Source organism: Xenopus tropicalis, chromosome 3 (assembly GCF_000004195.4).
Source record: "Xenopus tropicalis strain Nigerian chromosome 3, UCB_Xtro_10.0, whole genome shotgun sequence".
Lineage (NCBI taxonomy): Eukaryota > Metazoa > Chordata > Amphibia > Anura > Pipidae > Xenopus > Xenopus tropicalis.
Genome location: NC_030679.2, coordinates 142,463,295 through 142,588,927, shown reverse-complemented (window position 1 = coordinate 142,588,927; position 125,633 = coordinate 142,463,295). Strand labels below are relative to the sequence as shown.

At 46.8% G+C, this 125,633-nt stretch overlaps 3 protein-coding genes across 8 annotated transcripts; 2 read left to right on the top strand and 1 right to left on the bottom strand.

Annotated features, from left to right (window-relative positions):
* Positions 1 to 13,782: 13,782 nt before the first annotated feature.
* Positions 13,783 to 31,418, bottom strand: LOC101732607 (mucin-3B). 2 transcript variants are annotated; one of them, XM_031899496.1, is made up of 13 exons: positions 30,608 to 31,418; positions 27,911 to 28,789; positions 27,242 to 27,355; positions 25,509 to 25,574; positions 25,187 to 25,305; positions 24,365 to 24,423; positions 23,987 to 24,120; positions 23,378 to 23,437; positions 18,003 to 18,171; positions 15,658 to 15,825; positions 14,977 to 15,071; positions 14,429 to 14,481; positions 13,783 to 13,997 (listed from the first exon to the last, which is right to left on the bottom strand). In XM_031899496.1, exons 1-13 carry the CDS (start codon positions 30,660 to 30,662, stop codon positions 13,995 to 13,997), a joined length of 1,974 nt encoding a protein of 657 aa, XP_031755356.1. In that variant the 5' UTR covers positions 30,663 to 31,418; the 3' UTR covers positions 13,783 to 13,994. The 2 variants fall into 2 exon arrangements, with proteins under 2 accessions (XP_031755356.1, XP_031755355.1); XM_031899495.1 differs by having other exon boundaries at positions 27,242 to 28,789.
* A 19,944-nt stretch (positions 31,419 to 51,362) lies between these two features.
* On the top strand, positions 51,363 to 90,916 carry ache (acetylcholinesterase (Cartwright blood group)). 5 transcript variants are annotated; one of them, XM_031899493.1, is made up of 4 exons: positions 51,363 to 51,465; positions 78,634 to 80,166; positions 80,458 to 80,627; positions 86,019 to 90,916. In XM_031899493.1, the coding sequence occupies exons 2-4, from the start codon at positions 78,656 to 78,658 to the stop codon at positions 86,138 to 86,140; spliced, it is 1,803 nt and encodes a 600-aa protein (XP_031755353.1). In that variant the 5' UTR covers positions 51,363 to 51,465; positions 78,634 to 78,655; the 3' UTR covers positions 86,141 to 90,916. The 5 variants fall into 5 exon arrangements, with proteins under 5 accessions (XP_031755353.1, XP_031755352.1, XP_031755354.1 ...); XM_031899492.1 differs by lacking the exon at positions 51,363 to 51,465 and adding an exon at positions 61,387 to 61,466; XM_031899494.1 differs by lacking the exons at positions 51,363 to 51,465; positions 86,019 to 90,916 and adding exons at positions 61,387 to 61,466; positions 83,951 to 85,225.
* A 7,148-nt stretch (positions 90,917 to 98,064) lies between these two features.
* On the top strand, positions 98,065 to 99,967 carry LOC100491797 (P2Y purinoceptor 4). The gene has a single exon (XM_004919095.4). It carries the CDS (start codon positions 98,149 to 98,151, stop codon positions 99,217 to 99,219), a length of 1,071 nt encoding a protein of 356 aa, XP_004919152.1. The 5' UTR covers positions 98,065 to 98,148; the 3' UTR covers positions 99,220 to 99,967.
* Positions 99,968 to 125,633: the final 25,666 nt, after the last annotated feature.

Sequence of the window (125,633 nt, the reverse complement as noted above, 5' to 3'; positions counted from 1 at the left end):
TCTGTAACCTTGTTATGGGCTAAGGGGGCCCAGCCTGAAGGCCAGTTAGGGGGGATTTGGGGTGAGTGCTTATTTGTGCCCTGGGTACCCCTGGAACTATACCGGGGTGACTGTTACCCCAATGTTTCTATATATCTGTAACCTTGTTATGGGCTAAGGGGGCCCAGCCTGAAGGCCAGTTAGGGGGGGATTTGGGGTGAGTGCTTATTTGTGCCCTGGGTACCCCTGGAACTATAGCAGGGTGACTGTTACCCCAATGTTTCTATATATCTGTAACCTTGTTATGGGCTAAGGGGGCCCAGCCTGAAGGCCAGTTAGGGGGGATTTGGGGTGAGTGCTTATTTGTGCCCTGGGTACCCCTGGAACTATAGCAGGGTGACTGTTACCCCAATGTTTCTATATATCTGTAACCTTGTTATGGGCTAAGGGGGCCCAGCCTGAAGGCCAGTTAGGGGGGGATTTGGGGTGAGTCCTTATTTGTGCCCTGGGTACCCCTGGAACTATAGCAGGGTGACTGTTACCCCAATGTTTCTATATATCTGTAACCTTGTTATGGGCTAAGGGGGCCCAGCCTGAAGGCCAGTTAGGGGGGATTTGGGGTGAGTGCTTATTTGTGCCCTGGGTACCCCTGGAACTATAGCAGGGTGACTGTTACCCCAATGTTTCTATATATCTGTAACCTTGTTATGGGCTAAGGGGGCCCAGCCTGAAGGCCAGTTAGGGGGGGATTTGGGGTGAGTGCTTATTTGTGCCCTGGGTACCCCTGGAACTATAGCAGGGTGACTGTTACCCCAATGTTTCTATATATCTGTAACCTTGTTATGGGCTAAGGGGGCCCAGCCTGAAGGCCAGTTAGGGGGGGATTTGGGGTGAGTGCTTATTTGTGCCCTGGGTACCGCTGGAACTATAGCAGGGTGACTGTTACCCCAATGTTTCTATATATCTGTAACCTTGTTATGGGCTAAGGGGGCCCAGCCTGAAGGCCAGTTAGGGGGGGATTTGGGGTGAGTGCTTATTTGTGCCCTGGGTACCCCTGGCACTATAGCAGGGTGACTGTTACCCCAATGTTTCTATATATCTGTAACCTTGTTATGGGCTAAGGGGGCCCAGCCTGAAGGCCAGTTAGGGGGGATTTGGGGTGAGGGCTTATTTGTGCCCTGGGTACCCCTGGAACTATAGCAGGGTGACTGTTACCCCAATGTATCTATATATCTGTAACCTTGTTATGGGCTAAGGGGGCCCAGCCTGAAGGCCAGTTAGGGGGGATTTGGGGTGAGGGCTTATTTGTGCCCTGGGTACCCCTGGAACTATAGCAGGGTGACTGTTACCCCAATGTATCTATATATCTGTAACCTTGTTATGGGCTAAGGGGGCCCAGCCTGAAGGCCAGTTAGGGGGGGATTTGGGGTGAGTGCTTATTTGTGCCCTGGGTACCCCTGGAACTATAGCGGGGTGACTGTTACCCCAATGTTTCTATATATCTGTAACCTTGTTATGGGCTAAGGGGGCCCAGCCTGAAGGCCAGTTAGGGGGGATTTGGGGTGAGTGCTTATTTGTGCCCTGGGTACCCCTGGAACTATAGCAGGGTGACTGTTACCCCAATGTATCTATATATCTGTAACCTTGTTATGGGCTAAGGGGGCCCAGCCTGAAGGCCAGTTGGGGGAGATTTGGGGTGAGCACTACCCTTTTTTATATAGGTCAGCTGTCCCGGGTGCTAGTAAAAAGTAAATATATGGTATGTATATTGGATTTTATCAGTAGGAAATGAATACTGAAAACACAAAGAAATACAATTAAAGATATATATTGTACAAAATGTATTTTGTAACTACAAAAATATATTCCCGTTCACAGGATTGTTTTTGTGATTACAGTTTGACAGTGGCATTCACAGAAGTGATGTGCAGATTGATCCCCACCTGAGCTTAACCTGCCGCAGGTAGGGAGGACTAAGCCTGAATCTGCCCGTAATCTGCAAGAGCTATGCAAAGGTCCGTGCGGCGGGGGCTCAGCAGTGTTGGGGGCTCAGTGGGGCCCTAATTAATAAACAATTTCAATATATCTTATCTTTTCTGATCATAAAATATGTCAGTGGAAAGTTTAGTGAGTACAAAAAACATATTCATTAGACTGTATAGCACTGCATGGTTTTTAATTGAACACTGTTGCGGGGTTTTTTTCAAAACCCATCAGGTAATAGAGCTTCTCCAGCAGAGTCCTGTATTGGAATCTGTTTTTCCCATGGGGCTAGCCATATTCTTCATTTCCCAGGGTGCCACAGCCATGTGACCTGTGCTCTGATAAACTTCAGTCTCACTTTACTGCTGCGCTGCAAGTTGGAGTGATACCCCCCCCTCCCCCCCAGCAGCCGATCAGCAGAACAATGGGAAGGGAGCAAGATAGCAGCTCCCAGTAGGTATCAGAATAGCACTCAATAGTAAGAAATCCAAGTCCGGCTTGGGACTCCTCCAGTAACATGGGAGTAGGAGAAACAATAGGTTAGCTGAAAGCAGTTCTAATGTGTAGCGCTGGCTGAAAGCTCAGACTCAGGTACACTTTACTGCTGCGCTGCAAGTTGGAGCGATATCCCCCCCCCCCAGCAGCCGATCAGCAGAACAATGGGAAGGGAGCAAGATAGCAGCTCCCAGTAGGTATCAGAATAGCACTCAATAGTAAGAAACCCAAGTCCGGCTTGGGACTCCTCCAGTAACATGGGAGTAGGAGAAACAATAGGTTAGCTGAAAGCAGTTCTAATGTGTAGCGCTGGCTGAAAGCTCAGACTCAGGTACACTTTACTGCTGCGCTGCAAGTTGGAGCGATATCCCCCCCCCCCAGCAGCCGATCAGCAGAACAATGGGAAGGGAGCAAGATAGCAGCTCCCAGTAGGTATCAGAATAGCACTCAATAGTAAGAAATCCAAGTCCGGCTTGGGACTCCTCCAGTTACATGGGAGTAGGAGAAACAATAGGTTAGCTGAAAGCAGTTCTAATGTGTAGCGCTGGCTGAAAGCTCAGACTCAGGCACAATGCACTGAGATGGCGCCTACACACCAATATTACAGCTACAAATACATTTGTTGGTTCAAGAATAAAATGTTAAATGGCAGAGGGAATTATTTGCTATGTATATAACAAGTACCCATAAAAACCATTAAGATTCTGTTAGGGGAATAGAATACAATCTGTAAGGGAAGGGAAATTGCATTTTACACTATTCTCTTTAGACATTTTTCCACCACAAACAGCTTTTATTGCATTCCTCTACCCGTCTTTGTGCCAATTTGCCAGACGTAAGCTGCTTATCATTATGATGTTTCTTATAGGCAGAAGTTACTTAAAGTTTTATACTACTGTAAATGTGTATATATATATATACACTACCAACATAATAGCTGGGGTGTGTATGCCGGGGGCTGGTATGTACAGTAAGGTGAAGGAGTGTAAAAACAGGCGTATAAATGCCAAGGGTCCATAGAAAGAACCTTAAGAATGAAAAGAGTATTTTTAAAGATGGCCAATGTCAGATGAGTGTCTCTCTTCCCGATTTGGTCACCCACGATCTAAATCATCATACTGCCCATACTGTGTGCCTGTCACATTGATGTGATCCTCTAAATATAAATAAAAATACATCCAGGGGAGTGTAAATAATTGTATGTATATGTGTATATATAGTGAATAAAGTGCCCCCTATTGTAACATATAGGGATATTATAAGCCCCGAGGAGTTCCTTATAATATATAGTGAATAAAGTGCCCCCTATTGTAACATATAGGGATATTATAAGCCCCCGAGGAGTTCCTTATAATATATAGTGAATAAAGTACCCCCTATTGTAACATATAGGGATATTATAAGCCCCCGAGGAGTTCCTTATAATATATAGTGAATAAAGTGCCCCCTATTGTAACATATAGGGATATTATAAGCCCCCGAGGAGTTCCTTATAATATATAATGAATAAAGTGCCCCCTATTGTAACATATAGGGATATTATAAGCCCCCGAGGGGTTCCTTATAATATATAGTGAATAAAGTACCCCCTATTGTAACATATAGGGATATAATAAGCCCCCGAGGAGTTCCTTATAATATATAGTGAATAAAGTGCCCCCTATTGTAACATATAGGGATATTATAAGCCCCCGAGGAGTTCCTTATAATATATAGTGAATAAAGTGCCCCCTATTGTAACATATAGGGATATTATAAGCCCCCGAGGGGTTCCTTATAATATATAGTGAATAAAGTGCCCCCTATTGTAACATATAGGGATATTATAAGTCACTGATGAGTTCCTTATAATATATAGTGAATAAAGTACCCCCTATTGTAACATATAAGGATATTATAAGTCCCCGAGGGGTTCCTTATAATATATAGTGAATAAAGTACCCCCTATTGTAACATATAGGAATATTATAAGCCCCCGAGGAGTTCCTTATAATATATAGTGAATAAAGTGCCCCCCTATTGTAACATATAGGAATATTATAAGTCCCCGAGGGGTTCCTTATAATATATAGTGAATAAAGTACCCCCTATTGTAACATATAGGGATATTATAAGCCCCCGAGGAGTTCCTTATAATATATAGTGAATAAAGTACCCCCTATTGTAACATATAGGGATATTATAAGCCCCCGAGGGGTTCCTTATAATATATAGTGAATAAAGTGCCCCCTATTGAAACATATAGGAATATTATAAGTCCCAGAGGAGTTCCTTATAATATATAGTGAATAAAGTACCCCCTATTGTAACATATAAGGATATTATAAGTCCCCGAGGGGTTCCTTATAATATATAGTGAATAAAGTACCCCCTATTGTAAAATATAGGAATATTATTAGTCCCCGAGGGGTTCCTTATAATATATAGTGAATAAAGTGCCCCCTATTGTAACATATAGGGATATTATAAGCGCCCGAGGAGTTCCTTATGATATATAGTGAATAAAGTGCCCCCTATTGTAACATATAGGGATATTATAAGTCCCCGAGGAGTTCCTTATAATATATAGTGAATAAAGTGCCCCCTATTGTAACATATAGGGATATAATAAGCCCCCGAGGAGTTCCTTATAATATATAATGAATAAAGTGCCCCCTATTGTAACATATAGGGATATTATAAGCCCCCGAGGGGTTCCTTATAATATATAGTGAATAAAGTACCCCCTATTGTAACATATAGGGATATAATAAGCCCCCGAGGAGTTCCTTATAATATATAGTGAATAAAGTGCCCCCTATTGTAACATATAGGGATATTATAAGCCCCCGAGGAGTTCCTTATAATATATAGTGAATAAAGTGCCCCCTATTGTAACATATAGGGATATTATAAGCCCCCGAGGAGTTCCTTATAATATATAGTGAATAAAGTGCCCCCTATTGTAACATATAGGGATATTATAAGCCCCCGAGGGGTTCCTTATAATATATAGTGAATAAAGTGCCCCCTATTGTAACATATAGGGATATTATAAGTCACTGATGAGTTCCTTATAATATATAGTGAATAAAGTACCCCCTATTGTAACATATAAGGATATTATAAGTCCCCGAGGGGTTCCTTATAATATATAGTGAATAAAGTACCCCCTATTGTAACATATAGGAATATTATAAGCCCCCGAGGAGTTCCTTATAATATATAGTGAATAAAGTGCCCCCCTATTGTAACATATAGGAATATTATAAGTCCCCGAGGGGTTCCTTATAATATATAGTGAATAAAGTACCCCCTATTGTAACATATAGGGATATTATAAGTCCCAGAGGAGTTCCTTATAATATATAGTGAATAAAGTGCCCCCTATTGAAACATATAGGAATATTATAAGTCCCAGAGGAGTTCCTTATAATATATAGTGAATAAAGTACCCCCTATTGTAACATATAAGGATATTATAAGTCCCCGAGGGGTTCCTTATAATATATAGTGAATAAAGTACCCCCTATTGTAAAATATAGGAATATTATTAGTCCCCGAGGGGTTCCTTATAATATATAGTGAATAAAGTGCCCCCTATTGTAACATATAGGGATATTATAAGTCCCCGAGGAGTTCCTTATGATATATAGTGAATAAAGTGCCCCCTATTGTAACATATAGGGATATTATAAGCCCCCGAGGAGTTCCTTATAATATATAGTGAATAAAGTGCCCCCTATTGTAACATATAGGGATATTATAAGTCCCCGAGGAGTTCCTTATAATATATAGTGAATAAAGTGCCCCCTATTGTAACATATAGGGATATTATAAGCCCCCCGAGGAGTTCCTTATAATGTATAGTGAATAAAGTGCCCCCTATTGTAACATATAGGGATATTATAAGCCCCGAGGAGTTCCTTATAATATATAGTGAATAAAGTACCCCCTATTGTAACATATAGGGATATTATAAGTCCCCGAGGAGTTCCTTATAATATATAGTGAATAAAGTACCCCCTATTGTAACATATAGGGATATTATAAGCCCCGAGGAGTTCCTTATAATATATAGTGAATAAAGTACCCCCTATTGTAACATATAGGGATATTATAAGTCCCAGAGGAGTTCCTTATAATATATAGTGAATAAAGTGCCCCCTATTGTAACATATAGGGATATTATAAGTCACTGATGAGTTCCTTATAATATATAGTGAATAAAGTACCCCCTATTGTAACATATAAGGATATTATAAGTCCCCGAGGAGTTCCTTATAATATATAGTGAATAAAGTACCCCCTATTGTAACATATAGGAATATTATAAGTCCCCGAGGAGTTCCTTATAATATATAGTGAATAAAGTACCCCCTATTGTAACATATAAGGATATTATAAGTCCCCGAGGGGTTCCTTATAATATATAGTGAATAAAGTACCCCCTATTATAACATATAGGAATATTATAAGTCCCCGAGGGGTTCCTTATAATATATAGTGAATAAAGTACCCCCTATTATAACATATAGGAATATTATAAGTCCCCGAGGGGTTCCTTATAATATATAGTGAATAAAGTGCCCCCTATTGTAACATATAGGGATATTATAAGCCCCCGAGGAGTTCCTTATAATATATAGTGAATAAAGTGCCCCCTATTGTAACATATAGGGATATTATAAGCCCCCGAGGAGTTCCTTATAATATATAGTGAATAAAGTACCCCCTATTGTAACATATAGGGATATTATAAGCCCCCCGAGGAGTTCCTTATAATGTATAGTGAATAAAGTGCCCCCTATTGTAACATATAGGGATATTATAAGCCCCCGAGGAGTTCCTTATAATATATAGTGAATAAAGTACCCCCTATTGTAACATATAGGGATATTATAAGCCCCGAGGAGTTCCTTATAATATATAGTGAATAAAGTACCCCCTATTGTAACATATAGGGATATTATAAGCCCCCGAGGAGTTCCTTATAATATATAGTGAATAAAGTACCCCCTATTGTAACATATAGGGATATTATAAGCCCCCGAGGGGTTCCTTATAATATATAGTGAATAAAGTACCCCCTATTGTAACATATAGGGATATTATAAGTCCCCGAGGAGTTCCTTATAATATATCGTGAATAAAGTACCCCCTATTGTAACATATAGGGATATTATAAGTCCCCGAGGGGTTCCTTATAATATATAGTGAATAAAGTGCCCCCTATTGTAACATATAGGGATATTATAAGTCCCCGAGGAGTTCCTTATAATATATAGTGAATAAAGTGCCCCCTATTGTAACATATAGGGATATTATAAGTCCCAGAGGAGTTCCTTATAATATATAGTGAATAAAGTGCCCCCTATTGTAACATATAGGGATATTATAAGTCCCAGAGGAGTTCCTTATAATATATAGTGAATAAAGTGCCCCCTATTGTAACATATAGGGATATTATAAGCCCCCGAGGAGTTCCTTATAATGTATAGTGAATAAAGTGCCCCCTATTGTAACATATAGGGATATTATAAGTCCCCGAGGAGTTCCTTATAATATATAGTGAATAAAGTACCCCCTATTGTAACATATAGGGATATTATAAGCCCCGAGGAGTTCCTTATAATATATAGTGAATAAAGTACCCCCTATTGTAACATATAGGGATATTATAAGTCCCAGACGAGTTCCTTATAATATTTAGTGAATAAAGTACCCCCTATTGTAACATATAGGGATATTATAAGCCCCGAGGAGTTCCTTATAATATATAGTGAATAAAGTGCCCCCTATTGTAACATATAGGGATATTATAAGTCCCAGACGAGTTCCTTATAATATTTAGTGAATAAAGTACCCCCTATTGTAACATATAGGGATATTATAAGCCCCGAGGAGTTCCTTATAATATATAGTGAATAAAGTGCCCCCTATTGTAACATATAGGGATATTATAAGCCCCCGAGGAGTTCCTTATAATATATAGTGAATAAAGTACCCCCTATTGTAACATATAGGGATATTATAAGCCCCCGAGGAGTTCCTTATAATATATAGTGAATAAAGTACCCCCTATTGTAACATATAGGGATATTATAAGCCCCCGAGGGGTTCCTTATAATATATAGTGAATAAAGTACCCCCTATTGTAACATATAGGGATATTATAAGTCCCCGAGGAGTTCCTTATAATATATCGTGAATAAAGTACCCCCTATTGTAACATATAGGGATATTATAAGTCCCCGAGGGGTTCCTTATAATATATAGTGAATAAAGTGCCCCCTATTGTAACATATAGGGATATTATAAGTCCCCGAGGAGTTCCTTATAATATATAGTGAATAAAGTGCCCCCTATTGTAACATATAGGGATATTATAAGTCCCAGAGGAGTTCCTTATAATATATAGTGAATAAAGTGCCCCCTATTGTAACATATAGGGATATTATAAGTCCCAGAGGAGTTCCTTATAATATATAGTGAATAAAGTGCCCCCTATTGTAACATATAGGGATATTATAAGCCCCCCGAGGAGTTCCTTATAATGTATAGTGAATAAAGTGCCCCCTATTGTAACATATAGGGATATTATAAGTCCCCGAGGAGTTCCTTATAATATATAGTGAATAAAGTACCCCCTATTGTAACATATAGGGATATTATAAGCCCCGAGGAGTTCCTTATAATATATAGTGAATAAAGTACCCCCTATTGTAACATATAGGGATATTATAAGTCCCAGACGAGTTCCTTATAATATTTAGTGAATAAAGTACCCCCTATTGTAACATATAGGGATATTATAAGCCCCGAGGAGTTCCTTATAATATATAGTGAATAAAGTGCCCCCTATTGTAACATATAGGGATATTATAAGTCCCAGACGAGTTCCTTATAATATTTAGTGAATAAAGTACCCCCTATTGTAACATATAGGGATATTATAAGCCCCGAGGAGTTCCTTATAATATATAGTGAATAAAGTGCCCCCTATTGTAACATATAGGGATATTATAAGCCCCCGAGGAGTTCCTTATAATATATAGTGAACAAAGTACCCCCTATTGTAACATATAGGGATATTATAAGCTCCGAGGAGTTCCTTATAATATATAGTGAATAAAATACCCCCTATTGTAACATATAGGGATATTATAAGTCCCAGAGGAATTCCTTATAATATTTAGTGAATAAAGTGCCCCCTATTGTAACATATAGGGATATTATAAGCCCCCGAGGAGTTCTTTATATTATATAGTGAATAAAGTGCCCCCTATTGTAACATATAGGGATATTATAAACCCCCCGAGGAGTTCCTTATAATGTATAGTGAATAAAGTACCCCCTATTGTAACATATAGGGATATTTTAAGTCCCAGAGGAGTTCCTTATAATGTATAGTGAATAAAGTACCCCCTATTGTAACATATAGGGATATTATAAGTCCCAGAGGAGTTCCTTATAATATATAGTGAATAAAGTACCCCCTATTGTAACATATAGGGATATTATAAGCCCCGAGGAGTTCCTTATAATATTTAGTGAATAAAGTGCCCCCTATTGTAACATATAGGGATATTATAAGTCCCAGAGGAGTTCCTTATAATATATAGTGAATAAAGTACCCCCTATTGTAACATATAGGGATATTATAAGTCCCAGAGGAGTTCCTTATAATATTTAGTGAATAAAGTGCCCCCTATTGTAACATATAGGGATATTATAAGCCCCCGAGGAGTTCTTTATATTATATAGTGAATAAAGTGCCCCCTATTGTAACATATAGGGATATTATAAGCCCCCGAGGAGTTCCTTATAATATATAGTGAATAAAGTGCCCCCTATTGTAACATATAGGGATATTATAAGTCCCCGAGGAGTTCCTTATAATATATAGTGAATAAAGTGCCCCCTATTGTAACATATAAGGATATTATAAGTCCCCGAGGAGTTCCTTATAATATATAGTGAATAAAGTACCCCCTATTGTAACATATAGGAATATTATAAGTCCCCGAGGAGTTCCTTATAATATATAGTGAATAAAGTACCCCCTATTGTAACATATAAGGATATTATAAGTCCCGAGGGGTTCCTCATAATATATAGTGAATAAAGTACCCCCTATTATAACATATAGGGATATTATAAGTCCCCGAGGGGTTCCTTAAAATATATAGTGAATAAAGTACCCCCTATTATAACATATAGGGATATTATAAGCCCCCGAGGAGTTCCTTATAATATATAGTGAATAAAGTGCCCCCTATTGTAACATATAGGGATATTATAAGCCCCGAGGGGTTCCTCATAATATATAGTGAATAAAGTACCCCCTATTATAACATATAGGGATATTATAAGCCCCCGAGGAGTTCCTTATAATATATAGTGAATAAAGTGCCCCCTATTGTAACATATAGGGATATTATAAGTCCCCGAGGAGTTCCTTATAATATATAGTGAATAAAGTGCCCCCTATTATAACATATAGGGATATTATAAGTCCCCGAGGAGTTCCTTATAATATATAGTGAATAAAGTACCCCCTATTATAACATATAGGGATATTATAAGCCCCCGAGGAGTTCCTTATAATATATAGTGAATAAAGTACCCCCTATTGTAACATATAGGGATATTATAAGCCCCCGAGGGGTTCCTTATAATATATAGTGAATAAAGTGCCCCCTATTGTAACATATAGGGATATTATAAGTCCCCGAGGAGTTCCTTATAATATATAGTGAATAAAGTGCCCCCTATTGTAACATATAGGGATATTATAAGCCCCCGAGGAGTTCCTTATAATATATAGTGAATAAAGTACCCCCTATTATAACATATAGGGATATTATAAGTCCCCGAGGAGTTCCTTATAATATATAGTGAATAAAGTACCCCCTATTGTAACATATAGGGATATTATAAGCCCCGAGGAGTTCCTTATAATATATAGTGAATAAAGTGCCCCCTATTGTAACATATAGGGATATTATAAGTCCCCGAGGAGTTCCTTATAATATATAGTGAATAAAGTGCCCCCTATTGTAACATATAGGGATATTATAAGCCCCCGAGGAGTTCCTTATAATATATAGTGAATAAAGTGCCCCCTGCTCCTGACCGGCCCCTGCTCCTGACCCACCAGCCCCTGCTCCTGACCCACCAGCCCCTGCTCCTGACCCACCAGCCCCTGCTCCAGACCCACCGGCCCCTGCTCCAGACCCACCGGCCCCTGCTCCTTACCCACCAGGCCCTGTTTCTGATCATCCCTTTGTTTATGACACATTTCCTATTGCACAACTGTTGTAAATACCAGTATTGCACCCGTGGGGATATTTTGCCCTGTTTACTGACTACACTTTTTATGTGCAGTTCTTCACATACTTGTAGTTTTACGAATTATGGTGAAAGGTCCCGGATGTGACTGCACCGAGTGTGGGAATGGTCTGTCGCTATAACAGTCTCACCTTCATTCTTGTTCTGTCTTTGTCTGAATCTGTGTTTGTACAAAGTATTTTACAGGTTTCATGTAAACTCAGCAGGGGCTGTATAGCCAGAAATAGCCAATTCTTGGTTTTTTTTTAGAATTTATAAGGGTTTTAAGTTTATGAGGCATGGGACTATGGTATGTATCCTGTGCATAATACTCATTCTGATAAGGCTGTTACTTTGGGTCATAGACCGACAGCCTTTGTTACAGATAAAAAACCAAAATGTTTAGAAGGTTCAGCCCTATCTTGTTATCGGCTTAGGCCGGGGGCACAGAGTGTTGGTTCTGCTGCCCAGGGCACAAATAAGCACTCACCCCAAATCCCCCCCTAACTGGCCTTCAGGCTGGGCCCCCTTAGCCCATAACAAGGTTACAGATATATAGAAACATTGGGGTAACAGTCACCCTGCTATAGTTCCAGGGGTACCCAGGGCACAAATAAGCACTCACCCCAAATCCCCCCCTAACTGGCCTTCAGGCTGGGCCCCCTTAGCCCATAACAAGGTTACAGATATATAGAAACATTGGGGTAACAGTCACCCCGCTATAGTTCCAGGGGTACCCAGGGCACAAATAAGCACTCACCCCAAATCCCCCCCTAACTGGCCGTCAGGCTGGGCCCCCTTAGCCCATAACAAGGTTACAGATATATAGAAACATTGGGGTAACAGTCACCCTGCTATAGTTCCAGGGGTACCCAGGGCACAAATAAGCACTCACCCCAAATCCCCCCCTAACTGGCCTTCAGGCTGGGCCCCCTTAGCCCATAACAAGGTTACAGATATATAGAAACATTGGGGTAACAGTCACCCCGCTATAGTTCCAGGGGTACCCAGGGCACAAATAAGCACTCACCCCAAATCCCCCCTAACTGGCCTTCAGGCTGGGCCCCCTTAGCCCATAACAAGGTTACAGATATATAGAAACATTGGGGTAACAGTCACCCTGCTATAGTTCCAGGGGTACCCAGGGCACAAATAAGCACTCACCCCAAATCCCCCCTAACTGGCCTTCAGGCTGGGCCCCCTTAGCCCATAACAAGGTTACAGATATATAGAAACATTGGGGTAACAGTCACCCCGCTATAGTTCCAGGGGTACCCAGGGCACAAATAAGCACTCACCCCAAATCCCCCCCTAACTGGCCTTCAGGCTGGGCCCCCTTAGCCCATAACAAGGTTACAGATATATAGAAACATTGGGGTAACAGTCACCCCGCTATAGTTCCAGGGGTACCCAGGGCACAAATAAGCACTCACCCCAAATCCCCCCTAACTGGCCTTCAGGCTGGGCCCCCTTAGCCCATAACAAGGTTACAGATATATAGAAACATTGGGGTAACAGTCACCCTGCTATAGTTCCAGGGGTACCCAGGGCACAGAATAAGGAACAGAGAAATGAAAGGATAAATAATACATTATTATTTATTTCAATACAATTTTTAGCACACACCAAATATATACACATATATACATTTATTATATACAACATCACAGTAGCCATTTGGGGCTGTGTTAAAAGAAGCTACTGTGGGTTCAGTATCTGCTCTCAGTGAATGTATGGTCAGCTGAATTAGATATAATAGTCTGTACAGAAAGATCCCATAATTAGTATAAGTAAATATATTCTGCCCTATAAATATTGATACCTCCCCTGCACTAAGCACAATTCAGCAGGAACAGCCCCCTAAGTTTGCTCATAGCCTGTACAGAGAGATACCATAAACCTATGGCAGCATAGGGATTCCCCTGTACTAAGCACAATTCAGCAGGAACAGCCCCCTAAGTTTGCTCATAGCCTGTACAGAGAGATACCATAAAACTATGGCACATAGGGATTCCCCTGTACTAAGCACAATTCAGCAGGAACAGCCCCCTAAGTTTGCTAATAGCCTGTACAGAGAGATACCGTAGAATAGAATATATACACATGCAGTACAGGTACAGACAATATCTTTCACCAGTAGGTATAGGCTGGACGCTGGACTCTCTTCTAGGTCTTGGCTGTGACCCCCAGGAACAAGGGGCCCCTTACTTTCTGGATTCCGGCATCTACTGGGGTAAAAGAGGGAAAATCAATTGAGGAAAAGAGATAAAGGGGGGGTGTAACATGTTGGCTACAGGGGATACTAACACATGAGTAACCGGGGCCGATTTACTAGCAGTAGTAAGTGGTTTCTTTCTTTTGAAACAGAGACTTGGGAAATAAAGTTGCACCCAGTGGGGGGATCTTCCCTTCATTCAGACTAGAATGTAAGCTGTGTGGGTCAGGCCGGTGCTGTGAGTACCAGTCACTGTACAAGGATTACTGCAGCCATGATTTCTAGGGGCAGTGGGGCTGGGGGGGGGTTCAGAAATTCCCAGCCGGCCTATTCCGAGTCTCACTAAATCATTGTCATCTCTTATCCTCATAACCCTTCATTAATAGACGTCTCCTACCCATCTACCCACTGCCCTCGGCCGTTCCTGCCCGATCCCCCTCTCACCTTCAGTCTGGCATGGCTCGTCCCACTATTGGCCTGGAATATTCCTTCAGGACCTGAGAGTGGGAGAGGAAAGAAAGAGTTAATATCAGTGCCTGTGTGTCCAGATCATTCCTATTCTCTGTATTGTACGTATGGGGGAATAGCCCCCAAGCCCAGGACATGTCCCGCCCCCATATATATTTGATACTGTCTCCTAAGAACCAATGGTTAACCCTATGGAACCCATTCCCTGCCCTGTAGCAGCTGCAATAGAAAATAACTATCAATTCATGAACACTAGGGGGCGATGTTGGGCTTCCACTTACAGTGGTTTGAATATATAGAATCAGATAGCTCGGCAGCACTGGCAAAATGGTGGAAAAGCCATGGAAATCTACCCTTATCACCCTACTCTCTGGTTGCCGGGATCCTCACTGACCCTAGCAACCAGGAGGCAAATCATTTTAAATCCACAATAATATCAGAATTTCTGCAGTTGCTCCATTTAGAAGCAGAGGGCAGGGGGCAGCAATAGGCAGATGCCCAGTGAGATAGGATTCAGTTCTTACCCCACATGCTGTTCATATGGTCTGGGTTCTTGCCCTGGGCGCTCTGCTTTCTGTGTTTCTCCCAACCGAACTCGGATCTGTCGGAGCTTCTCCACCTGCAGAAGGCAAAGGGCATAAGGGACAGAGGGGTAAGAAGAACGGGGCAATAGCATGTATGTAATGGTATGTATGAATGTGCTGGGACAGGCAACGTTGCCCCTGGCTAGATAAACAGAACCGGAGCCCAGTGAGAGAGCAGAACCGGCCCACTACCCCCACACTCAGGGCTCATTGGGCACCATTGCAAGTCCCACTTGGGGTTGGGGGGCAAGAAGGTAAAGACGCCTTAGACCCCAGAATGTGAGTGAGGCCTGACCCCCCTAATGCACTATTGTGGCTGAATGGGATCAACTCCCAGCAACTAGGGGGCACCTTCCCAGGAGAGTCGGGGCAGTTATAGCAGCAAAGGGAGGGGCAACTCCATATTAATGCCCTTGGTATAGGAATGAGATGTTGGGCAGGCAGGGGCCCCTATACATGTGGCCCCATAGTGTAGCTGTACTGTGTGTTAGTGCCGAACACTGGCACCCAGTTTGCAGGGAGACCCAGAGTACCCAGGCCTGATAGGTACAGTGATATAGGGCCCCCCACTGCATATATGTTGGAATTCTCCCCCCCAGTCCCACTCTCACACACACTCACTTATAGAAGAGCGCCGCTTTGTGCCGCTTGTGTAGGAAGATGGAGAGCAGCACAATCACTATGAGCAGCACCGCCAGCCCCACCGTCACTCCGCCGTACACTCCTGCCTTATTGATAGTCATCTGGCACCGCTCCCCTGTGTACCAGAACCGCTCCGACGTGTCACAGCTGGGGGGGGGGGGGGAATGGGACAGTCAGTGGGGCCACACGGAGACTGAGTGGGGAAGCTAAAGTGAGTGAGTAACCAGTCAGTATGGGCGCATCCCTAGTAACCGGTCAGTATGGGCGCATCCCTAGTAACCAGTCAGTATGGGCGCATCCCTAGTAACCGGTCAGTATGGGCGCATCCCTAGTAACCAGTCAGTATGGGAACATCCCTAGTAACCAGTCAGTATGGGCGCATCCCTAGTAACCAGTCATTATGGGAACATCCCTAGTAACCGGTCATTATGGGAACATCCCTAGTAACCAGTCAGTATGGGCGCATCCCTAGTAACCAGTCAGTATGGGCGCATCCCTAGTAACCGGTCATTATGGGAACATCCCTAGTAACCAGTCAGTATGGGCGCATCCCTAGTAACCGGTCATTATGGGAACATCCCTAGTAACCAGTCAGTATGGGCGCATCCCTAGTAACCAGTCAGTATGGGCGCATCCCTAGTAACCAGTTAGTATGGGCGCATCCCTAGTAACCAGTTAGTATGGGCGCATCCCTAGTAACCAGTTAGTATGGGCGCATCCCTAGTAACCAGTCAGTATGGGAACATCCCTAGTAACCGGTCATTATGGGCACATCCCTAGTAACCGGTCATTATGGGCACATCCCTAGTAACCAGTCAGTATGGGCGCATCCGTAGTAACCAGTCAGTATGGGCGCATCCCTAGTAACCAGTCAGTATGGGCACATCCCTAGTAACCGGTCAGTATGGGCGCATCCCTAGTAACCGGTCAGTATGGGCGCATCCCTAGTAACCGGTCAGTATGGGCGCATCCCTAGTAACCAGTCAGTATGGGCGCATCCCTAGTAACCAGTCAGTATGGGCGCATCCCTAGTAACCAGTCAGTATGGGCGCATCCCTAGTAACCAGTCAGTATGGGCACATCCCTAGTAACCGGTCAGTATGGGCGCATCCCTAGTAACCGGTCAGTATGGGCGCATCCGTAGTAACCAGTCAGTATGGCGCATCCTAGTAACCGTCAGTATGGGCGCATCCTAGTAACCGGTCAGTATGGGCGCATCCGTAGTAACCAGTCAGTATGGGCGCATCCGTAGTAACCGGTCAGTATGGGCGCATCCCAAGTAACCAGTCAGTATGGGCGCATCCGTAGTAACCGGTCAGTATGGGCGCATCCGTAGTAACCGGTCAGTATGGGCGCATCCCTAGTAACCGGTCAGTATGGGCGCATCCCTAGTAACCAGTCAGTATGGGCGCATCCCTAGTAACCGGTCAGTATGGGCGCATCCCTAGTAACCGGTCAGTATGGGCGCATCCCTAGTAACCAGTCAGTATGGGCGCATCCCTAGTAACCAGTCAGTATGGGCGCATCCCTAGTAACCGGTCAGTATGGGCGCATCCCTAGTAACCGGTCAGTATGGGCGCATCCCTAGTAACCAGTCAGTATGGGCGCATCCCTAGTAACCAGTCAGTATGGGCGCATCCCTAGTAACCAGTCAGTATGGGTGCATCCCTAGTAACCAGTCAGTATGGGTGCATCCCTAGTAACCAGTCAGTATGGGTGCATCCCTAGTAACCAGTCAGTATGGGTGCATCCCTAGTAACCAGTCAGTATGGGTGCATCCCTAGTAACCAGTCAGTATGGGTGCATCCCTAGTAACCAGTCAGTATGGGTGCATCCCTAGTAACCAGTCAGTATGGGTGCATCCCTAGTAACCAGTCAGTATGGGTGCATCCCTAGTAACCAGTCAGTATGGGTGCATCCCTAGTAACCAGTCAGTATGGGTGCATCCCTAGTAACCAGTCAGTATGGGTGCATCCCTAGTAACCAGTCAGTATGGGTGCATCCCTAGTAACCAGTCAGTATGGGCGCATCCCTAGTAACCGGTCAGTATGGGCGCATCCCTAGTAACCAGTCAGTATGGGCACATCCCTAGTAACCAGTCAGTATGGGTGCATCCCTAGTAACCAGTCAGTATGGGCTGTTTGGGCCCCTGGGTACTTGGAATGCCACGGCCTATTCTGAGTCCCAGTCCGGACCTGGAGGGAATATTAGAAAAGAGGGGGATAGGGATTTGGGGGGACACGGAGGGAAAGGCAGAAGGGGTGAGGGGTACAAGCCCGGGTTACACACCAGGAATGAATAAGAGGGAGAGGAATGGTTCTTACTAGCAGCTGGGGCCACTCTGGCTGACAAAGCACTGTCCCATGATGCATTTCACAGGGTGGGGGCTCTTCGTGCTGCAGGGGGTCACACACAGCAAGGCCTTCTTTGTTGGCAGAGCATAAAAATATTGTTGCATTTCCCTGGGGATGGAGCTCAGCTCCGAGCACAGCCCTGCAAACACACACACACAACATGCTGCTGTCAGCACAATGGCCACCAGATGGCGCTCCTGTCTATTGTCAGATTATTGCTTTGCCCTTGCCTTCAATTAGTCTGTTATCTGCTTTTATGGGATCATATAGTCGACTTTGCTTCCTCCGGGCAGTATTCGTGCAAAAACAAATAGTAACAGAAGTTTTATTTGCTAGTAAAATCAGTATCCGTTCATCCCTTTGTGGTTCTGACTCCTGACACCATGTAGCAGGGCGTTTCTCCTCTCGCTGGCTTCTGCTACATTGTTTCAGGAGTCCCAACCAGCACTGCAAAGAAAGTAAAAGGGCAGAGAGATGCTGCTTTCATTAGCAATTACATTTACAAATAAGCTCCCCGCCCTACAGGGTGAATGGTTTTGTCCATTACAAGACCAGACCTAAACTTGTAGTCACATGGTCTAACTGTATCCAGGGCCAGCAACCCATAGCAACCAATCAGAAAGGAGCTTCCTACTGTGTCTATACAGTTAGAATAAAGAAAGCCCTACAGGGTGAATGGTTTTGTCCATTACAAGACCAGACCTAACTAGGTTTATGTAGTCACAAGGTATCCAGGGCCAGCAACCCATAGCAACCAATCAGAAAGCAGCTTCCTACTGTGTCTATACAGTTAGAATAAAGAAAGCCCTACAGGGTGAATGGTTTTGTCCATTACAAGACCAGACCTAACTAGGTTTATGTAGTCACAAGGTATCCAGGGCCAGCAACCAATCAGAAGGCAGCTTCCTACTGCGGTGTTTCAGTTAGAATAAAGAAAGCACATGGTTACTACAGTTTATTGGCCTGGGGAAAAGTTGCCATTGCATGTTTGGGGGGGGGTTGGGGGTATATACCATTGCTCAGCTCTCAGGGGATGCTGGGAGTTGTAGTTCAGTAAAGGCTGGAGAAATCTGCTGGCATTCCCCTTCCCATTAAGATCAAGACCCTTGTTAATTGAGGCAGGGAGCAGATTACTAAGTAGCTGATTGTGATAAAAGACACCCATAAAGTGCAATCCTTACTTGCCCCAGCTATGGGTATTACCCACGGGTCCTTCCCCATAGAGCAGTCACCTAACATTGCCCCAGCCGGTGTATGAGAGGCTTATAGAAGGGCAGGGGGGGCAGACATAGAGACACTGATGGCAGAAAACTGACCCCCGCCACCTGTCGGAGTTGGCACGGAGGGAGTTTTAGCACCCAGCGGGGATCCTTTGATGTCCCCAGTACAGGGCACCGCACACCTGCCGGGTCGTTAAATTACAGCCATATGGATGGGTTTTTATAATCCCCCCCCCCAGGCTGGAAATAGCACAGCCCTCCAGTCTCCCACAGCACAGGCCTTAGCAATGGGGACGGGGACAGGCAAGTTTCTGGTGGGTTTCACCATGCTCAGCAGTGGGGCTAATAAGATACAGATATTACTGGGCCCCCCAGCAAATTCATTTTCAGGCCCCCCTAGCAGGCCTGAGATCTGGCCTAAGATTGGGCAGGTTTAATTTTCCTGTCTGATCGGGGGCCGCATTGTTGATATGGTCTTTGATCCCTATACCCGCAGTTGTAATTCGATTGTTTGGCCCTAGGGCCACCTTTACAGTAGCCACGCACAGGCCAAATGGGACTTAGGGGCCATAACTGTGGGTGTATGGGGGTCAGCATCCCTTATGGGTAGGGATGGGATCTGGCAGGACAGTATTGGGGTCCCCTGTTCATTCTAAAGGACTCCACACATGCAGTTTGTATGTCTGTGAGGGTCTCCTATGGTTGTTATAGGGTTTCTTATGGTGGATATAGGGTTTATAGGGTTTCCTATGGAGGATATAGGGTTTATAGGGTTTCTTATGGTGGATATAGGGTTTATAGGGTTTCCTATGGTGGTTATAGGGTTTCCTATGGTGGATATAGGGTTTATAGGGTTTCCTATGGGGTTAATAGGGTATCCTATAGTGGTTATAGGGTTTATAGGGTTTCCTATGGTGGTTATAGGGTTTATAGGGTTTCCTATGGTGGATATAGGGTTTATAGGGTTTCCTATGGTGGTTATAGGGTTTATAGGGTTTCCTATGGTGGTTATAGGGTTTATAGGGTTTCCTATGGTGGTTATAGGGTTTATAGGGTTTCCTATGGTGGTTATAGGGTTTCCTATGGTGGTTATAGGGTTTCCTATGGTGGATATAGGGTTTATAGGGTTTCCTATGGTGGTTATAGGGTTTATAGGGTTTCCTATGGTGGATATAGGGAATATAGGGTTTCCTATGGTGGATATAGGGTTTATAGGGTTTCCTATGGTGGTTATAGGGTTTATAGGGTTTCCTATGGTGGATATAGGGAATATAGGGTTTCCTATGGTGGATATAGGGTTTATAGGGTTTCCTATGGTGGATATAGGGAATATAGGGTTTCCTATGGTGGATATAGGGTTTATAGGGTTTCCTATGGGGTTAATAGGGTTTCCTATGGTGGATATAGGGCTTATAGGGTTTCCTATGGTGGATATAGGGTTTATAGGGATTCCTATAGAAGTTATAGGGCTTGTAGGGATTCCTATAGTGGTTATAGGGTTTATAGGGTTTCCTATGGTGGTTATAGGGTTTATAGGGTTTCCTATAGTGGTTATAGGGTTTATAGGGTTTCCTATGGGGTTAATAGGGTATCCTATAGTGGTTATAGGGTTTATAGGGTTTCCTATGGTGGATATAGGGTTTATAGGGTTTCCTATGGTGGATATAGGGTTTATAGGGTTTCCTATGGTGGTTATAGGGTTTATAGGGTTTCCTATGGTGGATATAGGGTTTCCTATGGTGGATATAGGGTTTCCTATAGTGGTTATAGGGTTTATAGGGTTTCCTATGGTGGTTATAGGGTTTATAGGGTTTCCTATGGTGGTTATAGGGTTTATAGGGTTTCCTATAGTGGTTATAGGGTTTATAGGGTTTCCTATGGGGTTAATAGGGTATCCTATAGTGGTTATATGGTTTCCTATGGTGGATATAGGGCTTATAGGGTTTCCTATGGTGGATATAGGGTTTATAGGGATTCCTATAGTGGTTATAGGGCTTGTAGGGATTCCTATGGTGGTTATAGGGTTTCCTATGGTGGTTATAGGGTTTCCTATGGTGGTTATAGGGTTTATAGGGTTTCCTATAGTGGTTATAGGGTTTATAGGGTTTCCTATGAGGTTAATAGGGTATCCTATAGTGGTTATAGGGTTTCCTATGGTGGATATAGGGCTTATAGGGTTTCCTATGGTGGATATAGGGTTTATAGGGATTCCTATAGTGGTTATAGGGCTTGTAGGGATTCCTATAGTGGTTATAGGGTTTATAGGGTTTCCTATGGTGGTTATAGGGTTTATAGGGTTTCCTATGGTGGTTATAGGGTTTATAGGGTTTCCTATGGTGGTTATAGGGTTTATAGGGTTTCCTATGGGGTTAATAGGGTTTATAGGGTTTCCTATGGTGGTTATAGGGTTTATAGGGTTTCCTATGGTGGATATAGGGTTTATAGGGTTTCCTATGGTGGTTATAGGGTTTATAGGGTTTCCTATGGTGGTTATAGGGTTTATAGGGTTTCCTATAGTGGTTATAGGGTTTATAGGGTTTCCTATGGGGTTAATAGGGTATCCTATAGTGGTTATAGGGTTTCCTATGGTGGATATAGGGCTTATAGGGTTTCCTATGGTGGATATAGGGTTTTTAGGGATTCCTATAGTGGTTATAGGGCTTGTAGGGATTCCTATAGTGGTTATAGGGTTTATAGGGTTTCCTATGGTGGTTATAGGGTTTATAGGGTTTCCTATGGTGGTTATAGGGTTTATAGGGTTTCCTATAGTGGTTATAGGGTTTATAGGATTTCCTATGGGGTTAATAGGGTATCCTATAGTGGTTATAGGGTTTATAGGGTTTCCTATGGTGGATATAGGGTTTATAGGGTTTCCTATGGTGGATATAGGGTTTATAGGGTTTCCTATGGTGGTTATAGGGTTTATAGGGTTTCCTATAGTGTTTATAGGGTTTCCTATGGGGTTAATAGGGTATCCTATAGTGGTTATAGGGTTTCCTATAGTGGTTATAGGGTTTATAGGGTTTCCTATGGGGTTAATAGGGTATCCTATAGTGGTTATAGGGTTTCCTATGGTGGATATAGGGCTTATAGGGTTTCCTATGGTGGATATAGGGTTTATAGGGTTTCCTATGGTGTTTATAGGGTTTCCTATGGTGGTTATAGGGTTTATAGGGTTTCCTATGGTGGTTATAGGGTTTATATGGATTCCTATAGTGGTTATAGGGCTTGTAGGGATTCCTATAGTGGTTATAGGGTTTATAGGGTTTCCTATGGTGGTTATAGGGTTTATAGGGTTTCCTATGGTGGTTATAGGGTTTATAGGGTTTCCTATGGTGGTTATAGGGTTTCCTATGGGGTTAATAGGGTTTATAGGGTTTCCTATGGTGGTTATAGGGTTTATAGGGTTTCCTATGGTGGATATAGGGTTTATAGGGTTTCCTATGGTGTTTATAGGGTTTCCTATGGTGGTTATAGGGTTTATAGGGTTTCCTATAGTGGTTATAGGGTTTATAGGGTTTCCTATGGGGTTAATAGGGTATCCTATAGTGGTTATAGGGTTTCCTATGGTGGATATAGGGCTTATAGGGTTTCCTATGGTGGATATAGGGTTTATAGGGATTCCTATGGTGGATATAGGGTTTATAGGGATTCCTATGGTGGATATAGGGTGTATAGGGTTTCCTATGGTGGTTATAGGGTTTCCTGTGGTGGATATAGGGTTTATAGGGTTTCCTATGGTGGATATAGGGTGTATAGGGTTTCCTGTGGTGGATATAGGGTGTATAGGGTTTCCTATGGTGGTTATAGGGTTTATAGGGTTTCCTATGGTGGACCATAGGACACAACCATAGGAGACCCTCACAGACATACAAACTGCGTGTGTGGAGTGCTTTAGAATGAACAGGGGACCCCAATACTGTCCTGCCAGATCCCATCCCTACCCATAAGGGATGCTGACCCCCATACACCTTTGTGTGGCTACTGTATAGGTGGCCCTAGGGCCAAACAGTCGAATTACAACTGCTGTTTTATAGGCACCATCGGCTCAAAGACCGGGAATGGGGGGGTGGCGGCTTGCCTTGGGGCCCTCCACTGTTTCTGCCCCTTTATAGGAGAACTTACCTGATTCATCGAGCTTTTGTTGGCACACAGCGGTGTCTCCGGCACTGAAGCACAGGGGATCTGGGAAAGACACATGCGCCGGCATTAGTGACTCGGATCTGATTTCTGACCAGTGAGCTTGCAATTCAACTTGAACAATTAAGGGGACGGTGGGTAAGAAACTTAAAGGGGACTGTGAAAAACAATATTGTAAAATTTCTCCAAAACCCCACTAGCCCCGCCCATCTGTTCCACTTCCTGCTGCCTCCTTTCCCAGGCTGTGCAGGGGGCGGCGGCACTGTAGGATAATCAGCAGCTAGGCTGACCTGAAAGGGAACTGAAGCCTGTCTGTGCTTGTGTGACTGCAGGGCTGTGATTGGCTACTCCCCCTCCTATTGTGCTTCTGGCAGGGACTGTTAGGACACGCCCACCCTTCATTAAAACCCAGACAGGGACCTGAGAGGATCTATAGGGAGCCCCAATAAAGGGGCCATTGTTACAGATAGGGTTAATGTTTAGCCCAAAGGGAAACCAGCACCGGATATTATTTATATATTTATATATACACAGGGTTAGGGTTTTTTTCCCATTTATCCTATATATCTCCATTAATAAACACCAAAAACAAACCATTTTCCAGAGAAGTGCAGCTCATCGCATTCAAGGTGGCGTTGATAAGCGCGCAGGACTGGTTATATTCCTGCATCATGGTTTCGAATTTGACTTCTGCGAGGACGTCGTGTTCCACAATGACACTCCCGTTCCTAAATGAGAAAACCAGGGGGACTTTATGGGGGGGACACGCCTTCGAAGTATACCTAGACCTGAGGAACACCTGTGCGTCCAATGACTGCAAAGCGATTTGTTGCCCACTGAGCTGGCAATCACTTGAGCCGCAAAAAGCCCTGAATCTCACTGTGCCCCATTGCCCTTACTGCCCAGCCAATCAGAACCAAGAAAGGAGGAAACTGGGAGAAGCTCCAATAGAGAAATAGGAGAAGTTCTCACTTGATAGATCTGATCCGTATCCCTTTGTAGTTTGGAATATTCTTGTACAACTCTTCCATCTGTGAAGGGGAGAACAATAATGAATTGACGGATTATAAATATTATTTCTATGTCGATATGGAGGAAGTTGGACCAACATAAAACCATTTCTGACATCACTGATGTGTATGATGTAATAAGCCCCATCCCTTTGGCTTTGATGTAATTCACTCATTGCCATATACAGGTCAGACTGGGTGGTGGATCACTGGGAAAAGACCCAATGGGCCCGGCCAACCCAGGCCCACTCCTCACTCTTTGGGTGCTGCACCTCCAATCAGAGCCAAAAGTGGCAATGGTGGCAGTTTAGAGGCTGGCAGAGGGTTTGAAAACTGGAGGGAAGAGTTCATGATTGGGATTGGAGGCCCTTCTTTGGGTGCTACACCCCCACCTCCAATCAGAGCCAAAAATGGCAATGGTGGCAGTTTAGAGGCTGGAAGAGAGTTTGAAGAGTGGAGGGAAGAGTTCATGATTGGGGTTGGAGGCCCCTCTTTGGGTGCTACACCCCCACCTCCAATCAGAGCCAAAAGTGGCAATGGGGGCAGTTTAGAGGCTGGCAGAGGGTTGAAAGAGTAGAGGGAAGAGTTCATGACTGGGGTTGGGGGCCCCTGTTTGGGTGCTACACCCCCACCTCCAATCAGAGCCAAAAGTGGCAATGGTGGCAGTTGAGAGGCTGGCAGACAGTTTGAAGAGTGGAGAGAAGAGTTCATGACTAGGGTTGCGGGCCCCAGACACCCCAGTCTGACACTGGACATATATATATATATAGGGATCGGGACTTACCTGTTGGTTGAACCTCCTCTCGAATGATCGATAGGCCTCAGATAAATTGTTGCTCAGCTCCGGAGAAAACTGCTGGTTCGTCAAGCGGACACTGACCCCCATCTTAATGATAACCCTCTCTGCAAAAAGAGACACCGTTGGGTAAAGATGGGGGCAATGCGGGCATGGGCACTGTACCCATCTCAGACAGAATAACATTGGCTTGTTGGGTCACAGGGCTCCCACACTTCATTTTGGCCAATGCCGTAATGAGGCTGAAATGATGGGGGGAACTGATGCACCGGGTGTACGTGCTCCTCCCTTCTTTCTTTTCTCTACTTACCTGTCATGATCTCGTTTTGAATAAACTGGCACTTTTGTCCGTACATATTCACAGGGCACAGTCCTGCTGCAAATAAACCCAGAAGTCATTGTTACTAATGGACCCCCAGAATGAATACGTAACCAACAGATTTATATCATATTAAGTGGCCTATTAAAGAGTCTCGCCAAGCTGGAATATATATATCAGTAAATATTGCCCTTTTACATCCTTTCCCTTGAGCCGCCATTTTGTGATGGGCTGTGTGCTCCCTCAGAGATCAGCTGACAGGAAGTGATGCAGCTCTAACCGTAACAGGAAGTAGTGTGGGAGCAAACGGCAGAACTCTGCCCATTCATTGGCTGATGGGGCCTAGCATGTATGTGTGCCTTGGCTTGTTTGTGTGCACTGTGACTCCTATGATCCCAGGGGGCGGCCCTTAGTACCTAAAATGGCAGTTTCTATTTAGGATTACCCAATGGCACAAACTACTAAAACAGTATATTTTTATGAAAATGCTTTATTTAGATGAAGCAGGGTAGAGATGGCCTTTGCAGTTTTGCTCCCATTTGTGCTCTCAAACTCTACTCCAATGGCCCCTACTGAAGTTATCTAAATAACAAAGAATATCAGAACAGACTTCAAGACTAAAGGTTCCCATACACCATAAGATCCGCTCCTTTGGCGATGTCGCCAAGCGAGTGGATCTTCTCCCAATATCCCCCACCTACGGGTGGGCAATATCAGGAGAATCTACGCTAATTTGCTTGGTTGGCCCTGGGGCCAAACAATCGAATTATAACGACGGGTATAGGACAATTCAGTCCGGGGACCACATCAGCTCGTTGATGCGGTCCCCGGACTGAATTGTCCTATTGATCCGACTAGATTTTCTAACCTGCCCAATCAAGATCTGGCCAATTTCAGACCAGATATCGGTCGGGCAGGCCCGTTGGTAGTGCCCATACACGGGCCGATTAGCTGCCGAATCAGTCCAAGGGACCCATATCGGCAGCTACTATTGGCCCGTGTATGGGGACCTTTACTAACATGTACAGTAGAGGAAAAGAGAGAGACAGGGTAACATGGAGATTGTAAGCTCTTTTGGGCAGGGCTCACTTCACCTCCTGTATCGGTTATTGATTGCTTTATATGTTACTCTGTATGTCCAATGTATGTAACCCACTTATTGTACAGCGCTGCGGGATATGTTGGCGCTTTATAAATAAATGTTAATAATAATAATAATAATGGAAAAATATATCAAGGGATATTTGATAGTTCAGCAGGGAAACATGGCTACCACTAGGGGGCAGAAAACAAAAAAGGAGCACAAGGAAGCTTTTCTTACCCTAGAAGGTGATAGATACAGGAAATACATTTAGGTATGCAGGCAATAGATTGGGCTAGCAAATATAAATACCAGAATTAGGCAGTGTGGATGGACTACTGATCCATAATATTATGGCAACACTCATTACAAGAGCCCGATTTTGTCTACCAATTGGGTCTGGGGAAAGATCTCACCTGATGAGCCCATTTCCTTGATTGAGGCTAGCTTTAGAACCCTCTCACTCCATTGTTTGGGAGTCAAGTTATATCCCTACAGAAGTTGATTTCCCCAATTTCCTGTCTATACCCCAACTCCTACTAGGAAGGCACAGTTCTTGGGGTGGGGCAGTGCACAGCATTTATAATACTTCAATCTGAACACAGGGGTATCATAGTATAAAGCTGCTTTGTGCAGTCATTACCTTCAGAAGTCACAGCTTCAGTTGTTAAAGGTTTATCTGTAGTTGTTGTCCCTGTTGTAACCTTAGTGGTGGTAGCTTCAGTCGTTTTATCTGAGGGTGCCTGAGTGTTGTCTCCTGTAATAATAGTAATTCTAGTTGATGAAGCACTGTCTGTAGTTGTAACATCGGTGGAAGTAACATTACCTACACTTGTTGTGTCTCTTGTAGTAGCTTCAGTTGTTTTATCTGTGGTTGTCTGAGTGTTGTCAACTGTAGTAATTGTAATTGTTGAGAAACTGTCTGTAGGTGTTGTCCCTGTTGTAACATCGGTGGAAGTAACACCACCTCCAGTTGTTGTTGTGTCTCTTGTAGTAGCTTCAGTTGTTTTATCTGTGGTTGTGTGAGTGTTGTCAACTGTAGTAATTGTAATTGATGAGGAACTGTCTGTAGCTGTTGTCCCTGTTGTAATGTTGGTGGTGGAATTAACACCCCCTCCACTTGCTGTTGTTGTGTTTCTTGTAGTAGCTTCAGGTGTTTTGTTTGTGGTTGTCTGAGTGTTGTCAACTGTAGTAATTGTAATTGTTGAGAAACTGCCTGTAGGTGTTGTCCCTGTTGTAATGTTGGTGGTGGAATTTACACTACCTCTACTTGCTGTTGTTGTGTCTCTTGTAGTAACTTCAGTTGTTTTACCTGTGGTTGTCTGAGTGTTGTCAACTGTAGTAGTTGTAATTGATGAGGAACTGTCTGTAGGTGTTGTCCCTGTTGTAATGTTGGTGGTGGAATTTACACTACCTCTACTTGCTGTTGTTGTGTCTCTTGTAGTAACTTCAGTTGTTTTACCTGTGGTTGTCTGAGTGTTGTCAACTGTAGTAGTTGTAATTGATGAGGAACTGTCTGTAGGTGTTGTCCCTGTTGTAACGTTGGTGGTGGTAATATCACCTCCACTTGTTGTCGTGTCTATTGTAGTAGCTTCAGTTGTTTTATCTGTGGTTGTCTGAGTGTTGTCAACTGTAGTAATTGTAGTTGATGAGGAACTGTCTGTAGCTGTTGTCCCTGTTGTAACGTTGGTGGTGGTAACATCACCTCCACTTGTTGTCGTGTCTCTTGTAGTAGCTTCAGTTGCTTTATTTGAGGTTGTTTGAGTGTTCTCTGTTGTACTTATAATTCCATCTGTAGTTGTTGCCCCAGTTGTGAAGTCCGTCACGTTGAATTCCGTTGATGGGTTCATGGTAGTTGTGTCTGCAGTTGTTTGCCCTGTAACTGTCACGTGGCTTGTACTTGAGGTCTCTGATGGACTGGTGATCGTTGTTGCTGTTTCACCTGTTGTACTAGTAGCATTTGTGTTGGGCTGTTCCGTTGTTGTATCTACGGTAGGAATAACAGTTGTTGTTGTTATGTTATGTGTTGCATTTGTTGTGAGAGTGCCTGTCAGATGAGTTGTAGACGTCCATATGGAAGTTGTGCTGGCTGAGGTGGGCTCCTGTGTTGATGTTGTACAGTCTGGAAGTATTAACTCACACTCAAACACGTCTTCCTGTTCTGTTGTGTAGCTGTACCGAGGGGTAGAGTCTGTAATGACAATAACACAGTTAGTACTGTATCTCCATGTCATGGGTATAAGTAAATATACAGAGTTCTACAGCCTACACTTGGTATATTGTTGAGGTTTGTTAGGAACTCAACCCCTTGGATGTTGTGCTCAGTGCCCCCAAACCAGGGAGTTATTTTTGAATAGTAGTAGTTTTGGTTGAATAAAAACGAGATTTCCTACCAAATAAAGCCCCCTGTAAGCTGATAGGGTGCATAGAGGCTCCTAATAGCCAATCTTAGCCCTTATTTGGCTCCTCCATGAACTTTTATGGTGCTTGTGTTGCTCTCCAACCCCTTGGATGTTGCTCTCAGTTCCCCCAAACCAGGGAGTTATTTTTGAATAGTAGTAGTTTTGGTTGAATAAAAACAAGATTTCCTACCAAATAAAGCCCCCTGTAAGCTGATAGGGTGCATAGAGGCCCCTAATAGCCAATCACAGCCCTTATTTGGCTCCTCCATGAACTGTTATGGTGCTTGTGTTGCTCCCAAAGTCTTTTTACATTTGACTGTGGCTCACGAGTAAGAAAGGTTGGGGATCCCTGCCATACAAGATAACCTTCGTACCCTGATCAGATGACTATAAAAATGTAAAAATTAGGCTGAATCCTGAATACAACAAAGATCATCTCGGTGCAGTTGTGGGTTTGCTGCATCCGGACTAATATCTACTGTATGTTTTCAACTTCTGTGGAAGATGTCATCTTGAAGAACATTTTGAAGACATCAAATAGAATAAGATTTCTAAGAACAATTTGTATCCAAGATGGAAGTTCTCTCAAGATCTCATTCATTGCTTGGACAACTGGGCAAATGGAGATAGGAAAACACGGGTGATCACCATTCTTGGGGATCTAATATAAGGAACAGCCATTTTTGAAACCATGGGAGGTTTGCGTAGACTTCTGCAGAGAAGGTTTTTGAAATGGTATTGTGCTAAAGGAAATGTCCCAAGGGAGTTAGGATAGTGAGCAGCTCTTGCTTGTGATTCGCTCCATAATAACTCAACTAGGCTATCCAAGGCTATTGTGATACTAATATCTACAGTTAGTACTAGTGGTTGTATATATAGTTTATGTATGTGAGTGTATAGATTGGTAGGTGTGGGTTGTGGGTGCTGGGTTTACTTGGAAGGGTTGAACTTGATGGACTCTGATCTTTTTTCAGCCCTATGTAACTATGTAACTATGTAACCATAAGACAAAGCGAAAGCCTCAGGCAGGCTTGGCCCATAAAATGCAAGCAGGAGGTCTAGGAATTCCCCCAGATGCCCAAACGTATGGCAATACTCAATAAACCTGCAACCATAAGACAAGAGAATGACAAAATGGGTTCCAAGAGAGGATTTGGACAGTGGTGTTTCAGTGGATCAAGATTTTGCCAAGGCTTCTGATACTGTGCTACCTGTGCTCTAATTGGACTCTACAGCCCAGCTGGCATAAAAAAGAAAGGGATCCCAGCCAACCAAAGCTCCATGATCTGCACTTAACCTGCTGAAAATACACCAAACACCTCCCACATGTTCTTACCGGAGCAGAGCCAACTGTCACCCCATATAAGGTCATATGATAATAACCGTCATATAAAATATCACATGCCACTTTACACAAGAGATAAAGAATGAATTGCACATTGCCGGGTTGGTCTGTGTGACTCTAGAGCTGCTTTGCTCAGCAGAATGTACAGTGCAGCGGTGACTGTGCCCCTCGTTAACATCTTTGCCCAGACAATTGGTAGGGTAGGCTACCGCTGTGGCTGAAATGGATATTACCCCACTGTGCTGAGAAATCGTGCACTTACCTGCCAGGGAACCAGAGATAGACATCAGCATTAAGGTGCATCGTAGAATCTCCATCCTTCAGGTATATGGTACCACCTGTCCACACTTCCAGCGACCTTCTGCTTTGCTCCTGTGCTCTCAGCTCTGCCAAATGTTCTACTTGTCCAGGCACCAAGCTCCCCTTGTGCTCTCAGTTCTGCCAAATGTTCTACTTGCCAAGGCACCAAGCTCCCCTTGTGCTCTCAGCTCTGCCAAATGTTCTACTTGCCCAGGCACCAAGCTCCCCTTGTGTTTTCAGCTCTGCCAAATGTTCTACTTGCCCAGGCAACAAGCTCCCCTTGTGTGCTCAGCTCTACCAAATGTTCTACATGCCTAGGCACCAAGCTCCCCTTGTGTTCTCGGCTCTACCAAATGTTCTACTTGCCCAGGCACCAAGCTCCCCTTGTGTTCTCAGCTCTGCCAAATGTTCTACTTGCCCAGGCAACAAGCTCCCCTTGTGTTCTCAGCTCTGCCAAATGTTCTACTTGCCCAGGCACCAAGCTCCCCTTGTGTTCTCAGCTCTGCCAAATGTTCTACTTGCCCAGGCACCAAGCTCCCCTTGTGCTCTCAGCTCTGCCAAATGTTCTACTTGCCCAGGCACTAAGTTTTCCTTGTGTTCTCAGCTCTACCAAATGCTCTACTTGCCCAGGCACCAAGCTCCCCTTGTGTTCTCAGTTGCACCCAATATTCTTGGTGCCCAAGAGCCAATCCTATTCTATGATCTCTTACTAATGAAATCTTTCTATTTTCCTAGAACTCACAATCTCTCCCTCTCCTAGTAAATCTCTCTGATTCTCAGCTGAAGTCTGGCCAGATTCTGCCCCTTCTACCTTTATTTAGGCATCACAGCGAGGGAGGAGCTACCATTCAGCAGGTTACATGGAGACCTTTGCATTGAAGGTGGGTTCAAACTAGAAATGCTTTTTATTGTTCAATACACAACATGAGTGTTCTTTCCGAGACAAAGTTTATAGCGACACAAACAGAGGAACGTGAGGGCTATAAAAAGCAGAAGATCCCCATTATATGCAGAATAGGAGATTCCCTTCTGTATCTATATATTCCCTAGCATGGTTATAACTATGGGATCCCCCACGCCGCCTATGGTCTCTTTATTAAGAACTAGGATATTGGGTTCAGTTCAAGTCTAGGTATTATTTATATGCACTTTGGTACATTTTCCAGGCTAGTGCATGGGCTAAAGAGTATAGTGAGATCTTCCCCACCATGCTTTGCACAAAATGTCTGTTCTACATTAATAACCAATGGGCATAGTGCAACAAAAACATTTTTTCCCATAATGCAGCCTTACAGGGTCATTACACCATCAGAAAATCTTGTATTTGACATAAGGTACAAATTCTATCCATATCGGTGCAATTCTCACTCCATTTGCCCCATTGCCATATCATGGGCATTTGGTTACTATGAAACTATGGTCGATATGAAAGAGATGGTAACACAAAGCCACAAACAAATGTGGCAGTATCAAATAAAGTTGAACACAAACAATTATTTTGTGATGATTTATCACAAAATGTTTCTGTTTTTGTCCCACAAAATAAATTTTGTGTTCCCAGGATTATTTTATGTTGAAAAAGTTTATTTTATGAGTACAATATTGTTTTTGTATTCATGTGATTTTTTTGTTGCACTGTCAAAACCTATTGTACGGGCTACAAAATTATTTCAGCAGTCACAGAATTCATTTTGTGTTTGACAAATTTCATTTGCACTTTTATTGGCAAAAGAAATTATTTTATGGGCTCAAAATACAATTTCTATAAAATGTGTTGTGTATGTTGCTAACCACCCATCTCATAAAGGTAACTTAATAGGTTTTAATGGTAATTTTTTTTTTATATTGTTTAATGCACACCTCTTGCCTCCATACTTTGCAAGTATGTATGTAAGTATGTATGATTGTAAGCTCTTGTGGGCAAGACACTCTCTGACACTCTCTGAAGCTCTGTGTAACTTGAAGATGAAGATGAGAGGCATCAATTCAACTGAGGCTGATGAACCACAGGAGATGTCGGTGCCACAATATGGTCGGGGCCATTGTGGAATGTGTGGAGTTCCGAAGAATGGATAAGTGGAGTCCAGTCAGGGGGGTGTTACTATATGGGAGGCTATTGTGGAGCTTGGTTGTGTGCCTGTGTGGATAGAGAGGCATCTCCAGTGTTGTGGCATGTTTGTAGGTATGTGTTTTGTTGGCCTATTTGCATTATGATTGGCCAGTGGATGGGTTGGAAGTACAGTATGTACATTTTGAAGAGGGTAGTTTTCATTAAAAAAAAAAAAGTCCCGTTCAAGCAAAGAGGTTCTTATTGAGAAGACTCCATGGCATGGTATTTTCTCTTTTTTATAATTAACCCCACTTTGAGGTCCATCGTTGGGTTAGCACCCTATAACTCACTGCAAACTTACAAATATATGGAAACTTTGCTTTATCAGCCAGTTATACTTCCAAGGATATCGAGGGCAGCCAATAATCATTCACCCCAAATCTCACCTTGAACCAAACCTAGAGTACCTAGGATGCAAACAGGCCCTCACGTCTCACCTTCATTGGTATTCAGACTGGGCTTCCAAGCCATTACCACCAAATTCCCCTTGTGCTCTCAGCTCTACCAAATGTTCTACTTGCCCAGGCACCAAATTGCCCTTGTGTTCTCAACTCTACCAAATGTTCTACTTGCCCAGGCACCAAACTCCCCTTGTGTTCTCAGCTCTACCAAATGTTCTACTTGCCCAGGCACCAAGCTCCCCTTGTGTTCTTAGCTCTACCAAATGTTCTACTTGCCCAGGAACCAAGCTCCCCTTGTGTTCTCAGCTCTACCAAATGTTCTACTTGCCCAGGAACCAAGCTCCCCTTTTGTTCTCAGTTCTACCAAATGTTCTACTTGCCCAGGCACCAAGCTCCCCTTGTGCTCTCAGCTCTACCAAATGTTCTACTTGCCCAGGCACCAACCTCCTCTTGTGTTCTCAGCGTTACCAAATGTTCTACTTGCCCAGGCACCAAGCTCCCCTTGTGTTCTCAGCTCTGCCAGATGTTCTACTTGCCCAGACACCAAGCTCCCCTTGTGCTCTCAGCTCTACCAACTGTTCTACTTGCCCAGGCACCAAGCTCCCCTTGTGTTCTCAGCTCTGCCAAATGTTCTACTTGCCCAGGCACCAAGCTCCCCTTGTGTTCTCAGCTCTGCCAAATGTTCTACTTGCCCAGGCACCAAGCTCCCCTTGTGTTCTCAGCTCTGCCAAATGTTCTACTTGCCCAGGCCCCAAGCTCCCCTTGTGTTCTCAGCTCTGCCAAATGTTCTACTTGCCCAGGCACCAAGCTCCCCTTGTGCTCTCAGCTCTACCAAATGTTCTACTTGCCAAGGCACCAAGCTCCCCTTGTGTTCTCAGTTCTACCTAATGTTCTACTTGCCCAGGCACCAAGCTCCCCTTGTGTTCTCAGTTCTACCTAATGTTCTACTTGCCCAGGCACCAAGCTCCCCTTTTGTTCTCAGCTCTGCCAAATGTTCTACTTGCCCAGGCACCAAGCTCCCCTTGTGTTCTCAGTTCTACCTAATGTTCTACTTGCCCAGGCACCAAGCTCCCCTTGTGTTCTCAGCTCTGCCAAATGTTCTACTTGCCCAGGCACCAAGCTCCCCTTGTGTTCTCAGTTCTACCTAATGTTCTACTTGCCCAGGCACCAAGCTCCCCTTGTGTTCTCAGCTCTGCCAAATGTTCTACTTGCCCAGGCACCAAGCTCCCCTTGTGTTCTCAGCTCTGCCAAATGTTCTACTTGCCCAGGCCCCAAGCTCCCCTTGTGTTCTCAGCTCTGCCAAATGTTCTACTTGCCCAGGCCCCAAGCTCCCCTTGTGTTCTCAGCTCTGCCAAATGTTCTACTTGCCCAGGCACCAAGCTCCCCTTGTGCTCTCAGCTCTACCAAATGTTCTACTTGCCAAGGCACCAAGCTCCCCTTGTGTTCTCGGTTCTACCTAATGTTCTACTTGCCCAGGCACCAAGCTCCCCTTGTGTTCTCAGTTCTACCTAATGTTCTACTTGCCCAGGGAACCAAGCTCCCCTTGTGTTCTCAGTTCTACCTAATGTTCTACTTGCCCAGGCACCAAGCTCCCCTTTTGTTCTCAGTTATACCAAATGTTCTACTTGCCCAGGCACCAAGCTCCCCTTGAGCTCTCAGCTCTACCAAATGTTCTACTTGCCCAGGCACCAACCTCCTCTTGTGTTCTCAGCTCTACCAAATGTTCTACTTGCCCAGGCACCAAGCTCCCCTTTTGTTCTCAGTTCTACCAAATGTTCTACTTGCCCAGGCACCAAGCTCCCCTTGTGCTCTCAGCTTTACCAAATGTTCTTCTTGTCCAGGTACCAAGCTCCCCTTGTGTTCTCAGCTTTACCAAATGTTCTACTTGCCCAGGGAACCAAGCTCCCCTTGTGTTCTCAGTTCTACCTAATGTTCTACCTGCCCAGGCACCAAGCTCCCCTTGTGTTCTCAGTTCTACCTAATGTTCTACCTGCCCAGGCACCAAGCTTCCCTTGTGTTCTCAGTTGGCCCCAATATTCTCAGTGCCAAAAGTCAATAACTTGTCCTATTCTATGATCTCTTGTTGATGAAATATTTCTATTTTCCTGGAACTCACAATCTCCTTTGACACTTTTACTTTTCCTAGTAAATCTCTGATTCACAGCTGAAGCCTGGCCAGATTCGGCAGTAAAGGTGGGTTTAAACAAGAAATGCTTTTTTATTGTCCAAGACAAAAATACACACTTGCACGACACACGAGTCCTGTCTCCGAGCAACGTTTATAGTGGCACATACAGAGCAACGCGAGGGCTATAAAAGCAGAATAGGAGATTCCCTATAGGAGGGCTTCCATATATAAACATGTGACGACCATTCTCTAGAGCGCTTACACCAATGGAAACCCCAAGCCGTCTGGGTACGATCTACGTGCACTTTGGCACATTTTGCCTGAGCAAAACAAGTTTGGGTTTCCATTCACAGAGCAAAATATACACCAGTAGGTGAATGGGCAGTGTGTGCGCTTGTAAGCGCCAATGGCGAAACGACTAAAGGGGATAGTGAAACCTTCCCTATAAAGCGTATGTGCAAATTGTTTCCTCATACGGTTGTTTTGCACTTGTTTTCCCAATTGGTTTATTCTCAATTGGTGATTATGCCATAGTCAAAACCTCTTTAGGACAATCACACTGCAAGAAAAACATCGCAATTATGTTTAATTACGGTAAATACACCAATCTTGTCCAGCTTTATAAATATAAACAGGGGGCAGGGCTAATATGCTCTCTGGCAATTAATTCTGCGCTGCGGCGCCTTAATAAATCAGCCCCACTGTGTCAAGTGTTTCCCTAAGGGGGAACGGATCTGGGATCCGTTATCTGGAAACCCATTATCCAGAAAGTTCCGTAGTTCCAAAATAGCTTTAATAGCTTTAATTTTTCAAAACTGATTCCATTTTCTCTGTAATAATAAAACAGTACCTGTACTTGATCCCAACTAAGATATAATTACCCCTTATTGGGGCAGAACAGCCCTATTGGGTTTATTTAATGGTTAAATGATTCCCTTTTCTCTGTAATAATAAAACAGTACCTGTACTTGATCCCAACTAAGATATAATTACCCCTTATTGGGGCAGAACAGCCCTATTGGGTTTATTTAATGGTTAAATGATCCCCTTTTCTCTGTAATAATAAAACAGTACCTGTACTTGATCCCAACTAAGATATAATTACCCCTTATTGGGGGCAGAACAGCCCTATTGGGTTTATTTCATGGTTAAATGATTCCCTTTTCTCTGTAATAATAAAACAGTACCTGTACTTGATCCCAACTAAGATATAATTACCCCTTATTGGGGGCAGAACAGCCCTATTGGGTTTATTTCATGGTTAAATGATTCCCTTTTCTCTGTAATAATAAAACAGTACCTGTACTTGATCCCAACTAAGATATAATTACCCCTTATTGGGGGCAGAACAGCCCTATTGGGTTTATTTAATGGTTTAATGATCCCCTTTTCTCTGTAATAATAAAACAGTACCTGTACTTGATCCCAACTAAGATATAATTACCCCTTATTGGGGCAGAACAGCCCTATTGGGTTTATTTCATGGTTAAATGATTCCCTTTTCTCTGTAATAATAAAACAGTACCTGTACTTGACACTCACAGGTTTAATTTTACCTTTTTAAAATGCAATTTGTTTTGCCAACCACCCAGATTGCTATCGAAACCAGAGGTAATTTGTTTATATTGGTCATTTAAATGGTAATTATGACAGACAGTACAATAATCTGCCTACTGACAGGATAGAATGTTCCAGTGCTACAGAGGCACAGTTGGCAGGAACTATTGTATGATAAGGTCAAGACACAGGACGGGGCATTTAAAGAGTTAAACCAGATGGATTGGCTCATAAGTAAGAAAGGTGGGGGACCCCTGAATTGATAGCCAGCAGTGCCCCCCTAGTACATTGGTAGCCAGCAGTGCCCCCCTAGTACATTGATAGCCAGCAGTGCCCCCTAGTACATTGATAGCCAGCAGTGCCCCCCTAGTACATTGGTAGCCAGCAGTGCCCCCCTAGTACATTGGTAGCCAGCAGTGCCCCCCTAGTACATTGATAGCCAGCAGTGCCCCCTAGTACATTGATAGCCAGCAGTGCCCCCCTAGTACATTGGTAGCCAGCAGTGCCCCCCTAGTACATTGATAGCCAGCAGTGCCCCCCTAGTACATTGGTAGCCAGCAGTGCCCCCCTAGTACATTGGTAGCCAGCAGTGCCCCCCTAGTACATTGGTAGCCAGCAGTGCCCCCCTAGTACATTGATAGCCAGCAGTGCCCCCTAGTACATTGATAGCCAGCAGTGCCCCCCTAGTACATTGGTAGCCAGCAGTGCCCCCCTAGTACATTGATAGCCAGCAGTGCCCCCCTAGTACATTGGTAGCCAGCAGTGCCCCCCTAGTACATTGATAGCCAGCAGTGCCCCCCTAGTACATTGGTAGCCAGCAGTGCCCCCCTAGTACATTGATAGCCAGCAGTGCCCCCTAGTACATTGGTAGCCAGCAGTGCCCCCCTAGTACATTGATAGCCAGCAGTGCCCCCTAGTACATTGATAGCCAGCAGTGCCCCCCTAGTACATTGGTAGCCAGCAGTGCCCCCCTAGTACATTGATAGCCAGCAGTGCCCCCTAGTACATTGATAGCCAGCAGTGCCCCCCTAGTACATTGATAGCCAGCAGTGCCCCCTAGTACATTGGTAGCCAGCAGTGCCCCCCTAGTACATTGATAGCCAGCAGTGCCCCCCTAGTACATTGGTAGCCAGCAGTGCCCCCCTAGTACATTGATAGCCAGCAGTGCCCCCTAGTACATTGATAGCCAGCAGTGCCCCCCTAGTACATTGGTAGCCAGCAGTGCCCCCCTAGTACATTGGTAGCCAGCAGTGCCCCCCTAGTACATTGATAGCCAGCAGTGCCCCCTAGTACATTGATAGCCAGCAGTGCCCCCCTAGTACATTGGTAGCCAGCAGTGCCCCCCTAGTACATTGGTAGCCAGCAGTGCCCCCCTAGTACATTGGTAGCCAGCAGTGCCCCCTAGTACATTGGTAGCCAGCAGTGCCCCCTAGTACATTGGTAGCCAGCAGTGCCCCCCTAGTACATTGGTAGCCAGCAGTGCCCCCCTAGTACATTGGTAGCCAGCAGTGCCCCCCTAGTACATTGGTAGCCAGCAGTGCCCCCCTAGTACATTGGTAGCCAGCAGTGCCCCCCTAGTACATTGGTAGCCAGCAGTGCCCCCTAGTACATTGGTAGCCAGCAGTGCCCCCCTAGTACATTGATAGCCAGCAGTGCCCCCTAGTACATTGATAGCCAGCAGTGCCCCCCTAGTACATTGGTAGCCAGCAGTGCCCCCCCTAGTACATTGGTAGCCAGCAGTGCACCCCTAGTACATTGATAGCCAGCAGTGCCCCCCTAGTACATTGATAGCCAGCAGTGCCCCCCTAGTACATTGGTAGCCAGCAGTGCCCCCCTAGTACATTGGTAGCCAGCAGTGCCCCCCTAGTACATTGGTAGCCAGCAGTGCCCCCCTAGTACATTGGTAGCCAGCAGTGCCCCCTAGTACATTGGTAGCCAGCAGTGCCCCCTAGTACATTGGTAGCCAGCAGTGCCCCCCTAGTACATTGGTAGCCAGCAGTGCCCCCCTAGTACATTGATAGCCAGCAGTGCCCCCCTAGTACATTGGTAGCCAGCAGTGCCCCCCTAGTACATTGGTAGCCAGCAGTGCCCCCCTAGTACATTGGTAGCCAGCAGTGCCCCCTAGTACATAGCCAGCAGTGCCCCCTAGTACATTGGTAGCCAGTAGGGCCCCCCTAGTACATTGGTAGCCAGCAGTGCCCCCCTAGTACATTGGTAGCCAGTAGGGCCCCCCTAGTACATTGGTAGCCAGCAGTGCCCCCCTAGTACATTGGTAGCCAGCAGTGCCCCCCTAGTACATTGGTAGCCAGTAGGGCCCCCCTAGTACATTGGTAGCCAGTAGGGCCACCCTAGTACATTGGTAGCCAGCAGGGCCCCCCTAGTACATTGGTAGCCAGCAGGGCCCCCCTAGTACATTGGTAGCCAGCAGGGCCCCCCTAGTACATTGGTAGCCAGCAGGGCCCCCCTAGTACATTGGTAGCCAGTAGGGCCCCCCCTAGTACATTGGTAGCCAGCAGTGCCCCCCTAGTACATTGGTAGCCAGCAGGGCCCCCCTAGTACATTGGTAGCCAGCAGGGCCCCCTAGTACATTGGTAGCCAGCAGTGCCCCCTAGTACATTGGTAACCAGCAGTGCCCCCCTAGTACATTGGTAGCCAGCAGTGCCCCCTAGTACATTGGTAGCCAGCAGTGCCCCCTAGTACATTGGTAGCCAGCAGTGCCCCCCTAGTACATTGGTAGCCAGCAGTGCCCCCTAGTACATTGGTAGCCCAGTGCCCCCTAGTACATTGGTAGCCAGCAGTGCCCCCTAGTACATTGGTAGCCAGCAGTGCCCCCTAGTACATTGGTAGCCAGCAGTGCCCCCCTAGTACATTGGTAGCCAGCAGTGCCCCCCTAGTACATTGGTAGCCAGCAGTGCCCCCCTAGTACATTGGTAGCCAGCAGTGCCCCCTAGTACATTGGTAGCCAGCAGTGCCCCCTAGTACATTGGTAGCCAGCAGTGCCCCCCTAGTACATTGGTAGCCAGCAGTGCCCCCTAGTACATTGGTAGCCAGCAGAGCCCCCTAGTACATTGGTAGCCAGCAGTGCCCCCCTAGTACATTGGTAGCCAGCAGTGCCCCCTAGTACATTGGTAGCCAGCAGTGCCCCCCTAGTACATTGGTAGCCAGCAGTGCCCCCCTAGTACATTGGTAGCCAGCAGTGCCCCCTAGTACATTGGTAGCCAGCAGTGCCCCCCTAGTACATTGGTAGCCAGCAGTGCCCCCCTAGTACATTGGTAACCAGCAGTGCCCCCCTAGTACATTGGTAGCCAGCAGTGCCCCCTAGTACATTGGTAACCAGCAGTGCCCCCCTAGTACATTGGTAGCCAGCAGTGCCCCCTAGTACATTGGTAGCCAGCAGTGCCCCCCTAGTACATTGGTAGCCAGCAGTGCCCCCTAGTACATTGGTAGCCAGCAGTGCCCCCCTAGTACATTGGTAGCCAGCAGTGCCCCCTAGTACATTGGTAGCCAGCAGTGCCCCCCTAGTACATTGGTAGCCAGCAGTGCCCCCCTAGTACATTGGTAGCCAGCAGTGCCCCCTAGGGCCCTGACCATGTAACTTGGAGAGGTGGGTGCCACACAGGATTCAGCCAATTGCGGAGCTGCAAGGAATAAAAAAGTGAAATTAATTTTTTCTGGGAAATGAAACTTCTGCGAAGCACTAAATCTGTTGCCTCTTGGGCTTATTGTTCTCAGGGTTTAATGATGTTTATTGAGGGTTAATTGGTTTGTTCTTTATGGTTATTGCTCAGGGCTGTCTCCTCTTTTATAGATTTCATAATCTTCTTTTCCAACACGTTATACCAACGAGGGATGCCAAATAGATCCATCACTATGGTGCTCACTATAGTAACATAGTAACGTAGTAAGTTAGGCTGAAAAAAGACACACGTCCATCACGTTCAACCATAATGCCTATATATAAGCTGCCTAACTGCCAGTTGATCCAGAGGAAGGCAAAAACCCATCTGAAGCCTCTCTAATTTGCCCCAGAGGGGAAAAATTCCTTCCTGACTCCAAGATGGCAATCGGACCAGTCCCTGGGGCAACTTGTACTGAGAGCTATCTCCCCTACCCCTGTATTCCCTCACTTGTACTGAGAGCTATCTCCCCTACCCCTGTATTCCCTCACTTGTACTGAGAGCTATCCCCCCTACCCCTGTATTCCCTCACTTGTACTGAGAGCTATCCCCCCTACCCCTGTATTCCCTCACTTGTACTGAGAGCTATCTCCCCTACCCCTGTATTCCCTCACTTGTACTGAGAGCTATCTCCCCTACCCCTGTATTCCCTCACTTGTACTGAGAGCTATCCCCCTACCCCTGTATTCCCTCACTTGTACTGAGAGCTATCTCCCCTACCCCTGTATTCCCTCACTTGTACTGAGAGCTATCTCCCCTACCCCTGTATTCCCTCACTTGTACTGAGAGCTATCTCCCATACCCCTGTATTCCCTCACTTGTACTGAGAGCTATCCCCCCTACCCCTGTATTCCCTCACTTGTACTGAGAGCTATCCCCCCTACCCCTGTATTCCCTCACTTGTACTGAGAGCTATCCCCCCTACCCCTGTATTCCCTCACTTGTACTGAGAGCTATCCCCCCTACCCCTGTATTCCCTCACTTGTACTGAGAGCTATCCCCCCTACCCCTGTATTCCCTCACTTGTACTGAGAGCTATCCCCCCTACCCCTGTATTCCCTCACTTGTACTGAGAGCTATCCCCCCTACCCCTGTATTCCCTCACTTGTACTGAGAGCTATCCCCCCTACCCCTGTATTCCCTCACTTGTACTGAGAGCTATCCCCCCTACCCCTGTATTCCCTCACTTGTACTGAGAGCTATCCCCCTACCCCTGTATTCTCTCACTTGTACTGAGAGCTATCCCCCCTACCCCTGTATTCCCTCACTTGTACTGAGAGCTATCCCCCCTACCCCTGTATTCCCTCACTTGTACTGAGAGCTATCCCCCCTACCCCTGTATTCCCTCACTTGTACTGAGAGCTATCCCCCCTACCCCTGTATTCCCTCACTTGTACTGAGAGCTATCCCCCCTACCCCTGTATTCCCTCACTTGTACTGAGAGCTATCCCCCCTACCCCTGTATTCCCTCACTTGTACTGAGAGCTATCCCCCCTACCCCTGTATTCCCTCACTTGTACTGAGAGCTATCTCCCATAACCCTGTATTCCCTCACTTGTACTGAGAGCTATCCCCCCTACCCCTGTATTCCCTCACTTGTACTGAGAGCTATCTCCCCTACCCCTGTATTCCCTCACTTGTACTGAGAGCTATCTCCCCTACCCCTGTATTCCCTCACTTGTACTGAGAGCTATCTCCCCTACCCCTGTATTCCCTCACTTGTACTGAGAGCTATCCCCCCTACCCCTGTATTCCCTCACTTGTACTGAGAGCTATCTCCACTACCCCTGTATTCCCTCACTTGTACTGAGAGCTATCTCCCCTACCCCTGTATTCCCTCACTTGTACTGAGAGCTATCCCTCCTACCCCTGTATTCCCTCACTTGTACTGAGAGCTATCTCCCCTACCCCTGTATTCCCTCACTTGTACTGAGAGCTATCCCTCCTACCCCTGTATTCCCTCACTTGTACTGAGAGCTATCCCCCCTACCCCTGTATTCCCTCACTTGTACTGAGAGCTATCCCCCCTACCCCTGTATTCCCTCACTTGTACTGAGAGCTATCCCCCCATCCCTGTATTCCCTCACTTGTACTGAGAGCTATCCCCCCTACCCCTGTATTCCCTCACTTGTACTGAGAGCTATCCCCCGTACCCCTGTATTCCCTCACTTGTACTGAGAGCTATCCCCCCTACCCCTGTATTCCCTCACTTGTACTGAGAGCTATCCCCCGTACCCCTGTATTCCCTCACTTGTACTGAGAGCTATCTCCCCTACCCCTGTATTCCCTCACTTGTACTGAGAGCTATCTCCCCTACCCCTGTATTCCCTCACTTGTACTGAGAGCTATCCCCCCTACCCCTGTATTCCCTCACTTGTACTGAGAGCTATCTCCCCTACCCCTGTATTCCCTCACTTGTACTGAGAGCTATCTCCCCTACCCCTGTATTCCCTCACTTGTACTGAGAGCTATCCCCCCTACCCCTGTATTCCCTCACTTGTACTGAGAGCTATCTCCCCTACCCCTGTATTCCCTCACTTGTACTGAGAGCTATCTCCCCTACCCCTGTATTCCCTCACTTGTACTGAGAGCTATCTCCCATACCCCTGTATTCCCTCACTTGTACTGAGAGCTATCTCCCCTACCCCTGTATTCCCTCACTTGTACTGAGAGCTATCCCCCCTACCCCTGTATTCCCTCACTTGTACTGAGAGCTATCTCCCCATACCCCTGTATTCCCTCACTTGTACTGAGAGCTATACCCCCTACCCCTGTATTCCCTCACTTGTACTGAGAGCTATCTCCCCTACCCCTGTATTCCCTCACTTGGGGTGAGCTTTGGGGTGGGGTCCAGGAAAAGCCCCTTAACCGCACTTTGCCCAACATTTCCTTCCATTAAAACTCTATATTGGGGATCAGTAGAGTAGAGGACAACGTAGACCATTGAAAATGGCTTCTTCTAGCTACTAGGGGTGCCTACAAAGGGCATTGACTTTGCTTGAATGTTGCTTAGGATTTGGGGAGAATTTGAGGCCTATTTGCCTAATACCTGGCCTTTGGGTGAAAATTTAGGGTTGAAACTTGCTACTCGACTCTTGCAACTGCAGCTGTAACTTTGTTATGAACTAAGGTTGGACAAGACATAGAATAGAATGCAGGATGGACACATTACAGAGAAGCATAAATACACGCAACAAGTTGTTTCCATTTTTGGGTTATGGGGATTAGCCCTGAATTGTTCTTCTGCTTAGCACTAATGAATCTCTTCAATAATAAGTCTTAGGGGCTTTATAAACAGTTAATAAATGGTAATATGTCTGCTATAGGTCTAGTAACCCATAGCAACCAATAAGCAGATTACAAGATGTGGGCAAAATGTAGACTTTTTCATTACATGACCCCCAAAATCACTCTCCTGAAGAACAAAAAAGTGTCTTGAACCGACGTACACGTAAAGCAACGGCACCACCGCCGCTCTATGGCCAACACACCCTCTGTAGGATCCTTAGAAAGCCTTTGACATGTTGTTGTAGTTACTGAGATTACTGGAACCATTCAGTTGTTGATGTGGAGCAGTAACAAAAGCCTCACACTAGAGCCGGAGGAAGTTTACTGCCTACTTCATAGCCCTGTTTGGCCGTATTTACAACCAGCACAGGTTTGTTTTTACGGGATATAGAACAGAGCCATGTTGACAGAACAATAGATAATCCATAACATACAGGATATAGCAGAAGAGAGACAGGGGGCAATAAAGGCAGTAAAATGGCGCCACTGTGCCTTTTCAACCCTAGGTGGAATTTCATGCAACGTGAACGGTTAATGGATAATCTTGGAACGAGCGTGTCTAGCCAGTAGCCCTCTGGCGCTGGGGCATTTGAAGTACAGGGCATCCCTCGGTCAAAAATAGTTACATAATGTAGGTAAAGAGACGACGTTGGGCCTCATTTACTGCCGTCACTATACTAAATGCCATCAGAGGAGCGACCAGTGTATAGCAATTCCCATGAAGAACATTTTCCCAAGGGTATATTGGATGTGGGGTGCAGATTGGGGACTGGTTATCCCATGGAATGAGGCAGGAAGAAGGACTGTATAAAAAATACAGCCTCCAGGGTAGACACAAGTCAGCCATGTCCATAGTAAGGGCCTGTTGCGGCCCACCTTGGTCTGAATGATGCACAAGTTAGGGGATGAGGGGGGAGGGGGCAGGGGGGTAGAGCCAACATGTCTCCCCCATTGGCCCCTCATGATGAATGTAGGCAGCCCAATGTATAGGGGCAGCTGCTGGACTTTGTGCTTCCAAACAGAGTGCAATCCACCTAGACTGGAAGGCAGTGTTCAAAGGGCAACCACATGGCCGATTGCTTCATTTGTATGCCCTTTGTACCCTGCCTTCCCTGTCAGAAATACCCTGATTATCTCCTAGGGCCTAATCCATTAATAGCCTTTAGATCCAAGGCCACCTTCCTTCCTCAACTCACCAAGATGCAATCCAATCCTGGGTCATGTATATCATATTATTGGCCTATGGGCACTGCAGTTAAATGTACTACTCCTTTAGGGAAGCACGTGCAATAGCTCTTGTCACTCGTTATACAGTTAATATGTTTACAAATAATGGAAATCACATCAATTGCCTAATTAGCCATGGCTGGGGAAAGCATATTCCATCAGAATGTCACTCACCTCTCCCTGTAGGCTATAAACATACCAACTTCATGAGAACAATGTTCTCCTAATCACTGTCCCTCAATAATAAAATAATGATAGGACTCGGGGTGTATGCTGGGGCTGATTGAGCCTCAGTCTTGCATCAAACTAAGGGAAACACTTTAGGAGGAGTAGAAATCATTTCAGGGATAAGGTTCCCTGAGACCCAAAGCTACATGGTCACTCAAGGTCATGTATGATAAGTTTCTATGCTCTAGAACAGTGGTTCTCAACCTGTGGGTCGGGACCCCTTTGGAGGCCGAACGACTCTTTCACATGGGTCGTTTAAGACCATCGGAAAACACATATTTCCCGATGGTCTTAGGAATAATTTTATGGTTGGGGGTCACCACAACATGAGGAACTGTATTAGGAAGGTTGAGAACCACTGTTCTAGAAAGTAGGTACTATACCCAATACCTGCTCAGTTTTATATGAATAGGGGCTGCCAACTATTCCCAGCTTGACTGCCTAGGACTTTACTAGACTCTACAGAGATGGGACATGATGAAAGATCTTCATGTATCAAAGCAAGTGGTCTGTGTGGGACTTTCAACTCATGGACCAGTATTAACGTTGGTGGGTATCCAATTAAGCAGTAAAGTTCTTTAGTGCAAGACCTGAAGGCAGAAGACATAGACACAAATGAAAAAATGGATGGGAGTGGGGACCTTGCAGCAGGTCTACAATACTAGAGAGGACCCCAATGAAAACACCCCAGTTGTACCAGTGTAGCAGTACCTTAAATGCTCATTACATTACAATATTTTTTTTTAGTTGCAGTGATCCCCAACCAGTGGCTCAGGAGGAACATGTTGCTCCCCAAGCCCTTTGATGTTGCTCCAAGTGGCCTCAAAGCAGGTGCTTATTTTTGAATTTCTGATTTGGAGGCATAAAGACCATGCGTACTGCCAAACAGAACCTCCTGTAGTCTGCAGCCCATGTTGGGCTACTAAATAACCAATCAAAATCAATCTAAACCAATCACAGCCCTTACTGGTCACTCCCTAGGAACTTTTTTCATGCTTGTGTTGCTCTTCAACTTGTTTTATATTTAAATATTGCTCATGGGTAAAAAAAAAGTTTGGGGACCCCTGCTCTGGGTGGTTGCACCCATGAAGTGTATCAGTAGAAACACCAGTCTTAAGGTTGCCATACACTATAGGATCCTCTTGTTTAGTGAGGTCACAAATGAGCAGATCTTTACACAAATATGCCCACCTAAGGCTGGTGATATTGGAGTAGTCTGATTTAGGACCCATCAGAGCAAGTACCGCATTGACTCATTCTACCCAACCTGTATCAAGACAAACCCAGACTATATACGGATTAAGAGGCCAAACCAACAGTCAGTCTGTGAATGGGCACCTTATGGTTGTTACTAAGATAACCCCTTAACCAGTTGGCAGTTGTATGTTGCTATGGAAAATAACATATTACACAGGGCATAAGGGATAGGGATGGGTAGGTCGGGCAGGTGAATACATGGTATGCAGAGGCCGGTCATAAACTGTACTTCTAAGATGGTGCCTCCATGTCTGTGATGCTCCCATAATTCCGCACCTTTTTCACTGGAAACCCCACCCCTATATGACATTATGAGCGGAGGTGGCCCTTCCTAACCTCAGGATTGGCTTGGGCCCAGGTTGTGGGAAATCACACACTTTACGTGACTTCTTCTTCTACAGGCAACGTTCTACCATATCTACCAACATCCAGTCCAGTCACCTCCAAATATGACCCTATTCGACCCTGATCCTCCAAAAACCCTGCTCCCTATGGCCTTACCTATTTAGGCCAGTCACTGGGAGGTGGGTTCTACTCAATGGCAGCCCAGCATTTACTGGGATATCCCAACCTACCCATTGACTGAGCCCAAGGCTCTGATGGAGATGAATAGGGGCGCATTGGTGGTATAGTCATGAAAACCAATCATAATACAACCTCAGATTTCAGTAGAGATTGCATCCCCTCTTCACCATTTACCATTACGCCCAAGTGGGTGAAGGGGTACTTTATATCTTGGGTGATTATGGGCACAAGTTGATACAAAGGGAAAATGGGAGACTGGGATCATGTGGGGCGATGGGAATCTGGTTCCGTAGCTGCCAGGGAAAGGTGGCACTCCACCAATAGTTCTTAACCAAGAGCTGTCACTATTGAACTCAGAACCTGAGCATCAGTCTCTAACAGGCTCCCTCTAGTGGTCACTTTGGAATTACATCTTCCCTTCTGTATACTTGTCTTACTGTACTAACTTTCATTAGAAAAGAGACAGTACCATTAAATATGTTACATTTGACTCCTATCTGACACTGTTTGGGGTATTTGTACCAAAGTTCATTCTCTATCTTTAAATCAAACAGATTCCAGTATGAAAGGACTGTTCCTCCGGATTATGGGTCAGCACTCCGGTGAAGGTTACTGTCCGTGTAACACAAGTATTATCTTTCATGTACCGGGATTAGAGGTGAGATTTCCTAGAAACCAGGCGAGGCATTGCTCGCATTCACCCTCAACTTTCAGCAACTATTTCTGGGTAATGTAATGCCCGGCCTTCTCTTAAGGGGGCTTCTGAGGACTTAGGGTTCTGGTTTTGACCATCAACAATCAGCTGTTCTATAATCACCATGGTGTGCAATAAGTACCATATGTTACATAGTGTAGGGGAGTAGGAATTTAACCTACCTTTGTGGCTATCAGTTAGTACCCCTAGATGGACTTTCTGATGGGTCAGTAGTAGGTGTATTGACTCATCCAAGTAATGGAAGGTAGTGCTGAGTCCACCTGTGAGGCCTCATTGAACTCCACTTGAGAATGGGTTGGTTGGTGGAGTCTGAGGCTTCATTGAAGAGAAGATCTAGGGACAAGTGAAACACATAGGGTCGCTAACTTTTGTCCTCAAACAACCGGTGGGAGGTTCCACAAGGGGCAGATCCTCAAGGGGGTGGGGCCACGATATAAATGGGCTGATTGGTCAGAGACTTGCCAAATAGGGCAGGGCAGGGTGGAGATAGGAAAGAAGCTTGAAGAGGGAATTGGGGCAAATTGGAGGCAGAACAAGTTTAATTACAAATGTATTGGTAATAATATTGTTGATAATTGTGTAATAGCCGGGGCGCACATCAGGGAAGGTTAGAGATGAAGAACCAACAGGAACAGGGGCGAGTTAGTAAGAGGTTAACTCCTACATTCAGCCCCCGCCCCTGCGTGTAACCGATAGATTAGGGTCAATTGCAGAGCAGTTAAAGAGATATACACACAGTCCCATCAAGTTCAACCCTTAAAGGTGAAGTAAAGCCATATCACTGGCCCTATGGGCATCTCCTGAACTGGCCAAACCTTACTGTTGGTGGCCAGGGTCACATTCCCTACGCTACACGAGTGCCAGAAGCCAACCCATTGGCCTGGGCCAGTACTGGTGTTGCCGGGGCATAGTTATCTAGTAGCCAGAGGTGGAACAGAAGTGAGATGGTGGCCCCAACCAACCCAGTGCAACACATATATATTATTACTAATAAATGTAGGTAACTCATCCCCTGCTCATCGCTTTAGCCTGACTCCTCAATGATAAATATATTTGTGAGCGGAAGTCCCATCCCTAGAAATAGCAGGTCAGTGCGGGGGGGCCAGGAGCCCAGAGGGACCCCACTCAGCACTTCATTAATCTGTCTCTGCTAATCGGAAGGGTCACTTTCAACCCTTTCAGCATCCGCCGGCACTTTAACGCGGGTCCCCTGTGGTGCTTAAGTGACTGTGGGTAATTGGCTGAGCCTTAAGTGATTCTCTGAGATGGACGGAGACCGACCAGCGCGGGGCAGTGGGAATGGTCCGGCCACTTACTCTACAAGAAGCAGCTTTAAAGGGAAAGTCCATCATTAGTGCGTAACCAACTGATTCCGGCACAAAGGCGTTGGAATGGTTGGATCCTTCTGTCTAAAGGAATAATGCATTTAGAAATGTACCCCCACCCACCTCTCTCCCCAGGGGTATTAGGCATGGGTCCCCGGGGGGAGGAGTGAAGGGACCCTGGGGTGGCGTCTGGCCCTATCCGTATATTCTCCCTATGTCTGCACTGGAATAGTGATGAGCGAATTTGGATGGATTCGCAGCAAAATTCCGCATTTAGCCATTGGCGAATTGTTTCATGAAACCTCCGCAAAATTTGGCCTTGAAAAATGTGCGGTTGTGTAAAAAATAGGGATGCGCCGAACCCCACATGCTAATTTATACTGATTCAGATTTGGTTAGGCCAGGACCGTGGATTCAGCCGAAACCGAACCCTGCCAAAAACACGGCCAAATCCTGGCTGAATACTAAACCAAATGCTGGATTCGGTGCATCTCTAGTAAAAAAAGGCGTAGTGTCGTCAAAATAGGTGTGGTCACGTCACAAAAAGGCGCAGTCATGGCAAAAAAGTGAAATTTCATCTTTTCACCATTGACAAATTGTTTTGTGAAAGTTCCGCAAAATTCGGCACCAAAAATTTGCTGTCCTGCCAAAAAAAGGTGTGGTCTCGTCAAAAATGGCACAATCGCGTCAAAAAAGTGTTTCGCCAGACAGATTCGCTTATCGCTACTCTGGATTCCATGTTGGTTCTATACAGGGGCAGACTGGGCCGCCGGGACACGGGGGAAATGGTGGGGCCCAGACCTGACCCTACTGCCGCTTCCTCTGGACTTCAAGGTCCTCCCCTGACGCGTTTCACAAACGTGCGTTCAGGGGAGGACATCGAACAGGGGCCCCTAGGGGGGGTTACGGATGCGTAGTGGCGGGGGACGCGGCCGGAGGAGGGGCTAGGGGTGCATGGTGGTGGGGGACGCGGCCGGAGGGGGGGTTAGGGGTGCATGGTGGCGGGGGACGCGGCCGGAGGAGGGGTTAGGGGTGCATGGTGGTGGGGGACGCGGCCGGAGGGGGGGGTTAGGGGTGCATGGTGGCGGGGGACGCGGCCGGAGGAGGGGTTAGGGGTGCATGGTGGCGGGGGACGCGGCCGGAGGAGGGGTTAGGGGTGCATGGTGGCGGGGGACGCGGCCGGAGGGGGGGTTAGGGGTGCATGGTGGCGGGGGACGCGGCCGGAGGAGGGGTTAGGGGTGCATGGTGGTGGGGGACGCGGCCGGAGGGGGGTTAGGGGTGCATGGTGGCGGGGGACGCGGCCGGAGGGGGGTTAGGGGTGCATGGTGGCGGGGGACGCGGCCGGAGGGGGGTTAGGGGTGCATGGTGGCGGGGGACGCGGCCGGAGGAGGGGTTAGGGGTGCATGGTGGCGGGGGACACGGCCGGAGGAGGGGTTAGGGGTGCATGGTGGCGGGGGACACGGCCGGAGGGGGGTTAGGGGTGCATGGTGGCGGGGGACACGGCCGGAGGAGGGGTTAGGGGTGCATGGTGGCGGGGGACGCGGCCGGAGGGGGGTTAGGGGTGCATGGTGGCGGGGGACGCGGCCGGAGGGGGGTTAGGGGTGCATGGTGGCGGGGGACACGGCCGGAGGAGGGGTTAGGGGTGCATGGTGGCGGGGGACGCAGCCGGAGGGGGGTTAGGGGTGCATGGTGGCGGGGGACGCGGCCGGAGGAGGGGTTAGGGGTGCATGGTGGCGGGGGACACGGCCGGAGGAGGGGTTAGGGGTGCATGGTGGCGGGGGACGCGGCCGGAGGGGGGTTAGGGGTGCATGGTGGCGGGGGACGCGGCCGGAGGGGGGTTAGGGGTGCATGGTGGCGGGGGACGCGGCCGGAGGAGGGGTTAGGGGTGCATGGTGGCGGGGGACGCGGCCGGAGGAGGGGTTAGGGGTGCATGGTGGCGGGGGACACGGCCGGAGGAGGGGTTAGGGGTGCATGGTGGCGGGGGACGCGGCCGGAGGGGGGTTAGGGGTGCATGGTGGCGGGGGACGCGGCCGGAGGGGGGTTAGGGGTGCATGGTGGCGGGGGATGCGGTCGAAGGGGGGTTAGGGGTGCATGGTGGCCTGGAGCTGCAGCCCCGGTGGGCCCTGCACCCCCCAGTCCGACCCTGGCTCTATATACGCAGCGAATAATGAAGTCTAACGGTGCCTTGTGCCTAAATATCCCAGTGTTCCACAGTTCTATGAGCATTATATCAGCTGCCTGCTGCAGACTGCACTGATTTCCCTACAGCCCTGCAGCGCACACAGATTGCCAATCAGCCTGGCAGCATGAGGATTCTATGTGTGTTTCAGCCCTGCTGTTTGTCTCATATGGGAGAATGATGGTGGATTTCACCCCCCGCAGGTAAAACTCCATGCTACTGCGCTGCTGAATATGTTGGTGCTTCATAAAAACACATTGAATCTAGAAATTATCCCTGCAGTGGGGTTTGTACCCGATGGCTCAGGCCCAGTTATTTCTAAGTAGGTACAAGCGGCCCCCCCTCCCCAATGGCCCCATGTCTTGCAGTGCATGCTGGGTCCCTAGGCCGCTGCATTGCAGCCGTAGCCATAAATCCGCTCCGCTGAGCTCATCTGCAGAGCACTTTATTAGATTACTGCAGCGATGTGGCGGCTCATCATGAAACACAGAGGGAGATCTATGGGAGGGTGGATGGGTGGGGGGGCCGTTAGTAAATTAATTAAGGAGATGAGAGTGTGGGGCTGAGCCAGGAGGGAGCTGTGGGTTATTATAGGGAGGCAGTGCAAGGAGTGGGCTCTGGGATTAGCAGGGAGGGGGGATTTCTCCTTATTTGCCTGGATGCTATTGCACAAGCTGCTTTTATTTCATATACATATCATGGCTGCACATATTCCATTTCAGGCTGCAGCAGGAATCTCGAGGAACTGCCCCTTAGCGTGTATATTTAATACCTATAAAGCAATACGTGTCCATTTGTGCTGTCAGGCCCTGGTATAAACTCCTACACGGGGCTGGGAGGGTACTGCATGGCCTCACACATACCAGCGCAGTCTGCAGCTTGCCTCTAAATGAACTGCATGTATATACGCTGAAGCTGTTTCCGTAAAGGGGAGAGGTGGCAACCATACTTCTGCCAACTAACTAGTGCTTGCAATGTCCAATGTGATTTTGGTTATTGGTAGTGGTGAGAGTTGTAGTTCAGCCACTGCAGGAGGGAGGCAGGTCAGGCACCTCGGAGCTTAAGTTTTCATCTCCCTTTCCTATACACTCTATCTCAGGGACTCATCTCCTGTTACAGTATAGCTCCCAGTAAGCTGTAATTGGGCACCTTTAGCCACGCCCAAACCCAACCTGCCCAGCTGTGCCCCCCCATAGCACCCCTAGTTGCAACTCACTTTAGGGTCGGATCTCCCAGTTTCCCATATAATTCTAACCTTGTAAAACAGGTGATGTCTCCCAGCAACAGAATTGGAAAAAAATCGTATTTCCGTGCATTTAACCCGTCAGAAATGAGGTTTCATTGCGCTATCTCCGCTAAACCGATCAGAGCTGACTGCTGATTGGCTGGTGCAGTGTTAAGGTACTCGTATAGCTGAGCCTTAGTGCTGTATGTTGGTAACACCCAGTCCTGGATTAAACTGAGCCCAATCCCTTCAAGGTTTAGCAATGATCCCCGTTTTCTTCTCAGCCCCCCCCCCCCCCTTTTTCTTTCCTCAGCTCCCTCCCCCCCAAATCTGTCTCCCTCTGCCTCCCCCTCTGCCATATTTCACACTGTCTCTCCCAGAGAGTCCCGGAGATTCCCTTCCGCTGGGAAGTTTATTAATAGTCTTCCTAGAGGATCATTAGAGGCCTGTAGAGAATGAGAGAGAGAGGGGGGGCCTGGGGGGGGTGGAACAGAAGGATGGGGGGGGCAGTAAAAGAGCAACAAGCACCGCAGCAGAAGCAATAGAAGAGAAAAACATTCAAAACCCATGTTTTCCCATTAATCACTATAAATATAGCCCAGTATAAATACAGGAGAATGATACAAATAATATGGCCCCTCCCCTTATAAATAATAACAATGAGTATACAGACCCTCCCCCTTTTATCGAGCAGAATCATTTGCCAATAGAGCAATAGTGGTGTCCTCATGGATGGCAGGACCCCAGCAAGAGTACGTGCAAGCTACTGGCTGGCAGGGGATGCTGGGAGTTGTAGTTCATTGAAAAATGGAGGACGGCCATTTTATATAATCACTGGGGTGTGCGGGATAAATTGGAGCTGCCCCCCCACTCATAATTAACTAGGTGCAATCGGGGGAGGGAGGTCAGCAAGGGAGTGGTAGAGGGGATCGGGCCTGGGTCGGTGGGGCCCTTGGGGGCCCGGGGTCCTGCCGGCCCAGTTCGACCCTGTATATTATATCCCTCATCCCCACTTGCCCAGTGTGGCCTTGGCTAGCAATTACAGTTATAACAATACTATTACTGATTGAAGTGACGTCACAATAGCCAGGTGTGAATGGATACGTAGCCATGGGATTATATATTTTTATATTTTTAATTCCTGCCTATTATTAAATGCACACAGCATGTTCCCTTAGGTCCATCACCGGGGGGCATTAGAAGTAATGACAATGGGAGGCTAAATGGGTACAAATAGATGTCACAATGGGTAGTAGGAAAAAATAACAGGTAGGTAAGTTCTAGGCTTCTGTCCTACGGCCTCAGAACGTCATTGGGACTGGCCCTCGGACTAACCCATTGTATAATAATAGCTTTGTTCTGCTTGCTGTATCTGGGAATATGGCTGCCTGGGGAAGGTGGGGGGTGCACTTCTCAGCTGTAGCGCTCTCTTTCTGTAGGATGAGCCCTCCCTGCTGTCATTGAATGACTTGCCCTTGGGTCCTCTGGGAAGGTCTCTTCGTGAATAGGTTCCTAATGAGTATTTGTTATATGGGCCCTTTGGGTATCTATATAAATTGATTACATAACCTTTTAAGTGGCTCTTCTCTAATGGAAAGAAGCAATGCCTCCTGGGTAACCTTTACCAGAGGTCCATTAAGAGAATAAGTAGCGCGTTCGTTCCGTTGCACATAGACTTACATTTATCTACACGGAATCTCATCCGCTCCCGCCTAGAACATTGATTTCAGTTACATCTCCTGTATTAATTAAGGGATTGCAGAACACCGACCCCAATACAGAACCATGGGCATCTTCTTGGGTCGGCAACCTGTGCAGGTGTGTATTGTGCCCTATGGTAGGGGGTACCACACTGGCTATAAAAACCCCCTCGTGTTGAGAGATGCCCTAGTTAGTGGGCAGCCCCGGGTGGAGGATGTGGTGGAACATGGGCAGGTAGAGAAAGTTCTGGAAATGGGATGTCCCAGTGTGCCCCACTCATTCGGGGGACACTGGGTGGAGGATAGCCCCGGAAGGAGGATGTGGTGGAACATGGGCAGGTAAGGAAAGTTCTGGAAATGGGATGTCCCAGTGTGCCCCACTCATTCGGGGGACACTGGGTGGAGGATAGTCCTGGGTGGAGGATGTGGTAGAACATGGGCAGGTAAGGAAAGTTCTGGAAATGGGATGTCCCAGTGTGCCCCACTCATTCGTGGCACACTGGGTGGAGGATAGCCCCGGGTGGAGGATGTGGTGGAACATGGGCAGGTAGAGAAAGTTCTGGAAATGGGATGTCCCAGTGTGCCCCACTCATTCGGGGGACACTGGGTGGAGGATAGCCCCGGGTGGAGGATGTGGTGGAACATGGGCAGGTAAGGAAAGCTCTGGAAATGGGATGTCCCAGTGCGCCCCACTCATTCGGCAGGGGCTTTTCCCAGGTGGTATTAAAGGTACATGGGAAGGCCTGTCTAGAATCATTGGTCCTGCTGAGAAGCAAGGATCTAGGGCCAAGAACCTCAGTAGACCACAGTACGGCAAGGAAGATGGGTTCTAGGCCAAACCCTGTGATAGTCCTAGAAGGTGAGAGACTAGACCAAAAAGAACCTACCCCAAGAGTTATGACAACAGTGATAAGCTTAGGACTAGTATAATCCTTATAAACCATATTGGTGTGTACTTGAGGGCCCAGATAGAGGTCGATGGACCACTTATGAAGCCAATTGGGACCCCACCAGAGAATCACCACATGTAGGGTAAGGTTCATTGGAAATACTGGCACAATGGGACCTGTATGAAAGGTGGGTCTTCAGTAAAGTCAAGAAGGACATGGAGCTCCCATGATGCCAGTCTGAAGGCCCTATCTTCAGGAAGTACAGTGCCCCACCATTTCTTACTTCGGTGTTGGCCAGTCCAGAAGAAGATGAGGTGGGGTTGCACTAATGCAGTAGCTGCAGAACATTCCATCACCGTGACTGACACTCTGTCAGAAGAAACCTGAGCCAATCACTTTAATTGCCTCACACAAACTGCTGCATGGGGAATTTGTCTCCTACTTACTTAGCGGCACCTTTGATTTCCTGCTAAGTGGCTCATTTCCTGCCTTATTGATGGCATCCGAGGGGGCGCCCCGTAGGCACTTCTGCATAGGGTGGATTATAGCTGTCAGCTCTGTGGAATTCAGGGCCAAGTTTAGTGTGGAGGTGAGGATGGCCCCTCAGCAGCCACCTCTGATTCTTTTGGGACAAGCACACATCCCATATTATAACACTGGTACTCTTTATTGAGCAGCCCTCCATCTGTTGTTAAACTAAAACTCCCAGCATCCCCATAGCCAATGGGTGCTGGCACTGAAAGGTCAATAAATCACACCAGCCTTCCACCGGCCTTTATTCCTGCCCCTCATTAGCCCTCTCTAGTCATCACAAAAGAGCAAGGGTCTTCAGAAATTTTCATCTCTGGTGTAGGGCCTATAGCTGCCTCTAGGGGCAGACTCTCAATGCACTGCTGCTAATGATGCACATTGTGTTTCCTGTCAGTGAAGTAGAGTTGCCACGTCACCCCTTTAAAAATCACACCTATAAAATGCATATGTTAGTGCTGACTGCCTAACGTTTCAAAGGTTCTGTGGGTTTTCTGCAGCTCTGACTATGTACAGACTGGTTATCAGTCCTGCAGCATGGGGCTTTTATATCTCTGGAACTCTGTATACACAATCAGTCCTGCAGCATGGGGCTTTTATATCTCTGGAACTCTGTATACACAATCAGTCCTGCAGCATGGGGCTTTTATATCTCTGGAACTCTGTATACACAATCAGTCCTGCAGCATGGGGCTTTTATATCTCTGGAACTCTGTATACACAATCAGTCCTGCAGCATGGGGCTTTTATATCTCTAGAACTCTGTATACACAATCAGTCCTGCAGCATGGGGCTTTTATATCCTTGGGACTTTAGTTGTACAATCAATCCTGCTGCATTGGGCTTTTATATCCTTGGGACTTTATTTGTACAATCAATCCTGCAGCATGGGGATTTTATATTTCTGGGACTTTAGTTGTACAATCAGTCCTGCAGCACAAGACTTTTATATCTCTGAGACTTTAGTTGTACAATCAATCCTGCAGCATGGGGATTTTATATTTCTGGGACTTTAGTTGTACAATCAATCCTGCAGCATGGGGATTTTATATTTCTGGGACTTTAGTTGTACAATCAGTCCTGCAGCACAAGACTTTTATATCTCTGAGACTTTAGTTGTACAATCAGTCCTGCAGCATGGGGCTTTTATATCTCTGAGACTTTAGTTGTACAATCAGTCCTGCAGCATGGGGCTTTTATATCTCTAAGATTTTAGTTGTACAATCAATCATGCAGCATGGGGCTTTAATATCTCTGATACTTTAGTTACACAATCAGTCCTGCAGCATGGGGCTTTTATATCTCTGATATTTTAGTTACACAATCAGTCCTGCAGCATGGGGCTTTTATAGCTCTGATACTTTAGTTACACAATCTGTCCTGCAGCATGGGGCTTTTATATCTCTGATATTTTAGTTACACAATCAGTCCTGCAGCATGGGGCTTTTATAGCTCTGATACTTTAGTTACACAATCAGTCCTGCAGCATGGGGCTTTTATATCTCTAAGATTTTAGTTGTACAATCAGTCCTGCAGCACAGGGCTTTTATATCTCTGAGACTTTAGTTGTACAATCAATCCTGCAGCATGGGGCTTTAATATCTCTGATACTTTAGTTACACAATCAGTCCTGCAGCATGGGGCATTTATATCTCTAAGATTTTAGTTGTACAATCAGTCCTGCAGCACAGGGCTTTTATATCTCTGAGACTTTAGTTGTACAATCAATCCTGCAGCATGGGGCTTTAATATCTCTGATACTTTAGTTACACAATCAGTCCTGCTGCATGGGGCTTATATATCTCTGATACGTTTGTTACACAATCAGTCCTGCAGCATGGGGCTTTTATATCTTAGGCAAGCAACACACTCACTTTAGTTCCAACAGTTTTTTGCTTCACATATTGCTTCTTCCTCCCGGCTTCAGTCTTTCTCCACATGCAACGCCACCCCCCCCCCCCCCCCCATAATTTTCCGGAGATTAAAGGAATCCCTTTCACATGGTACAGTCCCGTTACTAATATAAAGGCACTCGATTTTTAGGTTCTTACAGCATAACGGCAATGCGCCCCCTAGGGGAATCCTGATGCTATGGTAATAATGACCCCCACGGCCCTCCATCTGTTGGTGTTTTTCTGGGTGTTAAAGTACAACAGCTGGAGGATTGGACATCCTATCATATCAGATATGTATTGGGGCCCCTGCCTTCCTGCACCGCCCAGGGTCCCCCCCCCCATCATGAAGTATTCCTTCCCTTGTAGGCAGTCTCTGATCTGCGTTGTCTCACCTGTCTCTAGTGATGGATGTCGGTCCTTGACCAAAGCTGCTGTACTTATGATGGATGCGGCTGTCTCGCAGGGAGCCCTTTCCCTGAGATCAATGTGTTTATCTCTGTCTCGCTATTGGGGAGCTGTCTCTATATTGTGCTGGAGTTGTCTCGCTATATGATTTGTAGACAGCAGATGAGGAGACCCCTAGCTTTATTCATTTTCATCTTTGTCTTGTCCAATCGCAGAGCCGGAAACTGAACCCCCCCCCCAGCTGAACTTTGCTGTTGTTTATATCTCCTCTCCTTCTCCTGTTTTCTAATCAATTTAGATTTTTACATTAAATCCTTGAGTTTTTTCATGAGTCAGAACATTGGTCCATTTGCCCCAGCTTCCCCCCCCAAGGTACAAATGGAGCCACTATGGGGGTTTTATTACCCAATCAATGAGAAGGCCTCTGGGCAGTCAATATTTATATTCTCATTTGGTTAACCCTTGCATTCCAGCTCCAGTAGCTGTCTCTCCTTGCATGTCTCTCGCCGTATGTGTGACAACAGTGGATTTGGGGAGCCTCAGCCTCTGTGGTTGCTCTTTGCATGTTTCTTGGCTCCATCTGCCTGTAGCTGCTAAGCAGGGGGCTGTCTCTGGGTCTCTGCTACAGGACTTGCCCCTCTGAGCTCCATCTGTAGCCGGTGAGCAGGCCTCTAACTGTGCCTATGCTCTCTGCTCCTGAGCATGTCTCTCTGGGCTCCATCTGTAAGTACTTGGCCTCTAACTGTGCCTATGCTCTCTGCTCCTGAGCATGTCTCTCTGGGCTCCATCTGTAAGTACTTGGCCTCTAACTGTGCCTATGCTCTCTGCTCCTGAGCATGTCTCTCTGGGCTCCATCTGTAAGTACTTGGCCTCTAACTGTGCCTATGCTCTCTGCTCCTGAGCATGTCTCTCTGGGCTCCATTTGTAATTACTCGGCCTCTAACTATGCCTTTGCTCTCTGCTCCTGAGCATGTCTCTCTGGGCTCCATCTGTAATTACTCGGCCTCTAACTATGCCTATGCTCTCTGCCCCTGAGCATGTCTCTCTGGGCTCCATCTGTAATTACTCGGCCTCTAACTATGCCTTTGCTCTCTGCTCCTGAGTATGTCTCTCTGGGCTCCATCTGTAAGTACTTGGCCTCTAACTATGCCAATGCTCTCTGCCCCTGAGCATGTCTCTCTGGGCTCCATCTGTAATTACTCGGCCTCTAACTATGCCTTTGCTCTCTGCTCCTGAGCATGTCTCTCTGGGCTCCATCTGTAATTACTCGGCCTCTAACTATGCCTTTGCTCTCTGCTCCTGAGCATGTCTCTCTGGGCTCCATCTGTAATTACTCGGCCTCTAACTATGCCTTTGCTCTCTGCTCCTGAGCATGTCTCTCTGGGCTCCATCTGTAATTACTTGGCCTCTAACTATCCCTATGCTCTTTGCTCCTGAGCATGTCTCTCTGGGCTCCATCTGTAATTACTCGGCCTCTAACTATCCCTATGCTCTCTGCTCCTGAGCATGTCTCTCTGGGCTCCATCTGTAATTACTCGGCCTCTAACTGTGCCTATGCTCTCTGCTCCTGAGCATGTCTCTCTGGGCTCCATCTGTAATTACTCGGCCTCTAACTATGCCTTTGCTCTCTGCTCCTGAGCATGTCTCTCTGGGCTCCATCTGTAATTACTCGGCCTCTAACTATGCCTTTGCTCTCTGCTCCTGAGCATGTCTCTCTGGGCTCCATCTGTAATTACTTGGCCTCTAACTATCCCTATGCTCTTTGCTCCTGAGCATGTCTCTCTGGGCTCCATCTGTAATTACTCGGCCTCTAACTATCCCTATGCTCTCTGCTCCTGAGCATGTCTCTCTGGGCTCCATCTGTAATTACTCGGCCTCTAACTGTGCCTATGCTCTCTGCTCCTGAGCATGTCTCTCTGGGCTCCATCTGTAATTACTTGGCCTCTAACTATCCCTATGCTCTCTGCTCCTGAGCATGTCTCTCTGGGCTCCATCTGTAATTACTTGGCCTCTAACTATCCCTATGCTCTCTGCTCCTGAGTATGTCTCTCTGGGCTCCATCTGTAAGTACGTGGCCTCTAACTATACCTATGCTCTCTGCTCCTGAGCATGTCTCTCTGGGCTCCATCTGTAATTACTTGGCCTCTAACTATCCCTATGCTCTCTGCTCCTGAGCATGTCTCTCTGGGCTCCATCTGTAATTACTTGGCCTCTAACTATCCCTATGCTCTCTGCTCCTGAGCATGTCTCTCTGGGCTCCATCTGTAATTACTTGGCCTCTAACTATCCCTATGCTCTCTGCTCCTGAGTATGTCTCTCTGGGCTCCATCTGTAAGTACGTGGCCTCTAACTATACCTATGCTCTCTGCTCCTGAGCATGTCTCTCTGGGCTCATCTGTAATTACTTGGCCTCTAACTATCCCTATGCTCTCTGCTCCTGAGCATGTCTCTCTGGGCTCCATCTGTAATTACTTGGCCTCTAACTATCCCTATGCTCTCTGTTCCTGAGCATGTCTCTCTGGGCTCCATCTGTTTGCAGATTTTTAATTACAAACTGTATAACCCCACTCAGGGATGTCAGTCTCGAAGCTCTATCTGTTTGTAACTGCTCTCTCTAGCTAGGCCTTTGGTCTCTACTACTGACCATCTCTCTGTAGCAGCTGAAAAGGGAGCTGTCTCTAGCTAGGCCCCCATTCTCAGCAACTGGCTGTCAGTCATTCTGCCTTGTAGCCAAGCAAGGAGCTGTCTCTAGCTAAGCCTGTTACTCTCGGCCACTGGGAAGCTCTCTCTGGGATTCAGCCCTATCACTGATAATCAGGGAACTTTCTCTGTTAAACCCTACACTCCTTTATCTGTCGCTGCTGATCAGGGAGTTGTCTCTCTCTGCCTGTACATTTAGCGCTCTCTGTGCATGTCTTGCTGCCAGGGAGGAAGCTGTCTCTTAACCAGCACTCTCAGCTCCCAGGTGCATGTCTCTTGCTGCTGATCAGGAAGCTGTCTCTTAACCAGCACTCTCAGCTCCCAGGTGCATGTCTCTTGCTGCTGCCTCTCAGTCTCTGCCACTATGTGCTTGTCTCTTGCTGCTGCCCATGGATCTGTCTCTTAACCAACAGTCTCTGCTACTATGTACATGTCTCTTGCTGTTTACCATGGAGCTGTCTCTCTGCACTCTCGGCTCTGCATGTGTTTGCTTGCACTCTGCTACCCAGGTTCTTGTCTCTGTCTACTGATCATGGAGCACTCTCTTAGCATTCACATGTGCATCTCTCTATCTGATTGCCATTGAGCTGTCTCTTTGCCTGCACTCTCAGCTCCCCTCATGTTTCTTGCTCTCTGATCTCTCCTTTCCCCCTTGCATGTCTCTGGCAGCCGGTAGGGAGCTGTCTCTGGTGCTGTCTCTCTCAGGCTGTGCTGCAGGGAGGGACCTAGTGAGACTGTCAGGCAGGAGGGGAGGGGGAGGAGGAGGAGGAGGGAAGAGACGGCTCAGTACAGGGGCAGAGAGCAGAGAGAGAGAGAGAAGGTGTGAGGGAGACCGAGAGACAGGATCGCAGCCTGCCCAAGGTGAGCTCCCCTCTTGGTGCCAGACTGGTGGGTGTAGCCTGGGGCACCCATGGGGGATTAGCTGCCAGTGGGGAAGGGGGCAGGCAGTGCATTGGGTGGGTGCTGGGTGTTCCCCAGGGATCTGTATGGAACTGCTATTCCCCTCCCTCCCCTGTGTATCAGTGCCACCCTGAATGGGCACAGTACCGCCCAGTGATATTCTGCCACTCACTGCCTTCTGCTTCTTATAGGGGTGCATAATGTAAGGGGGGTACAGTAACTGCCTGGTATTAATGGAAGGGGGTACAGTAACTGCCTGGTATGGAAGGATAGGGGTACAGTAACTGCCTGGTATGGAAGGATAGGGGTACAGTAACTGCCTGGTATGGAAGGATAGGGGTACAGTAACTGCCTGGTATGGAAGGATAGGGGTACAGTAACTGCCTGGTATGGAAGGATAGGGGTACAGTAACTGCCTGGTATGAATGGAAGAGGGGTACAGTAACTGCCTGGTATGGAATGATAGGGGGTACACTAACTGCCTGGTATGAATGGAAGGGGGGTACAGGAACTGCCTGGTATGAATGGAAGGGGGTACAGTAACTGTCTGGTATGGAATGATAGGGGGTACACTAACTGCCTGTTATGAATGGAAGGGGGTACAGTAACTGCCTGGTATGGAATGATAGGGGGTACACTAACTAACTGGTATGAATGGAAGGGGGGTACAGTAACTGCCTTACTTGGATGGAAGGTGGGTACAGTAACTGCCTGGCTTGGATGGAAGGGGGTACAGTAACTGCCTGGCTTGGATGGAAGGGGGTACAGTAACTGCCTGGCATGGATGTGTGGGGGTTACAGTAACTGCCTGGCATGGATGTGTGGGGGTTACAGTAACTGCCTGGCATGGATGTGTGGGGGTTACAGTAACTGCCTGGCTTGGATGGAAGGGGGTACAGTAACTGTCTGGTATGGAATGATAGGGGGTACACTAACTGCCTGGTATGAATGGAAGGGGGTACAGTAACTGCCTGGTATGGAATGATAGGGGGTACACTAACTAACTGGTATGAATGGAAGGAGGGTACAGTAACTGCCTTACTTTGATTGAAGGTGGGTTCAGTAACTGCCTGGCTTGGATGTGTGGGGGTTACAGTAACTGCCTGGCTTGGTTGGAAGGGGGGTACAGTAACTGCCTGGTATGAATGGAAGGGGGTACAGTAACTGCCTGGTATGGAATGATAGGGGGTACACTAACTGCCTGGTATGAATGGAAGGGGGGTACAGTAACTGCCTGGTATTAATGGAAGGGGGTACAGTAACTGCCTGGTATAGAATGATAGGGGGTACAGTAACTGCCTGGTATGGAATGATAGGGGGTACACTAACTGCCTGATATGAATGGAAGAGGGGTACAGTAACTGCCTCGTATGGAATGATAGGGGGTACACTAACTGCCTGATATAAATGGAAGGTGGGTACAGTAACTGCCTGGTATGGAATGATAGGGGGTACACTAACTAACTGGTATGAATGGAAGGAGGGTACAGTAACTGCCTTACTTTGATTGAAGGTGGGTTCAGTAACTGCCTGGCTTGGATGTGTGGGGGTTACAGTAACTGCCTGGCTTGGTTGGAAGGGGGGTACAGTAACTGCCTGGAAGGGTGGAGGGGGGTACAGTAACTGCCTGGCATGGATGGAAGGGGGGTACAGTAACTGTCTGGAAGGGTGAAGGGGGGTACAGTAACTGCCTGGCATGGATGGAAGGGGGCACAGTAACTGCCTGGAAGGGTGAAGGGGGGTACAGTAACTGCCTGACACAGACAAGTGGAGATTGCTGAACTACAACTCCAACACCAGAAGTCTGCCCGGGGTGTGGGAGTTGTAGTTTAACAACAAATGTTCTTCTGAAAGGAAATGGGAAAGAGAAATATGGAGTGTGAGTGCAGGAATGGAGTGTGAGTGTAGGGGGGTTTATTACATTGAAAGGAGACAGATCAGATAAAGGGGCATGAATGAGAGACAGCTGAGTGAAGGGATAAGGGGCAAATGCAGAGTGCTGGGATAATGGGCTGGAAGGGAGTGAGGGCAGGTTGGGGGAGTGAGGGCAGGTTGGGGGGATTATTGGTTGTGTTTATGGCAGAAAAGAGAGGATTTAGTAGAGGAGTACAGGAATGGGGTGTGAGTACAGGAATGGAGTGTGAGTACAGGAATGGGGTGTGAGTGCAGGAATGGGGTGTGAGGTGAGGAATGGGGTGTGAGTGCAGGAATGGGGTGTGAGTGCAGGAATGGGTGTGAGTGCAGGAATGGGGTGTGAGGTGAGGAATGGGGTGTGAGTGCAGGAATGGGGTGTGAGTGCAGGAATGGGGTGTAAGTACAGGAATGGGGTGTGAGTGCAGGCATGGGGTGTGAGTGCAGGAATGGGGTGTGAGTGCAGGAATGGGGTGTGAGTGCAGGAATAGGGTGTGAGTACAGGAATGGGGTGTGAGTGCAGGAATGGGGTGTGAGTGCAGGAATGGGGGGGTGAGTGCAGGAATGGGGGGTGAGTGCAGGAATGGGGGGGTGAGTGCAGGAATGGGGTGTGAGTACAGGAATGGGGTGTGAGTGCAGGAATGGGGGGGTGAGTGCAGGAATGGGGGGTGAGTGCAGGAATGGGGTATGAGTGCAGGAATAGGGTGTGAGTACAGGAATGGGGTGTGAGTGCAGGAATGGGGGGGTGAGTGCAGGAATGGGGGGGTGAGTGCAGGAATGGGGGGGGTGAGTGCAGGAATAGGGTGTGAGTACAGGAATGGGGTGTGAGTGCAGGAATGGGGGGGTGAGTGCAGGAATGGGGGGGTGAGTGCAGGAATGGGGGGGTGAGTGCAGGAATGGAGGGTTGACAGTCTGGCTGGTTGCAGTGAGATACAGTCAGTGGTATAACCAGAAATGACTGGGGCCCCTGTAGCGACATCACTTTAGGGCCACTGCTAAACCTATGGGATAAACATGTATAGAAACTGTATATTAGTCAGTGGCGCCCCCCATGCCTCCTGGGCCCCCGGCAGTGCCAGTATCTGCCCCCTCTATGGATGTACCCCCAGGTACAGGGCAGGGAACTATTGGGCACTTGCCGGAAATAATCCAGTGCAAATGCAGGAATGTTGGGCCGGGGGTTGTGATTGGCTGTTCCTGTGACAGGCAGCATAAGGTGTGTCGGCAGTTTGGCTGAGGCGGCAGTCAGTACAGACAATAAGGTACCGGTAGAACCAGGTCTGTGTTGCCTGCAGCAATGTCATGTAATGGGGCAGCACTGAGGGCCCCCCCCCCATTTGGCAGGATTCTTGCATCTGTGGTAACAGGAACCTGCTGTGGGACTCAATGGGTTAATGGTTCTGTTCAACTGGGACTCCCTGTCTGTTTGGGTTTGTCTGCACGGTGCTGTACAGTGTTCCTATTACATGCAATGATGGGACTGGCCGGAATGTAGGGGGCAGCTGGGGGCAAATCCCATTCCTCCTGCAGTGATGTCATCCCAGGGCAGTGATGTCATGCAGCTATTGGCCAGTGACCCAGTAACTCAAGTAGTCAAAGGGGCCCGGGGCTCTGAAGGGATTGTGGTCCCTACCCGCCTCTCAGTGCCAGTATTGTACCCCCGGGCCCCTTATCCCTACCCGCCTCTCAGTGCCAGTATTGTACCCCCAGGCCCCTTATCCCTACCCGCCTCTCAGTGCCAGTATTGTACCCGCAGGCCCCTTATCCCTACCCGCCTCTCAGTGCCAGTATTGTACCCCCGGGGCCCCTTATCCCTACCGCCTCTCAGTGCCAGTATTGTACCCCCGGGCCCCTTATCCCTACCCGCCTCTCAGTGCCAGTATTGTACCCCCGGGCCCCTTATCCCTACCCGCCTCTCAGTTGCCAGTATTGTACCCCCGGGCCCCTTATCCCTACCCGCCTCTCAGTGCCAGTATTGTACCCCCGGGCCCCTTATCCCTACCCGCCTCTCAGTGCCAGTATTGTACCCCCGGGCCCCTTATCCCTACCCGCCTCTCAGTGCCAGTATTGTACCCCCGGGCCCCTTATCCCTACCCGCCTCTCAGTGCCAGTATTGTACCCCCGGGCCCCTTATCCCTACCCGCCTCTCAGTGCCAGTATTGTACCCCCGGGCCCCTTATCCCTACCCGCCTCTCAGTGCCAGTATTGTACCCCCGGGCCCCTTATCCCTACCCGCCTCTCAGTGCCAGTATTGTACCCCCGGGCCCCTTATCCCTACCCGCCTCTCAGTGCCAGTATTGTACCCCCGGGCCCCTTATCCCTACCCGCCTCTCAGTGGCCAGTATTGTACCCCCGGGCCCCTTATCCCTACCCGCCTCTCAGTGCCAGTATTGTACCCCCGGGCCCCTTATCCCTACCCGCCTCTCAGTGCCAGTATTGTACCCCCGGGCCCCTTATCCCTACCCGCCTCTCAGTGCCAGTATTGTACCCCGGGCCCCTTATCCCTACCCGCCTCTCAGTGCCAGTATTGTACCCCCGGGCCCCTTATCCCTACCCGCCTCTCAGTGCCAGTATTGTACCCCCGGGCCCCTTATCCCTACCCGCCTCTCAGTGCCAGTATTGTACCCCGGGCCCCTATCCCTACCCGCCCCTCAGTGCCAGTATTGTACCCCCGGGCCCCTTATCCCTACCCGCCTCTCAGTGCCAGTATTGTACCCCCGGGCCCCTTATCCCTACCCGCCTCTCAGTGCCAGTATTGTACCCCCGGGCCCCTTATCCCTACCCGCCTCTCAGTGCCAGTATTGTACTCCCGGGCCCCTTATCCCTACCCGCCTCTCAGTGCCAGTGTTTCACCTTCTCTTTTACTCAGTGCCAGTCTAACAACTGTCATGCCTTTCTGTCAACTGCCACCCTATTACCATTGTGTTATCCTCAGGTGCCTCCGAGTGCTAGGCCTGTACCCCAAGGCCAATACCCCCCTCAGTCACTTCTCCTCACCTCCCTCTCTCTGGGGGTGGGGGTGCACACATGGGGGTATTCGGGCAAGTCTGTGTACTCAGCAGGGGGCAGTGAGTGGGGAAGGGGGGGAAGGAGAGAGTGTGAGAGATATATCCATTAATCCGTATGGGACCCACTCTCCTCTATCAATGATATAATATTCCCTATAAACAGGCACGTGCCCTGCTGCCAAAGCATTTCCCACAGTTCCTTGAACTTGTCATTATTTCCTGTTATTCTTTAACGAGGCTGATGTTGTTTTATTTCGTTATCTCATAAAGCGTTTGTGTGTGTGTGTGTACTTAATGAACCCCTGCCCTGGCCACTGAAATAATTAACTACATACGCCAGAAAGCACTCACATTAACTGTATAAATATTTATCTGCTCTGAGAGTAATGGCCGGGCCTGCAGGAAAGGGTTTGGGCTGATAGCCAGCAAATAGGCACGTGTAGATACATGGTGGGTGAGTAATGGGATATGTAGAGGGAGATAGATGGGAGATGAGTAGAGGGATATGTAGAGGGAGATAGATGGGAGATGAGCAGAGGGATATGTAGAGGTAGATAGATGGGAGATGAGTAAAGGGATATGTAGAGGGAGATAGATGGGAGATGGGTAGAGGGATATGTAGAGGTAGATAAATGGGAGATGAGTAGAGGGATATGTAGAGGTAGATAGATGGGAGATGAGTAGAGGGATATGTAGAGGTAGATAAATGGGAGATGAGTAGAGGGATATGTAGAGGTAGATAGATGGGAGATGAGTAGAGGGATATGTAGAGGGAGATAGATGGGAGATGAGTAAAGGGATATGTAGAGGTAGATAAATGGGAGATGAGTAGAAGGATATGTAGAGGTAGATAGATGGGAGATGAGTAGAGGGATATGTAGAGGTAGATAAATGGGAGATGAGTAGAGGGATATGTAGAGGTAGATAGATGGGAGATGAGTAGAGGGATATGTAGAGGTAGATAAATGGGAGATGAGTAGAGGGATATGTAGAGGTAGATAGATGGGAGATGAGTAGAGGGATATGTAGAGGGAGATAGATGGGAGATGAGTAGAGGGATATGTAGAGGTAGATAAATGGGAGATGAGTAGAGGGATATGTAGAGGTAGATAGATGGGAGATGAGTAGAGGGATATGTAGAGGGAGATAGATGGGAGATGGGTAGAGGGATATGTAGAGGGAGATAGATGGGAGATGAGTAGAGGGATATGTAGAGGTAGATAAATGGGAGATGAGTAGAGGGATATGTAGAGGTAGATAGATGGGAGATGGGTAGAGGGATATGTAGAGGGAGATAGATGGGAGATGAGTAGAGGGATATGTAGAGGTAGATAAATGGGAGATGAGTAGAGGGATATGTAGAGGTAGATAGATGGGAGATGAGTAGAGGGATATGTAGAGGTAGATAGATGGGAGATGGGTAGAGGGATATGTAGAGGGAGATAGATGGGAGATGAGTAGAGGGATATGTAGAGGTAGATAAATGGGAGATGGGTAGAGGGATATGTAGAGGGAGATAGATGGGAGATGAGTGGAGGGATATGTAGAGGGAGATAGATGGGAGATGAGTAGAGGGATATGTAGAGGTAGATAGATGGGAGATGGGTAGAGGGATATGTAGAGGGAGATAGATGGGAGATGAGTAGAGGGATATGTAGAGGTAGATAGATGGGAGATGGGTAGAGGGATATGTAGAGGTAGATAGATGGGAGATGGGTAGAGGGATATGTAGAGGGAGATAGATGGGAGATGAGTAGAGGGATATGTAGAGGTAGATAGATGGGAGATGGGTAGAGGGATATGTAGAGGTAGATAGATGGGAGATGAGTGGAGGGATATGTAGAGGTAGATAGATGGGAGATGAGTAGAGGGATATGTAGAGGTAGATAGATGGGAGATGAGTGGAGGGATATGTAGAGGGAGATAGATGGGAGATGAGTAGAGGGATATGTAGAGGTAGATAGATGGGAGATGGGTAGAGGGATATGTAGAGGGAGATAGATGGGAGATGAGTAGAGGGATATGTAGAGGTAGATAAATGGGAGATGAGTGGAGGGATATGTAGAGGGAGATAGATGGGAGATGAGTAGAGGGATATGTAGAGGTAGATAGATGGGAGATGAGTAGAGGGATATGTAGAGGTAGATAGATGGGAGATGAGTAGAGGGATATGTAGAGGGAGATAGATGGGAGATTGGTAGAGGGATATGTAGAGGTAGATAGATGGGAGATGGGTAGAGGGATATGTAGAGGGAGATAAATGGGAGATGGGTAGAGGGATATGTAGAGGTAGATAGATGGGAGATGGGTAGAGGGATATGTAGAGGTAGATAGATGGGAGATGGGTAGAGGGATATGTAGAGGGAGATAGATGGGAGATGGGTAGAGGGATATGTAGAGGTAGATAGATGGGAGATGAGTAAAGGGATATGTAGAGGGAGATAGATGGGAGATGAGTAAAGGGATATGTAGAGGGAGATACATGGGAGATGAGTAGAGGGATATGTAGAGGTAGATAGATGGGGGATGAGTAGAGGGATATGTAGAGGTAGATAGATGGGAGATGAGTAAAGAGATATGTAGAGGGAGATAGATGGGAGATGAGTAAAGGGATATGTAGAGGGAGATAAATGGGAGATGAGTAGAGGGATATGTAGAGGTAGATAGATGGGAGATGAGTAGAGGGATATGTAGAGGTAGATAGATGGGAGATGGGTAGAGGGATATGTAGAGGTAGAGGGAGATGAGTAAAGGGATATGTAGAGGTAGATAGATGGGAGATGAGTAAAGGGATATGTAGAGGGAGATAGATGGGAGATGAGTAAAGGGATATGTAGAGGGAGATAGATGGGAGATGAGTAGAGGGATATGTAGAGGTAGAGGGAGATGAGTAGAGGGATATGTAGTGGTAGATAGATGGGAGATGAGTAAAGGGATATGTAGAGGGAGATAGATGGGAGATGAGTAGAGGGATATGTAGAGGGAGATACATGGGAGATGGGTATAGGGATATGTAGAGGGAGATAGATGGGAGATGAGTAGAGGGATATGTAGAGAGAGATAGATGGGAGATGAGTAAAGGGATATGTAGAGGTAGATAGATGGGAGATGAGTAGAGGGATATGTAGAGGTAGATAGATGGGAGATGAGTAGATGGATATGTAGAGGGAGATAGATGGGAGATGGGTAGAGGGATATGTAGAGGGAGATAGATGGGAGATTGGTAGAGGGATATGTAGAGGTAGATAGATGGGAGATGGGTAGAGGGATATGTAGAGGGAGATAGATGGGAGATGAGTAAAGGGATATGTAGAGGTAGTTAGATGGGAGATGAGTAGAGGGATATGTAGAGGGAGATAGATGGGAGATTGGTAGAGGGATATGTAGAGGTAGATAGATGGGAGATGAGTAGAGGGATATGTAGAGGGAGATAGATGGGAGATTGGTAGAGGGATATGTAGAGGTAGATAGATGGGAGATGAGTAGAGGGATATGTAGAGGGAGATAGATGGGAGATGAGTAAAGGGATATGTAGAGGTAGATAGATGGGAGATGAGTAGAGGGATATGTAGAGGGAGATAGATGGGAGATGGGTAGAGGGATATGTAGAGGTAGATAGATGGGAGATGAGTAGAGGGATATGTAGAGGGAGATAAATTGGAGATGAGTAGAGGGATATGTAGAGGTAGATAGATGGGAGATGGGTAGAGGGATATGTAGAGGTAGATAGATGGGAGATGGGTAGAGGGATATGTAGAGGGAGATAGATGGGAGATGGGTAGAGGGATATGTAGAGGTAGATAGATGGGAGATGAGTAAAGGGATATGTAGAGGGAGATAGATGGGAGATGAGTAAAGGGATATGTAGAGGGAGATACATGGGAGATGAGTAGAGGGATATGTAGAGGTAGATAGATGGGAGATGGGTAGAGGGATATGTAGAGGTAGATAGATGGGAGATGAGTAAAGGGATATGTAGAGGGAGATAGATTGGAGATGAGTAAAGGGATATGTAGAGGGAGATACATGGGAGATGAGTAGAGGGATATGTAGAGGTAGATAGATGGGAGATGAGTAAAGGGATATGTAGAGGTAGATAGATGGGAGATGAGTAGAGGGATATGTAGAGGTAGTTAGATGGGAGATGAGTAGAGGGATATGTAGAGGTAGATAGATGGGAGATGGGTAGAGGGATATGTAGAGGGAGATAGATGGGAGATGGGTAGAGGGATATGTAGAGGTAGATAGATGGGAGATGAGTAAAGGGATATGTAGAGGGAGATAGATGGGAGATGAGTAAAGGGATATGTAGAGGGAGATACATGGGAGATGAGTAGAGGGATATGTAGAGGTAGATAGATGGGAGATGAGTAGAGGGATATGTAGAGGTAGATAGATGGGAGATGAGTAAAGAGATATGTAGAGGGAGATAGATGGGAGATGAGTAAAGGGATATGTAGAGGGAGATAAATGGGAGATGAGTAGAGGGATATGTAGAGGGAGATAGATGGGAGATGAGTAGAGGGATATGTAGAGGTAGAGGGAGATGAGTAGAGGGATATGTAGAGGTAGATAGATGGGAGATGAGTAGATGGATATGTAGAGGGAGATAGATGGGAGATGGGTAGAGGGATATGTAGAGGTAGATAAATGGGAGATGAGTAAAGGGATATGTAGAGGGAGATAGATGGGAGATGAGTAAAGGGATATGTAGAGGTAGTTAGATGGGAGATGAGTAGAGGGATATGTAGAGGGAGATAGATGGGAGATTGGTAGAGGGATATGTAGAGGTAGATAGATGGGAGATGGGTAGAGGGATATGTAGAGGGAGATAGATGGGAGATGAGTAAAGGGATATGTAGAGGTAGTTAGATGGGAGATGAGTAGAGGGATATGTAGAGGGAGATAGATGGGAGATTGGTAGAGGGATATGTAGAGGTAGATAGATGGGAGATGAGTAGAGGGATATGTAGAGGGAGATTGATGGGAGATTGGTAGAGGGATATGTAGAGGTAGATAGATGGGAGATGAGTAGAGGGATATGTAGAGGGAGATAGATGGGAGATGAGTAAAGGGATATGTAGAGGTAGATAGATGGGAGATGAGTAGAGGGATATGTAGAGGGAGATAGATGGGAGATGGGTAGAGGGATATGTAGAGGTAGATAGATGGGAGATGAGTAGAGGGATATGTAGAGGGAGATAGATTGGAGATGAGTAAAGGGATATGTAGAGGGAGATACATGGGAGATGAGTAGAGGGATATGTAGAGGTAGATAGATGGGAGATGGGTAGAGGGATATGTAGAGGTAGATAGATGGGAGATGAGTAAAGGGATATGTAGAGGGAGATAGATTGGAGATGAGTAAAGGGATATGTAGAAGGAGATACATGGGAGATGAGTAGAGGGATATGTAGAGGTAGATAGATGGGAGATGAGTAAAGGGATATGTAGAGGTAGATAGATGGGAGATGAGTAGAGGGATATGTAGAGGTAGTTAGATGGGAGATGAGTAGAGGGATATGTAGAGGTAGATAGATGGGAGATGAGTAGAGGGATATGTAGAGGGAGATAGATGGGAGATGAGTAGAGGGATATGTAGAGGTAGAGGGAGATGAGTAGAGGGATATGTAGAGGTAGATAGATGGGAGATGAGTAAAGGGATATGTAGAGGTAGATAGATGGGAGATGAGTAGAGGGATATGTAGAGGGAGATAGATGGGAGATGGGTAGAGGGATATGTAGAGGTAGATAAATGGGAGATGAGTAAAGTGATATTTAGAGGTAGATAGATGGGAGATGAGTAGAGGGATATGTAGAGGTAGTTAGATGGGAGATGAGTAGAGGGATATGTAGAGGTAGATAGATGGGAGATGAGTAGAGGGATATGTAGAGGGAGATAGATGGGAGATGGGTAGAGGGATATGTAGAGGGAGATAGATGGGAGATGGGTAGAGGGATATGTAGAGGTAGATAGATGGGAGATGAGTAGAGGGATATGTAGAGGGAGATAGATGGGAGATGAGTAGAGGGATATGTAGAGGGAGATACATGGGAGATGGGTAGAGGGATATGTAGAGGGAGATAGATGGGAGATGGGTAGAGGGATATGTAGAGGTAGATAGATGGGAGATGAGTAGAGGGATATGTAGAGGTAGATGGATGGGAGATGAGTAGAGGAATATGTAGAGGGAGATAGATGGCAGATGGGTAGAGGGATATGTAGAGGGAGATAGATGGGAGATGAGTAGAGGAATATGTAGAGGTAGATGGATGGGAGGTGAGTAGAGGGATATGTAGAGGTAGATGGATGGGAGATGAGTAGAGGGATATGTAGAGGGAGATAGATGGGAGATGGGTAGAGGGATATGTAGAGGTAGATAGATGGGAGATGGGTAGAGGGATATGTAGAGGGAGATAGATGGGAGATGAGTAGAGGGATATGTAGAGGGAGATAGATGGGAGATGAGTAGAGGGATATGTAGAGGTAGATGGATGGGAGATGAGTAGAGGGATATGTAGAGGGAGATAGATGGGAGATGGGTAGAGGGATATGTAGAGGGAGATAGATGGGAGATGAGTAGAGGAATATGTAGAGGTAGATGGATGGGAGGTGAGTAGAGGGATATGTAGAGGTAGATGGATGGGAGATGGGTAGAGGGATATGTAGAGGGAGATAGATGGGAGATGAGTAGAGGGATATGTAGAGGGAGATAGATGGGAGATGGGTAGAGGGATATGTAGAGGTAGATAGATGGGAGATGGGTAGAGGGATATGTAGAGGTAGATAGATGGGAGATGGGTAGAGGGATATGTAGAGGTAGATAGATGGGAGATGGGTAGAGGGATATGTAGAGGGAGATAGATGGGAGATGGGTAGAGGGATATGTAGAGGGAGATAGATGGGAGATGGGTAGAGGGATATGTAGAGGTAGATAGATGGGAGATGGGTAGAGGGATATGTAGAGGTAGATAGATGGGAGATGGGTAGAGGGATATGTAGAGGTAGATAAATGGGAGATGGGTAGAGGGATATGTAGAGGTAGATAGATGGGAGATGGGTAGAGGGATATGTAGAGGTAGATAGATGGGAGATGGGTAGAGGGATATGTAGAGGGAGATAGATGGGAGATGAGTAGAGGGATATGTAGAGGTAGATAAATGGGAGATGGGTAGAGGGATATGTAGAGGTAGATAAATGGGAGATGAGTAGAGGGATATGTAGAGGTAGATAGATGGGAGATGGGTAGAGGATATGTAGAGGTAGATAAATGGGAGATGGGTAGAGGGATATGTAGAGGTAGTTAGATGGGAGATGGGTAGAGGGATATGTAGAGGTAGATAGATGGGAGATGGGTAGAGGGATATGTAGAGGGAGATAGATGGGAGATGGGTAGAGGGATATGTAGAGGTAGATAAATGGGAGATGAGTAAAGGGATATTTAGAGGTAGATAGATGGGAGATGAGTAGAGGGATATGTAGAGGTAGTTAGATGGGAGATGAGTAGAGGGATATGTAGAGGGAGATAGATGGGAGATGGGTAGAGGGATATGTAGAGGTAGATAGATGGGAGATGAGTAGAGGGATATGTAGAGGGAGATAGATGGGAGATGAGTAGAGGGATATGTAGAGGTAGATAGATGGGAGATGAGTAGAGGGATATGTAGAGGGAGATAGATGGGAGATGAGTAGAGGGATATGTAGAGGGAGATAGATGGGAGATGGGTAGAGGGATATTTAGAGGTAGATAGATGGGAGATGAGTAGAGGGATATGTAGAGGGAGATAGATGGGAGATGAGTAGAGGGATATGTAGAGGTAGAGGGAGATGAGTAGAGGGATATGTAGAGGGAGATAGATGGGAGATGAGTAGAGGGATATGTAGAGGTAGAGGGAGATGAGTAGAGGGATATGTAGAGGGAGATAGATGGGAGATGAGTAGAGGGATATGTAGAGGGAGATAGATGGGAGATGAGTAGAGGGATATGTAGAGGTAGATAGATGGGAGATGGGTAGAGGGATATGTAGAGGGAGATAGATGGGAGATGAGTAGAGGGATATGTAGAGGGAGATAGATGGGAGATGAGTAAAGGGATATGTAGAGGTAGATAGATGGGAGATGAGTAGAGGGATATGTAGAGGGAGATAGATGGGAGATGAGTAGAGGGATATGTAGAGGTAGATGGATGGGAGATGAGTAGAGGGATATGTAGAGGTAGATAGATGGGAGATGGGTAGAGGGATATGTAGAGGGAGATAGATGGGAGATGAGTAGAGGGATATGTAGAGGGAGATAGATGGGAGATGAGTAAAGGGATATGTAGAGGTAGATAGATGGGAGATGAGTAGAGGGATATGTAGAGGGAGATAGATGGGAGGTGAGTAGAGGGATATGTAGAGGTAGATGGATGGGAGATGAGTAGAGGGATATGTAGAGGGAGATAGATGGGAGATGGGTAGAGGGATATGTAGAGGGAGATAGATGGGAGATGAGTAAAGGGATATGTAGAGGTAGATAGATGGGAGATGAGTAGAGGGATATGTAGAGGGAGATAGATGGGAGATGGGTAGAGGGATATGTAGAGGTAGATAGATGGGAGATGGGTAGAGGGATATGTAGAGGGAGATAGATGGGAGATGAGTAAAGGGATATGTAGAGGTAGATAGATGGGAGATGAGTAAAGGGATATGTAGAGGTAGAGGGAGATGAGTAGAGGGATATGTAGAGGGAGATAGATGGGAGATGAGTAGAGGGATATGTAGAGGTAGATGGATGGGAGATGAGTAGAGGGATATGTAGAGGGAGATAGATGGGAGATGGGTAGAGGGATATGTAGAGGTAGATGGATGGGAGATGAGTAGAGGGATATGTAGAGGGAGATAGATGGGAGATGGGTAGAGGGATATGTAGAGGTAGATGGATGGGAGATGAGTAGAGGGATATGTAGAGGGAGATAGATGGGAGATGGGTAGAGGGATATGTAGAGGTAGATAGATGGGAGATGGGTAGAGGGATATGTAGAGGTAGATAGATGGGAGATGAGTAGAGGGATATGTAGAGGTAGATGGATGGGAGATGGGTAGAGGGATATGTAGAGGTAGATAGATGGGAGATGGGTAGAGGGATATGTAGAGGTAGATAGATGGGAGATGGGTAGAGGGATATGTAGAGGTAGATAGATGGGAGATGAGTAGAGGGATATGTAGAGGTAGATGGATGGGAGATGGGTAGAGGGATATGTAGAGGTAGATAGATGGGAGATGGGTAGAGGGATATGTAGAGGTAGATAGATGGGAGATGGGTAGAGGGATATGTAGAGGTAGATAGATGGGAGATGAGTAGAGGGATATGTAGAGGTAGATGGATGGGAGATGGGTAGAGGGATATGTAGAGGTAGATGGATGGGAGATGGGTAGAGGGATATGTAGAGGTAGATACATATGCCCACTCTCACAGGTCTGTACCCAGTCAGGCACATATCCCTGTGTAAGTGTAAATCTGTAGCTGAAATGCTATATGTGAGCCTGACAGAAATAGAGAGAGACAGCTGCAGGAAGTGTCTCCCCCCACAGACCGCCCCCCCCCCCCCCCCGTGCCTCTCCCCGGTTCAAACTGTCAGCATAAAACTCTGAGCCAGAATAACCTGGGCAGCGCCCAAATACAGCCAGAACTTCCACCCTGCTGGGGGGCTTCCAACTGCCCTCTGTGTAAGTATGGGGGTCTGGGGCAGGAGGGCACCCTGGGGTTGTGTTTTGATTTATCTTTGTATAGAAACTTTGGGTTCAGAATGAGAAGATTTAGTTCTCTCGCCCTAATGAGTTGTGGAACTAATAAGAATTCCTGGATTATCTGAGGATGAGCTACAGGTCAGAGCCGGAGGGATCCATGTTTATCATTATTTACAAGCATTTGCAAAGCCAGAAGTCTGACCCCCAAGCTGCTCGTACGTATCTCTCCTCAGTGCAGTTCTGTGGTCCATGGGTCAAAACATTAGGTTTTATTTGAGACAAATAAAACAAAATGGTTGTCACATGACTTGTAGGGTTCAGTTTTGGTTTGGTTTAATAGCTAGGAGTTGGCAAAATCCTTTAGGCGTATACATATTTTGTATTTTATATCCATGGGGCGGCCATGATTGCTCTGACCTCATCCCGTGAACCCCCCCAACGTCCAGGTTATCAGAAAGAACGCTAGATAGAGAGTCATTTTTATGACTTCTCCTCTACATTGAGATGATGGGTTCCTCGTGGATGAAGAGTAGTAGCATGTCCGGTACCAGAGGAGCAATAGAAATAGAGGGCCTTGGTGGAGAATAAAGGTGCCCATACACGGGCCGATTCTAGCTGCCGATATAGGTCCCTTAAGGCTGCCATACACGTTGAGATACGCTCGCTTGGCGAGATCACCAAGCGAGCAGACCTTCATCCCCACCTACAGGTGGGTAGAAAAAAAAATAATAATGGGTAGAAAAAAAAAATAATTCGATTGTTTGGCCCTGGGGCCAAACGAACAAATTATATTGGCATAAATTGGGCAGTCGGTTCGGGGACCGCATGAACGAGCCGATGTGGTCCCCGATCCAACTGAATTTTCTAACCTGCCCGATCGAGATCTGGCCAATTTCAGGCCAGATATCGGTCAGGCAGGCCCCTCGTTTCTTCCCCTACACAGCCCGATAAGCTGCTGAATCGGTCCAAGGGGCCCATATCAGCAGCTACTATCGGCCCGTGTATGGGCAGAAACGAGGGGCCTGCCCAACCAATATCTGGCCTGAAATCGGACAGATATCGATCGGGCAGGTTAAAAAATCTAGTCAGATCGGGGACCACATCAGCTCGTTGATGCAGTCCCTGAACTGTCTTTGTCTATACCCGTCATTATAATTAGCCTGGATTCTCCCGTAGGTGGGGATATCGGGAGAAGATCCGCTCACTTGGCGACATTGCCAAGCAAGAGGATCTGAAGGTATATGGCCACCTTAAGATCTGGTGGAACTTGGGGCAGCCTGAAAGAATCAGGAGCACTGGAGTTGGCCTCTTTGACATTGGGTTTGTGCCACCCATCACTGATGTTGATGGAGATCTTTGGAGACCATGACTTTTGGTCATGGAAAAGTATCTTCCAGCCAGACATTTTCTGTTCTCAGCTAGGCGGAGGGGCTTTGTGATCATTTCTCCGTCCTAAATACTAAATTTCCCAGCTTGTTGAGGTGATGTGGTCTTCTTCTCCCATCACAAATGTGGCATGGAGCGGAGCACCAAGCTGGGAAGGATAATGGTTTTATTCTCTGGTCAGAAAGCTGGTCCTCTTGGCCTTGTGTCTACCTGAGATACAGTCCCTGCAATCAAAACCCCCTCCATGTGTGATATGTAGGGATATCTGGTCTATTGAGTCATGGAGCACCAACAGTCGTTACGATTTCATTCTTATGACCTGGTTATCACAATCTGCATACACTATAAACCTGAGGAGGTTTGACAACACGTGGGGAATCTGCTGGACATTGATAAAATAACCCCCGCGCTTGCAGTTGTTCTGTAAATGAAGATAAGGGAGGCCCTCACAGCCTCCTCCCTTTACACTCCTCTCTCTTGCGAGGTCACAGCTGTTATCTCCCTGCTGGTTACTGGGGGACATATAGGGAGCAAAGCCAAAAGGGAAGGAGAATTCTCTCTGCAGGAGAAACCGGCTAAAAGAGGAAAGGGTGGGGTAGATGCCTTTGAGGTGGGGTACAAAAGTGGGGCAGCACTCATAGCTATCACATTTAGCTCGTCCTGGTAGATAGAGGTCCTCTTCTGCAGGTCTGTACATGTCTGTCTGTCTGTTCTCTTGTAGATATGTAGGGTTTGCACATTCTCTGCCTGCGAGCCCGTGCCGCAACCTGAACCTGTTTGCCGGCTTTATGGGACCCTGGTGGTTCTTCTGTCTCCGTTGCTTTCACATAAACACTCTGTGCCTCGGCCATGTTCCCTTTCTGTCATACACCTGTCACTGCCATGTTCCCATGTCTTTATGCCACATTCTTTCCACTCTCGCTCAGTCCAAATATGTTCATCTCTCTCTCTTTTTCTCTCTCTCCTTGCTCCTTTATATGTCTGGTTACACCTTCCTGTCAGTTCCCATTTGTTTGGAGTATCTGCCTTCTCTTCTACCATTTATATTCCTGATAAATCCTTATGATATTCCTTATATCTCTCTGCCTCCCTAGGTAATCCCACAGAGGAGCGGCCATGGCACTTGTACCCATTGCTCAGCTGTGCCTCTGCACACTCTCGCTCCTCCTGGTTCCTGCGCTCACACAGAGCGATGGCGGTCTCCTGGTCAGCACTCGTTCAGGGAAAGTGCGTGGCCTGAGGCAACCTGTCCTTTCTACCCATGTAAGTGCCTTCCTGGGCATTCCCTTTGCCGAACCACCGGTGGACAAAATGCGCTTCCGACGTTCGGAGCCCAAGAAACCATGGACAGATGTTTGGGACGCGACGGCCTACCCTAATGCCTGCTATCAATATTTTGATACTTTGTATCCTGGTTTCCCTGGCATGGAAATGTGGAATCCCAACCGGCCAATGAGCGAAGATTGCCTGTATCTTAACATCTGGGTCCCCCACCCACGTCCCTCCAATGCTACCGTTATGGTATGGATATATGGTGGAGGTTTCTACAGTGGGTCCTCTTCTCTCGACGTTTATGATGGACGCTACCTGTGCCATGCTGAGAATGTCATTGTGGTCTCCATGAATTACCGCGTTGGAGCTTTTGGTTTTTTGACCCTGACACCGGGTAGTGTAGATGCCCCTGGCAACGTTGGCTTGTTTGATCAGCGTCTTGCTCTCCAGTGGGTTCAGGACAATATCGCCTTCTTTGGTGGAGATCCCAGGACCGTCACAATTTTTGGGGAAAGTGCCGGAGCTGTCTCCGTGGGTATGCACGTCCTTTCCCCTGGAAGCCACCATCTCTTCTCCAAGGCTGCCTTGCAAAGTGGCTCACCCAACACGCCCTGGGCTACAATCACCCCACAAGAAGCTAGGCGCCGCACAGAGCTCCTGGGAAAGTTTTTGGATTGCAGAATGGGAAATGATACAGAGTTACTGAACTGTCTAAGAGTCAAGCAACCGCAGGAATTAATTGACCATGAATTCTCTGTACTTCCAGCCCCCAGTGTCTTTCGTTTTGCCTTCGTACCGGTGCCAGACGCAGACTTTTTCCCAGAGCCTCCTGAGATCTTGATGAATATGGGCAGATTTAAGCCTTGCCCCTTGATAATGGGAGTCAACCAGAATGAAGGATCGTACTTTCTGTTGTATGGGGCCCCTGGCTTTAGCAAGAACAACGAGAGCCTCATCACTCGAGAAGAGTTCCTCGGTGGGGTCAAGATGAGTGTTCCACAAGCCAACGACATTGCCCTGGAGGCGGTAGTGATGCAGTACACAGACTGGGCAGATGAACATGCTGGGGTCAAGAACAGAGAGGCCATGGACCAGCTGGTGGGAGACCATAATGTCATTTGCCCCCTCACTTATTTTGCCGGGAAGGTTGCTGAGACCGGAAACCGGGTGTATACTTATTTCTTTGACCACCGGGCGTCCAACCTGGCTTGGCCGCAGTGGATGGGGGTCCCACATGGATACGAAATTGAATTTGTCTTCGGCCTTCCCCTGGATGCAAATTTGAACTACACCCCCCAGGAAGAAGCTCTGAGCCGCAGGATGATGAGATACTGGGCTAACTTTGCACGGACTGGGTAAGGCACTGGAGGTAAATTGGAAATTGTTTGGGCACTGTGAGAGTTAGACATTAAAGATGGTTTTTTATAATACTTACCTATTTGTAAGGGTAAGTGCAACCCTAGCAGCCAATAAGGGGATAAGTTCACCTTTACATTAGCAAAGTATCTCAGAATACCACATCCTACAAAAGAGAACATCGTACGATGCCCTTTAGATATGAATGTATTTATCTTTACGAGCTCCTATAGTAATTTCTCCTGATGAAGTCTCGGTGGGATGGTCTCATGCTTTTTCTTTCCTTTCAGTGACCCAAACGAGGGCAACGACGCCCACCAACCGCGCTGGCCCTTGTACACGGCCTCTGAGCAGAGGTATATGGCCCTCAATAACAAGCCATACCAGGAGCTGCAGGGCATCCGAGTCCAAACGTGTATGTTCTGGAACCGCTTCTTGCCTAAACTGCTCAACATCACAGGTATCAGAAAGTTTTGTCTCAATTATGCCCCTCGAATTCTTGTCTCCCACTCTATGCATGGTCTTCAGCTCTAGTTCTGCCCAGTAGACTTCCAATTTCCTTGAGTTGCTAGTGGTAGGTGGGGTTAGGCCAGTCAAGAATGCCAACTCCAGCATTCAACCGTGATCCACATCTCATATAATGGGAATTGGCTGCAACTTTGGCCCCTGGTTGTTTCTGAGAGGCCAACAGTGGTCAAAATGCCTAAGCCATGAACCCCAAGCCCTTAGCATTAATGAACTTGTAACCATAGAATTTTTTGTTTCTAACCTTGTCATTACTAAGGGTTGTTACTAAGACACATGGAGCCACTTAGTAGCAGCTACTTGTCACAGCTACTAAACGCCATAAAATCCCCTGCCATAGACAATACTGAGAATTGCCTCTGCTAAACACACATAGAGACAATTATCAGTAAATGATCAGCATTGTCTATTTTAGTAGCTGAGAGAAGTAACTGCTACTAGTAGCTCCTTGTGTAGACCCTGGGCTACTAGTAGCAGCTACTTTTTGATGGCTACTAAACTCCAGACAATCCCCTGCCATAGACAATACTGGGAATTTCCTCTGCTAAAACAAACGTAGAGACAATTATCAGTAAATGAGCAACATTGTCTATTTTAGTAGCTGAGAGAAGTAACTGCTACTAGTAGCTCCTTGTGTAGACCCTGGGCTACTAGTAGCAGCTACTTGTCACGGCTACTAAATGCCAGAAAATCCCCTGCCATAGACAATACTGAGAATTGCCTCTGCTAAAACACACGTAGAGACAATTATCAGTAAACGATCAGAGTTGTCTATTTTAGTAGCAACGACAAGTAACTGCTACTAGTAGCTCCTTGTGTAGACCCTGAGCTACATGTAGCAGCTTTTTGATGGCTGCTAAACTCCAGAAAATCCCCTGCCATAGACAATACTGAGAATTGCCCCTGCTAAAACTCACTTAGGGACAATTATCAGTAAATGATCAGCATTGTCTGTTTTAGTAGCCACAAGAAGTAACTGCTACTAGCAGCTCCTTGTGTAGACCCTGAGCTACTAGTAGCAGCTACTTGTCATGGCTACTAAACTCCAGAAAATCCCCTGCCATAGACAATACTGAGAATTGCCCCTGCTAAAACTCACTTAGGGACAATTATCAGTAAATGATCAGCATTGTCTGTTTTAGTAGCCACAAGAAGTAACTGCTACTAGCAGCTCCTTGTGTAGACCCTGAGCTACTAGTAGCAGCTACTTGTCATGGCTACTAAACTCCAGAAAATCCCCTGCCATAGACAATACTGAGAATTGCCTCTGCTAAACACACATAGAGACAAATGATCAGCATTGTCTGTTTCTGTAGCCATCACAAGTAGCTGCTACTAGTCGCTCCGTGTGTCTTCATCCTAAGCCTTTGTGCTCTATTGTTGGTTTGTATCTGTTTCTATAGCTTGATAACTAATCACCATGGATATCCAACTTAACCCCTAAAAACCTAACGCTTAACCTCACCTCTCAACTTCAGTAGGACAGGATCCCAACGTGTGATTAAATCTATTAATATGATATTAACTTTACTTACTATATATTCTTACCTCTTCCACCTTTTTCTCTGCCTTTCACCTTACTGAGCAATATCTGTGCCCTATCCTGTCCTTCCTTATATTTTGGTAAACAGTTGCTCCGCCCCCTCGCAGGATCGGACTGGGCCGGTGGGACACCTGTTGGTCCCTGGCCCTCGTGGGTTGGCCAGCCCAGACCCAATCTCTGCGCTGCTAAGGGGGTGTTGGGGCCCCTGGGGTATCATGGGCCCTGACTCTATAAATACAGATAAATAATAGTCATTAAAAATATATATCAAATATTGATACCTACAAAAATAATAACTACTAAATAAATATGACACTTTTCTGAGTATTTTATGACATTATATAACATGGGCAATATTTGGATCCAGGACCTGTAAGCGATAACTGCACTGGGTTATATATAATATATAATATAATGAAATAAATATATATTGTATAATTAACATGATTAAAAACATGATAAAAAAAAGATAAAAAAAAACATTATAAAAAAAAATTATATAATAAGTATAATCAATTTTTTTTGTATCCGGGGTCGGACTGGAAACAGGGAAAAAACGGGTGGGCCCTGGCGGCCCCCCGGCTGATGGTGTTCCTCCCTTGACGTGTTAAACTTATGTGCACTCAGGGGAGGATATTGGCCAGGGGACCCTGTGGTGGGTTAGGGAGGTTAAGGGGGGGGTAAGGGAGGCTCAGCAGGGGATTAGGGGGTGTGGGGACGTGGCCGGACGGAAGAAAAAACAAACGAAACAACAAGAAAATTCACAAAACGGCGAAAAATCTGCAAAACGCGTTGGTCGTGTGACTTTTTTGTAGCACCTGTCTTTTTTTTTGTTGCGATTGCGGCGAAAAAAGGCGCACTCACAACAAAAAAGATGTGTGCGACAAAAAAATCATGCAACAAACGCGTTTCGCATTTTTCATAAATTTTCCAGACCCGACCCTTGCCAGCGATCCCCGCGCTGACGGTGTTCCTCCCTTGACGCGTTAAACTTATGCAAACTCAGGGGAGGATATTGGGCGGGGGACCCTGTGGGGGGGTTAGGGAGGCTCAGCGGGAAGTTAGGGGGTGCGGGGGACGCGGCTGGGCGGGGTCACCTGCAGGGCCCATGGGGCTTTTGAATTTTTTTATCTGTCCCCTTTCACCTCACAGAAAAATGAGCAAAACAACAATAAAATTCACGAATCTGCGAAACGCGTTGGTCGTGTGACTTTTTTGTCACACGTGTCTTTTTTTTTGTTGCGATTGCGGTGCAGTCACGACATATAAAATATGTGTGCAACAAAAAAGTCTTACAACAAACGCGTTTTGCATTTTTCATGAATTTTCCTGTAGTTTTGCACGTTTTTCTGTGAAGCGAAATGCGGCGAATTTGACTTTTTTTTGTGAATTTTCGCTAAAGTTTTGCAAAACAATGGTGAAATATGGAAATGTGGTGCCAATCCGTGCCCGGCAAGTACCAAAGCCCGTACTGCGGTTATTCTGACTGCCCTCGGCTCGTACAAATGTCCTTGTTTGGTTTATTCATTTACTTACGCTAACTGCCCCGGGTTAGTAAGTACAAGCCCCTGCCTGTTGCCTTGGCTTTCATCACTCACAGCTCTGCCACTGTTGCTACATAACTCCCTTTCGGGGGGGGGGGGTTGCTATAACCCTCGTTAGAAGTAATGGTTTAATTTCTGCCCTTCTCTGACATGTGACTTTCTCCCTTGTAGTGACCAGAGGGCCCTGCTCGAATTGCTCCCGAATCAGCCCCCTCCTGGCTTTGCCCCTACTGGGGGTGTTATTAGCCCAGTACAAAATGTAACACTGCCATCTTGTCTGGATTACCGCAAAGCAGCTTCTTTAACTGCCATAAAGGAACATCACCAAACAAAAACACCTGGGTGTATATTCAGTATACAGAGCTCTGCGTCCTTCCTGCTCCTCGCGTGGGCCGGTGGGGCGGGGCTTGTGCCCAACCAATGGTCACGCAGAGGGCTAGCCTTTTGCATTGACCCCCACAGACAGTGTAAAGCATTGCGGCCATTGAAAATTAACCGCGTAGGAGCAGGAAGTAGAGAGAATCAGAGCTCTGTACCTGGGTAAGTACTGGGGGGAGACCGGATTCGCTCACCCCTGGGGAGGTTCCTAGTGGGCTAATCCAAACTGTTTATGTTACATAGACTTTTCTTCATGTAAGAGTCATAAGGCTCATAAGTCATAAGCAGGAGTTGCACCCATTTGTATATCATTTCAGCACATGGGGCACTGTTTCATGGTCACAGAACCCCTCAGTGGCTGCTAATATCCTTATCATTTACAGTAGGGGGTACAGTGGAGTCTGTGAGAGATGGCCTTCCTGGATAAATGGTTTCCAGATAATGGATCAAGCTTCCATTATGTGCGGACTTCTCAAGCCAAGGGATTCCCTCCCATACGATTAGGCTACTAAGCAATCCCGAAGGTAGACTAGGTGGCCAAATGTAGGCACCTACCAGTCCAACGTCCCATTCCAAAACCAAGGGGATTAATAATAAACTGGTTTCTCTTTCTGGGAAGGTTCCCACATTTCTGGTTGGATTTGCTTCCATAAATAGGTGAGATGTTGGGGTTCTGGCCTGACTCTCAGCCAAGGTTCATCCCATGGGGGTTCAGTTGGGTGGAGATCAGAGCAACGTTCAGGTTCTTCCTCTCCCATCTATACAAACCCATTATGTACAGACCTGGCATTGCTCCCGGGGCCTTATTGTGCTCAGACCTTCCTCAAAATGTTCCACAAAGTCGGAATTATGGAATTGTCCGGATTCTCGATGGTGTTGGCCATGATGGCTGTGCCTTCAGCAGTTCCACTAACTGAACCCGATGTTCCTCCCACCATGTTACTATTCTGAATGTTACCCATGAATCACTCTCTCCTGATTTGCTACTCTCTCCAATCATTCTGCATGTTCTGTTATCACATGACCTACCATTCATTCTCACCAATAAACATTTGTGTTTTCATCTAACCCTTTGGTTTATTTCCTGGTGTTATTCATCTCCATTCTCCATCATTTCCAGTTATTATTCTTTAGCCTACCTGCCATCTGTTCTGTCACCACTGGGGCTGGATTTATTGGAAAGTGGGTGGGATTGGCGCAAATTTGGGAGGAGTCAATGATGTCCCACCTCCTCTCTGGGAACTGGGCGGGGTTAGGGAGCACGTGGGTGGAGTTAGGACAGATTGGCGCTGGATTTTTCCTTGGAATGTTCCATTGGGAATGATGGCAGGTACGCCCCCCGCTCTCTCACGTACTTTCTTCTCTTCCTTTCCACACTGATGGCTCTCGTTGGTGACATTAATATTTCACACCTTCTATAGGGTTTCTCTTCTGTTGGGAAATGATCTCCAAATATTGATGTATCGGTTACCACTCCAATTAATTAGCTCACAGCTAATTTAGCTCAGCCCATTTATGAGGGTAATGGTACTTTACTGGGCAATAAACTGAATTACCTGTATGTACCTTCCCCTAACCCGGTGCCTCCTACAATCTCTTCCTTCTTCTTCTTCTTCTAAATAATATCTTTGTTGTGCATTAAACCACATTGATATGCCAGACTCCACCTTTCTAAGCCACTCCCCCTGCCAACACCAGCTCTTTGTTTCTTACTGGATCATTTAGGCATGTGTCTCCATAAGTCACATGACTTATTCTTTTCCTTTTTTCTGCTCGTTCTCTCTCTGCTCCCACAAACCCTCTCGTTCTCTTTCACTTTATGTCTCTTTTGACTGTTTCTTTTTGCTCTCTCCTCTCCCAGACAATATAGATGAGGCCGAGCGGCAGTGGAAGGTGGAGTTCCATCGCTGGAGCACCTACATGATGCGGTGGAAAAACCAGTTCGACCATTACAGCAAGCAGGAGCGCTGCAGCGAGCTGTGACCTCACTGTGACATCACTGTGACATCACCCCGCCATTAGAAGCCACGGAACTGTAGCGAGACGCGCAGTGACAACGTTGACGTCTTCAACTGAGCAACGTTTCAGGAAAAGCAAGAGCGGCTCTACCACCTTGTGACATCATGATGACACTGCGGTGATGTCAAAAGCGGAGATTATATTTCAGCAGTGCCGCCATCATGTGACTTACGCTAATGCCCTGTGCTGTGTCCTCCGCCAGGGGTATTTCTTGTCATTCGCTGTTGTCCCTCGCATGTCCATTTGTATATAGTGTTTGATGAGAAGCTATAAATATATATATATATGCGTATTTATAATCTATAGAGGGAAACCTACACGTATTTTATTTATCTGTGATGCCATCAATGTCTGACCTCAAAGGAAACGTGTCACTAGATGCCAAATATACCCTCGATGTGCAATATGAGTTTTATAGTCACCCTATTGTACTGTGTATGATTTAGAGAGCTTTAATCCGCCCCATGATGTTGTGAGTTGCGCTTACACGTCTAGACAACTCCTATATTGTGTATATGCTGTGTACGAATCTGTATAACCACTCAATGCACTCAACAAACCTATGTAGCTCGGCCATAGAGAGTGCACTGCCCCCCAGAGACAATCCCATAGCGTGAAACAGCCCCATGGTGACGTCACTCATTGCTTGGAACAGTCCTATGGGGCCACATAGGTTGACTCCACCGCTTGTCCCCATGTAGAGTCTACTTCTCGATTGGAACAACCCTATGTAGCCAACCCATGTAGCTTCTACTTCTTGATTGGAACAAACTTATGTAGCCAACCCATGTAGAATCTACTGTTGGTTGGAGAAACCCTATGTAGCCAACCCATGTAGAGTCTACTTCTCGATTGGAACAACCCTATGTAGCCAAACCATGTAGCTTCTACTTTTTGATTGGAACAAGCTTATGTAGCCAACCCATGTAGAATCTATTGTTGGTTGGAGCAACCCTATGTAGCCAACCCATGTAGAGTCTACTGCTTGATTGGAACAACCCTATGTAGCCAACCCATGTAGAGTCTACTGCTTGATTGGAACAAGCTTATGTAGCCAACCGATGTAGAGTCTACTGCTTGATTGGAACAACCCTATGTAGCCAACCCATGTAGAGTCTACTGCTTGATTGGAACAACCCTATGTAGCCAACCCATGTAGAGTCTACTGCTTGATTGGAACAACCCTATGTAGCCAACCGATGTAGAGTCTACTTCTTGATGGGAACAACCCTATGTAACCAACCCATGTAGCTTCTACTTCTTGATTGGAACAAGCTTATGTAGCCAACCCATGTAGAATCTACTGTTGGTTGGAGCAACCCTATGTAGCCAATCCATGTAGAATCATCTGTTGGTCGGAGCAACCCTATGTAGCCAATCCATGTAGAATCATCTGTTGGTTGGAGCAACCCTATGTAGCCAATCCATGGAGAATGTACTTCTTGATTGGAACAAGCTTATGTAGCCAACCCATGTCGAACCTTCTTCTTGATTGGAACAATCCATGTAAAATCTCCTGCTTGATCGGAGCAACCCTATGTAGCCAACCCATGTAGAATGTACTTCTTGATTGGAACAAGCTTATGTAGCCAACCCATGTAGAATCTACTGCTGGATTGGGGCAATCCTATGTAGCCAACCCATGTAGAATCTACTGCTGGATTGGGGCAATCCTATGTAGCCAACCCATGTAGAATCTACTGCTGGATTGGGGCAATCCTATGTAGCCAACCCATGTAGAATCTACTATTTGGTTGGATTGACCTTATGTAGCCACTGAAGGTGACTCTACTAGTCGCATGGAACAACCCTATGTAGCCAACCCATGTAGAATCCACTGCTTGCTTGGAACAATCCTTTGTAGCCAACCCATATAAAATCCACTATTCGTATAGAATGTTCCTATGTAGCCTGCCCTTATAGAGTTAATAATATTAGCTAAGACTGTTCACCTCCATTCAAGCCATGAGTTAATACTCTATTTTACTTAAAATCCTAACTTTTATATATAGCTACATAATTGCCAAAGTTTACAATAGTCTATGTCCATGTGTAGCTCGGCCACAATGCATCTCCCAGCATTCTCCAGATTAAGCAAAGCTGTTGAGTGAGTAAATACTTAATTACACTTAAAATCCGAACCCGTTATATAGTTCCATAGTTGCTGAGGTTCAGCATAGCACCATATGTATAAATATTGTCCATTTGCTTCAGGCCAAAAGTGCAGTGTGCAGTCCATGAGACAACCCGCATCCTCCACCAAAACTGCCACTAAATTGCCAGGGTTAATGCCTGCATTCTCCACCAAAGCTTCCAGGGATACTGGGAAATGTATTATATTATGATTATGTTACATTCAAAACACTAAATTCTCCTTAGCATTAGAACTTTAGGGTTACCCATTATATACTGGTCCGGTAGCTGCTAACGTAGTAATTTAGTATGTTATGCCTAACTTTTACTATACTGATCTGGCACGCTAGCTAGTATTTTATGCCTATACTAATCCAGTAACAAAGTATGTGATAATTACCATTTACTGTACTGCTCTAACCTTTCCATTCAATATAACGAGCCATTAACTGAGAATGTTAACTACCCTTTGTTATTTTAATCCAGTAACAGACTAAATGATACCTACCCTTCTAATATATTGCTCCAGCAATGAAATAGGTCATGCCTACCCTTTAATATACTGTTCATCAACTATGTTATACCGACCCTTTAATATACTGCACTGTCAGCTGAGTATGTTACACAGAGTGTGTTATACCTACCCTTTAATATACTGTTCCACCATCTGAGTATGTTATACCTACCCTTTAATATACTGTTCCACCATCTGAGTATGTTATACCTACCCTTTAATATACTGTTCCACCATCTGAGTATGTTATACCGACCCTTTAATATACTGTTCCACCATCTGAGTATGTTAAACCTACCCTTTAATATACTGTTCTACCAACTGAGTATGTTAAACCTACCCTTTAATATACTGTTCTACCAACTGAGTATGTTATACCTACCCTTTAATATACTGTTCCACCATCTGAGTATGTTATACCTACCCTTTAATATACTGTTCCACCATCTGAGTATGTTATACCGACCCTTTAATATACTGTTCCACCATCTGAGTATGTTAAACCTACCCTTTAATATACTGTTCTACCAACTGAGTATGTTAAACCTACCCTTTAATATACTGTTCCACCATCTGAGTATGTTATACCTACCCTTTAATATACTGTTCTACCAACTGAGTATGTTAAACCTACCCTTTAATATACTGTTCCACCATCTGAGTATGTTACACCTACCCTTTAATATACTGTTCCACCAACTGAGTATGTTATACCTACCCTTTAATATACTGTTCTACCAACTGAGTATGTTACACCTACCCTTTAATATACTGAGTATGTTATACCTACCCTTTAATATACTGTTCCACCATCTGAGTCTGTTCCACCATCTGAGTATGTTACACCTACCCTTTAATATACTGTTCTACATCTGAATATGTCACACCTACCCTTTAATATACTGTTCTGCCAACTGAATATGTTATACCTACCCTTTAATATACTGTTCTACCATCTGAATATGTTACACCTACCCTTTAATATACTGTTCTACCATCTGAGTATGTTATACCTACCCTTTAATATACTGAGTATGTTATACCAACCCTTTAATATACTGTTCTACTATCTGAGTATGTTATACCTACCCTTTAATATACTGTTCTACCATCTGAGTATGTTATACCTACCCTTTAATATACTGTTCTACCATCTGAATATGTTACACCTACCCTTTAATATACTGTTCTACCATGTGAGTATGTTACACCTACCCTTTAATATACTGTTCTACCATGTGAGTATGTTATACCTACCCTTTAATATACTGTTCTACCATCTGAATATGTTACACCTACCCTTTAATATACTGTTCTACCATGTGAGTATGTTACACCTACCCTTTAATATACTGTTCTACCATGTGAGTATGTTACACCTACCCTTTAATATACTGTTCTACCATGTGAGTATGTTACACCTACCCTTTAATACACAGCACTGTATTGGTTTCTCCCCAGATGATGTATATAGGTGTTTCTATGCTCGCTATAGGAAACAAAGACCCATAAAGTCAAAGCTAAGCTGTGACCCTGCAGCTATTTGCGCCCTACACCTCCCAGCGAGGCAGCTGATTTTCCGGGGATGCTGGGAGATGTAGCAGAACTATAACGACAGAAGCAGAGTGGCCGTCTCTCCTAACAGCCCGGATCTTTTGGTTTTAATATCAATGCCACCAATTTCCGTGGCTGTATATGAGGATGGTGGCTGTGGCCCAATAACCCATTATATGTACAAAGTGTGGTCTGTACAAAGTCCATAAGAGATATACACTGTGTTCTATGTGTATTGTTACCCAGTATGATATATATATATATATATTCTACGTACTAAATGCTGTTACTCATTTCGATGGGGGGGGGGGAACCAGCAACCGAAACTGAGATTTTCTTCCTTTCTGAGAGCTCTTGTTGGCGGCGGTGAGGATTCCATAGAAAGGGCTCACCCTAAATCTACCATAGGCCGTGCTGGGGTTCAAGCTCCGCCTCCGGTCCTGGGCCCGTGGGACCAGACACTAGGGTGCTGTATTGCATGTGTGAGAATGAAGAATAAAGTTGTATCCGCAACAATCAATAAATGAGAGTAAACCCCACTGTGTCTGGTAGTTGTGTTATAGAACTCAATGTACGGCCATTTTGAGTGAGATCACATGTCCATCTTCTGTCACTCCAATTGGCTACTCTTTGCCCTGCAGAGGTTTCTATGCTCTGATTGGGTACAGCATGGTCCAATGTGCTCAAAATGGCTACACCTGAGAAGGTCATTTATGTTTTGATTGGCTATGGGTTTATCTTGCCCTGTAGCTCTCTGATTGGATACCTTTGTGATCTTGCTCTGGGAATGTCTGAAGATGCTCTGATTGGCCACAGGTTTAGGGGCAGTTAAATTGCCCAATACAGATGAAACAAGAAGGGGCTGTTGGTTACCCCAGGCCCAGTAGGACATTCCCTGTCTGGGTACTTCTAGTACCCACTTTAACCCACTAACCCACAATTCCTACACTTAAACCCGATGTAAGAAACCCCCCAGTACAACCCATGGGGAGCCATTCTGTCCAGCGGTTGGTCAGGGCCCCCCCCCCCTCGAGTTCATTAGGTTACAGAGATAGAAAAACACTGATGTATGGGCCATTGGGCAATACCCGGCCGTTACAGGCCATTAGCTGCTATAGGGGCAGTTCCGCCATCTGTCGGGTGTTTGAGCCCCACGTTTGCTGAGCGCAGGGAGAAATGATCAATCACCACATGGACTGAAAGCTCTTTCCTGTATAATCACTGCCAATACGTGCAATATCCCCGGTAACTGGGGAACTGTGAGAGGCGGGAGAGTGAGAGTGCATGTGAGTGAGTGAGAGTGCATGTGAGTGAGTGAGAGTGCATGTGAGTGAGTGAGAGCGCATGAGAGTGTGTGAGTGCATGTGAGTGAGTGTGAGTGCATGTGAGTATGTGAGAGTGCATGTGAGTGAGAGTGCAAATGAGTGGCTGAAAGTGCACATGAGTGAGAGTGCATGTGAGTATGTGAGAGTGCAAGTGAGTGAGTGAGAGTGCATGTGAGTGAGTGAGAGCGCATGTGAGTGAGTGAGAGTGCATGTGAGTGAGTGAGAGCGCATGTGAGTGAGTGAGAGCGCATGTGAGTGCATGTGAGTGAAAGTGCATGTGAGTGAGTGAGAGTGCATGTGAATGAGTGAGAGCGCATGTGAGTGTGTGAGTGCATGTGAGTGAGAGTGCATGTGAGTGAGTGTGAGTGCATGTGAGTATGTGAGAGTGCATGCGAGTGAGAGTGCAAATGAGTGGCTGAAAGTGCACATGAGTGAGAGTGCATGTGAGTATGTGAGAGTGTGAGTGAGTGAGAGTGCATGTGAGTATGTGAGAGTGCATGTGAGTATGTGAGAGTGCAAGTGAGTGAGTGAGAGTACATGTGAGTGAGAGTACATGTGAGTATGTGAGAGTGCAAGTGAGTGAGTGAGAGTACATGTGAGTATGTGCGAGTGCAAGTGAGTGAGTGAGAGTGCATATGAGTATGTGAGATTGCATGCGAGTGACAGTGCAAGTGAGTGAGAGTGTACGTGAGTTAGAGTGCAAATGAGTGACTGAAAGTGCACGTGAGTTGGTGAGAGTGCAAACGAGTGACTGAAAGTGCACGTGAGTGAGTAAGAGTGCCTGTGAGTGAGTGAGAGTGAAAATGAGTATCTGAAAGTGCACGTGATTGACTGAAAGTGCATGTGAGTGAGTGAGAGTGCATGTGTGAGTGAGTGAGAGTGCACATGAGTGACTGAAAGTGCACGTGAGTTGGTGAGAGTGCAAACGAGTGACTGAAAGTGCACGTGAGTGAGTAAGAGTGCATGTGAGTGAGAGTGAAAATGAGTATCTGAAAGTGCACGTGATTGACTGAAAGTGCATGTGAGTGAGTGAGAGTGCATGTGTGAGTGAGTGAGAGTGCACATGAGTGAGTGAGAGTGCACATGAGTGAGTGAGAGTGCACATGAGTGAGTGAGAGTGCATGTGTGAGTGAGTGAGAGTGCACATGAGTGAGTGAGAGTGCACATGAGTGAGTGAGAGTGCACATGAGTGACTGAAAGTGCAAATGTGAGGGTGAGAGTGCACATGAGAGTGCATGTGAGTGAGAGTGCATGTGAGCTGACAGTGAGAATATATGTATATTGGGAAGCAGGATGATATATTCTTTCATTTTGCAGGAAAGAGTATTTAGCTAGAGTTCCCCTTACGTTAATATCCTATTCCTGCCAACTTTGCACTTGGTCTTCATTAACTATTTGCCTTTCTATTCTACATCTTTCCAGCTTCCATATTGGGGGGGGGGGGTCACTGACCCGGCAGCCAAAAATCTATTGCTCTGTGAACTCTTTGTTATTGTTACTCTTTGTTTTTAATCTTTCTATTCATATTTCAGTCTCTCATTTAAACCACTGCCTGGTTGCTAAGGTAAACAAGACCTTAGCAACCAGATAAAATTCCAAATAGAAGAGCTTCTTGGATAAAATGTTGCAGTGTGACATATTGGCAGGGGGGTGAGGAGTCCCTGAGATGTGAACGGGTTCAGAGCGAGGGAATGGGGTCGCCGAGGAGCAGAGAGTTTACCTGGCAGGGAGGGGGGGAGGCACAGGAGCCAATAGGAATGCAGCCTGGGAATGAGAAGCAGTGACGGGCAGTGATCCCTAAAGTGCGAAGTACGAAAAGGATGAAGAAAAGGAAGAGACGGAGGGAGAAGGAAAGTGGTAAATGAATAAAGAGGAAGAGAGGAGCGGAACAGCAGGAGCAGCCAGAGAGATAACGGGACTGGCAGAGAGATAACGGGACCGGCAGAGAGATAACGGGACCGGCAGAGAGATAACGGGACCGGCAGAGAGATAACGGGCAGCAGGGGGGACGGTGGGGGGGCCGAGCACTCACTGGGACCAATTCACATCCAACAGGTGAGTGTCTGGGGCATAGTAATATCCTATATACCTGTATATACTCCCATAGCCCCTAATATCCTATATACCTGTATATCCTCCTATAGCCCCTAATATCCTATATACCTGTATATCCTCCTATAGCCCCTAATATCCTATATACCTGTATATACTCCCATAGCCCCTAATATCCTATATACCTGTATATACTCCCATAGCCCCTAATATCCTATATACCTGTATATCCTCCTATAGCCCCTAATATCCTATATACCTGTATATACTCCCATAGCCCCTAATATCCTATATACCTGTATATACTCCCATAGCCCCTAATATCCTATATACCTGTATATACTCCCATAGCCCCTAATATCCTATATACCTGTATATATTCCTATACCCCTAATATCCTATATACCTGTATATACTCCCATAGCCCCTAATATCCTATATACCTGTATATATTCCTATACCCCTAATATCCTATATACCTGTATATACTCCCATAGCCCCTAATATCCTATATACCTGTATATACTCCCATAGCCCCTAATATCCTATATACCTGTATATACTCCCATAGCCCCTAATATCCTATATACCTGTATATACTCCCATAGCCCCTAATATCCTATATACCTGTATATATTCCTATACCCCTAATATCCTATATACCTGTATATACTCCCATAGCCCCTAATATCCTATATACCTGTATATATTCCTATAGCCCCTAATATCCTATATACCTGTATATACTCCTATAGCCCCTAATATCCTATATACCTGTATATACTCCTATAGCCCCTAATATCCTATAAACCTGTATATACTCCCATAGCCGCTAATATCCTATATACCTGTATATACTCCCATAGCCCCTAATATCCTATATACCTGTATATATTCCTATACCCCTAATATCCTATATACCTGTATATACTCCTATACCCCTAATATCCTATATACCTGTATATACTCCTATAGCCCCTAATATCCTATATACCTGTATATACTCCCATAGCCCCTAATATCCTATATACCTGTATATACTCCTATACCCCTAATATCCTATATACCTGTATATACTCCTATACCCCTAATATCCTATATACCTGTATATACTCCCATAGCCCCTAATATCCTATATACCTGTATATACTCCTATAGCCCCTAATATCCTATATACCTGTATATACTCCCATAGCCCCTAATATCCTATATACCTGTATATATTCCTATACCCCTAATATCCTATATACCTGTATATATTCCTATACCCCTAATATCCTATATACCTGTATATACTCCTATACCCCTAATATCCTATATACCTGTATATACTCCCATAGCCCCTAATATCCTATATACCTGTATATATTCCTATACCCCTAATATCCTATATACCTGTATATACTCCTATACCCCTAATATCCTATATACCTGTATATACTCCCATAGCCCCTAATATCCTATATACCTGTATATACTCCTATACCCCTAATATCCTATATACCTGTATATACTCCTATACCCCTAATATCCTATATACCTGTATATACTCCCATAGCCCCTAATATCCTATATACCTGTATATACTCCCATAGCCCCTAATATCCTATATACCTGTATATACTCCCATAGCCGCTAATATCCTATATACCTGTATATACTCCCATAGCCCCTAATATCCTATATACCTGTATATACTCCCATAGCCCCTAATATCCTATATACCTGTATATACTCCCATAGCCGCTAATATCCTATATACCTGTATATACTCCCATAGCCCCTAATATCCTATATACCTGTATATACTCCCATAGCCCCTAATATCCTATATACCTGTATATACTCCCATAGCCGCTAATATCCTATATACCTGTATATACTCCTATGGTATGGGGCCACACATAATGGCAGATTTTGGGCAGGGGCAGTTATGGGGCCACACATAATGGCAGATTTTGGGCAGGGGCAGTTATGGGGCCACACATAATGGCAGATTTTGGGCAGGGGCGGGTATGGGGCCACACATAATGGCAGATTTTGGGCAGGGGCAGTTATGGGGCCACACATAATGGCAGATTTTGGGCAGGGGCGGGTATGGGGCCACACATAATGGCAGATTTTGGGCAGGGGCGGGTATGGGGCCACACATAATGGCAGATTTTGGGCAGGGGCGGGTATGGGGCCACACATAATGGCAGATTTTGGGCAGGGGCGTGTATGGGGCCACACATAATGGCAGATTTTGGGCAGGGGCGGGTATGGGGCCACACATAATGGCAGATTTTGGGCAGGGGCGGGTATGGGGCCACACGTGTGTAGGGGTTACACAAAGGCACGGGCATGTTATACAATACATGAGGGGCGGTTAACCTTTAGCCACTGTGGGTAAATCACAACTACAGCCCCCCCCATGAGATACCCAGCAGGGAATGCTGGGAAGTGTAGTTTGCCTGAGGGACAGAAGCCCATACAGAGTGGCACAGAGCAGTAACAGAGGGGGTATAGCAGGGGGCAGAGCAGGGGGCAGGCTGTGCCAGGGGAGAGACAGGTTCCTGACAGCTGGCAGAATGCAGGGAGTAAGCGCGGGGGGGACAGGGGTCAGCCATGTTACTCAGTAAGGGAAATTAATGAACTGGAAACGCTGACTCAGGAGCAGCCAGAGAAATGTTCCGCAGCATGAGACAAATATCTGTTTATTCCACAGGGCTGGGGGCGTGTCCTAGGAACCATGTGATTTCTTATATACCCCCCTCTATTATACCCTATCTGTCTATCTATCATCTATCTATCTATCATTTATCTATCATCTATCTATCTATCTATCTATCTATCTATCATAAATCAATCTATCTATCACCAATCAATCTTTCTATCTATCTATCTATCTATCTATCTATCTATCTATCTATCAATCTATCATCTATCTATCTATCTATCTATCATCTATCTATCTATCATCTATCTATCTATCTATCTATGTGTCAATCTATTTATTCATCTAATTTATCTTTATATCTATTTATGAATCTATTGGCCTGTCTATCTAACATATCTAATTTATAGTATACTGTATATCTTTATATCTATGAATCTAATCTGTCTAGCTTTTATATCTATCTCTGTCTCTATATCTTTACTAGATAGAGATTTCAACTGTCTATTTATCTTTCTATCTATCATCTATTATTTTTCTATGTCTTTGAAGCTTTCTATATCTGTTTATCTAATCCATCTGATTATCTAATATATCTTTATCTATTAATCTAATCTGCTCATTTATCTATCTATTTATCTATCTATTGTCTGTCTGTCTGTTTATCTAGCTACCTATGAAGCTGTCTATTTATCTAATGCATCTAAATTATCTAATATACCTTTATATCTATCTATGAATGTAATCTATCAATCTATCTATCATCTATCTATCTATCTATCTATCTATCTATCTATCTATCTATCTATCTATCTATCTATCTGACAACCCTACCAGTACATTCTAATGTAAATAGTTACCTAGTACCCACTGTAAGTAGAGTAACCTACATATAGTGCACAGCTGCCACATAACAAGATGGAGAGATGGAGTTTTGCAGTCAGTTAAAGGGGGGCTGTTATACCCAAGGGGGCATTGCTGCATGCCAGTGTCGGAGGGGGGGATGGGGAGCTGGTCCAGGTACTGGGGCATTAAAGAAAGGGGCAATAGTTAAAGGGCACAGGTGTATAGAGATCCAATGGGGTCCCACTGAAGGTCAGTACACTGTATGTAAGAGCTGAGACTGAGGGGCTCATTAAGAAAATGTCTGCTTACACCTCCGGGGGGGGGGGGGGCACGAGGGGTCTCTCATTTGGTGCTATTAGTATTTGGCCTTATTAGGTTCAATTGTTGGCTAAACCTGTCTGAATGTGACATATATGTTTTCTCCTCAGGTGCCCCTGTGATGCTTAAACCTCCCTAACCCTTCTACTCCCCTAACCCTTCTACTCCCCTAACCCTTCTACTCCCCTAACCCTCCTACTCCCCTAACCCTCCTACTCCCCTAACCCTCCTACTCCCCTAACCCTCCTACTCCCCTAACCCTTCTACTCCCCTAACCCTCCTACTCCCCTAACCCTCTTACTCCCCTAACCCTTCTACTCCCCTAACCCTCCTACTCCCCTAACCCTCCTACTCCCCTAACCCTCCTACTCCCCTAACCCTTCTACTCCCCTAACCCTCCTACTCCCCTAACCCTCCTACTCCCCTAACCCTCCTACTCCCCTAACCCTCCTACTCCCCTAACCCTTCTACTCCCCTAACCCTTCTACTCCCCTAACCCTCCTACTCCCCTAACCCTCCTACTCCCCTAACCCTCCTACTCCCCTAACCCTCCTACTCCCCTAACCCATCCAGCATGTCCTTCTCTCCCTCACCCTCTTCCCCTAACTCTTCCCTCCCCACTTCATCCTCCCAGGGATCGACGTGCCAACTGGACGAGTCCTACAAGCACATCTTTCTCCCTATCTGCTACCTCTTCACCTTTCTGCTGAGCCTGGGCCTCAACTCCGTGGTCCTGACACGTTGCCTACGCCACCCACGGAACCCATCTCTGGTCTACATGTTCAACCTGGCCCTCAGCGACCTGATGTACAGTCTGTCTTTACCCTTCCTCATCACTAGCTACATCTCCCGTGACAGATGGCTCTTTGGGGACCCCATGTGTCGCTTAGTCCGTTTCCTCTTCTACTTTAACCTCTACTGCAGCATATTCTTCCTCACCTGCATCTCATACCATCGCTACCGGGGCATCTGCCACCCAATGCGCACGATGCGTATAGAGACCCTACGATGGGTGAGGGCTACCTGTGTGCTGGTCTGGACCCTTGTATTTGCTTTGACATCACCTATTCTGTTCTTTGCCCGGACGGGACCCCTAGATGGTCCAGTTGATGGAGTAACATGTTGGGATGATGCCCTTGATGAAGACCTTCCTAAATATGTACCCTATGGGGTATTCCTGCACATTTCTGGCTTCTTCTTGCCATTCTCACTCACTGCCTGGTGCTACTCCCGGGTGGTACGTACACTGTGCCGGACATTAAAGGGGGGCGTTGTGCCTGGACCTGTGCCTGGAGTTGCTCAGAGGCGCAAATCAATCCGGACCATTGTCACAATCACCCTCCTTTTTGCCCTTTGCTTTTTGCCCTTTCATGTAACCCGTACGATATTTTTGGCCCTAAGGGCAGGAGGAGCTGCCCTGGGTGGTTGCCGCGCACTCGGGGTGGTGGCTGTCTGCTATAAGGTTACTAGACCCCTGGCCAGTGCTAATGCCTTTCTCAATGCCTTGTTGTACTTTTTAACCAAGGAACCCTGCGGTCGAGGGAACAGGGGCAAAAGAGGAGAGCCTATATCAAAGCCAGAAGGCAAGAAAGGACCATTAAAAGAATCTCAGGTCTGGGGCAACATTTACCCTTCTTTCCCGTGAGATGTTCAAAAGAAAGATGACCAGCCCTGAGTAATATAGTTCCTACCTGTGATGGGCTTTCCGCCTGAGACAAGATGGCTGTGCTGGGCTTGGGGAGATGGGTATGTAGACGGTCTCCCCTGCTTGGGCGTGCCTGGAGGTTCTCGACCTGTGGAGCATTTAGTTGGATGGACAATGTGCCATGTTGCCAATGGATACCCCATGGATACCCCAATGGATACCCCATGAACTTGGATACAATGAAGGAGGGGCTTCATCTCCAGGAGGAGGAGGGGGCTTCATCTTCCTCCATGGTCCACAGTGGGACATGTACTGTTCCTGTCCATCTATGACTGCATACGCCTTTTAATATATACCTCTGCCTTTTATGGAGCCTTTAATATATATATATACTATACTGGGATATTTATCATTTAACCCTTTTGTAATTAAATCACCGCATTGCCCTTGTGTTCAACATTTATAAAAAGAAAACATGTTGTGTCAAGGCTCCAAAAATGTTGTTTTATGTTCCTGGTGTCCAGAAACCAGCAGGGTTAACCCATGTTAGGAGGTGGCTTTTTTTAGGGGGTCTCAGGCATCCATTGGTCACGTGGCACCGACATGTTACACACACTGAATCTCTGACCCAGTGGAACGTATAATCTAAGCTTCCTACTACACACACACTAGAGTTGGAACATCTAGAACCATTGTTTTATCTTGTTGCAGTGTAGAAGGAGCCCCATGTAGACACAGGGAGAACCTACAAACTCACTGGGGATACCACCCTGGTCAGATGTCAATTTAGTGCTGCCAGGGAAAAGGCCTATCAGTGCCAGTGTAGCATAAGAACATGTGACCCCGGTAGTGTCCCAACATATCAGTGGGTGCTTGTTTCTTGCATTAAAGTGACATATTAGAACATGGTGGACACTAACCACACCTTCATACCTAGGATCACCTTCATTATATGTGGTGCCTAGAAACCAACCACCATTTTGAGATCACTTTACCAGTTTGAAGGGGCTCCATGGGTTAAGTGACATAAGGTGTGAGACCTGCGGCATTAGACCTGGCCTCAAATATTGGAATTTGATGTGCACCATGGAACATACAATATAAGAATAAACAGGTCTTCACTATTGGGAGACCCAGAGAAGTCCATCTGCCTATGTTATACAAACCATTCAAATCATTTTGTCCATCACATGGGGCAACTAAGAGGTCTTCCTAGATCTGAATTCCACCCACCACCTAGAACCAGTTACCTAGTCAGGTATATTCCTTATCATATACACCTACTCACCGAGGGTCAAACAACCACCCCAGGGGAAAGTTCTATGTCTCCCCTTCTCCTTTCCCTTATGCACAGGAGGACACAGGAAGGGAATGGAAGCGGCTAAGCTCAACCGCCATCGGGCAGCAGAATGGCCCAGTTTGGGCCTGAACATAAGAGACCTGCACTTTGTAGGGATGTTTATTTGACTTCATCTCTACAAAGTATTGGAACAATCAAACACTTTCCAACACAAACACTTACACCCACATGCCTGTGACTCTACAAAGGGATCGGCCCTGGGTATCAGACATGAAAAGAATGTAAAATGCCTCAAATGTCATGCTCGGCAGGGCTCAAGGGTGCAAAGTCCTCCAGCTCATGGCTACAGGAGAGCCCCTCTTGTAACCCACACACAGTTCCTTGGTTACACGGCATACATGCACGTGAATGTGGAAAAAACGCCCAGCCAGCAGCACCATTGCCGAGCCATCTCGGTGTTGATTTAGAGGAAGGCAAACATATTCCCTATTTATCTAGAAACCCATGTATCAACCCAATCAACCACTCTCTCGTGGCCTCCTCTCTTTGTAATGAATTCCAAAGCCTGACTGTCCATACCATAGAAACACCCTACTCAGATCGCTGGGAACATTCTAGGAAACAGAGGTGCTGGGAGGGATGGGCTCAATGAACCCTGAAGCTGAATTCCGGTTCCCCTGCTCAGATAAATGCAGGGGTGTTGAAGAGAGTCTATAATGACACTTTGTACCAAGCACTGGCATCCTGGAGGCCTCAGTATGACTGGCATCCCACAAGCTGCCCAGCCTAGCTCATAATACAGTATATGGCACCACCCCACAGCCGTCTTCCTACACTCTCATTCCATGATGTCTACACTGCTCTCTTCCCTTATTCTTCTATTATTTCCTTTCTGCCAGTACTTCTGCTTTGTTTTTTTTCTCTCACAGCCCACCCATGCCCTCTACTCCTCTCCCTTCTTCTTCTCCTCTTCCTTCTTCTTTCCCTTCTTCTCCTGTTCCTTTTTCTTCTTTCCCTTCTTCTCCTATCCCTTCTTCTTCTTTCCCTTCTTCTCCTCTTCCTTCTTCTTCTTTCCCTTCTTCTCCTATCCCTTCTTCTTCTTTCCCTTCTTCTCCTCTTCCTTCTTCTTCTTTCCCTTCTTCTCCTATCCCTTCTTCTTCTTTCCCTTCTTCTCCTCTTCCTTCTTCTTCTTTCCCTTCTTCTCCTATCCCTTCTTCTTCTTTCCCTTCTTCTCCTCTTCCTTCTTCTTCTTTCCCTTCTTCTCCTATCCCTTCTTCTTCTTTCCCTTCTTCTTCTCCTCTTCCTTCTTCTTCTTCCTCTTCTTCTCCTCTTCCTTCTTCTTCTCCTTTGCCTTTTTCTCTTCTTCTTTCCCTTATTCCCCTCTTTCCTTTTTCTTCCCTTTTCCCTTCTTCTCCTCTTCCTTTTTCTTCTTTGCCTTCTTCTCCTCCTCCTCCTCCTCCTTCTTCTTCTTGTTGTCTCTTCCTTTTCTCCTCATCCTTCTTCTTCTTTCCCTTCTTCTTCTCCTCTTCCTTCTTCTTCTTTCCATTTATCTCCTCTCCCTTCTTAATCTCCTTTCCCTTTTTCTCTTCTTCTTTCTCTTATTCCCCTCTTTCCTTTTTCTTCCATTTTCCCTTCTTCTCCTCTTCCATCTTCTTCTTTCTCTTCTTTTTCTCCTCTCCTTTTCCTTTCCCTTTTTCTCATTTCTCCCCTTTGTTACCCATTTTATCTACCCCTTTATCTTCCCTTCTGCATTCCCTCTCTCTTCTGATCTGATCTCTGCCCCATGCTCGGCTCTACTTTACCATCGATTTATACTGTGATCATATCTATAGGGAACAAGCTGGGCCCTAAGGACACCATGCCATAGCCAGATACCAGGAAAGGCAGCCTTTGAGACTCTGGCCACTTGCTGTGGTACCCAGGGCTGTGCTCCTGACATCATATTCTAACCCCCACCTCAACAGGCAGGACATCGTATAATCACCCCTCTACGTGGAACAATTGTACAGCTGTATCCTATTTATAGGCCTGAACGAGCTTCTATTTATGTCCCCTTATAAAACTGTACAAATACCAGGGTGTCGCTATTGTGTGCTCCGAACATTCCTTCCCCCGTATCCTCTTACACAGCGGGAGTGGGACAAATTACATTTCAGTGATTCCTACACCTGTCTTTGTTTGGTTAGGGATAGCAAGATCAGTCTGTCTGGCTGTTTATAGTCTCTGCACTGCCGGTTCTGACTTCTGAAACAATAGAGCCATCCTGAGGACAACTAACTGCTACACTGGATGTTAATAGGCTGCAGGACATCGGTAATATTCATTATGTAGTACTCTGTATTAACACACTGTGGCGCTGCTAACTACCTGCAATATCATGGAGACATATCTAAAGAGCAATTGAGAGCCTAGAAACTGGGATAGTAGGCTAAAGAGGAATATTAGTTGTTTACAAAGCAGGTTTTCAGTAAACACACGTTTACCCTGCCCAGACAGAGGGGAAGGTGAGGGACACATACAGAATGGGGAGACACAGAGGGACCCTGCCCAGACAGAGGAGAAGGCGAGGGGCACATACAGAATGGGGAGACACAGAGGGACCCTGCCCAGACAGAGGGGGGGGGCACATACAGAATGGGGAGCCACAGAGGGACTCTGCCCAGACAGAGGGGAAGGTGAGGGGCACATACAGAATGGGGAGACACAGAGGGACCCTGCCCAGACAGAGGGGAAGGTGAGAGGCACATACAGAATGGGGAGCCACAGAGGGACCCTGCCCAGACAGAGGGGAAGGTGAGGGGACACATACAGAATGGGGAGACACAGAGGGACCCTGCCCAGACAGAGGGGAAGGCGAGGGGCACATACAGAATGGGGAGACACAGAGGGACCCTGCCCAGACAGAGGGGAAGGCGAGGGGCACATACAGAATGGGGAGACACAGAGGGACCCTGCCCAGACAGAGGAGAAGGCGAGGGGCACGTACAGAATGGGGAGACACAGAGGGACCCTGCCCAGACAGAGGGGAAGGTGATGGGCACATACAGAATGGGGAGACACAGAGGGACCCTGCCCAGACAGAGGGTGGGTGAGGGGCACATACAGAATGGGGAGACACAGAGGGACCCTGCTCAGACAGAGGGGAAGGTGAGGGGCACATACAGAATGGGGAGACACAGAGGGACCCTGCCCAGACAGAGGGGAAGGTGAGGGGCACATACAGAATGGGGAGACACAGAGGGACCCTGCCCAGACAGAGGGGGGGGCACATACAGAATGGGGAGCCACAGAGGGACTCTGCCCAGACAGAGGGGAAGGTGAGGGACACATACAGAATGGGGAGACACAGAGGGACCCTGCCCAGACAGAGGGGAAGGTGAGGGACACATACAGAATGGTGAGACACAGAGGGACCCTGCCCAGACAGAGGGGGGCACATACAGAATGGGGAGCCACAGAGGGACCCTGCCCAGACAGAGGGGAAGGTGAGGGGCACATACAGAATGGGGAGACACAGAGGGACCCTGCCCAGACAGAGGGGAAGGTGGGGGCACATACAGAATGGGGAGACACAGAGGGACCCTGCCCAGACAGAGGGGAAGGTGAGGGGCACATAAAGAATGGGGAGACACAGAGGGACCCTGCCCAGACAGAGGGGAAGGTGAGGGGACACATACAGAATGGGGAGACACAGAGGGACCCTGCCCAGACAGAGGGGGGGGGGCACATACAGAATGGGGAGCCACAGAGGGACTCTGCCCAGACAGAGGGGAAGGTGAGGGGACACATACAGAATGGGGAGGCACAGAGGGACCCTGCTCAGACAGAGGGGAAGGTGAGGGGCACATACAGAATGGGGAGACACAGAGGGACCCTGCCCAGACAGAGGGGGCGGGCACATACAGAATGGGGAGCCACAGAGGGACTCTGCCCAGACAGAGGGGAAGGTGAGGGACACATACAGAATGGGGAGACACAGAGGGACCCTGCCCAGACAGAGGGGGGGGCACATACAGAATGGGGAGACACAGAGGGACCCTGCCAGACAGAGGGGAAGGTGAGGGACACATACAGAATGGGGAGACACAGAGGGACCCTGCCCAGACAGAGGGGAAGGTGAGGGACACATACAGAATGGGGAGACACAGAGGGACCCTGCCCAGACAGAGGGGGGGCACATACAGAATGGGGAGCCACAGAGGGACCCTGCCCAGACAGAGGGGAAGGTGAGGGGCACATACAGAATGGGGAGACACAGAGGGACCCTGCCCAGACAGAGGGGGGGCACATACAGAATGGGGAGCCACAGAGGGACCCTGCCCAGACAGAGGGGAAGGCGAGGGGCACATACAGAATGGGGAGACACAGAGGGACCCTGCCCAGACAGAGGGGAAGGCGAGGGGCACATACAGAATGGGGAGACACAGAGGGACCCTGCCCAGACAGAGGAGAAGGCGAGGGGCACGTACAGAATGGGGAGACACAGAGGGACCCTGCCCAGACAGAGGGGAAGGTGATGGGCACATACAGAATGGGGAGACACAGAGGGACCCTGCCCAGACAGAGGGTGGGTGAGGGGCACATACAGAATGGGGAGACACAGAGGGACCCTGCTCAGACAGAGGGGAAGGTGAGGGGCACATACAGAATGGGGAGACACAGAGGGACCCTGCCCAGACAGAGGGGAAGGTGAGGGGCACATACAGAATGGGGAGACACAGAGGGACCCTGCCCAGACAGAGGGGGGGGCACATACAGAATGGGGAGCCACAGAGGGACTCTGCCCAGACAGAGGGGAAGGTGAGGGACACATACAGAATGGGGAGACACAGAGGGACCCTGCCCAGACAGAGGGGAAGGTGAGGGACACATACAGAATGGTGAGACACAGAGGGACCCTGCCCAGACAGAGGGGGGCACATACAGAATGGGGAGCCACAGAGGGACCCTGCCCAGACAGAGGGGAAGGTGAGGGGCACATACAGAATGGGGAGACACAGAGGGACCCTGCCCAGACAGAGGGGAAGGTGGGGGGCACATACAGAATGGGGAGACACAGAGGGACCCTGCCCAGACAGAGGGGAAGGTGAGGGGCACATAAAGAATGGGGAGACACAGAGGGACCCTGCCCAGACAGAGGGGAAGGTGAGGGGACACATACAGAATGGGGAGACACAGAGGGACCCTGCCCAGACAGAGGGGGGGGCACATACAGAATGGGGAGCCACAGAGGGACTCTGCCCAGACAGAGGGGAAGGTGAGGGGACACATACAGAATGGGGAGGCACAGAGGGACCCTGCTCAGACAGAGGGGAAGGTGAGGGGCACATACAGAATGGGGAGACACAGAGGGACCCTGCCCAGACAGAGGGGGCGGGCACATACAGAATGGGGAGCCACAGAGGGACTCTGCCCAGACAGAGGGGAAGGTGAGGGACACATACAGAATGGGGAGACACAGAGGGACCCTGCCCAGACAGAGGGGGGGGCACATACAGAATGGGGAGACACAGAGGGACCCTGCCAGACAGAGGGGAAGGTGAGGGACACATACAGAATGGGGAGACACAGAGGGACCCTGCCCAGACAGAGGGGAAGGTGAGGGACACATACAGAATGGGGAGACACAGAGGGACCCTGCCCAGACAGAGGGGGGGCACATACAGAATGGGGAGCCACAGAGGGACCCTGCCCAGACAGAGGGGAAGGTGAGGGGCACATACAGAATGGGGAGACACAGAGGGACCCTGCCCAGACAGAGGGGGGGCACATACAGAATGGGGAGCCACAGAGGGACCCTGCCCAGACAGAGGGGAAGGTGAGGGGCACATACAGAATAAATAACTACAGAGATACCCTGTCCTTTCAAGAGGGTCTGTGAGTGTGTGACTGGCAAAGAGAGGGGCCCATATAACACACAAGAGAGGGGCCCATATAACACACAAGAGAGGGGCCCATATAACACACAAGAGAGGGGCCCATATAACACACAAGAGAGGGGCCCATATAACACACAAGAGAGGGGCCCATATAACACACAAGAGAGGGGCCCATATAACACACAAGAGAGGGGCCCATATAATACATGAGAGAGGGGCCCATATAATACGTGGGTGCCTGTATAGCAGTGTATACGTGTCTATGTGAGTGCAAGGCAGGGGGGAGTCTGTACATTCACTGGGCGGGAGTGAGTGGGGGGCGGATCTCCCCTCCCCCTTTCCATGCTCCCTCTCTGAGTAAACCCAGTTAGTGAGTGAGCGCAGCAGATTCAGCAGAGGAGCCGGAGGGAGGGAGGGGAATAAAATTCCTACCCCTATATCCATACGTTAGCCCAGCAGCAGGGGGGGGGGTGAAGGCTTGCTTACCCTTACATGTTAACGCTTTTCTAGAGCTTTTCTAGATTCCATAGCAAGGAAACCATTCATACTGTGATATCAGTGTGATCCCTGCTGTCATTATGGGATGCCGAGCCAGTAATGGGGTCACCCCCCACCCCCCCGGACTTCCTATTCTTTATGCTTCTGTGAGATGTACGGTAACCCTGCTCCCATTAATACCCCTATGAAACCCACATGCTGCATGGCTGGCTAGTGATTAGCACAGATTCCTGCTGCAGACTGCACCTACTTACAAGCTGCTGTGCAACAAACACAGGGCAAGGAACGGCATGCTGGGATTGGCCCATAGTTACGGGAGGTCCAGGTCTGGAACCTTTGCAGGGCCTGGTATGATCTGAAGTGGCCTACAGAAAAGCCCTAGGAGAACCCAGGGGGCAAGAGAGTGGCTGGAACCCCTGTAGGAGCCATCTTGTTCCAAATGTAGGCACCATAAAACCTTCTATGACTGGATAGGCCAGTTGGTCCTGCTAATATCTGAATTCTCTTATTGGCTACACACTCTATGCCCCTCTGGATATTCTAATGCTCCCATTGGCTACTTTCTGTAGGCCTGAAGATGTTCTAACGCTCAATCCCCTTGGCACACAGGTGGGAACCCAACGACAGTAGGTGCCACCTCACCGGTGAAAGTGCCATAACGAGGCAGCAGACACATTGCATTCCCCAGCACCGCACACACAGACAGGGGGGAGCTCTGTATTCGGCAAAGCACCCACAGGGTGAGGCAGAAATAGGGAGTCTCTGTATACACACGCCCAGAGACACCTCAAACTAACCACAAAAGTGCTACTGCGAGTCTAGCCGAGGGACGTCGCCGGCCAGTCCAAGACTACAACTCCCAGAATACCCCGAGGGACAGTTATCAAGCTGTAATGGTTCCTCAGCATATAAACAATGTTCTATTGAACACCCTAAAGCTATGACTGTTAGCTCCTTGGCTCTCGCTGCATGACCCCCCAGCACAGCCAGCTCCGAGCCTCCCCGCTGGTGAAATGAACTGTGGGACACATCCATATAATGTAAGGAATGTTCTGTTTTGCAGGCAGGCTGCCAAATTCCCCCTTATAAATCCCATCTGGCCAAAATCTCTCATCCTAAAACGGTAGCAGCACGGCCAGCCTGTCTGATCTGGGCAGGGGAATACAGCCCCCGGGGGCAATCATCGCTGCTGTATATAAAGATCTGCAATTTAATCTCCTCCCATCAACGGAATCATTTTCCCTTGTATCTGGCTAAGAATGATGGGAAGTATAGTTCAACAACATCTGACTGTCTCCCTATATGGTACTCATAACCGTAATATAACTATTAGGTACAGGGAGTGTACAGGGTTGAGTGGGTGGGTGGGTGGGTGGTTGTGTGGGTGGGTGGTTGAGTGGGTGGGTGGGTGGGTGGGTGGGTGGTTGAGTTGGTTGAGTGGGTGGGTGGTTGAGTGAGTGGGTGGGTGGGTGGGTGGTTGAGTGGGTGGGTGGGTGGTTGAGTGGGTGGGTGGTTGAGTGGGTGAGTGGGTGGGTGAGTGGGTGGGTGGGTGAGTGGTTGAGTGGGTGGGTGGGTGGTTGAGTGGGTGGGTGGTTGAGTGAGTGGGTGGGTGGTTGAGTGGGTGGGTGGGTGGTTGAGTGGGTGGGTGGGTGGGTGGTTGAGTGGGTGGGTGGGTGGGTGGGTGGTTGAGTGGGTGGGTGGGTGGTTGAGTGGTTGAGTGGGTGGGTGGGTGGGTGGGGGGTTGGGTGGTTAAGTGGGTGGGTGGGTGGGTGGTTGAGTGAGTGGGTGGGTGAGGAAAGGAGGAGAGGGAGTGAGATTGGGGGAGAAGGAAAAGACAGAAGAGGAAAGGAGAAGGGAGAACATAGGAGGAGAGAGGAATTAAATGGGACCTGTATCTAAGGGGACTTTGTAGGCCCCACTACTCCAGTCTGATAATAATTATAACAATAATTGCCTTTAACCCCCCCCCCAAGCCATTTATTCTCTGTTGTAACGGTAAAAGACTGACACGAACACCTACTGACATGGACTCCTACAGGCAGGTGGGGCCATCCCCAGTGAATACACAGTATTGACCGTCTCTCTGGTGGGACTAATCATGGAGATCAATGATAGGTCGGCCGGCTGTTAATCACTGACCTTTAGCATGTCAGCGTTATTTAAGGGCCCTGATTAATCGTTAGTGATCAAGTAAGTAAGCCAAGTGGGAGTAGCAATCTCTGCAAGAGGGCTGAGGGTTTTACCCAATCAATACGTGTCTTGCATGAGATTGTACACTATGGACATAAAGCCTCTGTGCCATAAGGCTAACCTCATTATCTGACATGGATTAGAGGAAACTAACTCTAGGAGCTGCTTAATACAAGAGCCAATAGGAACATTGATTGCTTTAGTCACTCAGACAGCTGTTGTTATCATCGGCCAAGTCGCCATGTTGGATTCCCCACTGAATGATACACCTAGATACTACGCGTTGTCTACTCCCAATTGCTGTTAGAGGGAACCAAGAATGTTTTTTCTCTTTTGCCCTAATTGCAAACAGGTGTTTTAAAAACAAAATCTCTTTCATGGAGAGGTACTCCATATTAGCTACAAAGGTTAAACTGTATATATGTTTACTTATCCTTTAATGGGGGGTCATTGGTATGGCATCCTCAGGATCCATATTCCTGGGGGGGTACATCCTTCCAAATTTCTCTGCCCACCTCACTAAGGAGTGTTGGGTAGCAACAGAAAGTTAAGAGGGAGACAGTAGGGCAAGATGGAGACAGTAGGGCAAGATGGAGACAGTAAGGCAAGATGGAGACAGTAGGGCAAGATGGAGACAGTAGGGCAAGATGGAGACAGTAAGGCAAGATGGAGACAGTAGGGCAAGATGGAGACAGTAGGACAAGATGGAGACAGTAGGGCAAGATGGAGACAGTATGGCAAGATGAAGACACTAGGGCAAGGTGGAGACAGTAAGATAAGATAGAGACAGTATGGCACGATGGAGACAGTAAGATAAGCTTGAGACAGTATGGCAAGATGGAGACAGTAAGATAAGATGGAGACAGTAGGGCAAGATGGAGACAGTAAGATAAGATGGAGACAGTAGGGCAAGATGGAGACAGTAAGTTAAGATGGAGACAGTATGGCAAGATGGAGACAGTAGGGCAAGATGGAGACAGTAGGGCAAGATGGAGACAGTAATGCAAGATGGAAACAGTAAGGTAAAATGGAGACAGTAAGGCAAGATGGAGACAGTAAGATAAGATGGAGACAGTAGGGCAAGATGGAGACAGTAAGTTAAGATGGAGACAGTATGGCAAGATGGAGACAGTAGGGCAAGATGGAGACAGTAGGGCAAGATGGAGACAGTAATGCAAGATGGAAACAGTAAGGTAAAATGGAGACAGTAAGGCAAGACGGCAACAGAAAGGGAAGATGGAAGCAGTAGGACAAGACGGGGACATTAGGGCAAGATGGAAGCAGTAGGACAAGATAGGGACATTAGAGCAAGATGGAAGCAGTAGGACAAGATGGGGACATTAGAGCAAGATGGAAGCAGTAGGACAAGATGGGGACATTAGGGCAAGATGGAAGCAGTAGGACAAGATGGGGACATTAGAGCAAGATGGAAGCAGTAGGACAAGATGGGGACATTAGGGCAAGATGGAAGCAGTAGGACAAGATAGGGACATTAGAGCAAGATGGAAGCTATAGGACAAGATAGGGACATTAGAGCAAGATGGAAGCAGTAGGACAAGATGGGGACATTAGAGCAAGATGGAAGCAGTAGGACAAGATGGGGACATTAGAGCAAGATGGAAGCAGTAGGACAAGATGGGGACATTAGGGCAAGATGGAAGCAGTAGGACAAGATAGGGACATTAGAGCAAGATGGAAGCAGTAGGACAAGATGGGGACATTAGAGCAAGATGGAAGCAGTAGGACAAGATGGGGACATTAGAGCAAGATGGAAGCAGTAGGACAAGATGGGGACATTAGGGCAAGATGGAAGCAGTAGGACAGATAGGGACATTAGAGCAAGATGGAAGCAGTAGGACAAGATGGGGACATTAGGGCAAGATGGAAGCAGTAGGACAAGATAGGGACATTAGAGCAAGATGGAAACAGTAGGACAAGATGGGGACATTAGAGCAAGATGGAAGCAGTAGGACAAGATGGGGACATTAGAGCAAGATGGAAGCAGTAGGACAAGATGGGGACATTAGGGCAAGATGGAAGCAGTAGGACAAGATGGGGACATTAGAGCAAGATGGAAGCAGTAGGACAAGATGGGGACATTAGGGCAAGATGGAAGCAGTAGGACAAGATAGGGACATTAGAGCAAGATGGAAGCTATAGGACAAGATAGGGACATTAGAGCAAGATGGAAGCAGTAGGACAAGATGGGGACATTAGAGCAAGATGGAAGCAGTAGGACAAGATGGGGACATTAGAGCAAGATGGAAGCAGTAGGACAAGATGGGGACATTAGGGCAAGATGGAAGCAGTAGGACAAGATAGGGACATTAGAGCAAGATGGAAGCAGTAGGACAAGATGGGGACATTAGAGCAAGATGGAAGCAGTAGGACAAGATGGGGACATTAGAGCAAGATGGAAGCAGTAGGACAAGATGGGGACATTAGGGCAAGATGGAAGCAGTAGGACAAGATAGGGACATTAGAGCAAGATGGAAGCAGTAGGACAAGATGGGGACATTAGGGCAAGATGGAAGCAGTAGGACAAGATAGGGACATTAGAGCAAGATGGAAACAGTAGGACAAGATGGGGACATTAGAGCAAGATGGAAGCAGTAGGACAAGATGGGGACATTAGAGCAAGATGGAAGCAGTAGGACAAGATGGGGACAGATAATGACAACAGCAAGTTGGCAACAGGAGGGCAAGAGAGTCACATAAAGACAAGATGGGAGGACAGTAGGACAAAATGGGGAAAGTAAGGTAAGATGGTGGCAATAAGGTAGTGATGAGTGAATCTGTCAAATTTCTCTTAGCCGAAAAATTTGCGAAATGGTAAAAAATTAATTAAATAATGGCAACTATTTTAATGTGCGACAAATTTCTACATGGGCATTTTTTACACACAACTTTTTTTCTTACACTTGATCCAGGGACTGGTCCGATTGCCATCTTGGAGTCAGGAAGGAATTTTTTCCCCTCTGCGGCAAATTAGAGAGGCTTCAGATGGGTTTTTTGCCTTCCTCTGGATCAACTGGCAGTTAGGCAGGTTATATATAGGCATTATGGTTGAACTTGATGGACGTATGTCTTTTTTCAACCCAACTTACTATGTTACTATGTTACTAAATGCATTAAAGTCAATGGGAGTTTTTTTCAACATTTTTGTCTTGCCAAATTTTTTTAGGCAAATATTTGCTGCAGTTTTGCAAAACAATTTGCCAATGGCGAAATGCAGACTTTTGCTGCAAATCCATGCCTAGCGAACAAATTCACTCATTACTAAGTGTGGTAAAATGCTGAGAGTAGGACATCATGGTGACATTAAAGCAAGATGGAGACAGTAGGAGAAGTGGGATGGTAGGGCAAGATGGAGACAGTAGGAGAAGTGGGATGGTAGGGCAAGATGGAGACAGTAGGAGAAGTGGGATGGTAGGGCAAGATGGAGACAGTAGAAGTGGGATGGTAGGGCAAGATGGAGACAGTAGGAGAAGTGGGATGGTAGGGCAAGATGGAGACAGTAGGAGAAGTGGGATGGTAGGGCAAGATGGAGACAGTAGGAGAAGTGGGATGGTAGGGCAAGATGGAGACAGTAGGAGAAGTGGGATGGTAGGGCAAGATGGAGACAGTAGGAGAAGTGGGATGGTAGGGCAAGATGGAGACAGTAGGAGAAATGGGATGGTAGGGCAAGATGGTGGAAACAGAACAGAGCAAGTTGGGCAAGATAAACAGTATGACAAGATGGAGACCGCACAACAAGATGATGACAACTGAACAAAATGGCAAAAGTTGGGGAAGATGGTAAGATTAAGGCGAGATGAGGCAAGCTAAAGTGACAACAAAAAGGCAATATGGAAACAGTGGAGCAATGGAGACAGTAGGACAAGATGGCAACAGTAGGAAAAGATAGAGACAGTAGGACAAGATGGCAACAGTAGGAAAAGATGGAGACAGTACGGCACGATAGAGACAGTAGGACAAGCTAGAGACAGTAGGACAAGATGGAGACAGTAGGACAAGATGTAGACAGTAGGACAAGGAGGAGACAGTAGGACAAGATAGAGACAGTAGGACAAGATGGAGACAGTAGGACAAGATGGAGACAGTAGGACATGATGGAGACAGTAGGATAGTATGGTGACATTAAGGCATGATAGAGATAGCAGGACATTAAGGCATGATAATGAAAATAGGACAATTTGGTGACATCACAACAAGATGGAGACAGTAGGACAATATGGTGATATTAAGACAAGATGGTGACAGTAGGACAATATGGTGACATTAGGACAAGATGAAGACAGTAGGACAATATGGTGACATTACGACAAGATGGTGACAGTAGGACAATTTGGTGACATTAGGACAAGATGGAGACAGTAGGACAATATGGTGATATTAAGACAAGATGGTGACAGTAGGACAATATGGTGACATTAGGACAAGATGGAGACAGTAGGACAATATGGTGACATTAGGACAAGATGGAGACAGTAGGACAAGATGGTGACATTAGGAAGAGATGGAGACAGTAGGGCAATATGGTGATATTAAGACAAGATGGAGACAGTAGGACAATATGGTGATATTAAGACAAGATGGTGACAGTAGGACAATATGGTGACATTAGGACAAGATGGAGACAGTAGGAAAATAAGGTGACATTAGGACAAGATGGAGACAGTAGGACAATATGGTGACATTAGGACGAGATGGAGACAGTAGGACAATATGGTGACATAAGGACAAGATGGAGACAGTAGGACAATATTGTGACATTAGGACAAGATGGAGACAGTAGGACAATATTGTGACATTAGGATAAGATGGAGACAGTAGGACAATATGGTGATATTAAGACAAGATGGTGACAGTAGGACAATATGGTGATATTAAGACAAGATGGTGACAGTAGGACAATATGGTGATATTAAGACAAGATGGTGACAGTAGGACAATATGGTGACATTAGGACAAGATGGAGACAGTAGGAAAATAAGGTGACATTAGGACAAGATGGAGACAGTAGGACAATATGGTGACATTAGGACGAGATGGAGACAGTAGGACAATATGGTGACATAAGGACAAGATGGAGACAGTAGGACAATATTGTGACATTAGGACAAGATGGAGACAGTAGGACAATATTGTGACATTAGGATAAGATGGAGACAGTAGGACAATATGGTGACATTAAGACAAGATGGAGACAGCAGAGCAAGATTGCAAACACTATAACCAACATTCCTATTGGCCTATTTCCCACAGTAAGAGCACACCAGTAAGAACAGAGTGTCAGTCCATGTTACATAGAAAGCCATTTCCACCACAAATGGGCCAAGCTTGGGCAGGGGTGGGTATGCTCACTCAGACTCCCACTGGGTATGTTTGCACTTATTAGCACTCACACAACTCCTAATCAGCAGTATTAAAACTACATATACACTTTTTGCTTTCAGCTCTGCCTTCTGCACAACAACTTAGCAGTGCTATTGGTTACAAACAATTAGAAAAAAGTTAAATCAACAAAAGTGCATACCTTATCAAATGAGCATGGTGAATGTTACATGGCCTTCTAACACATTTCGCACCATTGGGCGCATCATCAGAGGAGGTGTGTCTTCCAGGGTTCATTTCCTTTATTTACCGAAAAAAAAAATCAAGCATTAGTAAATTCACCCACTAAATATATAAAATACTTCAGAATGTCACTATTCCCGTTAAAGTGTATCACCTTTCTACTTCCTCCATCCTTTTCTCTTCTCTATTCTGCTGTAAGCCCTACAAACATCACTCTTCTACTTCCTCCATCCTTCTCTCTTCTCCATTCTGCTGTAAGCCCTACAAACATCACCCTTCTACTTCCTCCATCCTTCTCTCTTCTCCATTCTGCTGTAAGCCCTACAAACATCACCCTTCTACTTCCTCCGTCCTTCTCTCTTCTCCATTCTGCTGTAAGCCCTACAAACATCACCCTTCTACTTCCTCCGTCCTTCTCTCTTCTCCATTCTGCTGTAAGCCTTACAAACATCACCCATCTACTTCCTCCGTCCTTCTCTCTTCTCCATTCTGCTGTAAGCCCTACAAACATCACCCTTCTACTTCCTCCGTCCTTCTCTCTTCTCCATTCTGCTGTAAGCCCTACAAACATCACCCATCTACTTCTTCCGTCCTTCTCTCTTCTCCATTCTGCTGTAAGCCCTACAAACATCACCCTTCTACTTCCTCCGTCCTTCTCTCTTCTCCATTCTGCTGTAAGCCCTACAAACATCACTCTTCTACTTCTTCCGTCCTTCTCTCTTCTCCATTCTGCTGTAAGCCCTACAAACATCACCCTTCTACTTACTCCATCCTTCTCTCTTCTCTGTTCTGCTGTAAGCCCTACAAACATCACTCTTCTACTTCCTCCGTCCTTCTCTCTTCTCCATTCTGCTGTAAGCCCTACAAACATCACTCTTCTACTTCTTCCGTCCTTCTCTCTTCTCCATTCTGCTGTAAGCCCTACAAACATCACCCTTCTACTTACTCCATCCTTCTCTCTTCTCTGTTCTGCTGTAAGCCCTACAAACATCACTCTTCTACTTCCTCCGTCCTTCTCTCTTCTCCATTCTTCTGTAAGCCCTACAAACATCACCCTTCTATTTCCTTCTCTCTTCTCTGTTCTGCTGTAAGCCCTACAAACATCACCCTTCTACTTACTCCATCCTCCTCTCTTCTCTGTTCTGCTGTAAGCCCTACAAACATCACTCTTCTACTTCTTCCGTCCTTCTCTCTTCTCCATTATGCTGTAAGCCCTACAAACATCACCCTTCTACTTACTCCATCCTTCTCTCTTCTCTGTTCTGCTGTAAGCCCTACAAAAATCACTCTTTTACTTCTTCCGTCCTTCTCTCTTCTCCATTCTGCTGTAAGCCCTACAAACATCACCCTTCTATTTCATTCTCTCTTCTGTGTTCTGCTGTAAGCCCTGCAAACTTCACCCTTCTACTTCCTGCGTCCTTCTCTCTTCTCCATTCTGCTGTAAGCCCTACAAACATCACCCTTCTACTTCCTCCATCCTTCTCCATTCTGCTGTAAGCCCTACAAACATCACCCTTCTACTTCCTCCATCCTTCTCACTTCTCCATTCTGCTGTAAGCCCTACAAACATCACCCTACTACTTCCTCTGTCCTTCTCTCTTCTCCATTCTGCTGTAAGCCCTACAAACATCACCCTTCTACTTCCTCCGTCCTTCTCTCTTCTCCATTCTGCTGTAAGCCCTACAAACATCACCCTTCTACTTCCTCCGTCCTTCTCTCTTCTCCATTCTGCTGTAAGCCCTACAAACATCACCCTTCTTTTTCCTTCTCTCTTCTCCCTTTTGCTGTAAGCCCTACAAAAATCACCCATCTATTTCCTTCGTCCTTCTCTCTTCCCCATTCTGCTGTAAGCCCTACAAACATCACCCTTCTACTTTATCCTTCCTTCTCTCTTCTCCATTCTGCTGTAAGCCCTACAAACATCACCCTTCTACTTCCTACATCCTTCTCTCTTCTCCATTCTGCTGTAAGACCTACAAACATCACCCTTCTACTTCCTCCATCCTTATCTCTTCTCCATTCTGCTGTAAGCCCTACAAACATCACCCTTCTACTTCCTCCTTCCTTCTCTCTTCTCCATTCTGCTGTAAGCCCTACAAACATCACCCTTCTACTTCCTCCATCCTTCTCTCTTCATCATTCTGCTGTAAGCCCTACAAACATCACCCTTCTACTTCCTCCGTCCTTCTCTCTTTTCCATTCTGCTGTAAGCCCTACAAACATCACCTTTCTTCTTCCTTCTCTCTTCTCCCTTCTGCTGTAAGGCCTACAAACATCACCCTTCTATTTCCTTCGTCCTTCTCTCTTCTCCATTCTGCTGTAAGCCCTACAAACATCACCCTTCTACTTTCTCCTTCCTTCTCTCTTCTCCATTCTGCTGTAAGCCCTACAAACATCACCCTTCTACTTTCTCCTTCCTTCTCTCTTCTCCATTCTGCTGTAAGCCCTACAAACATCATCCTTCTACTTCCTCCATCCTTCTCTCTTCTCCATTCTGCTGTAAGCCCTACAAACATACCCCTTCTACTTCCTTCTCTCTTCTCCATTCTGCTGTAAGCCTACAAACATCACCCTTTTACTTCCACCTACTTTCTCCATCCTACTCTTTTCTCCATTCTGCTGTAAGCCCTACAAACATCACCCTTCTACTTCCCCCGTCCTTCTCTTTTCTCCATTCTGCTGTAAGCCCTACAAACAACCCCCCTTCTACTTCCTCCATCCTTCTCGCTTCTCCATTCTGCTGTAAGCCCTACAAACATCACCCTTCTACTTTCTCCTTCCTTCTCTCTTCTCTATTCTGCTGTAAGCCTTACAATCATCACCCTTCTACTTCCTCCGTCTTTCTCTCTTCTCCATTCTGCTGTAAGCCCTACAAACATCACCCTTCTACTTTCTCCTTCCTTCTCTCTTCTCCATTCTGCTGTAAGCCCTACAAACATCATCCTTCTACTTCCTCCATCCTTCTCTCTTCTCCATTCTGCTGTAAGCCCTACAAACATCACCCTTCTCCATCCTTCTCTCTTCTCCATTCTGCTGTAAGCCCTACACACATCACCCTTCTCCATCCTTTTCTCTTCTCTTTTCTGCTGTAAGCCCTACAAACATCATCTTTCTACTTCCTCCATCCTTCTCTTTTCTCCATTCTGCTGTAAGCCCTACAAACATCACCCTTCTCCATTTTTCTCTCTTCTTTATTCTGCTGTAAGCCCTACACACATCACTCTTCTACTTCCTCCATCCTTCTCTCTTGTCCATTCTGCTGTAAGCCCTACAAACATCACCCTTCTCCATCCTTCTCTCTTGTCCATTCTGCTGTAAGCCCTACAAACATGATCTTTCTACTTCTTTCGTCCTTCTTGTTTCTCCATTCTGCTGTAAGCCCTACAAACTTCACCCTTCTACTTTCTCCTTCCTTCTCTCTTCACCATTCTGCTGTAAGCCCTACAAACATCACCCTTCTACTTCCTCCATCCTTCTCTCTTCTCCATTCTGTTGTAAGCCCTACACACATCACCCTTCTCCATTCTTCTCTCTTCTCCATTCTGCTGTAAGCCCTACACACATCACCCTTCTACTTCCTCCATCCTTCTCTCTTCTCCATTCTGCTGTAAGCCCTACAAACATCACCCTTCTCCATCCTTCTCTCTTGTCCATTCTGCTGTAAGCCCTACAAACATGACCCTTCTACTTCCTCCGTCCTTCTCTCTTCTCCATTCTGCTGTAAGCCCTACAAACATCATCTTTCTACTTTCTCCTTCCTTCTCTCTTCACCATTCTGCTGTAAGCCCTACAAACATCACCCTTCTACTTCCTCCATCCTTCTCTCTTCTCCATTCTGCTGTAAGCCCTACAAACATGACCCTTCTACTTCCTCCGTCCTTCTCTCTTCTCCATTCTGCTGTAAGCCCTACAAACATCATCTTTCTACTTCTTCCGTCCTTCTCGCTTCTCCATTCTGCTGTAAGCCCTACAAACATCACCCTTCTACTTTCTCCTTCCTTCTCTCTTCTCCATTCTGCTGTAAGCCCTACAATCATCACCCTTCTACTTCCTCCATCCTTCTCACTTCTCCATTCTGCTGTAAGCCCTACAAACATCACCCTTCTACTTTCTCCTTCCTTCTCTCTTCTCCATTCTGTTGTAAGCCCTACAAACATCATCCTTCTACTTCCTCCATCCTTCTCTCTTCTCCATTCTGCTGTAAGCCCTACAAACATCACCCTTCTCCATCCTTCTCTCTTCTCCATTCTGCTGTAAGCCCTACACACATCACCCTTCTCCATCCTTTTCTTTTCTCTTTTCTGCTGTAAGCCCTACAAACATCATCTTTCTACTTCCTCCATCCTTCTCTTTTCTCCATTCTGCTGTAAGCCCTACAAACATCACCCTTCTCCATCCTTCTCTCTTGTCCATTCTGCTGTAAGCCCTACAAACATCACCCTTCTCCATCCTTCTCTCTTCTCCATTCTGCTGTAAGCCCTACAAACATGACCCTTCTACTTCCTCCGTCCTTCTCTCTTCTCCATTCTGCTGTAAGCCCTACAAACATCATCTTTCTACTTCTTCCGTCCTTCTCGCTTCTCCATTCTGCTGTAAGCCCTACAAACTTCACCCTTCTACTTCCTCCATCCTTCTCTCTTCTCCATTCTGCTGTAAGCCCTACAAACATCACTCTTCTACTTCTTCCGTCCTTCTCTCTTCTCCATTCTGCTGTAAGCCCTACACACATCACCCTTCTACTTCCTCCATCCTTCTCTCTTCTCCATTCTGCTGTAAGCCCTACAAACATCACCCTTCTCCATCCTTCTCTCTTGTCCATTCTGCTGTAAGCCCTACAAACATCACCCTTCTCCATCCTTCTCTCTTGTCCATTCTGCTGTAAGCCCTACAAACATGACCCTTCTACTTCCTCCGTCCTTCTCTCTTCACCATTCTGCTGTAAGCCCTACAAACATCACCCTTCTACTTCCTCCATCCTTTTCTCTTCCCCATTCTGCTGTAAGCCCTTCAAACATGACCCTTCTACTTCCTCCGTCCTTCTCTCTTCTCCATTCTGCTGTAAGCCCCACAAACATCATCTTTCTACTTCTTGCGTCCTTCTCGCTTCTCTATTCTGCTGTAAGCCCTACAAACATCACCCTTCTACTTTCTCCTTCCTTCTCTCTTCACCATTCTGCTGTAAGCCCTACAAACATCACCCTTCTACTTCCTCCGTCCTTCTCTCTTCTCCATTCTGCTGTAAGCCCTACAAACATCATCTTTCTACTTCTTCCGTCCTTCTCGCTTCTCCATTCTGCTGTAAGCCCTACAAACATCACCCTTCTACTTTCTCCTTCCTTCTCTCTTCTCCATTCTGCTGTAAGCCCTAAAAACATCACCCTTCTACTTTCTCCTTCCTTCTCTCTTCTCCATTCTGCTGTAAGCCCTACAATCATCACCCTTCTACTTCCTCCATCCTTCTCACTTCTCCATTCTGCTGTAAGCCCTACAAACATCACCCTTCTACTTTCTCCTTCCTTCTCTCTTCTCCATTCTGTTGTAAGCCCTACAAACATCATCCTTCTACTTCCTCCATCCTTCTCTCTTCTCCATTCTGCTGTAAGCCCTACAAACATCACCCTTCTCCATCCTTCTCTCTTCTCCATTCTGCTGTAAGCCCTACACACATCACCCTTCTCCATCCTTTTCTTTTCTCTTTTCTGCTGTAAGCCCTACAAACATCATCTTTCTACTTCCTCCATCCTTCTCTTTTCTCCATTCTGCTGTAAGCCCTACAAACATCACCCTTCTCCATCCTTCTCTCTTGTCCATTCTGCTGTAAGCCCTACAAACATCACCCTTCTCCATCCTTCTCTCTTGTCCATTCTGCTGTAAGCCCTACAAACATGACCCTTCTACTTCCTCCGTCCTTCTCTCTTCTCCATTCTGCTGTAAGCCCTACAAACATCATCTTTCTACTTCTTCCGTCCTTCTCGCTTCTCCATTCTGCTGTAAGCCCTACAAACATCACCCTTCTACTTTCTCCTTCCTTCTCTCTTCACCATTCTGCTGTAAGCCCTACAAACATCACCCTTCTACTTCCTCCGTCCTTCTCTCTTCTCCATTCTGCTGTAAGCCCTACAAACATCATCTTTCTACTTCTTCCGTCCTTCTCGCTTCTCCATTCTGCTGTAAGCCCTACAAACATCACCCTTCTACTTTCTCCTTCCTTCTCTCTTCACCATTCTGCTGTAAGCCCTACAAACATCACCCTCCTACTTCCTCCATCCTTCTCTATTCTCCATTCTGCTGTAAGCCCTACAAACATCACCCTTCTACTTCCTCCGTCCTTCTCTCTTCTCCATTCTGCTGTAAGCCCTACAAACATCACCCTTCTCCATCCTTCTCTCTTCTCCATTCTGCTGTAAGGCCTACCCATATTGTCCTATTGCTTCACCCATCCTCTCCAATTCATTATTTGCTGTACTCTCCAACAACATTATCTTTCATGCCCTACTAACTGTTAAGCTTTCTCCCTCCTCCTTTGCACTCTGGCGTGTGGTGTTCCCCCTACTAACATCACTCTACCTCCCCTTTATCCCCCCTCTGTCCAGTTCCAGGTTGGGATTTAAAATAAGCCCACCCCTCAATTGAAACACAGACAGGAACCTGAGAGGATCTGAGCACCACATATTATTCATAATTGCCTACAAGATTAGAGGTTTTTCATTTATCTTATAATCTTATATGTCTACTTCAAAGGGGTTGGTCACCTTTGAGTTAACTTTTAGTATGATGCAGAAAGTAACAATCTGAGACATTTTGCAATTGGTCTTCATTTTGTATTATTTGTAGTTTTTTAATTATTTCCGTTTTTGTTCAGCAGCTCTCCATTTTGGAGTTTCAGCACTTATTTGGTTGCTAGGATCCAAATTATCTAAGCAACCAGGTTGTGGCTGGAATGAAAGACTGATATATGCATAGGAGAGGACTATAAGTACTATAAAGTAAAAATAACAATAAAACTGTAGCCTCACAGAGCAATCGTTTTTTTTTTTTTCGCTGCGGGGGTCAGTGACCCCTGTTGGACTATCTATAATATACTTAAAGTTAACGTAAAGGTGAACCACCCCTTTAAGCCACACCCATTAAGCCAACATGGCTGCCACTACACCTTACCATGACATTCCACATTCTGTACTTTATGGAACAGTTTGGGGGAAGGCTCTTTCCAGTATCGGCACAATAATGGCCTCCATGCACAAAGCCAGGTCCATACTGAATGGGTTTGCGGAGGGTAGAACTGGAAGAACCTGGCTTTAACCCAACTGAACCCCAGTGAGATAAATATAATTGAGGACCCAGTGCCCAACCTCTTGTGTATGAAGGAAAACAAATGCCACCAAGTAATGTGCCAACATCTAGTGGGAACCTTCCTGATACAGCAGCAAAGTGATGGTCCAATTCATATCAATCCTTCGGATTGGGAATAAGACGTTGGGCAGACAGAGGTTCCTTAGACGCTTCTGGCCATACCGTGTATATAATTCTACACCTCTATATATTGTTTAATAATCTCCTAGGGCCGTAATGGAAGCAGCCGGGGCTAAATACAGGCCCTGCTTGCCGGACACAATGTCCCTCAACATAGATGCCAGCAGGGCTTGAGTTACCCTCCGTGGGCCCCCAAGGCCAATCTATTTTGGTGGTACCCCCTTTACAGTGCTTATATATATATATATCCATTAATCATTAATAAACCAGAGCCAGTAAAAAGCATTAAAATCAAAGGTGGGGGGACAAGTTGAGAGCGAGGCACCCCAATAGTAAGTGTCTCTGCAAGATGAACAAAGGGGGGGTCCCATAATGGAAAAAAGTGACAGTGAGTGAGAAGCACCAAGTCACTCAGGTTTCTAACACAAGCGTTTTCACTACGGTTGCCCCCCCAAATCCTGCTCGTGGCACCTATTTATCAGCTGGTTTCTACAGTAGCCGTTGTGCCCCTAATTCTCCATCCCTTGCCTTCCCCTATGCCTGCCCTTCTACTTTCTCCCTTTTTTTTTTCCTCCCTGCCAGTTCTCTCTCTCTATTCCCCCTTCTCCCACCCCCCCCCCTTTTCCCTTCCCCTCGCTGCCGCTTTCCTTTCTTGGCACGCGTTCAAAACACGAGTCAGATTAGTTAACTAAGGGCCTGAAACGTTGCCCTCAGTTTTATATTTTTATCTTCCTCGCCGTTCGCCCTATGGCCTCCAAAAATGGAGGCATGGCTCCCCTCCCTTTGCCCCACGCCCCTAAATTTTTGGGGATTTTTCGGTCGCTCCAAACACATTTGAATTAAGTGTAGAAAGTTGTGTGGGGGGAGAGAAGAGAGCTTTCTGCTGAGAAAGACAGAGAGTGAGAGAGAGAGAGAGAGACCTCAGTTTGGACGCAACGTCTCTTCGGAGAGTGAAGGGGTTCAGGGGATACGTCCTATATACGCCCCGATATTGGATCCCCGAATCCAGGGGTGCAAGGGACTGAGCAAAAGGTGAGGTGGGTGTCCCACAGACTTGTCTCAAAGAGAGGATGCGCAGGAAAGGGAGGGGGAGAACCAGGCAAGGGGACCGAGTACCCACCCTAACAATTTCGGTGGTTATATTAGGTGTGAAAAGTGGGGGGAATAAACAGAAAACGGGGGGCATAAGGAAGTCGACCTGAAGAAATGCGTTGGGAGGGGAGAGGTAGGAAGGACTGAAGCCAGAAGGGAGGTAAGGAACTACAAAACGTGGGGTTCTTCTCTTTCTCTTTGTGTCTTTCCTGCCTGTTTTCTGACCCGGCCGAAGAGCTTGCAATCTAACGCCTACACTTGTCACTGGTTGGGATGGCAACGCAGGGAGTGCCACCGGGAATATCCAAAGCAATTCCTCTTTGTATCACTGCCCTTTTGTTTCACACTTCCCTCACCAACGGCCCGGGGCTCCCATCGTGTAACGCTCCCCGGGGCCACGCTCTGGGCACCTGTTAGGCAAAGATTTCTTTTTTTTTGTAGAGCTTTTCCAGTGAAAATGTTTTATTTATTTGTCACTTCTTTAAAAAAAAAATGGTGAATTTTCCTGAAATTAACTTTAAAAAGAAAAACTGCTATGGGAAATTATTAGCCCAAAATGTGTTTGTTTTTTTACTTTTTTTGCATGACATTTTGCCCTAAATATATATATATATATATATATATATATATATACACATACACATTTGGGCACTGGCATGTCTCTGGTGTGGGCAATGCCAGTCTCACCATTTAAGAGCCCGGTTTAGATCTATGTTGTCTGGATTGCAGAAAATGTCAGCTGGCCGCGCCCGTGCCTCTATAGCGGGCAGTATAGACGGGCAGTGCCCGTAAGGGTGTGCCATGAACAGAAGGCACACAGGTTGCCAGACCTAGTGACAGCATTTATTTCACCCCAGTACAATGCAAGTATGGGTAATGGAATCTGTTATCCAGAATGCAAGGGGCTTTCTGGATAAGGGGTCTTTCTATAATGTGGGGCACTGTCCCTTAATAAGGTTGCCGACATATGTATGTTCCCGTGTTTGCTTAAATAGGGCACTGAAACTATATATAGTTTTACAGATGATGGATCTCTGGATAATAGATCCCAAAGTCATTTGCACAGTACATACTGCCAGGTCCCAGTCCCAGTTCTTTGCACTCCAATGCCCAATGTCGGTGCCCGTTTCTGTGCACTTGAAGCACCAGTGCTCCCCCACTGCCCATATACAGATGGTAAAATCCATTTTACAGGTAAGACATATATGTAGATGCCCCCACAGTGCCAGTGATTCATGTTTCACTCCGGGTTTTACCAAGCCATAAAGCCCGGGGGGCCTGGAGCATGATAGATCGCAGGAGGTGCATAAGGTGACTGTATCTCACAATGCACACACAAGGCAGGACTCATTCCAGACTAGTCAGATGGGTATTCCACAAGAACCCATACTCATATAAAACGCCTCGGATACTGGACGTGCCACCGGACGGAAGAATGCCCAATGCCTGCCTCTCCGTAGCAGCACACAGATATTGGCAGTTTCAACCCTAAAGCTCTGCCAGTTCTGCTTGTGCTGCTTCAGAGCGCTGGGCAAATCGGCAGCTCAAGAAGGGGGCAAGATGCCCACCCAGACTGTAAGTGGTTAAAAAAATATTGAAATGATGCCTTGGATCCCACCCGAGTTATAAATATCCCCCGGGCCACGGAACAAGCACATCTTCTGCAATACCGCCTTCTACCAGCAGAGGGGTCACCATTCATTAGTCAGTACAGGCGCGTATGGAAGAGACGGGGATATAGATATATATGTTTGGGGAGGTCCGGAATGGGATTCAAAATAGGCCCTGGCATTTCAAGTACACAGAGGCCCAAAGAGCCCCCCCAGCAGCCCAATAAATAGTGAGTGACTATGGCACCTTACAGCAGCCCCTCTGGCATTTGCCTGAACCCACAGATTGCCAGTCCGGGCCTGATTTTCAGTACACAGAGGCCCAAACAGCCCCCCACCAGCCCAATAAATAGTGAGTGTCTATGGCACCTTACAGCAGCCCCTCTGGCATTTGCCTGAACCCACAGATTGCCAGCCCTGGCCTGATTTTCAGTACACAGAGGCCCAAACAGCCCCCCATAGGCCCAATAAATAGTGAGTGTCTATGGCACCTTACAGCAGCCCCTCTGGCATTTGCCTGAACCCACAGATTGCCAGTCCGGGCCTGATTTTCAGTACACAGAGGCCCAAACAGCCCCCCCCATAGGCCCAATAAATAGTGAGTGTCTATAGCACCTTACAGCAGCCCCTCTGGCATTTGCCTGAACCCACAGATTGCCAGTCCGGGCCTGATTTTCAGTACACAGAGGCCCAAACAGCCCCCCATAGGCCCAATAAATAGTGAGTGTCTATAGCACCTTACAGCAGCCCCTCTGGCATTTGCCTGAACCCACAGATTGCCAGTCCGGGCCT

What these genes read in the sequence shown, in the direction of transcription:
- LOC101732607 (XM_031899495.1), bottom strand. Translation starts at nt 30,662, where the DNA reads ATGGAGATTCTACGATGCACCTTAATGCTGATGTCTATCTCTGGTTCC. An exon ending in TCAAAACGAGATCATGACAG is followed by an intron (nt 25,306 to 25,508) that starts GTAAGTAGAGAA and finishes CTCTTTTTGCAG; the next exon opens with AGAGGGTTATCATTAAGATG. An exon ending in CAGAGTGGCCCCAGCTGCTA is followed by an intron (nt 15,826 to 18,002) that starts GTAAGAACCATT and finishes CCCCCCCCCCAG; the next exon opens with CTGTGACACGTCGGAGCGGT.
- ache (XM_031899493.1), top strand. Translation starts at nt 78,656, where the DNA reads ATGGCACTTGTACCCATTGCTCAGCTGTGCCTCTGCACACTCTCGCTC. An exon ending in GCTAACTTTGCACGGACTGG is followed by an intron (nt 80,167 to 80,457) that starts GTAAGGCACTGG and finishes CTTTCCTTTCAG; the next exon opens with TGACCCAAACGAGGGCAACG. An exon ending in TAAACTGCTCAACATCACAG is followed by an intron (nt 80,628 to 86,018) that starts GTATCAGAAAGT and finishes CTCCTCTCCCAG; the next exon opens with ACAATATAGATGAGGCCGAG.
- LOC100491797 (XM_004919095.4), top strand. Translation starts at nt 98,149, where the DNA reads ATGTCCTTCTCTCCCTCACCCTCTTCCCCTAACTCTTCCCTCCCCACT.